The sequence below is a fragment of the Cyanistes caeruleus genome, chromosome 1, assembly GCF_971803275.1.
Source record: "Cyanistes caeruleus chromosome 1, bCyaCae1.hap1.1, whole genome shotgun sequence".
NCBI lineage: Eukaryota > Metazoa > Chordata > Aves > Passeriformes > Paridae > Cyanistes > Cyanistes caeruleus.
In genome coordinates, this window is record NC_141701.1 from 41,893,684 (window position 1) to 42,015,579 (window position 121,896).

At 40.3% G+C, this 121,896-nt stretch overlaps 2 long non-coding RNA genes across 3 annotated transcripts; one reads left to right on the plus strand and one right to left on the minus strand.

The window, feature by feature from the left end:
* Positions 1–15,326: 15,326 nt before the first annotated feature.
* On the minus strand, positions 15,327–116,778 carry LOC111924871 (uncharacterized). 2 transcript variants are annotated; one of them, XR_002861879.2, is made up of 13 exons: positions 111,839–116,778; positions 108,389–108,565; positions 88,861–89,024; positions 88,106–88,189; positions 87,219–87,449; positions 66,859–68,907; positions 63,473–63,628; positions 62,764–62,851; positions 51,210–51,346; positions 48,019–48,104; positions 47,835–47,905; positions 17,258–17,449; positions 15,327–15,633 (listed from the first exon to the last, which is right to left on the minus strand). It is a non-coding gene; the product is annotated as an uncharacterized LOC111924871 (long non-coding RNA). The 2 variants fall into 2 exon arrangements; XR_002861876.2 differs by lacking the exons at positions 47,835–47,905; positions 48,019–48,104; positions 51,210–51,346; ... (6 more) ...; positions 108,389–108,565; positions 111,839–116,778 and adding exons at positions 17,753–17,801; positions 19,088–19,342.
* LOC147655456 (uncharacterized) lies at positions 39,651–55,018 on the plus strand. Its single transcript, XR_015286724.1, has 2 exons — positions 39,651–45,289; positions 52,981–55,018. It is a non-coding gene; the product is annotated as an uncharacterized LOC147655456 (long non-coding RNA).
* Positions 116,779–121,896: the final 5,118 nt, after the last annotated feature.

The window sequence follows — 121,896 nt, forward strand, 5'->3', positions numbered from 1 at the left end:
GTTTTTCTTCAACAGGATACAGGGAAAATTTTACCACCACTAAATGTATGTCATAGATTCAATGTATGTACTGCAGAGTGGGTTTGTTGGGTTTTTTTTTTGTGTTAGTATCTATAGAATTATGAAATAGTGCTATAAAAGACAAATATATACTGTAAATGTTATATGTGCCATCAATACCCTGGGGTACCAAAGAAATTTATCTTGAAATAATTAAAAGGGAATATAAATAACAAAAAAAAATCCAGTTTTGACTTCTTGACAGTTGCCATTCACTGTGTATGTAACACAATCATGAACAAAGCAGTAAAACAGACACCGTGCACCACAAGTTTTCATTCACAACATTCACAGATCTCTTCTAAAATAACAGCAAATGTAACTTGACAGAGTCATATGTCTCCAATATGGTGCAAAAAAGCAAAGCATTTTTGTAGATTAAACAGGAATACAGTGGTCCTGCCAAAAACATGGGGTACACAATTTAAAACTTTATGCCCAGAATGGACATTCACTTCACTTTATTGAGATGTACTCCATTTCATGACCTAGCATCAAGTGCTATTAAAGCACCTGCTGAGTTCAAAAGTAAGCTGATGAACCAGAAAAACTTTAGTCCAAGAGAGATGGAAGAAACTTTTTTTATTAATATAGGTCACATTTGCATTACATCAACAGTAGTCACTCATCAAATCCCAGATAATATTATTTGGGAACATGTCAGAGCTATTATAATAATGCAAATATTTAGGCCACATTGGGAATACACTAAACACACAGTAAACCATTCAAGTACAAAAACAATGTGGGCAGTTTTTTGGCTTTATCAAAACTAACATGAAAATATGGAATTGAACAACAACGATGAAAAAAAAAATAGCAACAAAGCAACAAATCTGGTTTAACCACTGCACAGCAAATATGTTAATAATCTAAAATCATTGAGTACATTAGCACATCCACTCTTCTCTTAATGTTTCCTGTTACATAATGGTGAATTCTCCCAAAACTTCAAGAGTCATCTACAGAACATGGTTACAAAGTCATTTCCGATGAAGTGCACAAGTACAGCCTGACTTGCAAACAGCAAGGCAAGTTAATAACAGGGTAATGCAGAAAGTGCAAAAAGTTCTCATCTCTTATGATCTCCTGTCTTTTTATTTAAATTATATTTCATTCATATATATTCATATATATTAATACATATGTAGCAGGAAGAATGTAGGTGGCTTTGTTGACCCTGGCTGATCTGAGGACCCAGGTGTTTCTGATAACAGCAGAATCCTTTTGTCCTCATAACATTTCTCTTGCTTCAATATCTGGTTTCTCACTAAACATTTGCCTTGCAATCTATCCCAAGGGTGCAGAGCAGTGGAATCCCTCACAAGAGCAGCTGTAAATGTGCAGAGGGTTAGCTCTATTACCCCTGGGTGCAACTTCCCCAAACTCTGCTACCCTTCATCCTCTTAAAGAAAAATCAAAGCCTGATGGCTTCTTGAGAGGCATCAGCCTTCCTTGATATATTCAGCCATAGGGAGATAAAAACAAGTTTCTCACTGCAATGACAACAGGAATCAGAACAGCGGGGTTCTCTTTGAGGAGACAACTTGTTTTTAACACAAAATTAGCTCAAGGACTTTAAAAAAGGCCGAGAGCAAATATTGAACTGCATTACTACACTGTTTCTCAGGATAACGTTACTAATAGTGATACTATTAGAAGTGCAAGGGGAGAAGAAAAAGGCTGTTTATAGTTTTAAAAAAGGAAATGTGATAAAAAGCACACTCACAAGAGGCAGAAAAACAAAAAGCCTGCAAATCCTTGTTTCTATCAGTGAACATATAGCCAAAGATAATCATGATTCTTTGACTGACTCTTCACTGCACATTGCCTTTGTTATCTCCTCCTGCTCTTGACATGGTTTTTCTCTTCCTTTTCTCAGCAGCTGTTGCCACAGGCAAAATCAGCATCTTCTTCATCATTTGCAGGAAATTACAGTGCTAGACATCACTCCATTCACAAATTGTGGCTCCACAATGACTACAACAATGCTAAGCCTGAGCAGCCCAACAGGTTTTAATTTACATCAGGTAACTGGATTTGTACTTGTGCCAATGGGAACAGTACCTGGCCTAGAGAGCCAAGCCATAAACAGGTGGGAAGAAGTTTGGAGAGAGTTCATCACCAGGGATATGAGAAAAGTGCGCGTGAAAAGAGTTTAGTCAGCAGTCAGCTCTAATTTTTTTTTAATTTTTTTTTTTTACCACAATGGGTTTATCCAAGAGCCCTGTAGACTGTAATCTGGGTACATGACGCAACCCTGTCTACCGTGGCAGTAAAAGGCAGGTGTATTCAGAGACGCGCACAGAGAGATCGTTCGCAATCTCTGAATCACAAAGATATTCCTGCTGGCTCTTTGCTCTGCCACCTGTACACTCATCGTTAAGTCAGAGACCAGACCTGCCAGGCGATTGTACAAGTTCAGAAAATCAAAGCCAGGCAGACGATGGCGTGGGAGGCTGAGCACGGATTGTTGCAGGGCTCTGACTAACGCTTCGGCGGGGAAGCGCGCAGGAAGCTCTGCAGAGCCAGGAAGGACACTGCCCCGGTGCTTCCTTTCTGCCACTTCAAAAATATCCACTAACAGACCTCTCCTAAAAAAAAAAAAAAGTGCTTTGGACACAACCTGACGTTAGCTCTTGGCCTTTGCCTCATATTATCTTACTGAAAAATAGAAGGAAAGTACTGCAAGTAGTTAATAGCTTCTCTTAAACAGGATGCTGAGGATAATGATTACAAGGCACTCCGTAGAAAAGACTTTGAAACATTCAAGCTCTGGACATGGATGTAGTTTGTACAAGTCCTTGTTCCTGCTTTGTGAACACAGAACAAAGTGTTTTCTTTCACTTACTCCCTTCCTGGGCACTCTTCATGTACCCTCTCACCACAGAGTGCTTTAAAAGAGAATGTCAAACAACAATGACAACAACAACAAAGTCATACTGGTTACACCATACACAGTTATTTATATTGCTTTTAGTTTTGGAGTTTGCAGGGGTTGTGTTATCGGAAACTCCGAGTCGTGCTGAAATCTAGGCTTGAGACAGAGCTACCAAAATGATCTCTGACCCTGAGTGAGGCACTCGATCTCCCAGTGCTTCGATTAGTTTTGTCATAAAACTGGGTAAAAAACATCACCCCAATGAAATACAGATGGTTCCTCAGAGATGAAGCTATCTTCCATAAATTACAAATGTAAGGGCACACAAAAAAAAAGGGATCTCAGATTTTCTTCCCTCATTTTGGTAGTTTCTTTGATAAAATCCTGCACAGCTTCACATTTATCCTAGCAGTATCAGAATATTGAGCTTTCACACAAAGATGTAGCTGATTCAGAGCTGAAAAGCCTCCCTGATAAAATTCAGCCTTATGCAAAGTGCCTTCATAAGCCTTATTGACCACTCAGCATAAGCCACCACAAGCAGGACTTATAGCAGCAGGAAGCATGAACTCAAGAAATGGCAGCTCTGTAATTGCTCTGTGTTTTAAAATTGATAGGTTTGACCTTCTACATTTATCTTCTGTGGTCATTAATCCGTTCTGAGGTGAAAGCCAAAGTTGCAGCGTTATGTCCTTTCACTATTCATTTTTAGCTAAAATTCTAATCTTGTACATTGTTTAATATTCCACACTGAGAGCAGGCTGGAATGGTCCCCAGGAGCTCACCAATCCACGCAGAGCAAACCAAGTGCCAGGCATTCATTGTTAAATTAACAAAAGTGCACACCAAATTATATTGTCTTTTAAGGCTGTAAAGGGATTTCACTCCTACCTATCAGCTAACTCCAGTAAAAGCCTTAGGATTTTTAAACACTATTCCAGCCACTGTATTCCCTGCAAAATTTCAGACTGAAAACCTCAAAATCCTTCTTCATAAATTCTTGAATCACAGACTCTTTGATCAGCACCAACTATACCATTCAAGGATTTTTGTAAATCCTGAGTGCCTTGGGAAATGCAATATACATGTAGCAAAAGGGTTACCTAATGGCCATATGGAATGCAGTTTATTCTTGCCCACTTGGAAGTAACATAGAAATGCCTGTATGAAATGTCTCTGGGGGCCTTGGTGCAAGACAGATGAAAATTCAGGGAATGGGTAGAGCAGAGAACAGAGGAGCCGCTTTGAATGTTGAACTGCCATTCACATCAGTGAGTATTTGATTCAAAAATGAGGACAGAAATGGATTACCACTTTTTATAAAGAGCAAAGCCTCTGACATGATTTAAAGGTTGCATCATAGGTACAATAAGACCTCAGCTGATCCATATTGCACTATCTGCAGGGCTGCATGCAGGAGAAATCTAAGTAGAGTTTTTGAACCTAAATAATACACAAAGTCTCAGTGCATGACCTTCATATGTATTTTCCAATCAAAAGCTTTATAAAAGAATGAGCATTAAAAAAAAAATTGATGCTGATTAACTAGGTCTGACTGTAATTAAGTATATGAATAGAGAGAAAAATGCAAAATTTTATTAACTGTGGAAGGAATGCTAGATCCTTAACTGCCCAGCAAGTTCATGAAGACAAAGGAGATCAGTTTACAAGGGTTAAGTAAACATAATATTTTATATTACAGTTCAGATGAATCCAATTTCAACAAGATTGTGTAAGGGTCTAAAAATTGGTTTACCAGATTGAAGATTTTTATGAACATTAAAACCCATTACATTGTTCTGAAGTACAGCTACTGAGAAGCCAGAGCCATGTAAAGAAACCATTTGTTTCTTAGCCCTATGGCTGAATTTCTTCTAGCCTCCTTGCTATTCATGTCTGATGGGTTCCCTGTATTTATTTCTACATGCCTACATGTTGTTCATTTTGTACTCCTTTAAGTTTCCAAGGCCATGTCAAAACAAAATGCATTCCTCAGTGGGTCAGCATAGGAATAGCCACACCAGACATTAACGTAATAACTCCATGCTTACTGCAAATCTGAGAAAAGTAACCAGTGGTTGTGAAACATGAATTTCTGGTAAGGGAAGGAGGCAGTACATGAACACAGTGCTCTGAAAAGTGCTGCTTTAGCAGGAATTGACCTTGAGGTCTTTTATTTATCTGTAGTATAGACACGCACTTACAACCTCCTCATTCTGTTTAGCTAATCACTGACTCTGATGAGGCTGCAAACAAAGCTGCCAATTAGCACTAATTATGATAGCAACATTTCATTCAGAAAAAATGAGTCTGAACCACTGAGCTCCCTTGGAGAGGAAAAGTCCTTTTAAGCACTTTTCAAAAGACTTCCAGTACCCCATAGAATTTGACCACAGATACTATGTATGTATTCAAATGTGACAGCTCACAATTTGAAGGAAAAACAGCATTAGATAATGGAGAAACTGTTATACAGCATGACACAAGCAGCGTGGGCCTTTGGGCTTCCTGTAGCATTCAGAACGGTTCCCCCATCAAACCACAACCACCGTTCCTGAGGAGCTGTGAAATCCAAACAACTCTCACCTTGCAGCTGATCATTTCTGACCTGCTGGTATTCCAAATATTAAGGCATTATCAGTTGTCTCGGTCTTCCTTGGGGCCTGCTTGTATTGGGCCAGTACAAAGCCACTGGCTCTGGAGGGGCTGAGTGGCCGATCGCTGTCTTGAGGGGATGCACCAGAGACAAGTCTGTTGAAGGCTGCATCATGGAAAAAATTACCCAAGGCATTTTAAGGTTTTTTTATTGCAGGGCAGATAAAGCTTTAATGCACCTCACAAGCCAGGCACAAAAAGGCTGGTGCCTGAAGAAAATCAAGGAAATGGAAAGATGTGGGTTGCACTGCATGCTCAGCCACACTGGCTCAGGTCCTGCTGACCCAGCAGCAGCTCTGGTCATGGACCACACCCAGTCCAGTTCACGGATCTGTTGGGATGCACTCAGAGGAATTCAACATCAGTTCCTCACACCAGGAAGGAGCCACGTTCTATTGCACCTGAAACACAATGCTTGACTTCTTGGGATGTAGATGTAGCAGATGTGTCAGGTGAGCCTAAAGGGATCCCCCCTTAGGCAGGCTGGCAGGAATGAATGTCAGGTTTGTCTGAACCAGGCAGGACCCGCTCTTGCAGCTGTTACACTGAAAGGACACATTATGAGAGGTGAATTAACACACTGGCATCTGTATTAGCTACATTAAAACCACCAAGAGCATGGACAGGATTGTCCCCACCATGTGTGCAGAAAGTGAAATGCATGGGTTTGTTCTGTAGCTCTTCCTTGGTCTCCTCAAGACTCCACTGGAACAGGTTGCAGATGGGCAGGCTGTATACCTGCATGACAGGAGCAGAGCTGGGAAAGTGTCCAAATCCAAAACGGAGCTAGGGAGTAACCCAGTGACTGAAGGTCTGGTTTGACCAGGAAAAGCACAGCCTTCCCAGTAAAGACAATGATGAGTTGCAATAGGAGTGGGTGGGTAGGGTGGGGCGAGGGAAGGCTTGAGAGAATTGAGCCCGAATGACTCCCACACTCCAGAGAGCTGGAGACTGGCAGCCATCCTTTCTGGAGAGGGACGTGCTGGGGTGTGTGAGCAGCAGAGAAAGACATTATGGCTAATAAATATGGGTAGGAGCTGCAATATTTGGACTCCAGTTTTTAATACCACCAAGTACTGAGTATGTATGGGTCTGAGCGTGTGGACCTAACAGACCCATCTCAATTTCCTAAGATTCATAAAAGCAAACTTTTAGTAGTGTAAAACATACAATATAATTTGGAAAACCTGTGTTGCTGGGGGAGGTAAAAAGGCATGCCTTAGCCTTCATGGAAAAAAAAAAAAATGTTTTGGCAAGGGCAATAATTAATGAGCTAGCGGTCACTTAAGGTGGGCATAAATATTTGCATCTCAGAAACATTTGCCACCTTCTCCATGCTCCCCTTCACTCCGTCTGTTTTTCCCTTCTCTGCAGCCTCCTCTCTCACGCGCTCTTTCCCTCCCTGCCTGCCTGCCTATCATCTTGCTCTAATTGTTTCCAGATTTGTGTGGGAGGTCAGGGCCCGGGAGTGCTGCTTCATGCCAAGTTTATAAACAGAGCAGTGTTTCCAGATGGCCACTGGCTCCAGCCTGGCTAGCAGGTTGATTGGGACCAGAATAACAACAGGTGGAGAACAGACAATGAATTCCTTGACACTTATTTTACTCCCTCTGCTTTTTTCCCCCTTCCCTCCTCCCTGCAGCCACCACGGCTACCACCAGCAGACCTTCAAGCTCTTGAATCCGGGCAGGGAGTCAGGACACGGGGGAGGGAGGGAGAGAGGAGGAGGAGGAGGAGGAGGAGGAGGAGGAATGATGAAAGAAAGTGCAAGTGACTTCCTTGACCAAATAAAATGCAGGGCAGGAAAGGGGACACATGCTGCTACTTCCCTGCCAGCCATTACTGCTGCTGCTAATTAAGGTGTCCTTCAAGCCATTATGGAAAAGACCCTCTGAGGTGAAATAACAGAGAATAAACAAGATATCTCATACAAATAGGGAAAATTATGATTGATTTAACATTGTTCCTTAGGCAACTGCATGCATTCAGCTTTTGTCAAGACAGCCTGGGCCACTAAGGCCGCTGGCAGTGACAACACATCTGCAGTCACTGTCAGCTCTGGACTCTGTTTTTCCAGACAGAGCTAGTTTCCCCAAGGCTCCGGTTTGCTAAACCCACTCCCAAGCTCTTGCCCTTCCCAGTTTCCCTCACCTCTCCAAACTGATGTCTTCTTCCCACTCTCCACACCAAATTCCCACTTTCCTCATCAGAAGTTGTTTATAGAAATGATGGGGGCAGGGAAAAGAAGTTCTGCAAAAGAAGTTGCAGAGGTGCTTTTCTTTCTATTACCTTGCTCTTCCCAGCACATTTGGGAGAGTTATTTGGCACAAATACACCTCTCCAATGATTCGGGCTTAGAGCACATCAAAATGAGGCCACTGATGACACAAAACTGCAGCAGGTCCCGCTTCAGAAGAGGCATAAATTAAAGCAGACAATCTTGATTTTGGGCCTGAGATAATGTGCCCGAACAGTTCATTTGTTTGAATGGCATATGGTGGTAATGTTGTCTGTACAGGGTACAGACACCCCTACCACCACATTCCTCCTGGAAATTCCCAAAACAAAGGCAGAACAAATGGATCAGGGTCATGGGAGTAATGCTTAACTTTAAATGCCCAGGCTGCTTCAAGCTGAAGTAAAACATTTTGGAAACATGAACAAAAACACATCAGGAGGAATTTGCACCACATTCTGGTCCCAATGCCTGTGGTTGCTACCTCCTCTGTCCCCAGTGAGACCAGCAGGATTCAAGAGCTGAATGCAGGGCTGCTCATCCTCCTCCCAGGAATCCAGACAACAGGGAGCTCCACTACAGAAGGAGAAGATGAGGAAAAGGAAATGAAAGGGATAGTAATGAGGAGACATAAGGAGGAACAGATTAATTCATTTTGTATCACTGAACTGCAAATGTTCTTATTTCCCTGCCTGGCCCAGTTCTACACTCCTTAGGGTAAGATAGCAGAACCATTAAGAAGCAAAACTGTAAGTGATAAAAAAGTACTATCATCTCCAGTGAATTAATGAATAATTAGCTTAAATTATTAAAATTGCTGTACATCACCCACTGATAGGATCAACAAACTTGGTATACACAAGAGAAAGCAAAAAAAGGTAAAATTTTCTCTCCATTTCCCACTTGTGCTTACACTCCAGATGATTAAATTCAAACTAGGTTTAATATCATCGAAATAAGCCCATAGACAAGTATTAGGATAATAAAATTAAAAGCTCCGTCTTTAACAAAATTATTCTTTAAAAATTAAATGGCTGCCATAAACAGCATGCTATCCAAATCTAGTAATTAACTCAAGACTCCAGAGTGGGTTTTTTTTATTTTATTTTCTATTTGCTGCACTCTTCACACATAATTAGAGAAATTCAAAAAGCAGTGAAAAGGCATACACAATCTCCTCTGTTCAAATTCAGTGTTTAGTAAACTGACTGAACTGCTCACATGTGTAAAACAGACAGAATTTTTCCCATTCATTATGAATAGCATATTTTCTTATTTGCAACCTTATAGTCAAATCCTTAATGGTTGACATGCACTCTTGGATTGTCTGTAGAATATCCAAAAAACCATTTTTTACTCAAGTACCAGTGTGAAGGTGAACTGAAATTTAATAGGACTACAATTTGCTGCTACTCAGAAAGCTCTTATATAAATGGTGTGTGAAAAGCAAGCATGATTTAAAAAGCATTTGCTAATATTTGCAATGCAAAAGATCTCAGATTCTTGCATATGAATACCTGGAAGCAGATTTGGAAGCATTTAGGGGTTTTCATGAATGTCAGCAAATTGTTAACAGGTTTTTATTTTCCTGGAGACATTTCATGACTAGTCTTAGCTGTCAAATTTTATACTGCGTAAGTTCTACAGCTACAAATAAACACAAAAACATATTAAGTTAAAAAATCTTTGCACTTCCAAAGCTTCTTATATCTCAGGATCTCAAAAAAGTTTAAACAAACAGTGTGCCCAATCCTAAGGTTTGGTTTAAATGAGGTCACTCAGCACCTTTTAAGTAGATGTTTAGGATATTTTGCAGAGTGAAAGATAGATCATTTTATGTCAATAGGGTAAGCTCCAACCATTTGGAGGTTCTCCCAGTTTCAGACTGTAAATTCATTGGGGCAGAGAATGACTTTGACCATATCCTTAGGTAGTAATATCTTGATTTTACTGACATAACTGAGATGCAGATAGGCTAAAAAAGGAAGAGAATAGGAGGATGCTCACCAAGGCAGGACTTGGTCTGATAAAAAATGGTAATTCTTATGTTCATGTGACTTTCAAAATTCTGCTCGTGCACAGACTTTCCATTTGTTTGTAGAACTTATTGAGACTGTAGATTCAATCCTTTTTCATGTACCATTAACTCTACTCCTTTTGGCACAGGACTATGTTTTGCACAACTCAGAAACACTTGGCTATGCCTCTCCCATTGCTGATCCTGTGTTCTACAGAAATATGTGTACCATGTTTTTCACAAAGGAACTCAGTTCATTCCTTGGTTCACAGATGTTTTGTAATATCTACATTTCTGCTGAACAGAATTTACCAACTCTGAAATATCAAATCCAGGATAAGTAAGCCTGAGAGTCAACTGTGTACCAAATTCTAAGTTTCTGTAGTGAAGGAATTGATCTGACGTAGAACTATGGATTTTTATGTGAATCCCGATTCCCCTTCCAGCAGCTTAGCCCTGACTGTGATGACTACAGTCATCCCCTGTGGACCTCCCATTGGAGAGAAGGCAAAATGACATTCATATTTTAAACCGACAAAGAACAGCTTTCAGGAGGTGGAACAGTAAAGGCCTAAGAGTTACTAGCCTAAGTGATTACTTTGAGTTTGTTTGCATAATGCTGATTTGCAGTGTTGATGTCCACATGAACACAGCATGGTAAATAGATGTTCTTGTTTTGGATATGACTCCTTAAGCCTTTTCACACCAACCAGCACAGTGGGAAATGCCAGGGAGTCTGGCTTCAGCCACTGGCTCAGATATCAGGTTAAGCTTGAAAGGTCAAGTTCTGGAAATCCACACTGCAGAAGCTTGATATGTAAATGTAAGCAAAAGGATTCATCTCACCTAACTTTCTAAGTCTCAAACATCTGCTGCAAGGTGCTTAGATTAAAGGTGCTTCTTCTATAATCATCAGAGACAGACATCTCTACAGGCATCTTCACTGGGAGGATTTCTCACTTGAACACTATTCACTGTAGAAGGACTTTGGAAAACTAAGATAGCAAGACATTCTTTTTCAGATGCTAAAACAGATTCTGCTCCAAGCATGGTAACAGCTTTCTGGACTTTGCCATAGATTAAGCTCTTCAAAAAGGCTATTGAGATGTACTGGTGCTACAGCATTTTCAAATGTGAATATATATTTCTGAACATTACTGCTGTAGAGAGATTACATAAATGATTCCTGAATTATAGCTTATTTAGAAGTGAAGTGCATACCTTAGCTAATATTCCTGAAAAAAACAAAGCAAAACAAAAAAACCCAGCGGCATTTCTCCTCATATAACTTTTGAAACACCTCAAACCAATATGAAGTCATTCTTCTCTTCTAGAAGTTGGCAGGGTAGTGAAAAGACTTCTGTGGAATAGGTGACAAGTATCATTTTTAAATGCTGAGAAAACCAAGTAAACTATCCACAGTGATAACCACATTCAGTGACTCTGAAATATTTGTTATGCCAGTCTAAAGTCTGAAGTGCTATTCTGAGCCCATGATACAGGCAGAGCTGTGACTGAAGATGGGACAACATGCAAATATTTTTCACACAAGCTCCACTAAATTCTTAATTAAACTGAAACTCATATTTATGCAGTTATAGTCCATTCACAAATATTCAAATGGCTGGGTGTACTCTCCTGACAGTTCAGAGACAAAAGGTATGATCTTGCCAAATCACCCCTGCAAAGACTCTGAACATATACAGACCCCTCATAAAAGCTTTTTTTTCCAGGAAACACCTTACAAATTCAAATAAATACACTAAGAATGAGGTAGCTAGTCTGAGTGAGCTTCACTTGATGGTACTCAGTGGCTGCTGAACAGACCACAGCTTTGGGCATTAGACTATCAGATTTCTGGTCTTCTGCTAGCCAGAGTCCAAGTTCCCTGGGCAAGGAGGTACAACACTTCCTCAGTGGGACACCATAGTCTATCCCAGGTGGTCTGAGAGCTACTCAGTAGGGCAGCAGGTCCCAGAGATTAGTCAGCCACCTACCTTAATTCATTTGTTTTGAAAAGTGCAGAAATGCTGTAAGCAATTGCATTCAGAGTAACAAATACAGGAGCAATTAATAACATTCTTCTGACATATTTGCTATGTAGGAGCCCAAACAAGTCACCTCAGGCTGCTTTTCTTTTTCTGTTCTTTGCTTCCTTAAAGACTGGAGAGCAAACACAGCAAATACAGTTGACTGAAACATGGAATATCTTAAATGAAACACATGTAATGTCAAGAGCTGCTCCATCGCAGGAAAAGGCAAATTAAAGTGACACAGGGAGAGACATTATAGTTATGACCACGGAACATCAGATGTAGCATCTACACTAAGTAGAAAAGGTGATAGAGAACTGTGGATTTCAGGGAACCTAACCAATGAACTTTAAATAAAGCATTTTCTCCACAGGAATTTATTGATTATGAAGTCAGAGCAAAAGGAATTCTCTGGGAGATTTTCCCTTCATGTTTAATGAGATATTAACTGCAAGATTTTTATTTTTTTTTAAAAAAAAAGATTGCTCTTTTTCTGAAGAATACTATAGTATGTCTAGAACTGCTTACATGTCTCCTACCACCAGAGCTTATGATGATACAAGATTCAGTTCAAGAAGTAAATTTGTAGCAACAACCTGCAGTATATAAGGTTATAAAGTCATATTTGGTATGAATGCAATTTAAAAAAAAATTAACCTCAGTTACTTGTAATCCTCTACTTATTTTCTGATTTAACTGCAAGTATAGTGGTCTGGGTATAGGGGTATTACACTGACTGTATAATAATTAGCATTATGCTGTACTTGTACCTTTTGTACAGAACAAATTGCAGCAATGGAGTTCTGCTCTAGAGCTGCTGTGATATCATGGACTGAACAGTGAAGCCCTAAAATGAGGCACTGAAGTCTGTAAACCATTATAATAGTACTACTTTGTCTAAATCATAGAGCCTAAAAGATCTAATAGATCAACACGTTCATCTGTCTGCCAGAGGACTGCCCATGTTCTGAAACTTCACAACAATTCAAAGAAGAGCAAATAATAGAGATTAATGAGCAAAGAACAATGTAGTTATTGCAGTGGAGTTGGTTTCTGAAACAAAACAGAATTTAGCAGCTAAATAAAGTGGAAGCTATTAACTGCATCTTTATTACTATGCAAAGGCAAGTAGCAACTGTGTAATTTAAATAGGTCCATTATGCAATCTTTTTTCTAATTCTTTCCTGATCCGCTAAACTAATCTCTGTTTTTTAGGGGGTTTGAAAATGAATTAAATGGATTAAAAACGCAGCTGAAAGCCAGGATTATTTAAGGAATGGAGAACAATAGGAAAACATGACAAGGAAAGATCAGCCATTTGACAATGAAGCAACATCCTGAGCCTGAAGCATAATACTATTGAGTAAGCATCTGAGAAAATGTTTTATTTCTTCACCCAGGATGCATTCTCTTTCCTCACTCTCCTCCACTCCTAGCAGTGGACTTTGGCTTGATGTTAACTTAGAGAAGTTTAGCTTGGGTTTTCCTAGATGTGACCAAGAACTCCACTTGTTATGTAGCTCTGCAGTAAGTCCTATATTTATGGTGTATACTGGATGTTCCGGTTTCATCCTTTTTAAAAATAGGCAGCTACCCATGGGTTGTAAGGCCCCTAAATGTCCTTTACAATCAATGGAAAGAGAACTCCTCTGAGAGCAGCTGACAATTCAAAGAGCTAAAATACAGATTATCTTCTGGAGATCTCTCATCCTCCACTGATTCCAATGGAAACCTAAAATGGGTATAGTTAACACATGTGGCTAAATTAGGTGGGAGGATTCTCGTCCAACTTAACTTGTTCTACATTTACAATTCCTCTTCCCTGCCAAAAGTGAAGGTTAAAAAGGTTTTTCTTTCTACAATGTTTGTTATACGTATTTCAAAAACTGTTCCTACCACACTTTTCCAGGCAGCATAAACAAGGATATTTATCTGGTTACAATGCTGGCTTCCTCCAAATAATGTTTTGTTATGTAATTATCAGAAAATAAATCTTTGTCTATCCAATAATCATGCTGCAATCATGCAAACCCTAAGATTTTTAATTTCCAGAGAGATCATGGTGCCTATCAGGATGTAAGGAATTTTCACCTTATTTTTTGGTTACATGGACTAAATCATTGCAAGTCACAGAAACAGTGCTGCTCTATCAGTTAATTTAGTGCAGCATTTTAATAACAGAAGTCAGGCACTTTTGAAGATTTGGAAAATATATTGAAAGGCTCTATATTTGAAACTAACACCTTTTAATTTAGGCATGTTAAACCAGTGTTACCCTTTTATCTAATTTCCTGTTCCTTTTACTAGTGATTCAGTTACAGCTCCTTTCTGCTAGGAACTGGCAGTTCAGTAGTTCAGTGGACCAAAAAGTAATGAAATATTTTGCAAGGTTTGTTGGAAAACCAATATAGTAGTGCTATTACTAATGAGGAACATACTCGTACTACAACTTGACTTTAGGAAATTAATGAAAAATAACAGGCCCTGCTCTGCCCATTGTCGCACTTGTACAATCCTTACTGATTATCCAGAGCTGCACATGTTCACCTAAAGATAAAACTGTGCACTGTGGTGGGGCTGAATCTACTAAAAAGCACCAAATTTGTTCAAATTCACTTACAGGAATAATTTAGAATCAGAGATTTTAGTCATGGTCTGCATAGAAGGTTGATTATACCTGATAGTGAACACTGTCGTTAAATCATCTGGCCTGATACAGTAATTAAATCATCATTTGATGATCACTGAAATTCTTTGGAATCTGGTTTTATTTGCTGTGTTCCAGGACACCTGACTTGACTGCAATGACTGTGATGCCAATTTCACTTGACAGGTAATAATAAATTGTGCTTTTGCAACAATTTTGTGGATAGTTTCCTTTGTCTGTCTCTTAACTTCATCTTTACGTGCTTTTTCTTCATAGCCACTATGTTAAAAAAAATTGCCTGCAATTTTTATTGTTGTGGTTTTCTTTCTACTTTTTTTTCCCTCTTTTTTCCTCTACTTCATTCCTTTGCTATTCTTCATTTTTGCTTAGTCTAACATTTATTGTGGTTTATTTTTAGGCTACACATATATTTGCGGTGAAATTATAATCTGAACATTTATATACTGAGTTTATGTTTTTGTTGGAAAAATATATAATTGACGACTGTTCTTACTCTTCTGAGAAATGCCAATAACAAATGGCAGGGTCCAGTTCAATGACTCCTCTACTCCTTTAAAAAGGAAAAACACTGAAAGCAGGCAAAGTACAACAGGATAATTTTTTACAGTTTATACTGGGGTCAAAAATATTGCAAATATTTGTGTTTGACTTTCAGATCTGTCATAATATGCTGAAATACCATTTGGATGTCAATAACATTTTGCAAAAAACATGGAAAAGGTATACTGTAAATAATCACATTGAAAGGAAATAGCACACTTGAAACTGGAAATTCCTTTTTTTACTTCTAGGAAGGTTTCTCAGTTTATTTAGATTTTAAAGAGATCTATTGCCTTTTAAAGTACAGTACTCATAGGTGTAGTTTAACTGCCCTTTTCCCACACACATGTTTTTGCAGACTAACACCTACTGATACACTTCTCAAACCCTTAAATCCCCTCTGATTCTCCAAGTGCTCTCCTGTCTTCATTTCTGAATGATGGTCACAAAGCATGAAGCCTACTGGAATACACATAGTTTCTGAATGCTAGTCCACAGGTTTCACTGCTGTTTGAGCACATGTGTAGATAAAGTCTTGCTTACCTAAAAAAAAAAAAACCCACACTGTTAACGTTTATCTAAAAATTGATTACTATTTGCAAAATAAATATAATATATAATATTATTTTATTTTATATATAGTATGTATAATATAAATATATATTATTTATATTATATATAATATATATAATTTATATATATATATATATATAATAGTTATATATAGATAGATAGAATAAATATATTTAAACCTAATACATATGGTAAGATTTGAAGGAAATGTTACAGAGCGAATGACTGAAGACAGGCATGGGCACATATTTAAAGTGAGGTACCTACATGAGCCAAAAGGGCATACCAATACACAGGCTCACTGAGGTGGCATTACTGGCACAACTAGGAGAGTTTTTACTTTTGCCTTTGTTACATTAATCCCCACTGTTTATTTTGTCACAATTGGTAATATTTATTAGATGCAGAACATCTATCATGAATTAGTAATTTCAAAAAGAGATGACTGGGGAAGGTTGAGTTTTGGAAAGGGGTTGTTTGTGTATTTGTTTTCTTACAACTGGCAAAACTCCAGCAGCTATTCTCCAGAAATTTCACAAGAAACATATCGGCAGGAAATCCACTGGCAAGAAACGGCAGATGAAAGAGTTATGTACTGCTGAATGAGAGTTTTGCACCTGCACATTGCTTGTGCAGTTGAAGCACATGCTATTAATATAATAACAATAGCATAATCAGTAGGATGCATAGTCATCTACCAAGATTATTTCATTTTGAGTCTTCATGGACACTTTTGGCATTACAAGGAGCTGAATCAACTTCAAATGTGCACTGAATGGAATGGGGGAAAAAAAAAAACACACTTAAGCAATTCCTACCAAGATATAATGTTTAAAATTAAGATTAGAACTGTGTAACTGAACCCAAACCAATCTACTGGATGTCCAAGGACACCAGTGGGATTACAGGCAGGTTTGACCAGTAAGTAAGGGGCACAGAAGTACGGCTTCAGACAATTCAAATTCACTGGATTTAGTTTGATTTCTCCTTTATGGAGGAACTTATTTTTTCTCCCTCAGGGTCATTAAACTTAGACTAGAATAGAGATGCTCAAAAAGCTCCTGTGGAACACTTTTTGGGGTCAGGATTTGGTAATTCATAAAAATATTTCCAATGAATACCAAAACACATCAAGAAAGTTTCAAAACAAGTGTTGTCCCAGTTTTGAAACCTGGAAGGCCTGAGGTCTTTAGTTCAAAGGTAGGCTACTTGGTGGGCCATCCTGCAATGATAGGCCATCAATCCTCTACCCTGGCAGTCAAAAGGTTGAGCAATGGTCTGCCAGCCAGAGCCCTCCAGGCTTCCAGAAGAACTCAGCTAAAATCCAACTGTCCCTGAAAAACTTTAGATTTCAGTCAACTGCCAAGATCTCTCTTGAAGTTTGCCAAACAGCTTTGCTTTTGAGACTGGTTCCATCAGCCTTTCCATGTGGATATGTGGAGTTTTTTCCAAATAAATCATTTCACTGCAAAGAAACCATTTTATCCATCTCCAGTAATCACACAGGTTACGCAAAATGGTGTGCCATCCCTGCATTTCTCCCTGGACCCATGATGCTGCTCCTGACTTCAGGCACAGGAAGGTCATTACAGACCTTGGAGATGTGCAATTCAGTCTTTCCATGCTGACTGACACCTTTCCCATGCAGAGTCCCCTCCTCTCGGGGCTTCACCTCGAGTGGTTCCTAAGTAGCCATAAGGAGGTAATGTTCACTGCTTCCTCTGTGAGAAGGCTGAGACCTGGGCAAGATGTTTCATGAGGAATTTTGGCCCTTTCCTACTGGGATCTGAAACACCGTGAAAGTAAGAGAAAACACAGTTGTGACAGAATTACTAAAATCAACTGAAACAGTAATAAAGAAATGTGAAAACTATATTGCTATTTTCTGGGTAAGTATTATGGCATATCTACCCAGAACACACAACAGCATTTGGAAGAGCCCAGTGGGGGAGTGGGAAATGCACTGCTGAAACTTTGCATTACAATGGTACAAAAACTGTTGTCCAGCCTCACTTGCTGCCAGGCTCAAGTTTTCCTATGTGATAGACAGCTTTGCCTTCACTAAGAGCCAAGGAAGCAACCTACTTACCTGGAATTTTATCCACCAGAAGGCCGAAATGTTGAGCATGGCCTGTGAACTGAGAGGAGACAATGAAGCAACACCCCTGGAAAACCATGTGGATGTCAAAGATTTTCTACTCCTATTGACAAAAATGGTTTAAGGTCTGACCCGCAGTGGTTTATTCATACGTTTACTGAGCGAGATTTTTCACTAGTCTCCATACCAGATAAACCACTGATCTCATCACTTTTACTATAAAGACAGCTAAATCAACATCAATGTCAGTATGTTATCAGCAATGTTCTCTGAGGTTGGTTTTCTCCCCTTTATTGGCTGCAAAATCCATTGAGTTGCAAGGAATACTGAGAGGGCAAAGCCATTTTAAATTGCATTTTTGCATTGTCACGGGTTGGACTCGATCTCAAAGGTCTTTCCCAGCCTACTTGATTCTGTGATTCTGTTTATGATTTAATGTTGTTTGAACAACTAACCTATAAACTTTATCATTTTGCTATTAGAAAGAAGGAATAAAAATTACATTAAACTTGTTAAGAATCACAGAGTTCTCTTCCAGCTTGCTGACAGTCAGTAAATCCTTTAAAAAAATCTCTCCCACTTCTTTACATGTAGATATTAAAATTCAGCAGTCCAGTGAACTGGACTATAAAATCAGCATATCTGCCCCAGAACAAGCACACTTTTTGCTTTGCAGTAACGTCCTTTGCAGAATGCATTTGTGGGACAGCAGGTTGGCACTGAGCGGTGAAATGTATTCACCATTTTGTAAAACAAAGCAGCCATGGCTAATCTTTTTTGTTTCAAGATAATAAAAGGAAAGTCTCATTTTGCAACTATAAAAAAAAAGAAGTTAAAGTAGTACAGCTGTAAGCAGAAATGCAGTCCACTTGTAGTTTAAAGAGCTCCACGCCTACTGTACATAAAATAATACACTGGTATCATTAGCGTAGACAACAGCTTGTTTTCAATTTGGCTGCAGATAATGAAATTATCCCCCAAATTACCATAAATTGGAACAAATAAACACGAAAGCAAACTCTTTTTCTCTCTCTCTCTCTCTCTTTTTTTTTTTTAACTCCCTTCAGCAGCGCTGGCTTTCAGCTATTTAGAATGAAAGCAAAGCTTCTGTTTTTCCAGAGCTCCAGTTTGACCTCAAGCAGATAAAGAACATGAAATGACAAACACGCAGCAAAGAGTTACTGTGTCCTTCCCCCCTGGCCTGTGTTTACATTAGGAAATGTAGCCGGGGAGGAGGGAAGGGGAGGCAGGAGGGCTGCCTTTCAGCGCCGCGCTCGGCTCCGCTGGCTCCGGCTGGAGCTGGCCCCTGTTTCTCAGTAAGCTTACTCCACTCCAGATGTGCCGCGGCTCCAGCGTGGCTGCCATGTACAGTAAATCGGCATCTGAGGGCTCGTCAATCTGTGGGGTAGAGCAATTGCGGTCTCGCCAGGCCGCCCCACTGGCACAAACAGAAATTTGCGCCGCTGAACTGGAAAAGGAGGAGGAGGAGGAGGAGGAGGAGGAGGGAGAGGAGGGAAAGGGGCGACAGGGAGGGAAGGAGGCAAATAACGGGAGAGCAGTGTGTGAAAGTTGAGGGGCTGGAAGGTGTCTGCTCCCGGGAGGAGAAGGGGAAGAAATAAACACTAACAGTCAACTGAGGAAATGTTCTTAATGCATTTGTAAATTTACTTGTAAATGTTTTACACTTAGAGAGAAAGGGGAATGCTGCGTATCATTTGGCAATGCTGGCTGTCTATAGGTCCCTGTGGATACGCTGCTTTAGTACGACTTGTAACCAGGGAAAGAGAAACATAAAATAGCTGGGAAAACACAGCCAATTAGTCATTACACATAGATTGTAAAAACAAGAGAGAGAGAGGAATAAATGTCCCTAGAAAACTGAGTCCCTCTTGTTTATGTCCCTGCAACATGAGCACAAAAACCAGAGGCAGCGATGCCTTCTAATCAAACTGCAACTCGCAAGCCAGTCAGTGCTCCCATTCAAAATCCTCCAGGATTTCCTGACGCTCACAAGATTTACCTATTTGCTGTCATTGTAAAAAACAAATTGTTTCACTAATCAGGCAGTTTGCTTTGGACCCAACCCCAGCTGTACGAACTCCAAGTTGGACGTTCATTTCTGATCTCCTGCCGCCTACGCAGCCGTTGCTAACTCAGTTTTAATAGGATGAGAAAATGATCTTTTCTTTTATAGTGGGTTCAAATGAGCTACCCAGCTTCAGGCTGACTATAGCTGTGTTTTCCTAATCACCATTTTTTTATAGCAATTCTGAGGATGAAAATGCCTGCTCCCCCTCCTTTCTCTTCCAACAGAGCCAAGTCTAAGAATGTAAATAAGTGTTAAATTGAAACACAGAACAAAAATGGGTCAGATTTAGTGTAATTGAGTCATAGTTAAATTTAGGCTGCTTTTATTTGCAAATGTGTACTTTAACAGGAGTTCCATACAGCACCTCTGGATAGAGGGAGATACCTCATTTATTTATTATTTTTCCTGTGGTTGTGCCTGAAATTCTCAGCAAAGGTTCACAGCCCCATTGTGCCAAGGACTCTAAAAGATGAGCTATGCATTTTAAAAACATTCCTTTGCCAGAGAAGCTATCCTCAGAGTACCATCTTCATTAAATAGCAACACCTTAAAAGGACAGAAATATTGTCAGCTGTTCCAGATTTTCAAAAATTGTGAATCAAAGCTAAAAAATCCCAAGGCTGCAGGAGAAAAAGTCATAAGATTTTCAAAGAGTATATGCAACATCCTTTCTTGTCTCCTAATTTGTTAGTTTTTAAACCCTCCCAACACACTGTAAGATTATGAGTTTCTTTTTTAAAAGGAATGTTAAGTATCCTTTATCGCAGTATCCTTTGATTTAAGGAATGAAGGCTTAAAAATATCAAATATCACTAGATTTGAAACAAAACTTTAAGACTTGGCAATACAGCATACAGCTGTCTATGGGACTTGATTTTCCTTAGCACTCCATTGACTGGATGGGATACTGAGCTCTCTTCTCTCTCTTCCTTTACCTCCTGTAAGGTATAAGGTGCTTCGATTCTGACGAAGAACATATGTAATAATGGATGAATAAATAATTAAATATTATATATATATATGATATATATATTAAATATTATATTATATATATGATATAATATAAATTAAATAATAGTTATTCCTATACATAACTTTCACTCTGGGTTTTCATCACTGGAGGCACTGCAATCATTCTCTCGGATACAGGGAAATAGAGAAGCTCAACAAGACCCCAGCAAGCAAGCAGAATACATCTGCTACTGAGGACAAGTCCTTGTACCAAGTAAATGTGTCACATTATGAGCTCTTCTGTGAGAAACAGAAGGAGGACACCGCTTCCAACTTCTTCTTCTCATCCCAGTGTCCACCATGTGCTCCAGCCAGCCCCCAAAAACAGACCATCATTACCTTATGCCTTGTACAGTCATTTATGTCAGGACAAAATGGGCACTAAAAAGGTGTATCAAATCAGGAAGGCAAGATTGGGATCAAAATTACCTCAAAAAATGGTCCCTTTTTAGGCTTGCCAAAGCACTGGTAAATGTACAACTGGGGCTTCCCTCATGCAGGCAGAAACACGAACTGGGTGATCGAAAAGGTGTTTCCAACAGCCAGAATCTCCACGCAGAAAGGCAACACAGACAGGTCTCATAAGACAGTAGCTGAATTTAGCAAGGAATGTGACTTTTCCCACCCCATGTTGAATGAGTGGCCCAGGGGAAAAGTGATACTTAGAGGACACCAAGAGCAGCACAGTTCTTAGCTCATCCACCACAATAATGGCACTAATTTGTGAATAAGTGAGCGTAAAGCTGATAATAGTTGTCTGTAAAGGATCGTGTATGATGGTAATATGATATCAGACAATGCTAAGTGACCATGGAGGAATGTATCTAGAAGCCAGGACACAAAATGAGTGCAGCATGAAGAGGGTGTTGAAATTGAATGGGTGAGAGATATAGGACCAGCAGAACAAATAATGCATTCCCTCCTCAGAGAAGTCCCTTTCAGTATTGTGCTCCTAACTCACTACAACACTGTTCTACCACATTAGTTTGAGCCATGTTTTTACCATGTTTTACCAAGCCCTTGTTAACACACGTATTATAAGTGGAGACTCTTAAACTCAGGTTTGATGGTCAGAAAGGGAAATTTCCCTGACAAAAGTTTAAAAAGTACAAAATTAACTGATTATTTTACTAAAATATGATGATATCTTCTTTCTTTAGTGGCTCAATTACTGCAAAGTTCACTTTTGCAAGACAGAAAGTACTAATGAGTCAAGAAAAATTGCTTGAAAAATGAATCATGGTTTGTATTTCCAACAATAACTGCATTTTATTCATGCACTAGAATCTTGGATCTCCTATTTTCTTTGGGTTTTCTTCTATACACATTCCAATGCACCTGACAACTGAAGGAAGAACAGCACTGTCCAGCCATTGTGTGGGAAGATGTCGTGTAAATTTCCACAAGAGATTCTGCCAAGCCTTCCTCTTACACAGACCTCTGACACCTGCATTATTTGGAAGGGTTAGTTTCTGTATCATTGAATTTCCCCGAGGGACTGAGGCAAGAAGAGCAACTGAGAAACTGGCTACAGAGTAATCGTGCAGAGTAGATACAAATAGAATTATCCTTCCCTACTTCAGGGAAATATAGCAGCCCTACCTGCCCAGGAAGACAGAAGTGGTTCACCTCATGCATCTCCTAAAAAAAGTGGAGATTAACAAAAATCTGTTAAGTATCCCGTTTACAGTTATTTCAAAATACCATAAAATCTAAGTAGACTACAAGAATAGGTTTTGTTGGAATTGCTATTGAATACAGCATGAACTGCAAACTTGGCATTTCTGCTGATAAAAAAAAAATATCAGTAATTCCACTGGGCTTATATATACTTAATGCTTAACATCTCAGTAGCATGCTCTTTATGATGCCTTTGACACCTGCAGAGAAATTACATCAAATCTGTAGCAGCAGTATTACGTAATGCACCAGAGTTCAATGTTCAAAACATCCTGTTCTTTACATAGCCTCCTGTCTTACACAAAAGCACTTAAAAATAATAGAGCTTGTTCAAGAGCCAGATTTACAAGCTCATGTTCATCGACTTTTAAGGCTCATCTTGCAAAGCAGTTCTGTTATACCTGTGGGCTGGGAAAGGGGAGGCAAGAGAAGGAGCAAGAGGGAGGAAAAATTTGTGAATGGACTGTTTCAAGCTTTCAGGGAAAAAAAATAAATAACTTTAATCAGTCTGCATTTATGGAAATTAACTTATTTTTCTGAAAATAATATGAAGAAGAATATGAAAATGAAGTGAAATTTGTAAGAAATAAGTAACAGAATAAGTATCCTCTAGCTGGACCAGAGATTCATTAAAGTCATGGGATATTTACATTTGTAGTTTGAAATCTGGAGGTTTGGATCAGCTAATTAGTAAGATAGATACCATTTGCAAAACTTGGATGTTGGTCCTGAAGCAGATTTTGAGTTCATCAATCATTTGGAATGTTTAAAGGAGAGGAAGCTTGGCTCTTCTCTTGAATTTCACACTAGAAGACTCTAGCTGCCTTCAGTGATGAAAGGAAAAATGAATAGGAGAAAAAAGAAAAAAGAAAAAAAAAAAAGGAAAGAATGGCTCTATGTAGGCTTCTACAGCCTTGCTATGTAACATGTAAATTGTAATAACCTCAGTGCTGCTGTTACAAAACTGTGCAAGTAATCAGCCACTCCTCACTGGTAGTATTGTGTGTTCCTGTTGTTGAGGGAAATCTGAGCAGAACAGTGCAATTCACCAGAGCCTTTATGTTCTTGCCATACTCATGAGTCCTAAGACCAATCTTTTTGCAATCAAGACACAAAGCTATAACTGATTGTTTTATTCTTGTTTTCACAAGCTGTTGAGAGCTGTGCTATTCTTCAGTCTGTTTATGAAACACTCATTTACACTGGAAAGCAGTGCATTGATAGTATGTTGAGCTGGGAATAAAGGGGCCTGGCTCAGCAAATCAGTGAAGTCTGCTACCAACTCCTGGCCTTTGAAGCACTTCTTAGGCACAGACTGTATTTACAGTTACTAAGTCTAAAAACTGTAAAGACTCATTCTTGCTTAATAAGGTGCTTTGAGATCACAGACGAAAAGCACCAGGAAAAAAAATAACAGCAATTTGTACAAAAAATAAACAGTGCTGCAAAATGAAGCACCAGGTCAAAAACAAGGTGAATTTCATACTTCCATTGAAGGGTCCTCAGTTTATACCAGACCAGATTTGAGCCCAGCTATTTTGTCCAAATACCTACATACAGTCTATTTGTAATGTATCCCTCATAAAGCTCTTCCTCTTACTTCCTGTGAATAGGAATATTGCAAAACTGCACAGAGGAAGTGAAATTTCAAAGCTTTGCAGATACCAGATGGAAAATGTGATAGGAAACTGAAAAACAAACATTTTGTGTTTTCATATATATAAATTACACTTCCGAAAAGTTAACTTCCACTCATATCTTTCCCTTAATTTTTTTACCCAGAACTTTTCATTCTTGTACTAACAGTTACACACTGCAAGGTCTTCTACCAATAAAAATAATAAGAGTCTGGTATATGTTTTATTATCAAAGGCAGCAAAAAGTCTTCTTTTATGTAGAGGAAATAAGCCAGAATCAATAGAGATATAACCTGTTGCCTTTATTAAATCACTGCAACAAGGCTTCTCATTTGACTTTTACCAAAGTGCAGTCCCCTTATATTGAGATTCTCTGGGCATTTTTTACCAAGGTTTTCTCTGCAGGAAATAGCAGACAAACTCCAGATCTCTGAAAGAATGACAAATAGTATGAAATACAGGGTCTCCCACAAGAATGCCAGCGACTTCATCTCTTATGGACCTGGGAAAGACCAAACAAAATTTACACATGGCCCAAACCCAGACTGGGGTCTGGCATTTGAATCATCCTGGAGTATTTTCAATCCATCTCTTTCTATCCTAGGATCTGCTTCCTTTTTTTAAAGCCATTTAAGCTCAAAACATCTTATTTATACTGTTACATCAGCTGGTTTTGAAATTCTTAGCATCCACCAGCACATCTGAAAACCAGAACATATATTTTGTACTGTAGATGTGAAATAAAAATTTGAACTTTGTAACATCAAATTGTCCTGTATCATTTGTCTTTTGTATTTACTGGCCATTAAAGATCAGCGTTGCCCTGTAACTCCTTGCTGATGAACACATTCCTCGGAATGCCTAATTTGTGAGAGATTTACACTGTGCAAACATTATCTACAGAGAGCAGTTGATTCTCTGTAAATCAATTAGATATGCCTTTTCAGGCACATGTCTGTTGGAGGCTGACAGAACAGGGCTTTCTTTTTTACCTGAAATGGGGATTCCAAAACCACATCACCTCTGAGAAGCCACAGGGTGGCTTGGAAATAAAATGGTCCTGCAAGGGCAGCCTCATGTATAATTGAAATGCAATTTAAGAGGTCTTCAGAGGAATTTCTCCCGCTCTGGAGGAGGCCAATCAGCAATCTGACCTCCAATAAAGACAACAGAAGGAAGCTCCCTTTGAAAGATAGAGGAAACTTTTATTCTTTGAAAAGCATTCTTAGGGGCTGTCTGCTGATACAGTACAGACTTATCTCCTGAGGTCCAGACAAGTCTGTGTTACTGATTATACCAATATACCTCATGTGGTCCTCACTGCCTTTATCTAAGAATGGGAAAAGTCAAGGAGAAAGAGCAAGTGGCAAACAAAACAGTGCCCTACCTAACAGAGAAGTTTATCATTACAAGTGTTCTAAGAAATCTCCCTGCATATATATGAAGTTTAGGAATTGTACTGGTTTATGGCTCTCTGGAAACCACAAAGCTGTCAACAACAAAAAAAAAATTGGCAAAATATGTCTATAAACCTATAAACCTGATGGATACATGCACAAACAGATAATTATATTTGCAATAATGCATTGTGTGTGCAAAATGAGCATCTGTACCTAAAGGTATATACATGACTTCATGATGTTCAAATACTAAGTCCTGCATCTGGGATAGTCTAGAGACCAACTGACTGGAAAGCAGCTTTGCAAAAAAAGGACCCAGGACTCCTGGAGGAAAAACTGAACATGAATCAGCAGTGTGTCTTTGCAGCCTTAAAAGCCAACCTCATACTGAGCTGTTTTATTAAGAAAATAACCAGCAAGTCAAGGAAGTGATTATTCCCCTCTATTCAGCACTTGTGAGACCACATCTGGAGTACTGCATCCAATTTTGAGACACTGACAAACTGGAGTAAGTAAAGCTGAGGGCCACCAAGGTGGACCAAGGGCTGGAGTACGTGACTTGAGAGGACAGTTGAGCAAGCTGGGTTCATTTGGCCTGGAAAAGGAAGAGCTGAAGGAGAAGGTCTCAACACCATTGTCACAACCTAAGTTATTCAACAAGCTTATATTAGTACACAAAATTTCCTGTTACTGTGGCTTGCCTGTCTTCCATCTCACATCAGAAACAGAGTAAGTGCAGGCTCTGTGAGTATACAATTTGTGGGACAAAGTGACCCACTGGTGGGGCAGAGTCAGACTAAAGAAGACCTGGCGTCAGGCCAACCAGTATGCCTCAAGCAAGCTAGAGCAATGCAATAAAATAACCAAATCCATCCAAACTACAGTAAAAATTCCCATGACCCAACCGCCTCTGTAGCCTGTCAGCTCTACCTCCCACCTCCACAGCCCTAACACCAGAGCTCAAGCTGACAGATACTTCAATTCAAACACTGTGGTTATACTGGCCCCCTCCAAGCCCAAGGCCCAAATCCATGAATCCTGCTTTAATATGCTCCTGAGAATGTGTGTATTTTTTGGTCAGAATTTTGGTTGTCTATATTTGGAAAGTCTCACCCACAGCCTTGAGCTGACTGAAGGAAGCCAAAGAAAATTCAAAATGTAGTGGTTACCAAAGCTGAAATCCTGCCTCAATGTGACTGTTCCATATGTATTTGTACACTGTTTATGTGCCTACCAAACCTCCAGGAACTCAGTCTTCTCCTTAGTTCCTTTATAGGAAGGAGATGAGAAAGAGTGTGTTTCTACAGAATTCCCCAGAAAGAATCTACTGCAGAATACATCATTAATAAAGGATTTTTCTATTTATTTGTTTCACCCAGAGCAGCTGGTCAGTCACGTCTCTCTGGGGCATGTCAACTAATACTTGTTATTTCATAAGTTGAACATTTTTTAATAATACTGTCTTGTCCCTTCCATTTGTATTCCATTACATGGGAGTAAGGAATTATGTTTGCATTATACTGTAGAAATTTAAGGGAAAAATATTTATGAAACATTAGAAAAGGATTGAGCAGAACTGGTGGTTATAAAATCCTGATAAGCCTGTGTATGAGAGGTTATGTTTCATACTGGTAAAGGAGCAGGCTAAGAATAAATCTGAATCATGCTCATGTGAAGTAAAACTAATGAAAGACAACCAAGGAAAAAATATTAAAAGCAACAATTAGAGTTTTTTCCCCCCTCACAAATCTCAAAGTGCTAGAGTGCCACTGAACTCAGTAAGAATCCATTACTGATTTCAGTGAGAAATGCTGGCCCACTAGCCACGTTGCCACAGTTAAGCAGGATATTAGCCAGCAAATGGCAGAGCTGGGAATACTACCCAACTCCCCTGGAGGCAAATCCATGCCTCATCCACTGCACCATTTCCTCATATTAGAAGGCAGCAACACAGCACAAATTTCAGGGGTGTTGTTTAATGAGAATGGGAGATGGAGAGATCTGGAGGCTACTTATAAAGTAGAAAAATGCTGGACTTGTTTGACTTTATATCCATATGCCACTACTGACTCTAAAGTATGAACATATCCTTGCTCAAATGCAGACTTGCAGACTCTAAAGGGAAGAGTGAGAGAATGTGGAAGGAACCCATAAAGAAAATATATTATCCAACTTAATTTTAAAATAACATATAGCAATGCAGATTCTGTGCATTGAGTAAGGAGTCAAGTTTGCAGGTCACAATCACACGTGATTCAAACACTGCTTCTGCTGAAGTGGTTGAATCAACTAGATGGTTCATGTAAAAGGAGTGCAAAGCAGGGGTTTTACTTTAAAATCAGACGTCTACTGATCTTGTTTTTCACAGATTACTTCTCCTCAGTTTGAAACAGGTGATATCAGGCTCTTTGACAGAAGACACGATTTGTAGCATGATGTCTCACCACTGTATGGGTGGCGTATCACTTTACTCCTGAGACAGATGCACCAACTTTGCAGCTCTTTCCAACAAGGATATTGTAACCATTTAAAATGATGAATATCAATCTGTTTTCAGGGAAAATACTATTTGATAATTTCCTCTCACTGGGGTCACTGCTGCACATGATTTCCCATTCACCTCACGTTCTAGGAGGTTCTGCATCCTCGGAAGAACACATGGGATGGGACAGGAATAAAAGACACCAACTTTTCACTGTCTTGCTGAATGGTTTTGTCCCCAGTACCCAGAATGTCAGTACACAGGCTGAAAAAACACTCATAGTTGAGAAACCTCCCAGTCCCAGGTAGTGGCCCCCTCCCTTTGGCCAGGTGGCCATGCCTCTGGTAGGGGTTCCCATGTACTGGGAGAAATGTGGTGGCTGCTGGCACTGCTGGCACTGGCTCAGAACAGACACTGGCCCCAGAGCCCAGCATGGCTGATGGATCTGCTAAACTGCTTCTGACTATCTGTGCAGCACATTTTTTTTTCCAGAAGGTTTCAAATAATTTCAAAGCAATAACTGCTACATATTAATATTGTGATGGTTTTCTGAGAAGATTGAGAGCAGTTATGACAAAGACTATCTGAGATGGTCGGTAATTTAAAGTAATTTAAATTGAAGGACATGGTAAACCTTTAATAAGTTACCTCACATGAATGGCAGATCATTATAGGATTCATATCTTACAGTTCAACAACCTTTCAGATGGGCCAAACCAAGATCCAGGGGCAGAAAATTCCTGCTCTTCAATTAGCTTTAAGCCTTCTGACTTTGTTGATTTAATAGAAACATAATCAGCTTCATGACTGTTAATGGGAAATAAGTGTTACTGACACTTCAGACTATGAACATTTCAAATGTTTCCTCTGATATTAATATTTGAAATCTTGTAAATAAACTTGTAACTTTGACATTCCAATCCTTCAGCAAACACTTTCTTTTTAATGACATTTTACTCACTACACTGTTCACACCTACCAGGAGCTTCACTTCTGGACTGGATTTCATTTTATTGTTTTGTTTTTTTCTAAAAAAAGCCAAAAAAACTTGCCATTCTGCAGCTGTGTAATATATGACAATAGAGGGTGATAAACACTGCACAGCTGAAGCTGAAAACAAGTTGAGTTAATGGAATGAGGTGAAGGTGATGACACTTTTTTTAACACAGAAAGTCATGAGATATATTAAACAATATGTTTTAGGCACACACAAAAAAGAAATCCTTCGTTTTTCCCTAAAGAATCTCTGATGGAAAATTAATTCCCACTGGAGAACACACGTTAAAAAAATAAAATTCCTAAACTCTATTTAATGACTTCATGAATTCACACAAAATGGGATAACATTTATGTTTATAAGATCCCTTTGAAGTAGCAGTCTTCCATTCTGATGATAAAATCTTCTCTATTTCTGGTGACTGCTGGATATTAAAGAGTTAAAATGGAGACCAGTGGAAAAGAGTAAAGCATATGTTATATGCAGCACATTACTTTCTCACTGGGCTTCCCATGGGCCAGTGAAGTTTGGGAACCACTTCTGTAAAGGAAATGTATATGGTGTCAAATTATTGACAGTCCTGTGTGTCAGCTCCATCTCTGCAACTGATTAGCCCCAGAATGACTTTGGCCTCACATAGTTTCTTACAAACATTATTTAGTCAGGCTTCAAAACCTAAGTAGGCAACACTGTTATTCCCAGTTTACAGATGATCCCTAAATACAACAGGGTTAAAAGCTACTGCAAGGGGGCACATTAAAGGAGCATCAGAAGCTGGAATAAAATTTAGTTTCCCAACCCTTGCCCACTTAAACATAATGTCCACAGTTTAAACCACTTAGATTAAAAAATCAAAATAAAAATTAAGCTCCTTCCCTGAAACCGTGTCCCCTGAAGCCATTTCTGATGCCTAAGTAAGCATTGTAATTTTTAGAGCTACTGTGCACCTGCAGCTTCCAAATAGTTTCCAAAGGTCACCTACTTATCCTAATTTTTCCAAGCCTCAGCTTCTTAAATCTTTCAAAACATGGAAAGAATAGCAATCTGTCTCCGAGTCTTCCTGCCCACTTAGGTCAATAAGAGATTTTTTTCTTTGACTCCAGTAGCTGTAAGGTTTCCCTCCCCTATTTTTTTTCCTTCAGTTTTGGAGAGCAATTGTCTCAGGGTGGACAAATGTCTGCTTCAAGAGAAACTGTTGTGCTGAGAATCACTATCTAATCATTACCACCCATGCACCACACAATGCAAACCGTAAAAAAATGACAAGCAAATGAAACAGAAATAAAAATAAAGGAAAATAAAACAGTACAATCATCCTAACAGCAATGGCTGGAAACTCATCTTGGAAGCTTTAACTGCTCCTGTGGCATAGAAACTAGGAGAGATTGTTCTGTGCCACGATGGCATTGCCCAATAACCCATTCTGTTAAAATTAACAGAGCTGGCTAAACTATCCTGCCTTGTGTTCTCTTTTAATTGATTGTTTAGTTTAAAGAGAGGATAAAAAAGGCTGGCGGGGATCCAGCTCAATTCCCTGCTGCTATGGCAGAAAAAAAGTACTGATCAGAATATTTCTCTGCAGAATGAAATGTGCATCTCCTGGGCTTTTTGCAACAGCAAAACAAATTTACATTTCTGTCTCTAATATGATTCTGTCCTCTCAGTCATTAACAGTTCCTTGATCCCTTCTCTTATTCCTGCCCCCTTTATCTTAATTATTGAAACTTGTAATATAAACAGCATTTCTTCACCTACTGTCTTTTTGAATTGTTGATTGTCTGGAAAATGGCACCATCACACGGTTTCAGGGCATTTCCTCTGCACAGCAGTGGCATTTCATTCACATGTGTTACCCTCAGACACCAGCTATCATTTAGGGCTACCAGGGGCAACTTTGGGAGCCAGACACTGGGTCAGTGTAAGTGAACACAGAACAGTATGACCTCAGGAGCATCGGGCAGATTCGCACAAGGCTGAGGATCTGGCCATGTGACTGTTTCCAGCTAAAATTACATTCTTCCCCCACCACACACTGGAAAATTAGAGACTGCAGATCTTTCTAAACATGCTTATGGATGTAGAAAACCTTTTCATAAGGTAGGGAGGGCAAAGGAGGAGAGGCTTCTTCTGAAAGGCAGCATGGGATGGGATTGGAAGTGCCAGCACTTTTGCCCCCTCGTTGTCACATTCCTTTCCCAGGCCGGGACGATGAGGCAGGCTGTGAGCCACAGTGGCTGGGAAGGATTGCATTGCTGAACAGGGACGGGAAAGGGAATGTGGTTTCCTGAAAGGCTTCCAGCAAGTACATGGGAACGGAACGCCAGAGAGAGACATGGAGCTGGAAGCACTTCCCTTCTGAGAAACACTTCCAATCTGTTCCTGGGGCCAAACGTAATAACAGCTCTGACATTATTATTACAAAGGGGAAAAAAAGCCATCCTTTTAGCTTGCCACTGTGATTTCTCCATTTTGAAACCACACCTTCTCTGAGACCTGGAAGTCATGTGGTTTAACACGCAAGCCTGCTCACAAGGGATGCTTCTTGGGCCCATCTCTACCAGCACTTATCACCAAGTCTTACTGAAGGTGCCAGGAATGCTTCTGGCACCAGAGAAAATTAACTTATAGTTATGCTTTTCTGCTTAGGCCTCTCTCTTGATTTATGTGGAACACATTGACACAAATTCTCTGCAATACTTGTTTTTTCCAGCTGTCAGTCATGAGCCAATATGGGACATGAGGGAAAATTTTGCATGAAAAACCTCTATTTTGCCATGTGATGTAGCAAATTTTTATAGATTCCTTCTACATTGTCAAACTCTCTCCCTTTCTCCACTTCATATACTATATTGCACAAAAAATTAAAGGAAAAAGAGTATATACTAACAGACTTGTGTGAAATATTCAGACTATCACTAAAAGGGTTAGGAAATAACCTTTGAAGGAAAAAATGAAGAAGTAAAAGCTGCAGGGACCTAATTTCTGGTTTACCATCCAGGAATATGCTGGAATATGCACAGAACAGTCACAAAACAAGTGCCATTGACAGTACAAAAAGGAAAGTGTAGCCATTAGAAGCAGTATAAATTGTACTGGCATGAATAATGCTTCTCCCCAGACTTCATTCTAGAAAAAAAAAAATAAAACGGGGGTGGCATTAATTCAGCAGCCTCTGTGTCTAAATAGGTTCAGTTAAATTGGTACCATTTTTGTTTAGATAAGGCCTCAGACTCACTGACTCTCTGGAACCCCCTCTTAGTCTTACCTCTAACCACTTTTTCCAGCCCATGGCAGGGAAAAATGTACCACAGAAGGCAGAGCCAGACACCAGCAGTATCATAAGAGCCTCAACCAACAGTGTCTCAGCAAACACTCGGCCAGAATCCACCCCCACACACAGTGAGCAATTCATTTGTTTGGGACTACTTAAAGAGGCAACTTTTAAGCTGCCAGCTTACTGACACCTGACAGCCATCAGCCTGCAGTGCCTAAGTTGCTATAAAACATGAGTCAGTCAATGAATTACATGATTTTTGGAAAATAATAGTAATTTAGAACATTCTTTTCACATTTCTGTGCATGCATCATTTAATCTTGTGGGTGTTTTGGTTTTGGGTTTTTTTATCATTATTATTTTAACTAAGCATATGAAAGGAATAAGAACACGAAAGTTCTTATCAGTCTCAGGAAAAATTGAAAGATCTTTTTTTGACAGGGTTATATCCATATTTTAAGTAAGGACAGGAATCTCTTGACATTTTTAAGATAAAGATATCTTTTTTTTTTTTAAATATAGGTCTAACTATAGAGCTCAAAACTGACAGCAGACCTCCCTTAAAATTTAAAATATGAGATTACAAACAGTTGATGATGAATTTTACGTGATGTTATAAGTTCAGGTAACAACTGAGGAAGCCATTTCTGTAGTATTTCTGGGGCTCTAGCTAACTCAAACATTAACACACTTCACAGCCTCATTTCCATTTAATTAATTTTTTTTGGAGATAAATACACTGTACTTTGGATGAGGTTTTCTTCTTTCAGTTTGATTCTTTCCATCAAACAGAAACAGCAAAGAAATCAAAAATTCATAATAAAATATAGAAAATACTCTCCTATGCCATAGAACTCCTAAACTGTAGTCAATTTATGCAAAAGACTATATAAATATACCTTAGAACACACAGAGTCTTGCAGTCAGAGGTAGATGTATATAAAAAACCTAAATGCAAAAGTTTGCAAAAAAAAAAAACAAACAACTGAACTTAAGGATGGCTAAAGTCATTGGAACACTTCTTCCTGATGTGAAGTACAAGGGGCTGCAGGAGATTCCTTCTACAAAAGTGCAAGATTGCCAGAATCTGTGTTGATAAATAATTTATTCCTGAACACAAACATGTTTTAGAAACATGTTTTCTAGTTTGCATCCTTCAAGGAAAGAAATTCAACAAGTGCTTTCAGAACAAGCTCAGCACACTCTGATAAACTGATGACTCCACAAAAAGTCAATTGCGGACACTGCATATAAATGAAGCAGGAAGAGGAATTTGTGTCATTGATATCTTTGTGCTTCTCATTCAACACCAGGTTAATAATACACAGACTTAGGCCTGGAAGCAGGATTCTTCCCTCCCAATAGAGCACCCTAAGCACTAAGCAACAGACTCACACTGCTTTTTTCCTCACTTTGCTTTGATGAATCTCATAGTCCTTGCAAGCAGCAAACGGTGGCACAAACAGGAAACTACTCCAGGTCATCCCATCTTGCTGGTGGGACACTTGGGGGAGAGTGTAAGAGGAGGATTTGATTCCTCCCTCCTCCTCCATAGAGACTAAGGAGAAGACAGAGCCAATGTCTACCCCATTCAGATAAGCACTCTAATCTGCAAGCCTTCCCTCTGGTTACACTGTGGAAGAGAAGTTACCCACTTGCTTTTGCACACTTCAAAGAGGATGAAGCTCTGGATCATGGCTAGATAGAGGAATCTTCCCACAAATCCTGCTGAGGCTTGGTGATGGCTATGACTCCAGGCACATCCTAGCTAAAGTTCAGTGCTTCCTCCTGGCTCACTCTAGACATCTGGCTATTCACTGTGAGGGTTTTCCGACTCATCTCTGTGAATCACCACTTCTTGGTGTACAGTCTAGTGCACTCAGACTGATGGTTTCCCATCTGGTGAAAAGACTGCTGAGCTCATCAGACACAGCATTACTTAACAATGCCACAGCTACAAACAAACTGTTCTGGATCAGTAAGCACCTCTTCACATTTGCTTTGCTTTCTGACTGACTCCTTTTCTGATGAAAAGGCAGTGGAATGGCATGCTATTGGCATCCTCTGTTTTATTAGTATGACGGTCCCCATGTACGTCAACAAGAGATTTTCATGTCAGGCCAGCACGACACTGACATTCTGAATCACCAGCAACCCCATCTGGTTCTTGCAGGGTCTCATAAAAGCAGCATGTATGCCCATAAAGTCAGAAATGCCATCAGCGCCATGGAGGACGTTCCCACTTAGGCAGTTACCTTCATGTGATCTTCAGGGCTGCATTTGCATCAAACCAGGCTCAACAATTCTGACCGTGCAGCCTGTGCACAAACCAGAGCAAGAGAACTAGAGGACAAGCCGCCAATAATCATAAAATGTAAGATTAGGTGACCAAGCAGCAACTAATTCAACCAAGTTTAGGAAATTAATGTCATTCACTTTGATTCTGTACTTGAATATTTCCTAAAGTTCTCTATTATTCTACTTCAGCTCCCATCACACTTTCCAGAGAATACTCCACAGAGACCTGACTGTTCTCCATCCCTGATGTCACATGGTGAATTAAAGTGGAGTCCCTGCTGGGCATGCTGGGCTTGCCACTCCAAATAAGAAAAAAGGAGATGAGAGAATGCAGCTGCCAAACCTAGCAGAAACATGTCTGAAATTATTCTGAAATGTTCCTATTGCCTCCACTGCTCCCAAGCCTCCCCATTCTCTCCTGTCATTTAATTCTGTCTTTTATAAGAGGAAATGGATGCTAAATCAGCAAGCTAGGTTTGCTCTTTAGCATAACAATTACTAACAATATACCTTTTCCCCTTTGTTATAAATTACTTTAGTGTGTAATTCAGCCAAATGAGAAGACAGACACCACTCACACACACTGTCTCCATCCTTTTGTGTAAGGCTAGGACTAGCTGTATTCACCAGCCAAGAGATCTGCAAAACAGCAGCTATTTCCTTCCACTCTAGTGGCATTCATAGCTCTCCTTCAACTACTACCTCTCTTCATCCCCAAGAACTGAACTGTTGCATACAGAAAAAGAATGTCATTCAAGATGCTGAAGACTAGAGCTAAACCTCCAATTATTCCAGATATTTTTTTCTCACGTGAGGTTGGCCCAAAAACCATACTTACACACCAAATGCTACTTGAGTTAAAAGTACAGATATCTTTGGAGATTGTCCTTAGCTTCTTCAGCTATACAAAACATGCCAGCAGTGGTGGAGCACACAGTGCTGCACGCTCACCTACAGCACACTTAGGCATGCCATCAGTCCTCACCACAAAATCTGGTGGCATCCCCAAAAACTGGTTTCTAGTGCTTTCCACTATTCCTTTCCCATGTGCACTATGCCTACCTCACACCCATAACATACAACCCTCCCTACATGACTCACACTACTATTTGCCAACCCTTTAGCACAGGGGAACCCCGGCAGCATGAAGGGAAAATGTGAGCCAGAGGAAACTGTGGGTCAACAACTTCCAGACTCCTGCTTAATGATGTCAGGCAGCTCCCATAAGAGAAAAGAGTAAACACCTGCCTGCATAGGCCTCATGTGCCTTAATATCTTCATGGAGAAGGGTTGTCCTTTCCCAAAGACTCTGCAGTGTGTTACACAAGCAGGGCCTATAGGTATTCATATAGTATCTGAATACCTGTAGGTATTCATTCTTTCGTGTATTCCCAAAAACTCAGATGTTCTCTCCCTGTAAGAAACCTACAGAGATAGACAGGATCAGGGGGACTCACCAAGACCCATGCATGGCAAAGCCCAGGTAAAGAGGAAGAGCAGTGGAGAGCTCCTTCAGACCATTACATGTGCATATGCAGGGGAGATAGTGACTGAAGACATCACTGATGGAATTCACACAAAGTACTGGACAAGGGAAACAGCCTTCCAGTCCACCCTGACCTGCTTTGCAGCCAGGCAACTCACAACTGCTTACACTACTAAAACCCTGATATGTCAGCTTTGCAAAAGATAGGAAACATCAAGAGAAATCCCTCTGGTCATGTCTCTGCATAGATGTCTTGTCAAATCTCTGTGTCAACAGCGTCTAAGTCTTGCACAATTCTCTCTTAGTCCTGGAACACCTCTAAACTAAAAGCAAGGAGTGACCATCCAGGCTCTGGGGTAGGTGACCTAGAGGAAATAGCACGGACATCCTCTTGTGTAGAAGAGAAAGGAAAAAAAGGAATGTCTTACTCTTTCCTGCCTTGTCTTGTCCTTGGCTGAGGTTTTGCCTGCAGGACACAGAAGAAACCTCAGAAGCACTGAGGGGAATTTGCCACGAGGTGCAACACGGATCTCCAGCTCCTGCAAGCCCTCCCAGCTCTATCACTCCAAATCTGATTGCTTGAAATTTGCCAGCAGGCTGAAGATGTGAATTTCACTCAGCCTAGGGACACCAAGTCTTGGCCCTAACTGACACCATGATAATGATCTATAAGAGCTAAAGATCTATACAAATCAGGAATATTTAAGACATAATTACCCATATTTATCACAAGAGTATGTTTTTCTGAGGACTCAGGTCTAGGGTGAATCAAACATGCTGCAGACACTGGTGTGTCCCTGGCTTGTTCGGATTTCAAGTCAGAATTTACTCAAATTTAAAGACCATTGTTATTCACAGTTCATTTGAGAGAGCAAGTCTGAGGTTCACAGCTGACCACATTTTCTTCACAAGCATACTTGTGAAGAATTTCAACTCCCTTTTGACTTGCTCTGTTGCAGATCTATTATTAAAAAATGAATGTTCATTATTAAGAGATTTCTTATAGTATTAAACATTGAAGGATAGTTCCACAATTGATTTGCTCAGTGTAGCTGTACTGAAGTCCTTGAATGATCACTTAGTTGCACCAGTGGATAGGTAGTCTTGTACTTTCAATATCATGATATTTTTTAGTTTTATTTCTCTCCAGCCGAACTGGTGTGAGGAGGGAGCAATGTCATTGCTCTTGGCAAGACTCTCAGCTTTGTATTTGCTTTTATGAAGCTTCCAGTCAAGTTTTTGCAAACTCAGACATTTAGTTACTGTGGTTTCAATGCACACCTCAGCCTACAGATAATTAGCTGAAGAAACCACCAATTCCAATTCTCTGGTAGCTCACCTATCATCACTAGTGTAAACCAACCAGCTTTTCCTCCACCAGCAGACCTAAATTCCCCAAAGCGCTGTTTCCAGATGGGGAAATTGCCTTCACAGGCACCTGTTACATCTCATAATATCAGATAGCACAACGTCTGTTCTACCTCAGACTCATCCTACAACTCTGTGAGTCACACTACATGTTTCATGTACCCAGTGAACTAAAGCAAACAAACAGGAACTATTTGTATTCTTCTTACTTATGCCAGGGCTTATAATAAATCCCTTTGAAAACACTTCCGAACAGGTAGCAGCCGGCATGCAAGTTTTGCCAAGGATTTAAACTAGTCTTTACCTGTTGCAGCTGTTGGGAAATTTCTAGCTGTTGCTAGAAGTGTACTTGTACCTGCATGCTGGGATTGGGAGTGTGAGCAGGTGTTTGCAAACCACAGCTACATTGCTAACCATGTCTCAGACTCAAAACCAATCATACCAGCAATGTCTGGCACATTATCTTGCTGCAAAGATTCTCATTCAGTTCGTCTTACAACAGTGATCAGAACTGCTTTAAGCTATAAAAGCCTCTCCAGCTAATTTCTGAGTACAGCGTGATCCTCCTTACCCTGAAGGCCCTTTAAGATCTGACCTCTTTCACTGTTTTTCCTGCTGTCAGCCAGGACAGCAAAAGAAGAGGTGGTATGCAGGCTGAAAAGCCTAGCAGTCCTCAATCAGCCCTTTGTCTTCCATGCTCAGCTTTTTATCCAGGGGCAACAGTCTTTTTCCATTACCAGTAAAAATGAACTCCCCAATAGGGGTGATGAAGAAACAATAAAACTAATCATTAAGCAGGCCTGCTGAGAAGCGAATTCCAGTCCCAGGTCAGATCTAATTGCATTCTGACACTGAAGTAATGGCCTGGTCATTTATATTAGCAATGTCATGTTTCTTTTTATTTATTTGTCTCCATTCTGCTCTCCATCACCATAAAGAAAGAAATATAAACGTGCAGATTGATGAAAAGATGTACATAGAGATCAAAATACACATATTGTCCTGTGGTGTAATTTTCACATTTTTACAATACTCTTTCTTTAGCCAAGACCAACTTTGGAAAAACTAAAAAAAAATGTAGCATTTTGGAAAATGATGAGAAACTTTAAAAGGAAGATTTAGGAAAAATTATGTTGGTGTCATGGTCTATGACCAAGGAAAACCACATACACAGGGAAGAAAAGACAAATTTAATCATGCATATAAGGACAAAAGATACATAGGTATTACTGTGATTTTTGAAACTAAGGAGATTTAGATACCTACCTTTGAGTAATTACAGGAAAAATAGGCTACTTTTGAGTTCAAGTGCCTGCACATGGTGTGCACACACACCCCCACAAATATATTCCTGAAAATATAACTATTTTTGGGTGTCTCTCCTCCCTTGCCACCTTCCTTCTATTGCTTTTACCACTAATGATGTTTTGCCCCTGTCTGCATCCTAAGCCTCCTCCCCCACTGTTTTTCACAGACCCTCAGTCAGCCTCACAGCCTATGACTTCTTCCTTCGAGAATCTAAACAAGATGGCTTTGCATCTGATTGAACACAATGGGCCTCTCTTCAAAGCCAAGCAACATTTTTCCTATCATTGTTTGCAGGGGAAGAGTCACTGTGCACTCTGCTCAGATATTACAGTCACACAAGCCTTATTAGCTTATGAGTAGATTTGCTGTCCTAAGAGGGTTCATACAACTAACAAGATCACTTAATCCCTTTCTAGGTCCCTCAGCATTTGTAACAAGTTTTGTAATCGCTTTTTAAATAAAATGTTCTGACCTTGCAAACTCACTTGCAAGCCAGCTCAATCCTCTGGCTTTTTTCCCTCCATATAGCTTTTATGACCTCTCCTATCTGGATAGCAAGCCCTTTCCCAAAGTATCTTAGTCCAATCCTCTTGATGCTATCCAGAGCTAAAGGCCCTCAGCATGTGCTTTGGATCCGATCCCTACCTGGCTGTTGTGCTCAGAGAGGCGTTGATCAAATCTGGTAACAACAAATCAGGGCCCAGAAAAAGTAGTTGTAGAACCTGGAGTTGTTCCATCTAATTGCAAGCAGGCTTTCACAACTCATTTACTGAAGAAAACTTCCTTATCAGGTGAGGATGTGACTAACTTCCACCCAGATTTCATGCTGTGGTTTTTATCAAAAACACGTGAATTTTATTTTTTTTTTATCCACAGAATAAGCTTTCCAAACGTGCTGTATCAAAAGCCTCAGGATGGCACAGTGGCAATCTTGCCCAGTATCTGCCATGCACTTCATGTTCTGGGGTTAGCCCTGCTAGTGAAGCAGGCCTGCATAGGGATGCTACATCTATATTTTTGTATTAAGCTCCATGCCGTGATGAATACACTGCCACCAGTATCCTAGGTAGCTCCTTTAACAACTCATTTATTCCCAATAATTCCAGCCTTGTGAACATTAACTGTTGTTAGGACACGCAGGCATTCCCTGTTGCATTTATCTGCCCACACTGGCTCTTTTTAGTCCCCTGTGGTGAATCTCTTAAATGTCACCCATGGATGTCAGGATGAAAACGTCTGTGAAGGTCTGGTACAGTCCAGCCCTCACTGTGCACATGTGCCAGAAGAGCCAGGCTGTAATGCCTGGGCTCTGCTTCCACCTCTGACACTGAATTGCTGGACAAATTCCAACAAATCAGATTACTTGTGCCTGCATTTCAGCCTTTCATCGGATACAGGGGAGTTCTCTGATTCTCTAGGGTATTCCGTGGCTTAATAAACACTTACAGGGTGGGATGGATCAGTGTACACCAAGGTGGAAAACACTGTGATTTTCATTTAGGACTAGTAACCTACCAAGGATCTAAAACCACATTGAAAGCTAGAGGGATTTTATTCCCAAGAAGGTGAGCAACCAAAACATTATAGACAGTATTGAAGCTTAATTAAATAGCAAATATTATTATAGTAATAATTTAGAACTTTGCTTTCCAAGACCAAAAAAAACATTTTGGTAAACTCTAATTAAGACTCAATTCATGAAACACAACCTCTTTGCAGTGGATAACTATATATGTGTCATGGTGCGTAGCAACATGACTGAACAGATTAGAACAGGAAAGCAAAGGAAATGCCACATCCAACCTGCAAGTTCAGAGGGGATGAGGTAAACAAGAAAGATCCCAGGTGGAACCAGGATTAGGGCACCTTGAAGTTGCTACTGCCAGACAAATGATTAAGAACACTTAAGACCGGCAATTGTGAAGCAGGTATTTAATACCTTTTCTGAAAAAATACTACCTGCATCAGCAGTGTTCCCTACATCCTACTGAGACATGAGTACATCAGGTGAGTACATGAGGACATCAGGTGAGGATGTGCCACCTCCAGAGGAACTACTGCTGACTGCAGCACTTGGGAGCTGCAGGAGCTTCCCCAGCCATGCCAGGATGTCAGAAAGGCACTAGGCAGCCAGAGCCCCTTGCACAATCACTTCACAGCATCCTCTCTCTTCTCAATATCAAACTGCCTGGAGCCACCTTCTTCCACAGTCCCACATATCCCAAAACATGAGCAGAGGAATTTAATTGCAAAGAGGCTCCATTACTCTTATACCCATAAGCTGCTATTTCATTTTATACTTTGCATAAGTAAACTAAACTCTTTTTCAGCAATTATTTTCCCTTAATCTCCATGCCCTTCCCTAATCTTGATTAAAATATTTAAAGTTTTTAATACATTTAGTTTTTCAGTCTTTGACTGTTTTTTTCCTAAAAAAAGTAAATTATATCTTAAACTCCTATTATGCTTTATGCTTTTTATTTTTCTAAATTACAATTTTGCACCAGAAATTCCTTGGTTTTATATAAAACACACCACTTAAAACTACTATTTATTATGTATCATAAATAAATGAAAAATTGCCATTTTGTTAGATTTTTTTAAAGCATATAACACATCACAACACAAATATGCCCTGGTACAAAAATTTCTGGAGATAGAGCTGAGTTTTTACACAGAGCTAACTCCAAAAGTCTGGGGAAGCCTAAGCTTAGGAATGACAACCCAAATACTATCCAGAGAAGTGATCCCATGTAGCCAGAAAATATTGGCAATTCCTGATACTGTCTTTCTCTTACTCCAAAAAAAAGACCATGGGGAAGAGTTCCAATATACTGTGGGAGCATCCACCCAATATTAATGTATCAACATTAATGAGGAAAAAAAATAAACACATGTGACAGAGTTGTTCAACACCTATCAGTCCTCAGTTTAAGGCAACTGCAATTAAAGGTAGCAGCAATCAGGAGCTTTGTAAGAGTTCTAAGAACAAACCTTCACTTATAAAAGTTTGCTTACAGTCTTCACAGTACTTAAAAAATCTGGTTTGTAGGACAGTTATTCCAAGGTTTTCTTGTCATTTATAGTTTTTATGAACATCCATATCAGCTTCAGCTGATATGTCATGGACTGAATTTCCAGAAGCTCCACTTCATAAGGCTTGTTGGAGCCTATTGTACACAAGAAATTACTTGGATAAATATTGCTGGAGTCAAGACAGAAAAAAAACCCTCCTCTCTTCTTCCATCCTCCAAATGATTTATAGAGACTTAGTGTAAGAGCATATTTTACCAGTAGTTTTTTTACTCAGGAGGATAACTAATTTAATAATCCCACTGAACAAATGACAAGTCTGATTGTCTCTGGGAGAGAAGTGAAGGAACAAAGAAACCTTGTCACACCATGTTTTTTAGAATGATGTTATACAACCCCCATACCCTTGCCAGCAACTTCTTGTGACTCATTCTCTTCTGAAAATGCTGTTATCGATCTCATATTGAGACAATGAAATTTAACTTATTTGGTGTCTGTTTCTGTTCAGTTGGCCTTTCACAGAAGCCAGAAAACATTTATAAAAACTGGAATGTAATAAGATTTGGGGAGAATTTATTATGGATAAGTATGATAAATAAACAGAGGGCAAAAGTTACTGAGAAACTGAGGTTTCTTCCAATTCTTTCTCTTCTGAGGAAGTAGCACTTTTCATCCTCAGTCAGAGGAGACTCCGGTTTCAGCCTCAGTTATGTGTTAGGAACCAGCAGCCCAAGGCCATTATAGTAGCAGATGCTCCATCACCAGCAGCTATGTGTTACTCCACTGGGGATACCAACACAGAAAACACAAAGCCTTATTTGCTGTCCTTGCACCAGCTAAAGTATTCACGACCACTTCAACCAGCTAATGCAGGTCTACAGTAATACCTGAAAAGGCTGTCTTAAAACATGATCTTACTTGTACTGAAGGCAACAGTAACCTGATTTTGCTGTGAAGGCACTTTGGGGATCCCCCTTGCTCAAAGAAAAGTCACCAGAAGCCAATATATACATACTCCAAAACTTACTTTGATAGGAATGAGGAATAATGAAAAAACAGGTCTTTAAGCCTAAGTGCTCTACCAAGATTAACCAGGAAGCAGGCAATTTGCCAAACACCCCTGTACTCCTTGCCCAGCTCCAAGCCTTCAGTCTTGCTCCAAAAGACCCAGGTTCCATTCAGGGTCTTTCCACTGCCAGAGAGAGCTCTACAAACCTTGCTGGAGCTTGCTCCCTCTCCTGCAGCAGCAGGTTATTAAAGAGCCTGTATTCCTCTGCCTGCCCCCACAAACATAAATCCTTATTTTACATTGCCTCTCCTCTAACACTGAACATAAAAGAACATACTTTTTATTGAAGTTTTATCTTTGCCTGGGCTTCTAACAACCCACACTGAACACTTTGTTATTATGGCCCCTTCTGGATTTAGAGGTATATAAGCTGTTTGTGCTTGGCTGCATGCATTGGTATTTTTATGTTCTTATGTATCTTTATCTGTACAGTATCTCTGAATACGCTTAAAACTGTTTAAAAAAAAAACTCCCTAAGACTTTGTTCAAATACACGTGTAGAAAAGTGATCTGCTACACACATATTTCCTCATCGCTTGAACTTTCACATTCAGCAAGGGTTGGAGTGTTTAATTTTGGCCATTTGTTTTAATTTGGCCATTACAGTTTAAAGGTCGTGCCCCAGATTTGGCCCTGTGAAGATGTATTTTGCTCCAGTTTAAAAAGGTACGAGGCATAGCATTTTCACATCATAGAAATGCTTCTCTCTCTTTTTTTCCTAATGTAAATTTTGCAACGCTAATTCCTTTCATAAGAGACGTAGGGATAAGTGGTGGTTTACAGTTCAACCTTCCCCTGGTGCCCATAAATATTTATTGTTCCTTGCCCTGTTTCAAGGCCCAGATGAAATTCATCTTCGTGGGGGGAGGAAGGGGCGGCGGTGGTGGTGAGGGAAGGGATGTGGAAGGGCGAACATCATCTTTAAAGTATAAATGTGAAGAAAACGAAAACAGATGCGTGGAGAGGAAAAGAGAAGCTGGTGGGAACACGGCAGGGCTGGAGCGCATTTTCCCTGGGAGACGGCGGTGCCGCGCACTTCCTCGGGACTCCCCGCGGGCGGAGGGCTCCCCCGCGGACACATTCCCGGCAGGAGCGGGGAGCCGCTCCCCGGCCAGGTCCCGGGCCACGCAAGTGCACCGTCCTGCCGCTAGCCAAACCTCCGTCCCTTCCAGCCAGAGAGGAAAATGCCTCCCAGCGGGCAGGCAGAGGCGCGGCCCGCGGCGCTGCGCTCGCCCAGGCGCTGGGCAGGGCCTTGCGGCGGGGCACCAGACAGGGCACGCCGTGCGAGGACAGCCCTTCGCAGGCGGGCGGCAGCGGGCAGGAAAAGGGGGAGGAGGTGCCGGGAGGGGGACCGGGAAACTGTAACTCATTGTGGCTGGGCTGGACTGGCCGGGGTGGCGAGCGCTCGCAGGGCCAGCACATCCATCAACCTGCCGAGCGGCCGACAGGCTGGAGCCGCGCTGCTCCCGCGCTCCCCGTGTCAGCAATGATCCGGCCCAGTGCGCCGCGCCGCCGCTGCCCGGACACCGCTCCGGACAGTGTTCCGGACAGTGTTCCGGCCACAGCTCGGGCCAGCCAGCCCATCCCGCCCGCACCCCGCGCTGCCTGCCGGGCTCCCGCACGCCTGAGGGGATCCCCGGCCTAAACCCCTTCCCTGCGGCTGCACCCGAGCTTAATTTAATTCCGTCCTGTCCAGTCGCATTAAAGGCCGCGTTTGGTCTGGCATCGCCTCTACGCCAGCCGTATCACCGCCGCTCCAGCAGTCCTCGTGTGAAGCACCGGGCCCTGGGGCTTTCTCCAGCGCTTCAAACGGGGCACACCAAACGCTATTCCCCCACCTCCCCCCCCATTTTACTGTTAAAGAAACTTCCCAGTTTGACCACTCACAAGATTTTCTCATGGGCAGACCTTCCTCAGAGGCAGCTCAAGCTGTTTCTTAGTTGCTGTGCCATGAATAAATGGCTTTGTGGAACTGTACAACTTAGACTTCGCAGTGGAAAACCTGGGGTCAAACTGGTGAGAAGTTACCTTTGCTGTCCACTGGTAAAGCCACGGCCTTAAGAGCTGCATACAGCACCTGGGCACTGGGCCTAATCTCCGCTTGCAGCCTGCCCCCCACCCAGCTGGGACGCTGGCACAGGACATGAAGGTGCTGGCTTTGCTGCGGTGCCTGATACGCATCAGCTACAACACCTCCTCATGTCACCGGGCCTTCGCTCACAGCTCCCGCTCTAAACTTCCTGCACTTTGTCTGCTTAAGGCAGAGCCAGAGCACTGCTTCAGTGATGGGGCGCTGAGAGTGATTTGTCTGATTTCAAAGTTTTTGCTTGAAGGATTTAGTTACTTCTTACTTTTTCTTTTAGAGGCTGATTTAAATAGGCGTTTTGAAAACATAGGTAATAGCACTTGCAAAATATATGCAACTTTCTCAACATGGAAGACTATTTATATATGATACAAACCTATCTCTGACATGTTTTCCACATAATTTCCAAATTTTCTTTTGGTTTTGTTGTAGCTCATATGTCTTAACATGCCCACATAAATGAAGATTTCTGTATTATTATTATTATTATTATTTACTATTCAGTAGTGTGGCTGTTATCCTGAAAGAGAAGATACAATGAAACATGAACAGTTCTTTCATCTCTAAGAATACAGATGAAATTTATAAGCTTAGGTCATGCATTAGGAGCACATCAATACTCAGGAGAGCGGTTAACACATTTTAGCTTTAGGTATGTTCTCACAGTCTTATGAAATCAAAGGTACTTAAGATCAAAATAGGGAGGATTCTTTTATAAGAATAAACTTCAAAATATAATCATAGGATCACCAAGGGTGAAAAAGACTTCCAAGAGTCCAACCATTAACTCAGCACCACTGTGTTTACCATTAAACCATGCCCCACAAATGCCACATCCACATGTTTTTGAACACTTCCAGGGATGGTGATCCTGTAACTTCCCTGGGCAGCCTGGGAAGCAGGCTTGCGGTGCTTGATTACCCTTTCAGTGAAAAATACCCAAACTGCTTTCCTGCAGCTGCAATCTAAAGGATGTTTCTGCCTTACAGTTTATTATTCCACCATCACCAAAATGTTCTTTGCTTTTTTTTTTTCATTGGATAAAATAAATATGTAGTGTATCAGGGGCGAAAATTAAATGAGATTCTGTTTTTGAATGAAGTGAGAGGGTGGATTTTAGATGGGCAAATACAATTACTCTAAGAGGTGTTCTGCTAAGCAAAAAAGGATTCATATCCCTATACTTAAAGAAGTACACACTTAAGAGTCCAATACAATATTTGTCCACAGTACTGAAGCTCTAATGGTACCGTTTTGAGCTCTATCACTCCTGCAATACCAGCTCAGAAGGTCTCGTAAAAACATAATGATGATTTCATTGTGATATCTATATTCTGATATAGCATGACAGTAATATCTATTACTAAGATACAAGAAAAGGAGGAAGTACACAAAATCTGATAAATTGACCTCTCAAATTTCAGAAATTATTACTGAAAGCATTTTTTGCAATACTTAAGTGTTTTCCAGGAAGCCTCAGCCTCTGATATCAAGCCAGTCCTGTTCCTGCTCAATAGTGTGCTAGATCTGACAGGATAACATACCAGAATGATTCCCACTACCTCCACTGTGAAATGCGACATGCACAGTGTGAAAAGTGACTCTCATGTTTATGAATGAGCACACCTTGGCAAAATCAGGCTCACCTCCAGCACTCTGATCTTTCTACACATATAATTAGCATTATCAGCCTGGCATTTTCTGAAATGATACCTGTGCATTTTGAGCACTGCATTTTTTATTCAGAGCATTCATGCACTTAAGGGCAAAGGCAACTGTTTCAGAGACAAGGTAGGTGGGAAACTAGTGAAGGAATTAGCTTTAGAGTGGTGTCATTCCAGTTTGTAGTGAATCTGCTGTATTCTTAAGAAATAACATCAGGCTTTCACTGGTGTCTGGAAAACATCATTTGCTGTGCAGGTAGTCTGTCAGCTGTTGCAGGACAAAGGACACTAGTGAAAGATTACATATGATGTGTCATGCTGAAAGACTACTGTTCCATCAAACTTTTCCACTTTCAGCAGGACATAGTGCTAGAAAACAGTGAGGAGAAAAAAAAAACTACCAAAAATACCTTGAAAATATGAGAACAAACAAGTGTTACTCTCACCAATGAAGTATTCCCACCAAAGCAGCAATTTACAGAAAGTCTGAAGTATTATACACTAGAGAAATTAATCTTGCGTTAATTCTTAGAGGTGGCCATGAACATGACAACCTTGTCAAATCATTCATTGCTGACTAGAAGAAAATGTAATACCTATTAAGAGGGAAACATGGTTTCCTCAGAAATTCTCTTTAAAAAAAATTGTTGAGATTTCTGGTTTAAAGTGAACCTATTAAAAGATGAGTATAGGCAAATCTTAACAAATATTTAGCGATATAAAATATTTTACTGAAATGCCAGCAGTCACACAGCAGCATTTATGCTAGGTGGCTGCCCTGTATTAAATGATACAGATTTAAAAGGATTTGGATAGTCAGATAACATTCAAATTATAATTGAATCCAAGCCAGAAATTCTAGATCCAGATACTCACTTAGATATTTATGGAAACCAATCCAAATGTAACATGGTTTCATAGCTAACAAAAGAATAACAAGTAGCTGTTGCAAGTTACTGGACCTGTCATACATTATTAATTGTGGATCATCCTTGCCAACTCTCATGGTTGTTCTGTGCTCAGCTCTTACAATAATCAGTATTTTTCTTGAAGTACTAGTTCCCAGAGTCATATGAATATACACAAACCTCATCTTTCTCTCTGTATTCTTTTAGCATGTCCTAATGAATTCTCACAGTAAACTACTCTATCTTGTGTGTACAGAGAGAGAAATTCAGGGCCTTGTCTTACCTCCTTTATAGTCTGCAGAGGAATTCCAGGTTTATTTTCATCAAACTTCTGGCATGTTACCTGGGCCTGTACTGCAGTAGGTGTTACATGAGGAGACACAAACCAAACTGATCAAGATACTGCATCTTAATAAGCTATTATCTATCAGGTAAGTAATAGTAACTGGCTGGGGGAGTGCTCTTACCATGTCCAAACTGTGATGTACTTCTAAATGAAGGTGCCTATTCTGCACTGATTGTTGTGACATCAAGAATGCCCCTGACTCATGAGCTAAAAGAGATCATAATCACAGCAGAATTAACAGCAGAATCTGAATCCATTCTGAATCTATACTTTTTAATCTTTAATTTAGTAGATAAATGCTCTGTAATCTAAATGAAGTACTCAATAAAGTACACCTGGCTTCTGGCCATGTAGGAAAAAGCCCTACAAATATTGCTCCACTGATTCCACATTCATTTGGTAAGGCAGAAATAAGCCCATTGTAACAGGAGATTGCCATAGGATCCGTATCTCCAGCTTTGCAAATGAACATGCCTTGATGTTTAATTTTCCGTGAGTTCCTCTGCATTTAGGTACCAGCAGGAGACCATTATACTGTGACAGCACTCAGTTCTGATGACATTATCTTAAACTTTTCCCAGTTGTCCGTCCTCACCCCTGTAGTGCTGCCGTCATCTATTAACATTCCACTGACAACAATGAAAGATGTTAGAGCACAGCGTGTTAACCCGGTAGCCAGGCTGGGTGCTTTCACCTGGACATACGTTTGGCAGCAGCCAGAGAGTTAATTAGCTGGATGACATTGTGCCAATTCCTCACAAGACTCATCTGAGATGCTTTGCATTTATAATTCATGGATTCGTAGATTTTTATGGCCAGAAAAAATCATTAGGTCATCAGGCTCTCCTTCTCTGTTACAAAGGCCATACAATTGCATTCACTTACTCCTGTTGTTAACCCAATTACTTGTGTTCCACTGTCTTCCAGAAAAGACATCCAAAGACTTCAAAAGATGGCTAACCCACTTCTCCTTTGGAAGTTTATCCCTACAGCTAATCACCCTAAGTATTACACAACTAATATAGGCTTGGGACTAATAAAGCTTAGTCCCCTATGGATTCGTGTTTCATGGTTGATTGACTTCCATGCCTAACAAGCTGTGAGCTCTGATTAAAGCTTCTTCCCGTATAGAGAACATTTTTAAGGTCTTTTCCCCAAGTCCTTGTGGATCCTCTGTGTGTTACTAATGTGACAATTCACATTATGGCCCTGACGGTACTTCAGATCACTACAGATCTCTCTGTCAGGATTGCTCAAAGAGAGGTTTCACCTATTCTTTACCAAATGCTTTCATGAAAGCTGCAGAAACGTAATTGCTTTTCAGACCTCTCCCCACCAAGAGTGACTTCAGAGAAACATGGTCAAAAGTTACTGGAGGCACCCGTACAAATATATGCATGCACAAATACACATGGCATTGTTATTTGCATTTTTTTTTCTAAATAATTGTGCCTTATTTATTTTAAATAATTTGTTGCTGTCTTCCTCATTATGTTTTCCTTTTCCTCCTCAGTATGACTTTCATCTCCAACTCATGTGAGTGCCCCTTAGCACCGAGAATCTGCTCTGAACCGAAATCATTAATGCACTCAGTAATCTTTTTAATATGATGAACATCTTGAGTTACTTCTCTTTCTTATCCTATTGAGTTGGTTTTTTTCACAGGCTGGAACACCTTTTATTTCTGTACTCTTTTTATTTTCTGTACTCTTGCAAAATTTTTCCCAATACAGACATCATGATATGAAGACAGGCCCATATGCCCTACTCTTTTTCTGTATTTTCCCAAACATCTGAGCTGGTCCAATAAACAAAAATGCATCCCTTGCTACAAATCTTTCCATATCCTTAGACCACTATAGTTACAACAACATTGCTAAGAGACAGGAACAGTATGCAGTGTTTTCAGTGTTAATCTCCCCAGTGTCAGATAGAGGTAAAAACACCTCCTTACGCTACTCACAACTCCCCTTCTTATATATCAAAGGGCCACATCAGTCTTTTCCCAGAACATCTCACTGGGAGCTCATGTTGAGTGACTTGTCTTCTTTGACCTCTAAATCCTTTCCAGAGCTTTCTAAGACACAGTCTTCCTATTGTTCAGAGAGAAACTGCTAATGTTCTCCCAAAATACTATACACGTTACACTAGAAGAAAGGATTGTTACAAACAATTGTTTTGGACAGCAAAAAAGGGTCCATAGCCAAGTTTCCCAAAATCAGTGTAAGAAATATCCAACAGAAAAATGTTAAAATTAGGAAGACTGAAACATACTATACTAATCTTAATATGTCAAAATACCTGCTTTGATATTGTGGGAGAGATAGAAAGAGTAGAAATGGGAATTCACATACCATTTTTGATGATTTGTATTTTGGAGAAAAGAATAGAAAGCTGTTACAAAGGCAGTATTTATTTAGTAGTACTGGTAATGAAGCCTTGTGTGTCTGAAACTAGTGAACTGAAATGGTGTGAACCAAAATCAGAGGCTGTTTTGAAAAGAAAGGGCTTTGCTTTCCTTTCAGGATTTATGATTGTAAAAGTGAATTCATATCTCATAGAGATGTTGAGACACTCCATTTAACTGCTTTGACAGTCTTTGAGAAAAACAGATCTAGAACCATGTTTAAATATTTTTTTATTTTGCATATTACTCAACTAAATTATCTTGTGCAGAATTATTTTTATTAATTAGCCCCATCTTACCTAACTGCTGTCAGTTTTGGTAATTAAAAAAAAAAAAGTCAGTTGTTTGGCATGATGTTCTTTTGCATCTACAATGAAATCTAATAAAGACTGAGGAGAAAACTAGTAATTTTCTTGTGGGAAAACTGTGGCTAACTTCCACTGGGTCATCTGACAAGAAAATAGCACTAAGTGATGTTGATTTTGGTGATTACATACCAGTTCCTGAGACAACCATTCTCCTTGTGGACCAGCTCCTTGAAGAGCTGTCTGTCTCCAGGAAAGGACTGAGAATTCTCAGCTTCTGTCAGATAAGAAGGGACTTGCTATGCCAAATCCTGCCTTTGAGAAAACGTTTCAGGGAAAAACCTCTGCACACAAAATACAGTTAAATGGCTTTTAGAGACAGTTCTGTCTCTTGTACCATATTAATCAAAAACATAGCTGGATTTTTAAAAAAATAATTATAAGGTGACAGTTAAGAAAAGTTCTTGTAGAAAAGGAGTGTTGATCAAGTTGCTTTCAACTGAAGCTTGCAGACAAGAATAATTTTACATTTAATATTTATTACAGGAGTAGTAATAAAGCAGTAGCACAACACACTAAAGATATTATTTTTCTTTATACCTTGTTGAAGAATATGCAGATGTCCTTCGAGGAAAATGAGAATCATTTTAAATGAGAAGCCTTTTAATTGTGAGAAATTAATGGCTCTTCTCTCTTCTGATGAGTTTAATGCTCGTAGAGATCTGCCTCTGCAAACACTAACACATAGAAATTACATATCTGCATCAAACTATTTTCATTATCAGAATCCAACACTGACTTTATACAGCTTTAAATAGTAAATGACAAGCCTAAGTAAAAAAAAGAAAAATAAAGAAGTTAGTAAAAGTCTAAACCTGAGGCAATACATAAATCTGCTGATACTGCAAAGTCAGCACTCAGAAAGCAAGAAATCCAAGAAATCCAAATCCTGTTGCCAAACTAGGCTTCTAACTGTGGAAGCTAATTAGCCCAGTTTTTACCTAGAAGGGAATTTCTGTTTAAAATTCACCCAGGTTTTAGGTTACAATGATTTAAGATTACAGACCACCACCCTCCAATATAAATATACATATATATATATATATGTACATGGTAAATTTGTTTTAAGGCCTTCCACTGGAAAAAAAAAAAAAAAGCCACGATAAAATACTAAGGCCACCTTAAAGATTCAACCATATATTCCTTCCAGCCATAGAGGAAAAAATATTTCCCATGAGATTACAAACAAAGAGGGATTAATTAGTAAGAGATAATTCTTAGGCATTGCACAATGCATTCATGTCCCTCAAGTCAGCACATTTTACTGAACAATAATGTCAACAGCATCGGTTCTTACTGGTCAAAATTACATATGCATGATACCTTTCAATTTGAAGACTATAGTAATTTCAAGGGATTTAAATTTGTATCCAGGCAAAGAAGACATCGGTGATATGATACAATTTTTAATGTGGGTTAATTCCTGACTTGAACACTTTTTAGTTCAAACTGCTGATAATCAACATCGGGGGGATTTGCTTTTGATTTTCTCAATGGGAACAAGCCTACTGGAAAGCTCATCAGTGGAAGCTGCAGGTGCACGTCCCCTCTGAAGATGTTAACCTAGAAGAAAAGCCATGATCCCCCTGAGATAAATACAATGTGATAATTATTGGAAATTCTGGTACAATCTTCTGATAGGAAAGCAAAAATTTTAACATCAATTTTAGATGAAGATGAAGATTATTTAGATTATTTAGAAATCAGTTCATGAAAATGCCATGATTCTCTCTGACAGCAGAGGACTGTTGCCCTAGAGATCTCCAGTCTCAAATTTGTGTATTCATTTGAAAACACCCATTGGCGTCATTGTATATGGGAGCTGAATTTGTCCTGAATTTGACTGGAAATCTGTCTCTTCAGATACTGAGGTCAGATTTGGAAATACAGCCTTAAACTCTCCTGCTTCTTTAGCCATGAAATAGGTATGCCAATTGTGTACTACACTAGGCAAAACCTTTACGTGTATATTTGCCAAAAAGAACAGTGATAGGGAGAGAAGAATGCCATGTCTCTTTACTGTGCCTAGACACAGTGCCATTTGAACACAAAACAAAACACATGGCAGAGGATGATTGTGAAGAAGGAGCCAGTCCTCACAGTCATTGACTGGAGAGAAATTTCTGGCAGTCTTTAGTTCAGGTTCTCAGACAGCTCTAAGGAAATCAAGGGTAGATATCTTTATCATTAAGCAATAAGGCTCGAAGGGAAAAGAAAATACTTGTGAATATCATCTCTCTAACCATCTCTGATAAATTAACTGTCTTAATCCCTTTTCCCACTCCTTTTTTCCACCCATCCTTTTTTTTAGGTGACTACGCCCTTTCACCTGCTTCACCCTCACCCTTGCCAGCTTCAGTACTTGGAGCAATTCAGAGAGCCCTGCCAGCAAATCTCCCGCTCCACTTACTGCTGTGCTGCCCCACCTCCCATCTGCTGCTCCACAGCCTGTCTGAAGAGACTGGGATTGGCATGGAAGCAGGTGAAACACTCCGAGAAGGCAGACAGAGGGAAGCAGCAGGTTCCCAGCTGTTAGCAGATGGAATAGGATTTAACTTTTCTCCCACGAGACCTGAGCAACCCATAGCTAGATGGAGTTGCCCTGCAGTCACTATTCATTTTCCAGAGACATCAAAGGTCTAGCATGCTACATTTTGCACTGCTTCTTCACTAAAGAGTAAGATGCTGTTGAAAAATCAAGTAACTGCACTGCATTTTCATGATAAAAATTGTAATTGCCACTGAAGTGGTGTTTAATAATTTTAAATGAAGCTCTGAGGCATTCTAAGAAAAGAAATATAGGGCAAAGGATTCTTCTGTAATATAATGCAAACCCCTCACTCAATATGTTAGTGAAATTTATGTAATTAATTAGTGGCACTTAATGAACATTTAAATATCCTGTGCCTTTGGCTATCACAGAAAAATATTCTGGCCAATGAATGCAATCAAATTAGTCAAGGAACAGTACGGAATTTTTATTTTTTTTTTTTTTAAGCATGAAAAGTTATCTGTTAAAAAATTATGTCTAAAAAATTAAAAATAAGTACCTGGTATGTAAGCTCACTAGTTTATTGAAATTAAAAATGAAAAGCTTTTCATTAATACTCGTATTTGGGGAGGTAAATAGCTGCATTGCTGGCTCCAAACCAAACCAACTTCAGACAAGTGGTTGCTGAGATCACAGCAGCAATGTACAATATGTACGCAATGTATATGTTGATAGCAACAACCACATACAACATTTCACAGAAAGTCACATTTACCTAAATTTTCTAAGGCACTACAACACAGCAGGGTTCTTTCCTGTGATCTTGAATTATAAACGTGTAGATATTTTGCCAAATTTTATTTTCCAGTCAAATTACTAGAAAACAACAGCAAAAAGTTGCAATATATAAAGGAAAACATAACGTCTGAATCCCTTTGGAAAAGCCTAGCAACAGCATCAGTTTGGGTAGGAATTTCAGCTAGGACAAGCCTTCAAGCTTTTTTCTGGAGCAACTAACCATCTCAGCTCAAAATATAAAACTTCCTGGAATGCCAAGGTACATGAAGAAAATTTAGATATGAATCATGTTTATTCAAGTTTTATTTAAAGATAGAAATAACTCCTTTGGACTCCTTGGCAGCCTAGGGCTGCTTACAGGTTACACCTGTAACTCCCATTATGTTAATGAGATTATACTTACTCATTAACCTCTAGTGTATTAATGGCTAATTATGTGTCTTATTATTTAAAAGTGGATGCCCCATCCACAGGTTGCGTAGGGATAGGATGGCTGAATACAAATGTTTAGGTGTGTGAAATGAAAAGGTAAAGCTGTATCTGCAAAGAGTTCTTGGAGGTTAAATATTTAACATTAGGAGGATATTCGTTACATTATATATAAATTAAATGAATGTGCAGGTGGAATAAAGACAAAGCACTGATATTGTAACTTGCAGCAGGCATTTGCTTCAAAGATGCTCTTGGTATCAGAGTGAATTTCTTTAGTACCAGTCATCATCCTCTCCTCAGAGCACTCACATGTACCCTATAGCAAGTACAAGCATATGCTGTGCTAAAAAACAATCTACTGTTGACTCGTCTTCTAAGACAGTATTAAATTCAGGTCATTTTGACTGAATTACACAAAATTTTCACCTACAGTTCTTTTGCAGAATAGAGGTGTTGAAATGTGCTGAGTAACATACAGCTATTTTACCCAAGTATTTTGTGGAGGGGGGAGATAAGAATATATTTTAAAACATTTTAAGTAGCAATACTATTTGCCCAACTAAATGTTTAACAATGTTTCAACGTGAAGCATTTTGTTTCCTGGATTAAAGAAAAAAAAAAATTAAAATTCTCTTGAAGTTATTTCTCATGTAATAAGAAATCTTCCTCAAAATCTTATCCAACCTCTTGTTATTATTTTTTTTGTTTTTTGAAACTGCTAGAAAGCCAAATAATCCATTCGACACAAAGTCCTTTTTCTTAAACAGAACTTCTCAGACAGGGCCTAGCCTGCTGAACAGCATTTAATCACCACCACCAAAGCACAGTTATGGTGTCATGCAAAAGATAGTGTCACTGAGTCTCTAGGTATGAGAAAGATGATTTGTTTGACTTGATTTTTTTTTTTTCCTTCCTAATAGCACTGAGAAATCCCTTTAGGCAAGACCCTTTTTTTTTTTCTCCTTCCTTTGTTTTAATTTTTCCTTAAGCAAAAAGGAGTGGGACTCATTTGTTAGGTGTGTGAGACTTTGCAGGTCTGGTTTTACAATACACCATTTAGTCTTTGGTGAGGCTTGTTAAACCCTGAAAGAAAAGTCATGCATTGACTGAGTGACGCCACCCTGAGGTTGATTCCCAAGGGAAAGTAAAGATTTGGTCCTGCCTTACAATCATTAGGGTGACCGAGAACACCTTCTAGCAAGTGATAGCGTACCCAACCTTGGCAAGCTGCATAATAACATTAAACCCAGTGATGTAATTATTCACTCCTAATATAAAGGGCAGGGTTCCCTGGGAAATCAGGAGCAGGGCTGAGAAATACATTTCACAATACAAACGGAGGCAGTTTGTCAAGACTCTAACCTGGGAAAATTGACTTGTGAAGCTGTCCTATGCATCCAGTGTGCCCAGTTCAGAATAATTTCAAATTTATGCAGGGAGGATCTTTAAAGCACTAAATTATCAGGCTTGAATACCTTGTTTGAAATATCACTTTAATTTGTTGTGGCTCAGAGATCTTTAACTTCTTATTAATTATGGAGATACATAATGTAAATATATACATAAGTTTAGCATAGTAATTTAAACTAAGGCCTACTGACCTGTGAACATAAGAAAAATTTATAGGTAGAAAATATCTTTCATATAAGCTAGTGAGAAAGCATCACTCAAGATGGCATATAAAACTTTTCTTCAATGTCAAACATCTTTTTCATGAGCATTTCTTCCTTATTTCTTTATTCTGTGTAACCTTGTGTGTTGCCAGGTAACAAATTTTTACTGTGTAAAGGTACACATTTCCAAATATATCCTTAAATACAAACTGAAAATATTTTCATCTTCATACATTTATACACCTACAATTTTGGATTTGTTTGAAAAGGAATAGCTACACATGCCAAAGAAGTGACTGTTCTGTACCTCTGTACACAGAAAAATAGATTTTTCTGCAAGTATATTTCAAACTGTGGAATATTTGAACTACAGCCCAAGTAATTACCTGAGCAGTCTACTGGGAATGTACATATTAGAACAAGTTGTAAAATAATCTCTTCCAAATAGCTATTAAAAACAAAATTACAGATCCTGGGCCAGATTCTCAGCTGTTACAAATTGGTGGCTGTTACAAGTCTCTGACTTCATGTGTGCAAAGGTTGAGCTCCAAGAGAAGTTTTACAGTAAAACTACAAATAACTGAAAAATGAGGTTCAGAGTAGAAGCACAGGTGGTATTCACACCATCTCCTTCAAATTCTTTTAGGCATTTAGCCTGGCTTCTCTGAATCATGCCTGCCTCCTCTACACTGGCAGTATGAGGATCCTGGGTTTCTCCAAACTGCACCATAACAGATGACTAAAGCAGAATCAGTCAGACAGTGTAAATGCCCTGAATACCACAGAAAGGTCATGTCTTCTGTCAATATATCTGAATTGCTAGAGAGACTGCTTTCAAGACAAGAAAAGAAGTATCAAACCATTTCATTGTAAAGATTGCAGTTATTTGCAAAAGCAAATCAGTTGTTGCTCCAATTCCTGCAACACTTTCTAATTTCTCTGGGATTCTCTTAATTAAAAAGTACCCTGGATATTGTCTTGCTGTCTATAATAAGAAAGATTCTTATTTTCTTCTTTAATGACAGTCTAAATCTAGTGTAGTAACCAACTGACTAACACAGGGAAATCCCAATCTTTCAGCTCCATTGTATAATTTATACAATATGTTCAACACTTTCCCACATAATAAACGTGGGAATCCCTTACAACCAGTCCAAGGTCTGAGGTTTTTTGTATGAATCATGTTCACTGCATCCTGGCTTAACCACACCCCCAACTACTTCTGCTGGGAGCCAAAGAGTTACTGCAATCACCACTGGTAGGAGATACCATGTGCAAAAGCATTATTTACAGCAGGATGCAGTGAAGATGAGAGACAGAGACTGATAACTTTATCTCAGGGGTTACCTGGGAAAGACTGCTCTAGGTCTATTTAAAAGAGTAACTTTAAATAATGAATAAATTAAGAGATATTATCATTCAAATATTACTTCTTGCTATGACAAATCTTTCATGTAACCCTTAGCCAGGTTCTGTTTATTTAAGGTGATGCTCATTTGAATAGTTTGGGAAAGAAGTGCTTTCACTGTACCTGTTATTCAATTTGACAGTTCTTTGCAACATGGGAGAGTCATGTTTGAACTTGTACAGAGAAATGTCATTGTCTTGTCTTAAGAAAAGATATTCAAGATACCTCAGATAATGTTCACATGCATTTAGCCTCCCTGAGTGGAAAATTAATGTCTGGCAGAAGTTTTTATATAAGGGTGTCGTGGTTTTAAACCAGTAACTAAAAAAACCTACTTATTTCTTGTTGTGAGATATGGATTAGAACAAGACGGCAAATGACAACAGGTTGTCCCATTATTAATGCAAAACTGACAATTTTTATCAGCCTTTAAAAACTAATGTATAGTTTCTGAGTTATGCTCAGTGCTGCGAATCCAGCTAGACAGTTGCCTGTAACATAGATGTCTCCACTGTATGTTTATTCCTATTGCTTAGAGCTCTTGTAGATGCAAAACATAGCACAGACATAATCACCTCTTGGTCTTTTCTCTGTCAGACATATTTCACTTCTTTTATACTGTGCTGTCAGATAATCCCAACTCCACCTTTTGCAATCAGGAACAAGAGTTTCTCAAGGCTTTAGGCGCTCACTCAGCTCAAATCTGACCACATGACTTGGACTTCTGCTCTGAATCATCCTCTGGAAGAACCTCCTAGATATACACCTGTCTGTTGACTCCAGAGGGAACCAAATCTAAAGGTCAGTCAGCTAACTCAGCCACCTAAATCACAAACTCGATTGTGAATGTTAAATAAAGCCACTCACAGTTATGTGGGGGTAAGAAATTAAGGGCAGAAATGGTTCAGTGCTACATTTATAAAGAGTGAGCTTTTTAGAGCATTTTCCTTTCACTAAAGGTAGTTTTTGAAGTGGGAGAGGGAATCCATAAAAGGAATTGCTTTTGCACTATTATGCAAAGGTGCACTAGTCACAATCCAACCACTTGTTGAATATTGCGTGTTTGCCACGTCTGCATTCACTGCATGAAGCAAGGAGGTCAGAAGCAGGGATCCTGAGTTTGGTTCTTATCTACATCACTGATTCAGTTTGTAGTATTAAGCAAGTCAAGTGAGTGGTGTCAGGTTGGCATCACAGGTTTTCCCACATCACAGAAATGCTGTATGGCTGAATTAATTTATGCTTATGAAGCACTTAAACTTTTTGGGAAGTCAGTGCAGTATTATGAAAAGGAATTTCTCACAGGTTCCAGAGAAGCTGGGATCCAGAGGAACTGAGGCAATTAATCAATGTTCTTATGGAGTGAGAACACTGTGCCTCTCTGAAAGACAAGCATACACAAAAGTTAAGAAATTGTTTATTCCAGCCGTAATAGGAAACTTTTGTATATAATTCCCCTGCTTACTCAGAGGCACTTTTAACATCTGTCAGGCCAGGCCTAGCACTTAGCACACAGATCTGAGGACAGAAACACATGCCCCATTTCCTGACAGCAGCTCACCCACCACTGCTGCTGGACTCAGGGACCACGCATAAGACACCAGGCTCAGTTCCACCAGTGTGCAGTTGGACTTCATGGACCAAATCCAAATTTGTGCAGGTGTAAATGAGAACCACACAATCTGTTCCATGCCTTTAATGAAATTTCAGTTCTGATTACATGGCACTCTCTTCCTTTTAACCATTCAAGAAGGGCTGAGGACTGAACCCAAAAGCTACTCACCTTCATTCCTTGATTCTTTGAGGCATGCAGTATTTCAATCAAAATCCTTATCAACAGCTCCAAACATCATTCCCACCCCTTCCCATTCAGACAGTGCCAGTCAGGTCAAACAGCAATCACCACCACATTTGGAGTCATTCAGGGGAAAAGTGTTTAAGGGCATCCACTCTTTTCTTTTAAATCCCCTGACTTCAGTCCAGAGCTCTTCAAGCTCTAGCAATAGAAAAATTACATCTTTCACTCAAACACCACCAACCCACTCTTCTTTCTTGTATTTAATCATAATTCCTGTTCACTGAGTTGTTCTTTCTCCTGGGTTTCTACACCTGTGCTCCTCTCCACTTTTACTCAATCTTTAAGCATCTGGTAATATCCAGTCCTGCCAAGTTTTCCTATGAGAGCAAGCACAATCAGAGGCCAATAGTGACAGTAATCACTGTAACAGACAATTTCAAACATTGTGTGTTCCTCTTACACTACAGGGACTGCTTTCCCAGCCCAAAGAGAAAAAATTAAACTGAAAGCCTTAGAACTATAAAAAAAATGTGTATTTTCAGCTAGTCAGGAAAGATAATGCAGTATTTTGGTTTTGGGGTTTTTTTTATATTCTTTACACCTATGGACCCCTACATGCATTCACACATCTATACTTCAGAGCACTTTATCACTTCAGTTATAATTTAGAATTTTTAAAAGGCATTGCAACTGATTGCAGTCTGTTGCTATCACCCAAAGAGTCTGAAAGCATAATCAGTGTTGTATTCCTTATCTGCTGTATTTCCTTGTCTCCTTTTGCACCATGACAGAGGATTAATCACCTGATGGGAATACCACAGACTGCAGAGATCTGGTGGGAAATATATTTCTGAATGACTTCACACTAGTCAGAAGTTCATGATGTCTATGATTTATTGTCTCTAGTGAATTTCTCATTGCTTTTGAGAATTTAAACTCGTTCAGCTGCTCCTAGTGATGAGGCACAGAATGCAAATACAAGGCCACAGTAACTCTGTGAAGCTCATATTTGGAAAGCAGCTTTTCCAAAATACGCAGAGAAATGATGACTTTAGACCTAAGGAGGAGAAGAGCAACTTACTTTTCAGCTGTTTTCACATTCTTTTCTGGCTGTGCTGTAAAGACTTATACATAGGAAAAAAAATGTCGAAGAACTGTGGCCAAAATCTGAAGTCCTCCTTCAATTTTCATCACATTTTTACATGGCAAACTACCTCTCAGCATACTTCCATGTAATAAGATACACACATGGAACAGCAGAAATAAGAACAAGGCCAAGATGTCAGGACTGCTCTTTGGCATATTCAGGATGTACCAACTGGAAGCTGAAAATGAGAGCAGCTCAGGTAACAGACACGGTTGGACAGATGGGGTTTATATACCCCAGGAGGGTAGAAATGCTCACTAGGATCATTCAAAAGCAAAGGCAGATGGCAACATCACAAAAATTCTACCCTGAATAAGGATTTCAGGTTCAGAGCCCTGATCTAAAGGAGCAAATATAGCCTGGCTGCCATCACTCAACATTTCAACTAATTTTTGAAACTAAAACAAAAATTTTGAAATTTTTGTTATTTCTTAATTTCTTCCTCACTGTTCAGTTTTGATATTCACTGCTACATCTCCTCTTCAGCCTTGAATATGGTTAGTAATTTCTTTGGGATCACAAAACTATAAAAGCAATGTTTAGTCATACAAAATAAACACTAAACATTTTACAACCTCTAAATATACTTCTGAAAACATACAGTATCTTCTTTGGCCCAAAAAGACTTTAAAGGCTGTCTTCACTGAGCAATGTGATAAAAAGGACCAAAAATATTCAAGATACTGGCAGTGTTTTAAGTGTTAAAAAGTAAAACACATTTGAGCATGCATGTGAGTAATGGTCTGACTACTGACTGGTCTGTCTCTGTGAAAAGGGGCATAAAGCTCTACTGTTCTGATATGAATAACTGCAAGTGACAATGCTAAACAAAAGTAGTAGAAAACTAAGGTTATCAAGAAGTCAGTAGGCTATAACTAAGCTAGTAAGTCAAGAAGCTGTTTATCTGTAGTAATATCTACATAAATACCAGAGACTTACAAATTCGAGTGCACACCAAAACCAGAGAACTTTCCTAATGCTTGACTTAGGAGAAAAGAGACACTGTGAGATGAATAATTGGTTAGGCTTTCTTCCCTTTGTCACTCCCCTAACAGTCTGGATATGCCTATCCTCCATTTTGAGAATTTATATGTTCCCTGAAACGAAGAGAGGTTTCATCTCCTTTCAGCTATCACATTCACCTCTTTCAGAAGGTCTGCTTTGCCTAAATTCTTTGACAAGGAGTGAGTGAAATCTCAACTGCACTGAAGGCAGGTGGGAAATTTGCCATTCACTATAACAGAGCCAGGGTTTCAACAGAAAGTTTATATCTGTAGAAGACCAGACTGAATCTAGTCCAGTGTTTGTGAAGTGCTTTGAAGTAGAGAGTGTTGCAGCACAGAAAGTATTGGTATTATTACTATTGCTATTGAGTGCATGAGAGAGAAGAAAGGTAGAAACCTCAGAATGAACTGGAAGGAAACACTGATTCTGGAGATCTTTCCCAGAGGTCAGTACATGGCATTTTTCTAAACAGTTTCCTTTAAAAGCGTCTAGTAAAATTCTCTTTCAACCTAAGAACTTTCTTGGCATGTTAATCAGAAGCAGATCTTCCTACCAAGCCCAGCCATCCTTATGGAAAGCGTCCTATCTTTTCCTTTACATAGTTTTCCTGAGTTTTATTACTGGTCTCTAAAGATTAACTGAAATACTCTACAGAGAGCTTACTTTATTTTTACTTTTTTTCAGAACCACTACTGAAGCCCACGCTGGAAGGAAAAATTTATGTTTTGCTTTCACCCTGTCTGTTCTTCCTCTGAACTACAGTGTGGCCCATGCACCGCACTGGCCCACAGAAAAGAGAGCCTGGGATTCAGTGTTGTTGGCAATTATAAGCTCTTCCGTTACTTGTGGTTGTCGTGTATTTATTACCACCAGACAAGACAACGGTTGGTCATCAAGGAAAAAAAAGCCCTCTCCCATGATCTCATTAACTAGTTTATTCTGCCACACACTCATTCAGAATTCTTTTCAAGTTACATGGACAACACTGCAGTCGGGAAATGCATTAGCTGCTACCAAAGAAACTAACATTTGGGTCTTGGCTGTTGCTTCCTCACAGTATTCTCAGATCACAGTCCCTGCCGTTCCCTCAAACATCTTGCTCATTGGGAAAAAAAATGTTCCCTATAGGGTTCAGACACCCAGGAACTGATCTTCAAGTGGTGCAGACTGTCAGGGTTCCCTTAACCTCAGGCAACCCAAGGTTGTAGGCTTCAGAGGATTTATCAGCAACCCAGCAGCTGTGAGAAGAGCACAGCTTTAGGTCAGAGAAGGAACAGGCCAGCAGTTGTGAATCAGCCATTGGCACACTCAGCTCAGCTGAGAATTCCCAACCACAGCCTACAGAAGGGAGTTGTTACATCTTGATTAATTTCAAATCACACTGTCTTCTTTCAGTCTCTACCTTTTTTGGTTATCTCAGTGCACAGCAATGGTCCCAGTGGTTGAGATCTGCACAGTTGTATTCTTGACTCTGATCTTAATCATGTGGCCTGCGATGGAAACAGTGACAAATAACTTTTATCAGTCAACTAAAAAGAACAAGCTTTTATTAGTCTTCTAAATTTAAGCAACTACACTACAAGCCAAATAAAGGTGGTACTACAAAATATGCTATTAAATACTTCACTCTTTAGTAGGTATAATTGCAGTTACAAAGAAATTGGAAGTACTGTAACCTATGAATCTTCCAAAACAATTTATTCTTCTGTTTTCAATCAAGATGTCACTTACTAACAAGCTATTGCTGCTAAGACACAGTACATTAGCACTGAATTAATGCACCTATACATCTTCTAGAACGGAATCTGGAATGGATCTGATTTCTATATGAACAACTGTGATCACATCTATCTATATGCAATCATGTCAGCACTTGATGCTCCTACAGTTATTTTTCAAGAAGTCTTTTAGTCTCTCAGTGCTTTGGAAAATGAGGCCACTTCTTTGTAGACTGCAATATGGATCTAAATGCCCAAGTTTATACAGATAGATTTTAAAACATTGGAAACAGTGAAAAAAACTGCATTAACAAGAACAAACCCAAATATAACCATCTATTTATTTATCTAGTATTTGCTGCAAGTATATATGTATCCCCTATTTAAACTTACCAGTAAAAAATAGTATGTTTGGATGTAACATTTCAACCAATAAACACATTCCTAAGGGAAGATATGGCATGCTTTTCCACCACTTATCACAGTCAAACACACCAGCTGCATCTGTTCAGAGCAGTTCATATCTCACTTAACGCTACTTGTCATGGCCTGTGACATAAAAAACAAGGTACCTGGGCTCACTCTCCGTTCTTAGGAAGATCCACAACACTGCACAAATCAGTATTTCCTTCATGCCACACTGCTCTTAAGCATCCATGGGTGATTTCAACACATACTGTTTTTTTGACTCCAACAGAACAAGCAGGCAAGGGGAGATTTTAGAAAAGGAGAAAGATGGACAGAGTATTGATCCCTCTCTGTGCCCTCAAAAACCACACAGGCAGCTTAGGCTAGAGAGACTTAGCAAAAGATCAGTGTTTTACCACTCTCTGAAATCAGCTGTAACACCCTTACGGATTTAAGAGGGTGAGGATTTCGCTCACTCTGTTTTTTTCCTGACAGAGAAAGTCTAGTGGTCTACTTTTATGGGGTTACCTCTTCCTTTTCTGGAATCTGGGGAAGCAGAAGACCTGGTGCTGCTAAAGCCCTTTGATGTGCTAGTCTTCTGCAGTTTCCATGTCCGCTCTGCCTGTCAGGGTCACACATGTTCACAGCCCCATGGCTGAGCAGTACCTCATAGCACATCTCCCTTGCCTTCCCTACTGCTGCAAACACACAGGCACCCTCTAGCCATGCACCTCACCTCCTCAGCAGCTCTGGAGGCCTGTGGTGGGTCGGCTCCACTGATCAGCTGGAGATTTTGTTTAGAAGGCTTCTTTATGCTGTTTATGCTGCTGTCAACACCACAAACCTAACACTGCCACCTGGTTGTTTATATACCTCCACTCCAGGACACCCTCTACTAACACTGCCCAGTGTGTGAGGGTGCAGCTTCTCTTTTTTATTTTTATAAGGTTTGTTAACCACATTGCTATAAGATATTCATTCAGATTTCACCCAAACAGACCTCTTGCTGTCAGCATTTAATTATGCTTGCATTCCTATGTAAATAGAGCGTTAGCCAAAATAGAGCTTTTTATAGAAGATAAGGTCAGGCACATCTTTACAAGAAAAGGAAGCTTTGGAAGCTTCTGTACTTCTGACAAGAGTAAATTTCTAAATGCAATGGAAAAATGCATAGAATTGAGCATGTTCTGTTGGTGATAAATCACAGTATGGAAAGTAGTACTCTTTATATATCTTTATTTGGAGGCTTAAGAGTATATATTTAATGTGTGTATATAAAATACGTCATTTTAAGACGAAAAAGTCTTTTCAGACTTCCATTGAAAAATACTATGCACTAAAGATCACTCTTTTTAATGATTCACAGTTAAGAAAAGATTTCAACCAAGTTTTTCTCCCAAGCTGGGTATCAAATTATTTGACAATCTTTTTCTCAGTTTGGCTCATGTATGTAAACATCTGGAGAAACATTATGTTCTAAGCTTAACCACAGATTTTATATCACAAGATAAGCATACATTTTAAATACAAGTTTAAAGCTTAAAATACTGAAATCTCATAAATTCAAATAGGTCCCTAGTCTTCCAAGTATAAATGTCCATTACCCTTTCAAATAATTTTAGAAGAATAACACAATCTTTTGAACAAAAATACCAGACCCCACTGTGTTTAGATTAATGGGAACTGCAGCAAGCCTCATAGAATTTTTTTCCCCACTAACATGAGTCTTAACTCAATTGTCAAGTTTAGTGTCACCTCCAGTCTAGATTCCTGTGAAAGGTCATGCAGATCTAATGCACTGGCTCAACTTCTATTGTACTGGGACATTGTGGTTAACTTCAGATCTCCAGCTAGCATTCTCAGTAACCACACTGAGAGGTAGAACTGAAATCACATTGAACAGAGCTATTTCCATGATAACAGGTTTTTGAAAAACTTGTGCAAGTTTCTGGTGATAAAAAACTGCATCAGCTATTTTGGTTCTTGATTTGGACACATTCAGTGGAGTTGAACAGAAATTAAGTATCAGTTAACCTGATGCTGCTCCAGAAATTTATACGGAACAAAATTTAGTGTTCTCAAAATGAGACTTGACAAGTTATTTTCTTGTGGCAAATTTGCCTTGACAATACTATTTTGATTTGTCCAAAGGTTCCTATGTTTCTAGTAGTGTCAGTAAGTATCACAATAATTTAGGTGCTGATAATTCATATGGATCACCCAAGTTTTTTCTGAGACACCATCAGGAAATCAGAATTTGGTTCACCATCTTTTCACTTGCAAACCTTTAGGTACCCTAAAAATGCTTCATGAGAAAGACAATTAATGAAGCATTTGCAATTAACTTATTTTATTGCTGAGCACTGCCCCAGTACTGTGATGTAATTCACCTGTGCTGTTTGACCTAAAGGGGAATTTGGCAGTTGAAGCTGAGATGTTCTCACGGATCTGCCCTATTACCTAACTTTACCTACTGCTTCATTAGAAAAGTGTAAAATGATTTACATATAAATGTAAAATCAATTTTATACATATACAGTCAACAAATGTCTTCCACTATATGATTAAAAAAAAAAAAGACATTTGATTTGGCTGGAAATGCTTTGATAAACAACAGGTCTCATTGACTACACCATTGAAATGCTCTAATGAATTTTTAATGTCTTTAGTTGTTTAACTGGATCTTATTACAAAGAAGCTGAAGACACAAGGAGCATGATGTTTCCTCCACTGGCACATTTAAGAAATCAGTAAAGGCATGCCAAGAAAATGTTCTGTTTTCAAAACAAGGCTCCAAAACTGAACTCAGAGGAAAAAATAAAAAGCATTTTGTTGTTGTTTCTAGAATTAAACTACTGCTGCTGATTTAAAATGTACATTACCCTTTTCTCAAACTGAATACACTTGGTTCTGTCCTTTACCTCCCAACTGGTATGATATTGCATCTGTGGCTGGCTGACAGGTGGCAGAAACTGATCACATTTGAAAACAAATTAAAGGTGAGAGATGTCTTGCTGCACAGACAGTAGGAGGGAAATTCTGTTACTATAATCTATGTGGCATTTCCACATGAAGTTAAAAACTTGATTTCCAAGACGCTGACATGCTTCACTTCTAGCTACTATCGCACAGCCTGCCAGCTGCAGAGATCCTCCCTCTCTGCTTAGTAACCCCATACTGATTAACAAGATTGAACTGAGAAAGTTCACCTTTCACTGTTTTGTCAGGTCCTTCATTTACTACCAATGTCCCCATGTCTGTTGCATGTTTTAAATCTTATATGCAGTCCCAAGCCATAGGAACTCAAGCACAATGAGATGATAAATCATTATAGACTCCTCTAGCATTCTGCAGTTTTTCTGGTGACTGACCTGCTGTGCCTTGAGAAGCCCCCCAGCTTGCATGGAGGCTTTCTTTGCTGTAAAAGCCTATGTTTTATCATCACCAACAGAACAATGGAGCTGGCTGCACATGCAGTAGGAGCCCAGTGCACCACTGGAGAGAAGAGCCTCTTGCAGAGCTTACAGAGCAGGGATCCTGAGGAGTGTAACACAATGAGGCCCGCAGAGCACTAAATGCACGTATGGGTTGCTGTGCCAGGGCTCCACTCAACAGGCTGCATCTCCTGGCATAGTGACAGGGTAGGATTAGTGCTGATCAGATAGACAAGCTACTTGCTCCATTTCCTCATGTAAGAAAGAGAGGAGTAATACAGTGGGGATAGGAAGAGCTTCAAAGCCTGCAAGAACATGAAAACTGATTCCATATTTAAAAAAAAAATAAAATAGAGGTGCATCTTCCAGCAATTTTTCTGAGCACAGTGAAAAAGGTCCCAAAGTTCACTCGCCCATAGATTTCCTTGAATGAGAAATAACATGTAGAAAGTGGGTGTCTTCTTCCCAGAACACACTCCAGAGTGTTTGAGAATGTACCTCATCCTCCCCCACAATTGTTTGTTTTATCCATCTGCTATTGCCCCATATTTGATTATGAATTGAAAGCATTCTCCTGGAGCTGCACTCTGAGCTTTTCAAACTGAAGTGTTTGAATAAGGCTTGTCACTACAGGAAGGATACAGAGGGCATCACATTCCCCAGCTGCCTCCCATCACCCTTTCCCCCTCCCTGCACCTCAGGGCCAGCAAGCAGCTTGGATGCAAAAGGGGAGAGCTCTAAGCAGCTGCTATCTCTTCCCTGTTTCTCCTGCTGAGCAGCTTCCATGCAGGAAAGTGGCTCTGTTGCTTGATTTCAAGTTGGAGGAGCCTGAGGGCAAACAGAATGGTTCATTGGGCTGTCTAAGCCTGCAGTGCCACATTAGTAGAGGATGGATTCCCCCCGTCCTACACAGCCACAAAGGACATGAGAGAGAGGTCATGTGGCTCCCCAATTCTCCCTGCCCCAGCCACAATGCTTGATTAAAGAAATTATCCTAATTTTTCCCAGATGAGTGTCCCAAGGAAATGCACAGTCTTAAAAAGCATTTCTTTCGGAAGAGTCTGCAGAAATAGGATGTTCTGCCAGTATTCTAAAGTTGGGAATTTCCCCATCTTCCAGAGGACTTTCCAAGAAGGGGCATTTGAGGGTGATTTTCACTTCCTCTGCACTGGCTGAACAGACACATGAAATAACCTGTTGAAGTCTTGGGCTATGGAGAAGTTTCTTTGCTCCAGCCAAGTGTCCTGCAGAACAAGCTAAAACTCTTCAGCTCAGCCTATAGGAGAGCTCTCTGGCACTGTCAATGGCAGCCAGCAGAGCTGGGAGCACCCATATTGTTTGTGCACTGTTCTTGAGTGAGAAGAATAAAAATCTTTTAAATGTATAGCCTGTTTCTTAAGGAGTAGTTTTGGGTTTTTTCCTGAATTACTTCAATAAGCCATTTGCATTTGATAATTTAACTGATATGGGGGCTGTTTCAGGTAGCAAATTTACTGCTTTGTTCTTCACAACATGAGGAAATTTATTTTAAAAACAATTTTTCAACTTCAAAGCTTTACAAACTGACACAAAACACAACACACATACACACACCCCACCCATGCTTCACATTTTAGCCATTTGCAGAGCCCAAAAGTGGTGTGGAGACAGCTGACAGTAAGGAGATTGAAAGAGGTTTTTCTGTGTGGGCTCCTGCTGCAGCCAGATTAGATGAGGGAATTAGAGACAGGGTGCGGTTCCCACCTCGGATGCCTCTCCTGCACTTCACAGACCTTCACACTGCCTTATTAACACGCACTTCCCTCTCTCCTTCCAAACATGCAAACTGCACCCTCTCCCAGGTCCCTCCTTAGCTTAAGGGCGCTGGCATGTTCTCTGCTGACTTTCTGGAACCCAGGGATTTCCAATTATTTCCACATCCTCCTCCTGTTTCTCTTCTGGCTGTGGTGCCTTTGGGCTGCCGGCTTGACTTCCCACTCCACAGGTCTGCAAGGCAAGGGCAGAAACGCCAAAATTAAGAGAGCAGAGTAATATTTGCACAAGGCAGAAAGGAAGAGGAACAAATATAAATTGCCTAGGGCCAAATCTGCTTATTCTCTCTATCTTGCTCCTTTCTAAAAAGGCAGACTTCGTGTCTCCTCAGGTTCTTGTTAAGCTTCCCAGGGCATCCAGCATTGTCTCTCTCAGTTCTTAGGAAGCAATGAGGAGTGTCTTCTTTGCTTTTAGGCACAAAAGGCTGCATGAAGGTGAGTACGCTCAGCGTGTTTCATTTGAGTATGTGTCACCACACTGCAGCAGATCTGAGAAGCCTTGAACATACTATTGCAACATTTTGAATTCCTGCATTAGATGACATCTTCCCAGAGCAAAAATTGACCCCAATGTGACAAGTAATTGTTGCAGAGCCTGCACCTAAGGCCTGTCCAGCACTCAGTCTAGCAATTCCCTCACTAAGATACCAGCTTGGCCCATCACACAGCCCCTAACACACTCCCTTGGCTTCCTAGTGCTTGTTTAACTGCTCTTCTCTTTTGAAGAGTATCAGAGACACTCTTCACCCCATTTCTTCCAGACTAGGAAGCTGGTGGCCATAAGCAGCCTCCTCCAAGCCTTTCCCTGGCCAAGGCTACAAAGGGCCCTCCACCCTCTTGCTTGCTTGTGGGTACTACTACAAAATACCCTCTTTGCCCTGTTCGCAGGCCAAGTATTGCAGGGAGGGAAGGGGAAGGAAGGAAAAGGAGATAGCAAATGGAGTTATTGTTCACAAGAAGGGTGGAGGAAACATAGAGAAAAGCTGACTTGAGATGCAAGGCTCTTTTAGTTTCCTCCTTCTCCTGTAAGGACGATTTCTGCTGTTCCCATTCTTCCCCACTCTACTTCCCTGCTCTAATCTAACTCCTGCCTCTAAAGGAAGGGGAAGAACTGTGCCTGTCATTTGCAGAAGTCCTGGCTTGATGCTCTTCTCTAGGAAGTCAGACAGTCAGAGCAGCTCTCCACACTGGCAGAGCTGGGCATGTGGTGAAGGCCTAGGGTCAAGTTGTCGATAGCACTGCAGGTCTTCATATGCCCATCTGTTAGATGGCCAGAGAAAGACACACACCAAGCATTTATCTGGTTAATTACTCCTTTCATTTTCTGTATTATTCCCCATTTAAAAATCTGTATGCATACACTTGCAGCCCCTAACAATGGCATGTTTGTGTGATTCCAGCTGACCAAACAACAGAAGTTATTTATAACTACAGATGACCGGACTCTGCTGTATTTTCATTTATGTAATTTTCCTTAGATCATCCATTGGAAAGGGGTCATACTTTCATGTTTCTCACACAGAAGGCCCTGTAGGTTAGCACACAGGAGATGAACCTTGGCAGCCTGCGCTGCTGGACTGCCTGAAGAAGAATTCTCACTGCAGCTGCCTGAACCAAGAACACACAGGGGCTGAGGGTGAGGTAGTTGTTCTCAGTACCACACCAGGCAGCAGGTGGCTGAAATGGAAGGACCAGTGATTCTCAGATATAAAGCTTTTTAAAATGACTACTCATTTGTGGGTTTTTCTTTTGTCAAGGCTCACTGGCATTTCAGAGGAACAGTCAGTGCCTGAGGAATTCCAAAATAAGTGAGTGGAATATTGAGAAGTGGCATTAAGTAAACAGGATAAGCAACTAAAACTTCTTATTCTTAGATGGGAAACAGAGCCACAGCGTGTCCATCCATGCTAAAAGAGCATAATTTCCCCATCCACATCAATGCACTGAATTAAAAACCACTTTTTTATTTTTAGATGGTTTTCTTAGTACAAGCTTATATGGGGACAGGCTTGAATTTACTTTGGTAGTTAGGAGATCAAAGGCTACCTCTTTGAGGCCCTTCTACATACAGTCTTTTCACATTATATGGAAGGAACACTTTCTGTAGTCCTTTCACCATGCAATGATACTATCCAAGACAAATTAATTCAAACAAACATACTATAACAAAAAAAAATCAAACAAACAAACAAAAAAACCACAATTTGCAAAATCCTGTGTTTCTATTTAGTAAATAGGGCAGTTCTCCACAAGGTTCCTAGAAGAGGCAAGAGACACAAAGGGAACTGCTATGTCCAAGGTCTCCTTTTAGGGTTATAGATCAAGATTCAGAGCAGCCAGATGGAGACAGCAGCATATTTTACAGTATACTGATGCATGAAATAGGCCTCACAACTAATCCTAGCAGATACATAGCCAGCCAGAGCATATCTATAAAATAAAGCCACAATATCTCTTTCTTAAAATAGAGAGTATTACTGGTGATTAGAAATACACAATAAAACTCAGAGATGGCAGTAAACAGGATGGAAATTAGTCATTGAGGTTTCATTCCTTTATGCTAAAGCACCATAGGCATTTTTAATTGGTCCAGCCCAAAAAACAAAGAATAATGTATGCAAAGAAAAAGCAGAGGTCTTCTCTGCGGTCCTTAAATATCAACCTGCACTGAGGAGGCTGTGTGCATGCAACTGAATAGTGGTGCTGTTCTCTAGTACAAAAACTTTTCCTACTTACAGAGTGTTATGTTTCCCATTTGATTTTCTTCTTTATCTGTGGGAAATTTAGGCATTTGCTGAAGATTTAAGAAAAGGGAAGTTGCCTGGTATTGGGAATTCTGATATCACAGCCATGGAATGCCACACACTTATTAGCCAAGTGTTTCCATTCCTCTGTATACATGACTCCTTCCTCAAGCCAATAATTTTTATAACCTTTTGCCCTTTTTATGGCATCATAGCTATTTAGTAATATTTACTTTTTTTCCCATCTTGTAAAATGTATGACGCCGTTGCCTTGCTGGTTCGTGACTGATCCCCACATAGATCAACTCAAACTCAACAAGTAGTTCACAGAGTTTGAGTTCCCAAGTATGTTAGTCAATAACCCCTAATTTATCTAACGAAAAAGACATCCAAATGATTAAGAAGGAGGCACCACAGCTTTTTTAAGCTTCTGTCTGGTGCCATTGGTCTCAGGCACCAGTCTTACAACTGAATTTACTGGAAGAGCTTTTATCTTTTGGAAACCAGTGCCTTCTGGGCTAATATTATGAACTTGGCATTATATCCAACATAGGGTTGTAATTAGCAGCCAGTATAGCACTTCTGTTCAGCAAATAACCAGTTTATTACTAAGGAACTATTCATAATATTGCTATCTACTAAAACAAGACATTATAGTAACTGCTACATGGTTTAGGCCAGATAAAGTTCCATTGTCATCCTTATGTCCACTTGCAAGAACCATGAACGCCAGCTAAAGTGCCAATTTGTCAACAAGTTACAGACTTTCTTTAAGGAGCAAGATCCAACTGCTGTACTTACATCAGAAAGAAGACTGAAGTTACTTTTACTAATTCCCAATGTAGAATGGATTGTGAATTATTTTTCTAAACATGTGTATTAAAATGGATGAGTTTCCTGAAGGATGTTCAAGTAATCAACTTAGGTGGCTACACCTTCAGTAAGAGAAAAGTCAGTGTTGCCTGCTGACTGTTGAGGAATCATCTTGTAGAGAAAATAGAAAATTTAAGAATATAGTTATACGTCTTCACATCATGGAAAGTCTGTACTGAAAGAAAAACTGATTTGGAATATGCACATATAATTTTTACCGAGTCCAGAACATGTCTGAAATAATATGTGCTTTAAAATGTTTGTTTTGCCCAGGAAACTCCAGGAATATAGACCTTCTATACTGCCACTCAAAAGAGAAGTGTCAAAAAGCTGCCAAGTTCTACGTGGTACCCCGAAGCTTTGTGCTTTGCATCTTGTCTCATCAGCATGAGGTCATCTGCAATCTCTGCCTCTGAGAAAGGTCCTTTCCTCTTACTTCCTATAACAGACTCATATAAGAATCTGAAATACAAAATCATAGTGTGTTAATAAAGTAAATCAGAGTAGAACTATTGTCTCTCTAAGGTACTGGATTTTAAAAAGTGAAAACTTTCGTAGAAATCTTGCATACTAAAACAAATTTATATAATGAAGTGTAATACTGACCCACAGTCCTTCTTTTACCCTTGAGCAGAAAAAATAAAGAAACAGTAGTCTATGTACAGAGCAGGACCTGCATTTTCCTTCACACTGGATGACACACTACCTATGGTATTGCTGCTAGAGACATTCCTGAGAAGCCTGAAAGAACACAGCAAGTGTCTGATAAAATATGCAGCAATCTCTGCAAGATTCAGGCCAAACACGTAACATTTTCTTCCTGCAACATTGCTGCCCTTTCTTTAGTTTGATTGATAAAAACTGTCATTCTTCTCTGTATAGTCAAAGAATAGAATCGTAAAAAATCACAGAACCATTTAGATTTGAAAGATCCTTGAGTCCTTTAAGATCCAAGGATCCTTTAAGATCCTTGAGTCCAACCATTAACCCAGCACTGCCAAGTCCACCACTAAACCAACAAAGACTATTTAGGCTGCCCATCACATATGGGAAGCCTTGGGTAGGAAATCTGTCATACAGGTTTGTGTAGCACCTCTCCCCCAGCTCCAGATGTCGGAGGGGAAGCCATACAAGACAGAGTTACAAACCTCAGAAGTATGCTTGGTCTTGTCTATCCCTTATCCGCCAACAGTACTAACACTGCAGATCTGTCCAGTGTGGAAATAGGAGTTCAAAAGCCTTTCCACTCTCTCTGCTGACTTCAATACAGCTGCTAAGCTTATGCATGATATGTTTATGTTAAGGGTTTGGTGTAAACGGGGCTTGTTTTGCATAGCTGTCTGAAAATGTCCCATCCCCTCCTTTTCAAAAATGGGCAAAAGACCAAATATTTCTGTAAAGCTTTTAAAATCCTATAGTCTACAGAAGATGTTAAATCTTATAAAGCAAAATTGAAAATTTGCAGAGAGCAGGCATTTTTCCTGTTAAAAATGCTGAGTTTAAAAGCTTTCAGATAATCCTAATCACCAAGCTACTCTAAAAAGAAGAAAGGACAATTCTGCATGAATTCTGCATCCTCCAAATAGTTATAGCTTCCTTTAAAGGTTTGTCTAACACAGGCAACATAGTGTAAATTCTTAGTAAAAATCAGGATCAGTAACAGCATTTCACATAGTGAAGGGTTTGTAATGTACCTCCTATTTATTTTGGTCTCAGACTCATCAGGAGAAGAGAAAAAGCTTGTAATTTCTTGATGAAGTAATTTAGTGAATGGGGAGCAAAGAAAGTAATTTAATTACTGGCTTAAACAATTTATGTGACAGCCATGCAGTTCTTTTATCTTCTGTTAGGCAATGTGTTCATTTTTTTAATGTCTAAAGCTTTAACACAGTGTGTCACAGTGCTAAACTCAAAATGTGTGGAAAGCCCAGGGTTTCTGTGACAGAGAATCAGACTGCAAATTAATTCATTCCTCTTTGCTGCTTGGAATAGGGACTGGTAGGCACAGCTTTTTCCAAGCTTGTTTCACCCTAAATTGCATATGTGTACTTAAGACATTTTCCAGTGGGCAATACAGTATCACAGCAACCTTGCACTGAACTGTACTGAGGAACAGTAGGGTGGGGAATGGTGTGAGCTGGGCTCAGCACAATGCTCACGTGCCTTTCTCTGGGCCAGTGGAAAGTCTGGTGAAGAGGGCATCATGCTCAATGACACCTCATAAAAAGAAGCTAGATCACCCTAAGAAAATACCACAGGCTAATCCAAGCCCACAGGTAGCTGAAATCTCAGTTGGAATATCCCCCATTAATGTCATATATTCATGTCCAGCATCTGGGAATCTGGCTCTCTTTAGCTCCAAAACTTGCAGACAATTAATACCCATTTAGGTAATTCTGGCCCATGGTTACTCTTACTCTGAAGTACAGATTGTGTTCAGGAGGTCTTGTTGAAAAATCAAGGACAAGAAGCAATCCAGTGTTATTACCTCTGTATTTATCTTCTAGGCAGGAAAAAATGAAGCATGAGACACCAGTGAACCAAGCCCTGTTACCTCTCAGAAAAGATTACATGGGAATTCAAATGTCCTGGTATAATTCCCAGATTCCTGAGTTCACATGAACAGCAGCAAAAGAGGAAAATTGCTCCATATCCTGTAGAGAGGAAATGAAAGGTATCTGGAAGAGAAGAATGTGCTGTGTGGTGCGAAAATGCTGTTTTGATTCCTGATGCTAAACATCTGCCATATTTTTGTGTGGAATCACTTGACTTAGAGAATAGCATCTTCAGGATTGTGAAAAGTCTATTCCAGACTCGAGCTGTCTGAATTGGCAGCTGTGAGAACACCCACAGGAAGCATGGGACCCTGGAAGAAAAAGTGTAGGAGTACATCCTGTGGGGATAGATAAAAGTCAGAGCCAGGCTATGGGAACCTCTTCAGAACAAACATGCAAATACAGTTTCGCAAGTCAAAGTCCCAACTGTTTGTTTAGGGATTTTTTCAGTTATTTGTTGCTTTTGTTTGGCTTTCACAGAACAGAAACAGAGAAAGGATCTCAGAAAAAAAAATAATAAAAAAATAATTAAATAAACCCTTAGATGTTTCCTTTATTGTTTGGTGTGGGTTCATGTGCTTTGTGTGCAATGCTACAGCTTGCTTCATTTGCCTTGTGATAGGAGATTGCCATAACATACCTATTTCTGGTCCACTGAGTTTGATGGTTTGTCTGCATACACAGCCAATAAGAGAAATGCTTAGGGAAGAGCTGCCTGTAATTCCTCACTGTTGCCCTTTCATGGACAAATGCCTCTTCTCATCCACGTGAAATCTTACAGCTCATGAGGAAGTAACAATTGGAAAGAATTTAATCCATTTCTTAATTATTAAATGCTCTCAGTCACCGAAATCAAATAGTAATCGGTGTCATTGACACAGACAGCTTCCCATGAATACTGACAGGTGACTGAGAGACCCCCTGCCATAAGAACACTCACTCCCTTGTGCTCCCATCATTGTGGTAATATGCTCATCTTTCTTCTACCTTTATGTGCCCTCCTGAATACAGCTAGATGGATTTGGTTTTATCTTGCCTAGATGACATTTTCATTTAATATTTGTGCAATATTTTTCTCAGTCTTTCAGGTAGCTTTGTGCTGTTTGTACAAATGATACCCTGCAAAATCGATGCCCACAGATTGATTGCACATTGTGTCGATTAATATTTCCTTTTCTTTCTGACCATTCCTAATTCCTATATCACTGAGAAAGTTGAAAAGGAGGTTTAAATTGGCTTTCTGCATACTCTTTATTATTCCTTGTGTGGAACATGCTGTATGTTCCCTTGTTCTTTTTACTTTCCTGTATAAATAATCTTAATCTTTTCAATTTCTTCCTACAAGAAATATTTTTTATGTAGTTCTCTGCTATTTTCACTATCTGCCTTGAGTTTGTTTCTACTTCTGCATCTGCCTTTTTTTTGGCATGGGGTTACTAAAACCAAATGAAATAATGAAAATGAGGACATGGCATATTAGAAGTAACATGTAATACTCTCTCTTTGATTGTCTACTTACTTCTACTGTGTGGCTGAATACAGTAGTACTGTGTAGTTCTTTTTTCTGTCACACATCCAGAAAAGACATTGACTACGTTGTTCATGATAATTCCTTAAGCTTTCTTGTTTCACAGGAAGTTACTACTACATTCAGAACCCATTCATATGAAAAAATAATTTAAAGTGTATTTTCATGTCCTTATGTTGTTAGTTTTCTAAAAAAAAAAATAAAAAAATAAAAAAGAAACAAACAGCCACCAGCTCAGTAGAAGTTTAAAGAGGTAAACATTTTACAAGTTATCATGCAGTGTAGAGAATTGGTGACCATCTCTCAAAGTGCCTTTTGATTCCCCAAATGTTGATGGGAAATATTCTGGAGGCACAAATAGAGTGCAGATGTTGGAGAATACATCTTAGAATTCTGCTGAACATATTACCCTACTGGGAGGCTGTTTTGAGTCTCCGGGGACATTCCTCTGAGAGCCCAGCTGATTGTCTCATATTGAAACAACATGTCCAAGATACATTCCAAGTAAAAGAAAATAGAACAGGGGTACTCTGACCAAATATAAATCATGGGGCTAAAGGGCAGTTTATCTTCCGTCCTTCTACCATTTCTTTTCTCCCCCAATGAATATTCCCCCCAGGGAAACAGACCGCTGGGTAAAGGACTGCCAAACATGATGACTCAGACATTAGGCACTGTCCCCAAGTGCTTCACAGATGGTGTCTGGATGGGAAACCCAGATCTTTCGGCACCACGAGCCTTGCTACATTTCTTTTTCTACTTTATTTTTTTTTTTAAATTCACTGCAGCATTACTTCTGATCTCATGTCAAGCCCTTATAGCACTGTTGCCCCCCACAATGAATCCTGATCCTGACCTTGTAACAAGCAATGTCATTGGCACATAAAAAAGATAGGAGAGAAATCCTAGCAGACCTTGGGGAGTGGGAAAAACAAAGCTAAAATAAACACATTACTTAAAAGATTATTCTGTATCCAATTGAAAAAAAAAATTAGCAAAGTCTGCTGCAAAATACAGGCATAATTTGAAGTACAGTGCATTAGTACAACTGCATAATTGTAGGTACTATGAAAGAAAATGTTCTCTGCACAGATTTTATTGGTCTGTTTCTTTTTGTAGAATCCTGTTTGTTTCAGTAAAATCCTATTCCTTTCAGTTTTCTTTATGTTTCCCCAAAGCGAGCACAACTTGGGATGCACATCTGGACCTGGGCAAGCCTGAAAGCAATGGCATATTTCTGTGCTTCTCCAGTACTGTATGTTCACTCTAGACTGGAAAAGTGCTCTGTGGGGGGAAAAAAAAATAAAATAAAAGAACCACACCAGCATTTTTTCCTCCCATGAAGACAAGCTCAAGAAATGCTCTGTAAAGCCTTACAGACTATGCACAATGAATCCAGTTATCACAATCCCAAACAAAACATATCATAGGAAATGTGAAATACCCCTTCCTTTCTGTCTCCCCCTGTCTTGCACCACACACACACGCACAAACCCCGTTGCAAAGGATAAGAGGAATTGCACGATGAGAAGAACCAGGTCCAGCAAGTATTTTTTTTTTCTTCATCTTCTGTTTTTAACGTTTACCACCAGTACCATCCATAAGAAGCAAAAGAAGAACTGTTCACTCCAACTGGAATGGATAAATATCTAGGTATTTTTTGAGCTTCATTCTGTTCCAAAGGTTATGTAGCAATTCATTGAAGTTCTCCAATTTACACAAATTCAGCTGAGTAGTAATTTAATTTTGTTTAAATCAATGAAGTTATTTTAGCATGCATAAAAAAGAAATGGAATGTAAAGATTTTGTTTTGAAATTCCAATTAAAAGGTCCCAGAATTGAAAGCAGCAACTCTTATGTCAGTTGACTTCTCTGTTTTTTAAAAAGGAGTGTCAGATAAAAGTTGATAGCACTCTGCAAAGCCAGTGTCCCTGAGCCAGGGGTTTTACAAGCAGCAGGAACAGGGTCACAGACACTGACCACCACAGGATTCCTTGCTTGGAGATAGTCACTTCAGAGTTACACCTGGAAAGATATACTTCTTAACAGCCAGTTGTTGAGCTGCTAAGGAACCGACAGCATAAATCAGCATAAAACTAGCCAGGTTTCCAAAATGTGCCTAGCAGGCAGTTTTCAAGCCCTGCCTGGTTTTGGAAGCAACTTTGTCAAAATTGGACCCTCTCCACAAAGTGCTTTGATGTTGATGAATCTGTAAATTCCAACAAAAACTTGTTTAGTCAGAATTTTTCTGACCAGCTCTACTTCCTCCTTCTGCCAAGCCTATTTACTCATTCTCAGACTTTCTGTGTGGCTTCAGGCAAAGGTTTTCTGCCGCAGCCATCCCAGCTGCAGAGTTCAGGCACAGCTCAACACAAGCTCTTGCCCACCAGGGTCCTCCCCTTCCATGTCCCATGGGGAGAGAAGCTCCATGCAGCAGAACAGCTCCCAGCTTTCCTCTCCATCCCTTACACCACTCCATCCAGACCCATGCTGCTCAGGAGGCTTTGTTGTGGGGACTGAAGTCCCATCACCCCCATTTTACTCCATTATACCCCCCAGAGAAAGTGAAGCACAGAGAAATAACCAGTGTCACAGCAGCATTAGAAGTATGGCATGGTCAATATGATGCCTGGTTTTGTATTGAGCCCAGTGGTCCATAACATCTATTTGCATGTTTTGAGTCACACAGAGGCTATTGAGAGCTAGAGTCCATCATGGATGTGGATGAACCTGTGCATAAAATGGGGAGGGAGGCTGGGACAGAATAGACCAAGATTATATTAAAGTATTTCTACCCTGGGTTTGCAAAAACAATGCGCTGCATTGAGACGAGGTGTTATTGTCTGCTTCTAAGTGTAGCCTCCCTTTCAAGTTTTTCTTTCTTAATAAAGTATCTGAGGTCATGCTATTGTCATTAGAGCTTGGCGAGTGCTCAGCAGCTGTCACCGTGGCAGCAGGAGTGTGCCTGGTGCCAGTCCCCTTTGTCACGACAGCTACACAGCAATGTAAGGAGAAGGGCCTTGCAGGATGCAGGACAATACTGGGAAGGAAAAGGAGGGAATCCTCGACCTTGGGCCAGGGCCTGGTGGCAGACTATTGAACTCTTTGCATCTCAGCAAACCACAAGGAGTAAAAATTCTTGGAAGCTGCAAAGGTTGCAAGTGAAAACAAAAGATTCTATCATGTAGGAAATAGAACAAAACACAGAGAAATTTGTTTTGTTTTCAGAGATAAAATAAGCAAATAGCATTCTGCAAGGGTCAGGAGCACTGCACCCCACATGCAGCACTTACGGAAGGGAGGAGGACAGAAAAGCTGGAGGGAATCTGGAAGCAGGTGGGCAAGTGCTCTCTCTGGAACTTTCCGAATCTTGTGCTGTGAGCAAGGGACTCCCTCATGAGAAAAAGGGTGATGACACTGTCCACTAGAATCTAAAATATAAAATCATCTATCCAAACAAAACCCTGATTATTTAATACAATCAAATAATTGTCTTTTGAGCCCATAGCTGAAGTAAGTGATAGAAACAAATAAATCATCGCTTCTGAGTTGGGTGATTGGAAAAGACCAGAGCAGGATAACTAGCACCAACTTCCTCATGCTTCTGTTAAAGCAAGGCTAAAGTCTGTGCCCATAAGTGGCTGCAGGAACAGACAGTGAGGATGGTGTTATTGGTCCTTTTAGGCTTGTTAACTTAATTAATGTTTCACAACTGACACACTGGAGCATTTTGTCCCCTTTTTTATTTGTATATCAGCAACACCCTTGACTAAGAGCTGCTTAGCTATTTCTTTCCTGCTCACTTCTATTCTGAAGAGCCACTCCAAAAACACCAGCTATTACTAAGCTAACCCTCACCTAGCAATCAGTGCAGCCTCCCTTACACTGTGTACTCTGTGAACAACTTTCACAACTTTGTGGGTGTTCCTTTAGGACAGGAAGTAAAGAAATAGATCATATCCCAGTGGAATCACTGATGTAGCTCTGAACTGGCAGGATGCTACCCAAGCTGCAGTTTGGCTGGGATGCCTAGGCCAGCACCCCTGTATTTTGAAAAATACCTTGGCTTTTTGAAAGACCACAAGTGGTCAGAACCTCAGCTTTATTCCTTATCCAAAAGAAAAATACCTCTTGAAGCAGAAAAGCCCTGCAGTGGGTGAGCAGGACTCACAGTGCCACCTGCTGAAGCACCCAGGCTGCTCAGAGCCAATGTCCCTCCAAGAGGCCAAGGAAGGCCTGGCTTCATGGCCAATGCAGTCAGCAATTTACTACATGTAAAAATCTCCTCTTGGAAACAAAAAAAAATACATCCCAGTGGATGAAGGGAACCAGTGGGGTGGCACACACTGCGTGCTGCGGCACAGTGGGAAGGAAGCAAAGGTTTGGGTTTTGTGACATGAGAAATATGATGGCCTTTGGGTCACAACAGTCTCTGTGCCAGCAGCCAGGCTGGTTATTACCCTGAGACAATACAAGTTGTTCTTTTTCTTTCTCAGTAATTTCACAGCTTCTAGCCCCTGCTGGAGTCCGTTGCTCCCATGTTCCCTGCACTCTGGTCTGTGGATCCACTCAAAAGATGGTAAAGTTCCATTAGATTTGAAAAGGGGTGGTTAATTAACACAGACTAAGGACAAAACTTTTAACCAGCTCCTTTTGCGTTTTTCCCATCCTTAGTCTTGTCAGTATGGGTTTGCAAGCAGCTAAGACCTGAAAAAGAAAGGGCACCTGAAAGAGTGCTCTCCCCCTCCCAAGTGTTGTGTAGTCAATCAGCAGCTCCCAGGAGCTCACATCCATCAGCAGCAGTAGAACCAACCCATATATCCCCCAACAGCAGGTGCATTATTCCCCTGAGCTATTTATTTGTAACAGTGCTCATGGAGACTGTCCCTCCCTAGTGTGATACCACTATCTGAAATGACACAAGACATCTGAAGAAGTGGAGAATGTCCTTGGTGCAATCAAAAACAGACAGGAATGGACACCAGAACATGAATAAACAGGGCTGGTTTTGTCTAGACTCAGGTACTGTCAGCCTCTCAAGACAGCATGACAAAACCTCAAAAATTAAGCAGAAAGGTAAACATGCAGTATCTTCCCTTTGAGGGGAAGCAAATTGCATGGGCAATCTACTGAATGAAATGGTGCAGGGAAAGGGGGGTCCAGTTGGTAGGTGATAGAGACAATGTGTTGTTTGAAATGACTTGGGAAATATGAGTGTGGTATGTATTTCTCCAGGCGTGCTTACAGCAGAGAAGTTCACATGATACTCACAAATCAGCCACCCTTTCTCTTGCACCCTGCTGCAACTTTGTTTATGCTTACCATCTTTTCCACTTTTTTTTAACATTACTAATAACCACAAAAAGAAAAAAAAAAAACAGTTTCTTGGCTGCACATAAACTGTTCTACAACCTTTCTGTAGAGAAGAAACAGAAGGGGGAAGGGACGAGCAAATGTGGCATGGGCTCTGTGACTGTGGTTTTTGTTTCCATAAACCTTAGAGCACAAGAATGCATGAGATATTTACACAAATCTTTCCACAATTCCTGTGGCCTTTGGTAGCATTGCATTTGCATGACTTCACCACTGTGGCTGGTTTGTGCTTTCTCAGCAGCCTTGCCTACAACGGGGAGAAATCCTGGCTATTCCCAGTAGCTCTCCATCTCCCACCCTCAGATACAGACACACCAGTGCACGTTAAATACAAGCTATGTTAATGCAGGAGTTCCTGTCCTGCTTGTTGTCCAGTTTCCCAGGGATAGTACAGGAAGTTTCCCAATTCATCTCATAAATGCAAAAAAAAAAATAAAAATGTTATACTTGAAGAAAATATTGGTCATTTAGATCTTGAGGGAATATCAAGGGATATGAAAGGAAGGAGGATGTTTCTGAAAGGTTCTGAAGTTGCGCAAATATATAAGGAAAAGTGCAAAACAAAGATTTTACATCAAGAACCTTATACTTGCCTGCCCTCCTGCCATCACAGGATGGTGGGAAGCTGACTGAATGAAGAGAGTGTCTCCAAATGAGTAGGAACTTGGCTACTGAATAAGAACTTGGCTACTGAGTAAGAATTTGACTACTGGGGCTCCGTCCTCTGCTGCCCTCATTGGGGACTTCCAGCAATCGCTTTGGTCTGTCTGTACCTCATTTTCTCAATCTAATAAAGGGATGTTGCTCAACCTTTGCAAAATGCTTTGAGTCAGTGCACAAAAAGTGTTGTGTTAGGACCAAGGAATTTTTTCACTGAATGAGAATATCAGGTCAACAGACAGGCTGCCAGTCAAGGAAACAAAGCCACGATATCTTACAGGGCAAGGTGTCCCTTCTTACTACTGCAGCTGTGTCAGCACTGGCTTCTCCAGTGTTAGGAGATGTCTTTAAAAGGGAGGTTGCATCCTGGATGCTTGCTGTGTATGATTTGAGGAGGGAGACTAGTGAAGGAGAGCACATGCCGCAATGTGTAAGTCTCACCTGTGTTGCTGTGGACTGTGCAGGGCAGGTAGAAATTGCTTAAAATTGCATTCAAGGCTGTGCTGCACCTCTCTTCCCCACTGTGGCTGAGCCTGAGGGAGATACAGCCCAGAGGCAGAAGTAATAGCAGATTCATTTTCAGGAGTTTAACACTTGATATCAGAACCAGTGTGCAATGACATAAGGCAGAAGCATAACCACAGACAGCTTGTAAAAATTCAGCTTTGTCCCTCGCAAGTGAATCCATAATTAAAACTGCAACCCTAGTCCACTGTATTTATCCAGCAGAAGGACTCACTCCTGCTACCACTTGAGTCAGCAAGTTTCTCTATTTGCAGTAATCCTTTACTTTGACTTTCCTTCATTATTAATAAAACAATTTTAAACTCTTTAATGTCAGCCAAATGGTGTTTCAAATTATATTTTCCAGGGAGAAAAAAAAGGATAGTTGAGTGTTCAGGGGAGAAAACTTAGTTATGTTATAGTTCAGCCTGGGAGACTCTGGTGACTCTTAGAAAGTGTTGAAATTACAGGTTCATGACGTACATAGTGTTGAAACACCATGTTTCTGCAACACTTGGTCCAACGCGAACTTGCAATTTCAACACTTCCTAGGTCTTTTGTAAAACCTTTTAACTGACCAGAACAAATGTAAATTCCCAAAAAACCTAAAGCAATGTGCTGCAAAATAGGCAGACTGGAAAACCCATTTAATTTCCAATGCTGCTACCCTTACACAGGATAACAATTCTCAAACTATGTTTAATTTGTAAAAAACCTGTCATCCAGGATTAGCTACTCTCACAGCAAAATAGTGGTCTCAAGGCACAACTGGTCTGATCTGAAATGGTAATATCCGTGTTTCTCCAACTTGTTAACTTTTCCCTTGGTGTCACAAAAAAAATCTATCAGGAAAGTACCTGTCTCAGCTTAAGTAAAGGACATTCACCAGCACACCAGCAGCCTCCAAAATGTGCTGTCCTGGAGCTTAGCAGAGACCATAATAACAAAATGTTAAACACAGGGACAAAACCTTCATGACCAAAGGGAATCTGCAATTTCAAAACACAGCAAAATTTGATATTTAAAAATACACTATGGCCTTATTTCAAAATACCATTTGTTAAACAAACGGGAGGCAGGAGAGCAGACAGAATCAGGGCTCACACAGTGCTTGTTTGGAAGATGAGAAGAGTATAGGATTTGTCCTCAACAGGTTACACTTAGCTCATTCAATTTCATCCAAAAAAAGAAAAATAACTGTCACTCAGGGGAGACACTGAGAAACAGCTTTATGTCCCAGCTCCTGTAAGCAGCTTGGATCAGAAGGCTGCTGCACCTGAAGCCATCAGAGATGCAGCCAACTGGAGCACTTAGCAGGATGGGGACACTCCAGTTCTTGCTCCTGAAAGCAGATAGGGCACCATCTATGTGTGTCACCACTCAGGCATGGGAATGAGGGCAAGGGAAATAAACCCTCAGGCTGACAGTCCACACAAAAGCCAGGTCTCCTGTGGAGGCTAAGTGGGACTGGATGTGATGTGTGCCTGCTGGAGGGGCCCAGGAGGAGTCCCAATACCAGCACATACCCTTCTGAGCACTTATACAAAGCACCCTCCAATAATGAAGAGGAAATAGAAGTTTAACAATACATTTATTTTTGTATACCTGGCTGTGTTTTGAATATTTAATGCTAATTTTAGTACTTGGGCACTTGGAAAAGAATACACAGAATAAATATGTTGTATGAATCGGGCAATAAATATAGAGTCCCTTACATACCAGTCTGGGTCACTCTGCATCAATCAAAGCTGGAATGACAACAGAAACAGCAGTTTTGATGTTATATGCAACTAAAGTTCTCATTTATTTTTAGAGAACATAATTTCTTAAGATAGCAGAGAGCTTATTTGGAAAATCATGATAAATTATTACAAAAGTCTTTCTTCTCCACAACTTTTTACAGGAGCTGCTTTTTTTTTTTGGACCACTGCAGTGTGCTGCGTACTAGGAAGAAGGTACTTACAACAGGATTTATTTGTAGCAGTGAGCCAAAATACATATTGCCTTAGACGAGAGTCAGTATTATCACAAAGAACCATGCCGGCTGGGGTTTAATTAAATTGGACCTGGGTGTCAGATTTTAGCTTGGTAAAGTTAGCAGCTGGGATGAATTGGACCAGAAATGTGCTGTGTAACAGGATTTTGCTGGAATTTTTGTGAGGGGGGAAAAAGAAGGAAAAAAAAAAAAAAAAAAAGTATGTGGAATATGTCATGCAAACAGTTGACAGTGTAGCTGCAACACCAAACATTAAATAAATAAATTCCATACGTAACACGGGCACAGAAAAACTTTTCAGGAAAGCGCCTCAGAGCTGCATAGCCTCGCGTCTATAAATCTCCATTAAATCAGTTTGAGTGGGGCGAGTGTTAGAGACAGAGCTGCCAGAAATAGCTCTTTTCCTGCAAGATGTAGAAAAGATTACAGCCGAGATTGAGACGGTGGGGTGGGGAGGGAAAGCAGGGGAGGGGTGGGGGAGAAAAGAGGCAAATGAGTTGAGCTGAAGGAGGCGGGGGAGCTGTGAAAGGCATCTCATAAAAGTCCCATTTGTTGGAAGGCTGCAGGAAGTGGAGGCAGCTTTGGCACACGTGTCCGTGGTGCTAAATTAACTGTTAACACAAATAATCAAAGTGCAAGGCCCATCAAGCCGCTGGCGCCAGTGAAATGAGGGAGCGGCCAGGTCAGCGCTGCCTCTGGAGTGAGCCGGGCTAGCAGGTGGAGACCAAGCAGGGACCCGACAGGATGGAAGTGCTTACAGAACACACTGACCCACTGACAGAGGGAAACAAGGCTGCACGCTTGCTTTCCAGCTATTGTGTGCATTTTAATTTTGTATCTATTTATTATATTTTGTGTAATTTTTTTTTCCTATTTTATTCTTAAAAAAAAAATAAAAAATTTCTTTCACCACACTGGAGTGCTTGGACACCCCAGGCTGAGTTGTAGTACAGTTCAGCCTTTATTTGGCAGCATTGGTGGAGAAACAAATGAACAGGACAAAGGAATAGTTTAGGCACAAAAGCACTGACTGCCCTCCAGCACTACCCTTCAGAAGGAAAACCTGCTCTTTAGAATGAGATATGAAAAACAGTGTGGGCAGGGGTATTTCCACCTGGTTTGTTCTCTCTCACTGTCAGAGAGTCCACAGCCCTACTCTGTACTGTAAGTATGATGCAGATACTTCAGAAGTGTCACGGTGTTGCAGCCACCCCAGCATGGAAGCAGACAGACCCACCATGGTGGCACTTGCTCCAAGTAGGATTAGACTTGGAAGCAAGCAGGACTTCTCCAGCAATCAGTCTGAACATGCTAAGGTTCACTGAAGGTCTCAGAGGATCTCACTGTTTTGTGCTGTGAAAACACAAATTCTTCCAACTATTGCCCAGGTCTAATCTCAAGGAGATGCTCGCTGGAAAGGATACCTGGGGAGCAGCTTCCCCCACACTGAAACAGCAGGAGTTCTGTGCTGATTTCATTAGCTGCTTCATTCAGCTCCCTGACACAAGACAGCTGTAAACCCACTTTAACTGCCCAGTAAAGCCAGGTTTACAATTACTTTGCATGACCAAAGCAATCACAGTACAATGTTGAATCAGGCCCTGAAATTACTGGGATCTTTTGTCTCCTTGCCAAGGTACAACACACAGAGCTACACACTATAATGAATCACATATATATACATGTGCTATGTACATACGTATTTACATCACACACTTTGGTCTTGTGTAGCTTTTGCTGGATATCCATGCATTCTCTACAGATACGGTTGTGGGCACTTATATTTTACGAAAAAAAAAAATAAAACTCACTTTCAGTTATAAGGTGTTACAATAGAAAACGTGGGTCATTGCTTAGCATAAATTCTGCTCCAGAAAACATTCTGAATCAAATTACTTTTAATCATAATTACTTACGATAGATAATGAATAATATGGTACAGAAAGGTATCATGTCATAGAATCATAGAATGGTTTGGGTTGCAAGGGACCTTAAAAGTCATCTAGTTCAAACCCCCCTGCCATGGGCAGGAACACCTTCCACTAGAACAGGTTGCTCAAAGCCCCATCCAACCTGACATGGAACACTCCCAGGGATGAGGCATCCATAGCTTCTCTGGGCAACCAGTTCCAGACTTGGAACTTCACCCTCACAGTGAAGAATTTTTTCTTAATATCCAATCTAAACTAATCCTCTTTCAGTTTAAAGCCATTCTCCTTTGTATCACTTTTAAGAAGTCACTCTCCAGCTCACCTGCAAGGCTCCTTTAGGTACTGTAAGACCACAATAAGGTCTCCCAGCAGCCTTCTCTTCTTAAGGCTGATCAACCTCAATTCTTTCAAGCTTTCCTCATAGGAAAGGTGCTCCAGCCCTATGATCATCTTCATGGCCCTCCTCTGGACTCACACCAACAGGTCCATGTCATTTCAGTGAGGATACACGTCTTCTGAGCGCCTAAACTTTAATTATGTCTTTAATTCATACCTGAAAGTATAAAATTACCATGTATCTTTAAAAAAAATCTTCTTATTTTTTTTTCTCAGCTCTCTTTCAGAGAGCAAAATGCCCAAGAAAAATATGGAGAATATGGATGTTTAATACTCTTATCATAGGGCATAGTTGTTGCTTTTAGTGAAGAATTTCCTAATAACTAAAATTAAAAACAAAAATCATCATTAAGTGTGGTGGAAATATTCACACATCTCACAGAAACAATGTTTTAACGAGGTTTAAATCTATAAAAATAATATGTAATCTTCCCTATATTCCATAGGGTTACTTTGACATTTATCAGATATGAACTCTGGTAAATCCAAAGATGTACCACAGTACTAACAGTAATTCAGACCAGCACCTTTAGTAATAGAGATCATCCTTGGTTAATGTTGTAAACTTTAACTTATCTATAGCCAGCTGCATGATCTGTATGAAGAACATTCAGGAACATTAGCAGCCGATGTTTGATGTGATCCAAGGAGCAGTTATAAAGATAATTTGCTCTCAAGTCAGATTTGTATAGATTTTCACATATAAGATCTCGCAGGAAAATAATTGGTCAGAGACACAGAGACAGAAAAACAGAGAAAGAAACAAAGCAAGAGGAAATAATACTGTCATAGGCCAAAATTACTTGTTATTACCTTCTGCCCCCTTCTTGATAAGGGTTAAACCAACTTCAGTGAAACCTTCCATGTGTAAAAGTCAGCTTGACAGACAGAAGTTTTCTATAAGGGGAATAGACTTAAGTTACAAAAAAACTGAGAGCTGTGACTTACACCAGAGGTTGGATGGCCTCTGCTGTAAGTGGTTTATCAGATTTACCTCTATGGACATGCTATGGACCCCTTTAAAGATCCTGATATGAGTGGTTGATGGGTGGGAGGTTGAGTGCATGCATGTGTCATGGCAGATGGCAAGTGCTATCACAGCTACCAAATTAATGGGAAAGTTACAATTGCTTTGAAAAATGGAAGCCAAGCACTTCCTGAGTAGGCATGAGAATCTCTGTTAATTGAATAAGAAATTAAAAGAAAAGCCCATTAAACATAATGTGTATATTTAAGAGGCCCTTTTCTGACCGTAAGCCAAATTAGAGAAAGAATGTCACTGTTACAGTTTGATAAAAACTATTGGAATATGAAGAAACCAAGTCAGGAAAACAAAGTTCCAGACATATAAAGATGAGATCGCTCTAAACACATCAAGACTGAGTAAGAGCAAACTTGGCTCCTGTCCTAAAACTCATAAATCCAGTCAAAATTTGTTTCTGGAGTTTTCAGGGTATATTATAGATAGTGCTAGCTGTATAATGTTAGGCATTGTTGGTTGAATGGTTACCCCTTTCCCAATACACCCATTTATGAAGACACCCCAGCCTTGTTCCCTGTGGTCAAACCTTGGGGTAGGGCTCTCCACAGCACTTGTCTCTTCTGTATCTTCTGCTGCTTGTGCAACCTGCTGAAGCATGACACTGCTTCACTTTGGCCTGGGTTTTCTTCTGATATTCTGGCTTGAGTACACCAATCCAATAATAATTTGGGCCATAACTGGGACAAAATCCTGTGAGAAAAGATGGGCATGGAGGCAAGAAGATTTCCTGTTAAGTGTCACTGTTAAGTGATGTGACATACATTCCTTTGACCCTGCTGCTGATTTACACCAGTGTGGTATAAGAATGACACCCCCTGCCCTCCTTTAGTGTTTATATTTCTAAATTGTTTGTCCCTTCAACTGTCAGGAAGGAATTCCTCCTCCCCACTGCTCAAAGCAAAGACAACAAAAACTAGGCCCTCACTTCAGTGTGAGAGAAGTGGAAAAAAAAAATCCAGCTTTTCTTTACAAGGACTTTAGAAAACATAACTCAGGAGATTGCTGTAGATCCAGACTGGGAAGAAAACATATCACTCTTTAACACATAGTAAAAAATGTCTTCTAGTCTGAAAGAATAAAGGTTAAATAAAAGGGTAAAGTGAGCCTGGGCCCATTTGAAAACCTTAGCCTGGGATTCATAGGGGTTTTTTAATAACTATTACCTAAATATCAAGAAATCTCCACCAACATCTGTAGAGAAAAATAATATAAATTATCATTTGATCATTTCTTCTGTTCTAAACAGGACTCAAAATATCCTCAATAGGAAATATCAATGGAGCAAGGCATCCAAAACAATAATAAATAAGGAAGAAAGAAGCAGAAAGAAGAAACAAAGAAGACACAAAGTGGGAAGGCACAAAGTATTCTGTGCAGGAGCACATTCTTTCCACTCCTCATTGTTGACTTAAATAATTTCTCTGTACCTTTTACAGTATCAGCTCTAAATTCTCGAGAATGCAGGGCTGTAACCGGAGAACACACAATGTAATGTGGCCAGTTCATTTGGAAACAATCTCTGATTTGGCCCTTATCTTCTACACCAGTAATGAATACCTAATCTGTGCAAGATGAGTCTCATGTCCCATATGACACCAGCACTGTGTAATGTCCATCCCCATTGAAAGCCCTTAGGTCCCTTAGCAACCAAGTTCCTGAAGCATAGGCGTGCATGGGCTGCAGAATTAGCACAATCTGGGATAAAGGCCATTTACCAAAACACTTGCTGGAGAGTAGTATCTTTCTGCTGATAATTTCTGTATTTAATTTCCTTTAGTCCTTCTCCACAGTATCACTGAAGCTTCTTCTTCTACAGGATACTACAAGACCTGTGGCCTCCTGCTACAAATGAGTGGATGCACCACCACATTCCCCAAAATTCATGTATGTTGAAATTGGAAGTTCTCATACTTAATCCTTTCACTCAACTCCTCCAAACAAATGTCAGTTCATACAACACACCATCCAAGGCAAAGAGATTTCCAGATCTAGTTCCAAGGAAATTTTTGCCAGTACACCTCTACCATTCCAGAAATGGAGAAGCAGAGCAGTCAGAACCTTTAGCTGATACAGAGAGAAGCAAAAGCTGAAGTGAGATGGCTGCTCAAAAGGCAGCTTCTGTCCCAGCACAGAGAGAGATGGTTACACCCCATGGTACACTCACTTAAGTTCTTATTTTCCCAGGTCCTGCCAGACTGTGAACTGCATTTCTTAGCGAAGGCTTGAAAATTGTTTGCATTTGACTCACAGGAAAACACAGGGGAATGGATTTGTTGAAGCTTTCCCCTTGTTCTGAAATGGATTGACAAGAACAGGCTACAATTTTCAAAAAATTACCATTTCCAGCTCAGCCCCATACCAGTACACACATGAATAATGAACTTGATTTAACTTTGACTTCTTGTATCTTCAGCAGAAGTCCAAATAAAAAATGATCACTGAGAATGGTTACTAAGACTTTGTTTTCCAGAGTTGAGAAACATGGCTAGTCTTCTGGCAATTTCAGAAAGGCTGACTACAAACCACCATTTTTTAAGTTTCTTTCTTCAAAACTGGCAGTTCTCTAACTAGTGACAAGCAAATCCAAGAACTGCCTGTTTCATAACCTAGGTGTCCACCTACACTAACCTAATGTGGTTTGCTGTCTTTGGTTTCCAGGCTACATGTGATCCTAGACTAACACAATAGGCAGTACTTAATATTGCCCAAGTGGCCTTAAATAATCCTTTCATTTTCAGTTGCCATTAATCCATGAAAGAAAAGAAGAGGCTGCCTGAACTAGCACTTTCTCAGTTTGTTCTATCATGAACTGGTTTTTCTCAATGGAATTGTACACAAGCGGTAAAGATAAGCATGCCAGGAGACGAGGAGGGGAAAAGAAACAGGCTTTTTTCTCCTGAGGGGTTTTACTCTTTCCTCATCATTTTCTGCATGATATAGCTCCTCTTTTCATTGCCCAACAGGGAATCCCAGAGGCCAGAGGAAAATTTTCCCTTTAGTCTTGGAGCATTCATGATGGATTCTTGTTTTAAGAAGAGGTTATTAGTTGTTTGCTCTTGAGTATTATATCATCACCATTACAGCAAAGCGGGTCTCATTCTAAATTTCGTTTATTCTTTGGCACTCACAAGATATCTTGGGTTACACAGCTAACATCCCTTTATGTGCCAAAGTCAATGAAACCCTTTCCATTGGCTCCAATGGTGGCAGAGGAAAAGTTGCAAAGGTGCTGAAAAAATGATCTCTTTAGGGCTTAATTCTGTTTCCACTGGTAAAATTCCCTCTGACTTTGACAAGAGTTACTTTAAGTCCACTGATTTAAATAGCTTTTTAGAAATCATGAAACTATTCAGCTATCATATAAACCTCTGCTTGATAAGAAATGTTCACATACCTTGAGGTCTGTTTATATTGTACCTTGTTAATAGAAGCTATCATTTAAAAACGTCTTGGCTACTGTTTACATTTTCACTACTTACACCATAGTCCATATAAGTTCCTGTAGAAATAGCAAAAGATGCAATATTTAAAAGAGATCTCCAACTAGAAACCGTATCTAGTTCAATTTTTAAAATACCATTCCATTTCCATGTTCCTAATAAATAATGGAACATTGTTAATCCTGATCAGAAATTTAACCACTGAGGGCTTATAGCTGCGTATCATCTTCTACAGACATCTTTAGCCCCATTTTTATCTGTTTCACAGTTTGGGAAAGTATAACCTAGTCTCCTCTTAGCACTTAACTTCCCAAGGCTCATGCAGCAAGCAGAATATTCCTTTGATGCTTCTCCAGCTTTGTAATAACATTGATGTGCAGGAAAAGATCCATTATTCAAAAAGACACTGTAGTAGCCATATGCATGGATTAAACATGATTTTCCTTTTTTCAGTAAGTCTTTGCTTAATAAATTAAGACATTTAATCACACACACAGAAAATCAATCTTCCATATACTTAAGGTCTGGATAGGAAGAGCTTTCCTCCTTGTTTTCTTTTTTTTGTTGTTGTGCCTAAAGGATTGTTCTCCCCATTCCAAAATAGTTTGTGTTATCATGTATTAACTTCAAGAAACTATAACCAGAAAACTCTCCATGTTCAAAGAAGAAAAAAGGCACCTTTTATCTTAACTGTTCCACACATACTTTTAATTCTGAGCCTGTCATCATTGCTGGCTAAACCTTCATAGATGCCAGAGTACTAGCAATGTACTACACTATGGTAATGAGCTTCAAAAAGTAAGTTACCAAATATCTGCTTACAGATGTCAGTATTGAAGAGTTTGAAAACTCAGTGTTACCTGAGACTTCTCAGAATACCAGTTTTAACATTTCCACTCTCCATTGCTTTGTCATCTCTATTAGCTCTTGAAACAGAGTGTAAGAACTCTAATTCAAATGATCAGGTTTAATTTGTGAAGAGTTTCAGCTCCAAACACAGTAAAAACCAACCTGGTTTCAAATTGTTTCAAAATTGCTCTGATAAAATTAACTCTCCCTTCAGTTCTGGTCCCACCACCACCCTCTTGGACTGGAAATTCTCACATTCCAATACTTTAATTCAGAGCTCACAAAAGAAGAGAAATGAGCAATATAACTTCACACAGATATTTCAACAGCTATTTTAAGATGTTCTACACATCTCTAGGTTGGCCACTTGCAGCATGAATGATCTAGCTATGCCAGTTACTTATATAGATTGTTGAAATGTATTAACCACCCCTAATTTTTGCAGGGAATGTCAAGTATTGATGCCTGATACTTGGGAATAAGTGTTTCCACAGAGAAGGGTTTTGCAGTACCTTTGAATTTTCTCTTCAAGGTTAGCAGGATGATGTTGTTAAGGGAAATCAGTGTTCTGTTGTGCATAACAAAGCACTCCCATCTGCTTTCTCCGTTTTTGCACAGTATTCCTGTTCTTACACAGGTAATGCATACTTGCAGGAGCCGCCAGCCAAATATGCCTTGCGTGTTTACATCCCAGAGGATGTTCAGACAAAATTTTAAAATGTGAGCACCTGCCACTACACACAACCAAAAAAAAAAAAAAAATAATCAGCTTTTGAACACCTACTGAAGTGTTGGGATCATCAGAGATGCCAACAAGCAATCACAAGGTTACATCTTACACTCCTCCTTGGGCTGTGAGACAACCCCATGCTCTTGTGCTGTCTTCTACCCATGCGCTAAGGCAAAGCAGCAGCACTGGCACAAAGGCCTGCAAAGGCAGAACTAACAGCAGCCTCCAGGGCAATCGGGATGGCACCACAGCAGAACAGCAGGTGTTCAGCTTTTCTTCTCCCACCCCACCACAAAAGCTCAATTTCTGTCTTTATTAATTTATTTTTTTTTATGAGTTAGTCATGCTTCATCTTGACTTTGTGTTTGTTTGTTTTGAGGAAGAACAAGGCAACAGCCTTGTCAGGGCTTCAAATACTGCTGTTATATGCCACAAGTGGGAAGGATTTGGTTAGTCACTTGGAGAGGGAGCTGCCTGGGAGGAGGGCAGGCAAGAGGGAATACAAACAGGAGAGAGAAGCAGGATGGTTGCCTCTGGGCCCCTCGAGGCTTTTACACAAGCTCCTCTTCTCTCTAAGTACCATGACCTTCTCTGGGTATTAAAGAGGGTTGTTTTGTTTTCTTCGAGCTAGGATGATTCCTGCCACGTATTTGATATTAGAATTCCTCTCTAGTGGTTTGCAAGTATTTGATCCCCTAGGGCTTGTGATGCTGGATCCACTAATGATTCACACAATGGCATTAATGTCATTCATGGATGAAACCACATTTCCTTACCCTACAGGGTGAGAGCAAGATGGGAAGACTGTGGCTAACATTAGGAAGGCACTGGGTGGGAAAGAAAAATTGAAGTATTCAGGTCAAAAGACAGTGGGTGGCTAAGTAAAAATCCATGATTTCTGATCATTCTGGAGGTGGGATGAACAATAGAGATTTCACCCTCAAATGCCTGAGGACCCAGCACTAAAAAAAAAAAAAAAAGACAATAAATGACCCCCCAAGTGCGCAATTTAAAACCATTCCCTTTGAAAACAGTTCTTGAAAACGAGCTGGCAGAACAGTTAGATCTCCCCACAGCAATGCATCATGAGATCACGTACAAGGAAACAGCAGAAGTATCAAAGCATGCTTTACTCAAGCATGCCCTTAGTTGCTCTGCTCTCTTAAGCTGGGCAGCCCAGACTAGTGCTTAACAGCAGAGGCTGCATGAGGGGCTGGGTAAACACTGCCAGTTAAATGGTGTCCTAAATCCTTCTTGCCTTTGAGTGGGAAATGGGGCTCTTAATAATTAATTATTTAAAATAATCACAGCAGACTGAAAGTGGGAACTTACATTTAATTGCTAATGTGCATGCCTAATTTGGAAGGAACATTTCACACACTCCTTTCCAGCAGTGCTTCCACCATAAAATGGTATGAGGAAGGTGAGAAATAACACAGGAATGTAGGAAACAACTTCCAGGAGGACAGAGGGACTGAGCCAGATGATTGAGTCTGCATGCCAAATCACCTTTACCCAAAACACAAGAAAGTTTAAACAAAAGTAGAAGGAAAAAAAAAAAATGATCCTTGAATAAGAAGCACATCAGAATTAACTGCCTGTGGGGGGATGCTGAGAGCACCAAGCAGTGGGATCAGCTCAGAAAAACATGGCAGAGAAATTTCCAGCAGAAAGGCCCATTCCAAGGCTGGGACATAACTAGATGACTCAGAGAGCCTTCCCAGCTCCAGGGTGGAAGAAAGAGCAAAGACTTCCAGTTCCTCACAAGAGGAGAAACAACACTTGGATCAGATACCAGCCTAACAACAAAGGTGCATTTTCCATAATCTCAAAATGTCCAGGCTAAGAAAATATACATTGTTCACTGGTTAACAAAACACAATAACTGTCAGAAAAGGGGGTTGCATCTTGATTTGTAGATATAATTTATACACAGGAGAGTCTCAGCTCTAGCTTCAGTTTTGTTGGTGCCAATCCTACCATTTAAGGATTTGATCTCAGAGACAGCTACTCCTCCAAGCCACGCCACTGACGTCATTTCCCAGTGAAGTCCCCTTACACCCACAAATCAGGTGCTGAAATCCCTTTGTGGGATAGTAAAAATGCTGGCACAACTAACTGCCAATGTAAAATTATTTCTGAAAATGAGAGGGACAGGTCAAAGCCCCTTTAAAAAAACAAGTCTTGGTGGCTATGCAGAAAAGGATTATATTATGCTTAGCTAGTGCGTGGGTGTGGAGAACAAGGGACAGAGACAGGGTTCCTCAGTACGCCCTCCCCGCAGCCCCTTGTGAGGCAAAGTACATAGGCAACGTTTCAACCTCAAATCCACAAACAGATCAGGATACACTGGAGGAGAGAGAGAAAGATTTCTTGTTTTTTAATAAAAGGTAGGATTAGGAAAAGACGTAGGTGGGGAAGGTGTAAAACAAGCAGGCAGGCAGTCCTTACTCAGCTTCCTTCTTACATTCATTGCTCTGAAAAGTGGACAAGCTTTAGGAAGAAATAAGACACATGGCTGTGGGTAAAGGGGGGGAGGAATTAGAAACTGTAATTCAATCTAATATTTGAGGCTTGGCAAATGCACCTATGGGATTTCATGAAAACCCCCGAATCTTTTTCATTTCGGAGCAATTAACCAGATCCCAGCATCGCTGGCTCCAGTGAGCCGCTTAGCTCTCTGTTTTATTACCCATTTCCTTTCCCCCTCGCCAGCACTAGCTCCCATCCTCGCACTTGGGAAAAAAAAAAGGGGGGGGGGGGGAGGGTAAAAACCCCACACACTGTTACAATGCCACAAAGGGGCCACCACAAACAAGTGCCAGCCAGTGCATTTCAGAGCAAACACAGAACACACATAAATGAGGCTCACATTTGGATTAAAACGCTGTTGTGTTCAGGCATTTATGTGTGGCATAATTAAAAACATCCAGCTGTAATTTAATAGTTCCCACCAAGCACAGACATAAAGTCTAGCAATTTTTTCCCTCTGCATATTTAACCCTTAGAGACAGAAGGAAGAGGAGGCAAGGGGCAGGGGGAGGGAGCAGGAAGCTGGGGAGAGACAGAGGTCTTTTGAACACTTTTTTTCCCCCTTCCTTTGTGTTATTCTAGTTTGCTTTTTACCTCCTGTGATCTTTTGCTTCTACAAAGAGAACGCAACTGTCTTCTGGATGTCGTAGAAACAAGAATCACATTCTGAGAGCATTTCTGTAGTTCAACAGCAGTACGGCTGGGTACAAGATCCTCAGTTTCCCGAGGATAACATCTGTAGCTGGATGCACTGATTCACAGTTTGTGAATATGCCAGATTTTTCAGGCTTAAAAATCAACTACTAAAAAGACGAATTTCACCACCATTACTCACCCTGAGTACAGTCTTTCTATTCAGAGCGGCCCTTCTAAATCAAAGGCAGCAGTGACAGGACTAAGTACAGAGTTAGGACAGGAAGGCTAAGCCAGCATTTGCAGCACTAGCTAAGCATCTGGGACACCAGGGCGGGTTCAGTCCTTTCTCTGCCACGTCGCTCATTTTCAGAAAGACATCTCTAGGGGCATTTTTAAAAAATGTTCAGCTACCTAAGGGCCCACCTGTACCACTGGTAACCTGAATGTTTTAAAGTTTTTCACTTCTCCCCATGTCAATTCCCTGTAGGCAGACTTGGGAAGGTAATATTTTCTTCCATCCAAAAGTATGTTACAAAGAGAAATGTCTTCAAGATTGGGATGTGCTGAAATTCCACAGCAAGGAAGAAAGCTAATAAAGAGGAGATAATCTGCTTGGCCCTCTATTTCTAAATGCATTCAGGCAACTGTCCATTACACTGACTCAGCTAAACAGCAGGACTTTACTACAGAAAGGAACACAGAATTCCACCCTTATTCTGGAAGAATGAAAATTGAATTAAATGCTCTGCATAAGTTCACAGTCATGGCCAACTGTATCCTAATTTTCCAACAGTGTGTATAACAATTGGCCTAGGACCTTAAATCTATCAGTCTCCAGAGACAGAAGACTACCTTTGCATATAAAAAACCTATAGGATTTCTACTGCTAGCTGTTCAGCTCTACTCTTTAAACACATACCTTCCTTACAGAAGATATGCGCAAAAATAGCAAGAGAGAGGAAATGGAAAGGACTTCCAGAGAAGTGCTGTAAAATAGAGAAAACTGGAAAAGAAGTCTCTTCTGTCCATATCATTTTGAATTTTAAGTTCATTCATACCTCTCTTCAGCTTTTTTCTGTCACACCCAGGTCAGTACCTAGTGGCATGAAAACCTGCAGAAAGCATATGTCATTTTTGCCATCCTGAGGAGTAAGAGAAAGCATCCAACCTGTCCACACAAGATTATGGAAGCCAGCCATACTGTGAACTTGTCCCAGCTCAATCAGAAACAACCTTGACAGGCCTCATACCTAGCTGCAGTTAAGTAATCAAGAAGCCTGGTGATTCTTACAGAATGGTTCATAATCAACATATAGAGAAAAGATCTTGAAAGACAACTTTTAAAAATATGTAAAATAATGAACGTGAAAAAAATATGGTCAGCTCATGCATGTCTCATTTGTATTATAACCCTGACAATGAAAGGTAATGCATCAACTTTTCTCTGAACTATTTGCTCAGATGTAGGAGCACCACCACTGTCAGTATCAGCACTGTCCTACTGTGGGTGCAGCCAGCTAACCTCAGCTGTGGGGTGAAGGAAGGGATTACCTAGGGCTACAACAACAGCTCTGCAGCTGTGAAATGTAGGATCCCAGGATCATACAGTAATTCAGGTGAAAGGGGCCTCAGAAGGTACAATCAGCTGCTGTGAGGTAAGTCACTTGGGTATACCTACTTTGTACCTCAGAGCACCCAAAACACACACAGCTCTAACCCTGATACCACTTGGCTGCAGTACAACACGGTGTGATGCAGAGACAAGGAGAAGTTCTCACTCAGATCTGGTAGCAAGAAAGCTTCCAGTCTCAGCTCATCCCTGAGAAATCCAAGATTCTTCTTACGAGGATCAGTTAATCTGGTTCACTGTGGCAGTGATGGAAATGCAATGTTCCTGAATACTGAGTCATTATTGCTGTCTCTGTACTCTGTACCTGCAGTGCCCATATACCCTTACCTCTCAGCACTTCCCCTTCCCAACAATAAAGTATTCCAGACTGCTCTAAGAACTAAATTTAACCTTTTGACAGCCTCAAGCCCTCCAAAGAGACGACTCCTGTAGGTGCCTAAGACAGATAGATGTGTGGGAGTGGGTTAGGTAAATAAGTTCCAAATGAAATCCCACAAACTGTGGCTCAGGACTACTGAAGCATTGTTTTTGATTGCCACTTTATTACCTCCTTTATTGCCTCTCAAATAGATTGCAGAGAGCATGGCATGCCAAAAGAGAAGAATGAGCCTCCCTGTCCTAGTAAAATCGTGGGTTTCTTCCAACTAGAAATCCTAACCCAGATCTCTTTTTATATAAATAAAAGTTAGAGCAGGTCTTGCACTGTAGCAATTTCTTACAATGTCATTTTAAAAGTGCTCTGCTGCAAACTTCCCTGCAAATGAAAACAATCTGTCTTCCCAAGGCATCCTGCAGAGTGTGTGACTTTTCAGGCAAGGTGGGAGTGGGTGATGATGAAATGAAGATGGAACAGGGTGACACAATACACCAGGACTTCATGAGATCTTTTTTCTGCATACTGACCCTTACTAATGAGAAAAAAGCTCCACTGTGTCTTAAACATTATGAAATCACAGACAAAAACAACTAGCTGATGATGGTTGCCAACAGCACTTCTGTTCTGTCTCTGTACCTCGACACTTAGCAGTGAGTGCAGGGCTTCAGTGACACATGTAACAGGGACTAATAACACGCAGCACCCAAGCAGCTCAGCAGCCAGTCTGCCAACCTGCTGCCTTTGGTGTTCTGATGTAATGGTAAGTCCCAAGCACACAATGTAGGACAATCATGTTTTATGTTGCAAGATATTGCTGTCATAAAGTTTCCCAGGTAAAAAATACTTGGAGGGCACTAAAAGTGGGGAGAGTCACAAGATGAACAGTTTTCCTGCTTGCCTGAGTCAGAGCTGATACCAAGGTTGTAGTCAGTCCCAGTGAAAAGAAAAAAAATATTTGCCCTGGTTTTAAGAATACACACAAGCTGGAAAGGTGCTACCTTTGCACCATAGCTATTCTGCTTTACCTTTCATCCACCTTCACCATCCACCATCATCTTAATGCAATATATTGAATCTATATATAGTATTAAAAAGGTGCCAAGAATGTTACAAATAATATATAATTTAAAAATTACACCAAACCCAGCAATCATATCTGTTCTATGCATCTTATCTCACCTCCAGATCACTATGATGAGAACCATTTCTATCATACGAGCTGAACCAGTGAGCCCTAATGACATCAGTATTAAGGCTTGACCATGTAACAGCCAGAAATCTCCATCACCACCAAAACACAGCCTCTGGAAGTCAAGGACTGGTTCAAATCTTGCTGCACCACAGTTACTGTGGCACATAATTATAGCCAAGGACTCTGCAACTATTCCTAGGAAAGAGCATAGTGGCATCTTAATGTCAGCATAGAGCAGATGGGCACTGGGTATTGGGCCCTGCAAGATTGACCGAGTGCGTGGGCAAGGCTGTGAGCCATAATATGAAGCTTCCTGGCACAGTGGGGGCAGAAGGGGTGACAGTGAGCTGTGAGGAGCTGAATTCAGAGTATGGCCCCCTGACTCTGCAAGCCTGTAGCTACCACCATAATCCACAGTCATCTGGAAGGCCCTTTACCAAACTGGTACCAGTATAAATAAACTCAGGATACAGGGCTTGAAAGGATGAACTGTTGTTTTTCTTAAGGCCATGATAAAAAAAAAAAAAAAAATAAAAAAATACTAATACTAATACTAATACTAATACTAATACTAATACTAATACTAATACTAATACTAATATTCCCCGTAAGTGTTTCTTCTGCACTTCACATGCTAGTCAGAATGCACTTTCCTGGGAAATGCATTATACTACCAGGCAATGTTTAGCATCACATTTGAAGTAAGCACATCCCAGTGATTAAAATCCAGGCAACGGAAATAAACACATCAGCAGGACATGCTGCACAGTACTGAATTGGGACTTCTTTGTTTTATGACTTTTTTGAGCGTCAAATACTGTGTCAGAAAAACATTGTTCGAACTTAACCATCTGTATTTGGTTTCTTTTGAGTGCATTACAATCATCAGTAAACATTTTAAGCCTAGAATCAGAAAATCTGCTTGTACTTGTGGGAGAATAATTGTGACAGTAAAAGGTGTCTTTGTAGCAACAGAATTGTTTTTTCTTTTTAAAGTGAATTTATTAGAAATTTGTTGCTTTTAAATGGGGCTAGTTCATGTTAAAGTGACATAGTCCATTATGTTAAGCTGAGAGAGAAATAATTTCCCTGTACACTGTAAAGAGTAAACTGTAAACAGTTTTCTGCATATCAATATCCCACTTCAAAAGGGAGGAAAGTTTTAAATTATTGCAACTCTCAAAGCTAAAGATCTGGAGCGAAGAAAAAAAACCCTGCAGTTTAAGGTCAGCATTTTGCTTTGACAATTTCAAAACATATCTTTTAATGCAACTTCTTAAATATGTTATTAGGTTTAATTTTCAAAACAAAAAGTATTTTTAAATGAGAAAGCCATTCAGTTAGAAACTACCAAAACATTCTGACGGTTCCAAAATTTTATTTCCACATGAGTTTTCAAGTCAAGATATTTGTGAAAGCCAACTCTTTCCCACAAACAGTCTCAATTTCTGTGAATCAGCATGTTCTGTCTCTGAAGACTTTATTACCAGCATGACACAAAGGCTCCCACCTCACAAGACCTCTTCTCCAAGAGCCTGTTACTCTCCACCCTCCTGGGAGCCGCCACTGCAGCAAGAGTGCTGGGTTTGGCTTCTACCCCTCGCTGAGAGACAACATCCTGCTGCCAGCTGTGGTTCTCAGCACAAGTCTCATGTCTCTGCTGAAGTCTGCTCTCTCTCCAGCCAAACACCAGAAGGTAACAGGAGGAGCACAGGGTAAGAGAAACACTGCACCTGCAAGCATCTCCTTCTACCTACCTCCTGGGTAAAGCCTCAGACCCTTCAAAGTTCACTTGGAAAAGATGAACATGAAGAAGAAGAAGCTGGCCATTGCACCCACAGCTCCCTGAAATCTCACAGCCCTCTGTACAGAAGTACAACAGTAGCCATCAGGACACAGAGTGGCATCAGAATCATACTTTAATCATCCATGTTGAGAAGTACTGAAATGGTCTCACTCATCATTTGTCCTGCCTCACTGGAAAATGCTACTCTGGCTTCCAACTCATCCTCTGGGCTGCTCTAGCCAAGCCCATGGTCACAGAATATCTGTTATCCCAGACAGATCACCTCAAAGCTCCCCAGCCTCAACCTCAGCACTGACCCACGACCAGCTTACAGCACCCCAGGGATTCTCCCAGTTCCTGGTTCTCTATACCAGAGTCAGCAGCTGCTGTCATTGCTCTTGAGCTCTACTCATGGAAATCCCGGCACAGGGGCTGGAAAAAACTGCCTTGATCCAGGGTAAGACTTTCTTCTCCACTCTTCAGAGGTACTCAGGTGCTGAACTAGCTGGTTGGATGTGCCAGCATCATTCTGCAGTCTTAGTAGGTTAACTGGTTGAGGCTGGAAGAGGCATACAGGAGATACAGGCAGTTCCATGCCCAAATAGCATAAAATCAAAGCTTGGTTTCTAAACTGTATGCAGAAAGACTGCCCACACCATCCCACTCCTCCTTCCTCTAACAGTGTCAGCATCAGGGGTTTTCTGTGCCTCTTGAATGATGAAAGCCATGCAACCTTTGGCCTCATGCCTTATAACTCCACCCAAGGCATGTTGTAATTCCCTAGAAATGCACTGTTTGTCATGTTTTATTATTTAATTACACTCTGGCTTTATTTGATTTGAGACAAGTCTGTTTCTTCACTAGTTACATGTGAATTTTAAGCCCTTGAAGGCAAGACTGTGAGCATAGATGCCCTGCAAACCTTGCTGATAACAGAACTGCTGTGCTCAGCACCTGTCCTCTTCCATTTGCCTTGCTCATGCTTCCACTAGGAGAAGCAGGGCCCTCCCAGCTAGCACAGTGCCAGCAGAAAAGTCTACATTGTTTGTACTTCAGAGTGGACGATGTCGTCATGTCATGCTGTACAGCCCCAGACTCCCAGCTAGGAGTTACCCTTTACAACACCTTGGTAATTCCTTAAATAAACAGAAAATAGCAAAGAAATTGAGAAAATGAGCACTTATTGGAAAAATTATCAAGTAGGGAGGTATTTTTCTTCATAGATTTTTATCCCAAGAAGTGACAACTAATGCCAAGAAGATGCCAAGAAGAACTAATGAACAACACACCTAGGATGTTAATCAGAAAAAGAAGAGAGGAAAAGAAGAAAGGTGAGTGATCTGGTCATTCCCTGGTCTAGGCATGAATTTTGTGCTTTCTAGAAGTGTACAGTCCTTAGAATGGAGGAAAAGCAAAGCACCTTGATGTAGCTTAATTTTTCAAGGTTTGGCCTAGCTTAGCACATGCAAAAATCTGTGGTAGTACTAGACAGGCTGACAAGATATCCAGTACAACAATAATTATTTCCATATCATGAATGTCAAGGTTATTATTCACATGAATTCCCATGGAAGTTAGTTGAGCAAAAGTTTGGAAAATTCCCCCCAACATATGAAAATATCATAAAGGTATAAAGGTATTTGCAGTAAATTGCAAAATATAATTAAAGTTGGCTGGTATGCTCTATAATTCCTCTCATTCTCACTAGCCCCACTGATCTTATTCCTCTCTTTTTTTCCTCTATTTTAAACACTTGCTAGAAATCGAAGTCCTACCTAAGTAAGAAATCCTTCCAAATAGGAAACTGCTTATTTAGAAATGCATAAGGAAGAAGGGATAACAAGTACTCTCTGTAAACATCCCTTACCTCCTTTTATTTTGCCCTTTCCGAAAAAGGGAATTTGCCATTTGGAGCCAGCAAAGTCTTTTTGTTGCCTGTTTCTGGGTCCCAGTTGATCAGTATTTCCCAAAACACAGCACTGCTGTTTGAGAGTTGCATGTTAGGCATCTAGAGTTCAACAATAACAGAATTCTTTCTGTTTTGGCAGAGCTTGTCTCAGTTTGGAAACTTCTGCCTGAGTTTGATGTCACTTAGAGCAGTCAATATGGCCATCCAAAAAAAGTAATGCTAAGTAAATAGAGTTTCTGCAACTTCTGCTAAGGCAACAGACATCATGATCTGTTCCCAAATTTTTTGTAGTCCAGGGTTAACAAACAAGAGATACAGATTTCATTGTTTTTATATGCATATATGGATAGATAGATATATTTATTTAGTTTAAGTAATGGATACTCCTTAATTTGTGTAACAGTCAGCTCTGAAACACAGAGCAGGCCAATTGTTCTTATCATTTCTGCCAGAGGTGATTGAATCTATGCTGACATTAAGGAAGTGGTAATAATAATCTAATCCTGCTGGCTAAATCAAATCCTTCAAGTCTGAAACCACCAAGTATTGTCCAGGATACATTTGTGAGTCTGCAGAAGGAGACACCGAAACAACTGACATGGTGTCTCCCCTATGTTAACTCAAAGGACTGCCTCAGGACACTGAAAATATTCATGTTCTTAGCTATTTATTGTAAAAAAAGGAGTGGGGGACATGAACCCTCTTCAAATCCCCAAAAGCATGGGAATGAGAAAAGAAAGTTAAGGCAACTGTTGATAAAATTCTGGCTAATATGCATGACATTTCCATGATTATATGTCTCTGTTCCCTCACAAGAAAACCTTACTGCCATTTTTCACCTTGCATCTTAATCTTTCATCCTTAATAAAAATTAACATTGAAATTTGCTGTCTTTAAACTAACTTCACACTAATTTGCACATGAAGTGTCACTTGCCAGAAATCAATTTTTAGACTTAGCTTGTAACCTGTAACATAAACCATTTTTAAATATCACTCCATACCATTGCATGTCAAAAAATCCAGGGACGTTTGCATGCTTGGTGGATCACTGACCATTTTATGTGCTGAGAGATACTGAAATGGTTCTCTAAGGACTGTGGGCTGCTCACTAGATTATTTTCCCAAAAGCTTGATGTTTCTTGGTAGTTATGATATGACACATCAGTAACAATTATTTTAAGTAGGAGGGTATGAATCTCACAGCTGCAAGGGCTTGGAGAAGCAACTTGCAATGTGACCTCAAGAAACTTCATCTTTGAAGAGAAAAAGTTTCATTTAGACATTTTGACACTTCTGTCATTCTTTGGGTCTGCTGTTTTTAAACTGGATTGGCTTACTGTGAAATCAGTCAAAACATAACTATAGTAACCCTTAGTACACATCTATTTCCTTGCCTTGTTACAAAAACCAGTAAATCTACCCTTCATTTAAGCAAAGTCAGAGCTGTTTTCTGTTTACTTGCCTGTGCCCTTTCTATTCATTCCTAAAATTTACTTAGCTTTTTGACTGGCTGTGAGCTAAGGTTTGCATAGACTTGCCTGCAACTATTTCAAGGTGACTTCCCTGAAGAGCAACAGCTTATGTGGAGTCTAGCACTGCATAACATACAGTCACGGCTGACTTTCCACCCTGAGTGGATTATTTTGCATTTATTAACATAGAATTTCATCTGCCATTTTATAGTTCAGTCTTTAAGTGTTATGAGCTTTTTTCTGCTGACCTGTAAAGGACCTTCTTCTTGAACAAGCCTACCTTGTCCTTCATCCTCTCATAAATATAGCAATAGTCTCATATATGCGGACTAAACTAGTAAGACTTTAGCGGAAAAACTCTTTACTCTGCAAAGTTAAATTTTTACTTCTCACATCATTTTGAGTAGGGAACTTTCCCACTTACTGAACAACATCATAATTTTATAAGGGGAATGGTGATGACTTTGGATCATGTTTCTTGGAGCAGCACACAGCATCCAACCAGCCTACTTTAACTCCTTAAAAAAAATTGGTAGAACAGCAAGGCAGGACTACAAAACCACAATGTCAATTTTTCATAATGTGCATTCTCACCTAATCTTTATTACTTAGCTTCTAAAAGTCTGCCTGCCACAAAGCCAAAGACTCTAGACTGGCAGCACAACAGCCACTTTCCACCCCCAAACAGGTAGGATGCATATTCCAGTTAACAATCTGGCAATTTCATATTTGTGTAATTTAAACTACTCAGTAAGCAGTGCTTTTCTTCAGAATAATATAAAAATTATGCTATACTTAACTTCAAACTATTCTGCCTCAATTTGAAAATATTTTCTTTCCTCCACTCCTGAAAAACATTAAAATAGCTGTAAGCTCCTCCATGGTGAATATCAGTACATTGCTATCACACTGTTATCATATTCTATAGATTTAGAAGTAGATTTAGAAGTTTCAACTTCTAATGTGTTTGAGATAGAAAAGTGAATTTATTTCCTTTTCTATCTTTCATTATTTTCTTCAAAAGCTTTTTGGTGCACCTTTCTATGTTTTGCCATATATCTTATGAAAGTTAATTCTCCTTTGTATGTTCCTTATTTGTAATGACTTCCACATAGTCAATTATGTCTTTTTATTTCTTTTATTCTTTGCTTGTCTGTTTAAAAGCTAATTTTCTGAGAAAAAAAAAGCACACTACACCTCAAAAAGACCCTAAACCTACCCCTTATACCTCACGACATTTTAAGGAATTTAACATTTTGGCTGTTTTAATTTCCTTTCAGAGAAATTTCCTCAGTTTTATCTAACATCCCTCTGGCTCTTTCACGCCCACAAGAATGTTGAGCTTAGGAATATGACAATTGCTACTGCCTTGACTGTTTGACAGTCACATTTTAGTCAGGTCTGGCACAGGAATTCAGACATAAATTTCAAGCTGTTTCCCTTCTTGCTTCTTCTGTGGCCATTTACTCTAAAATTTCATTCATAGCATAGCAAAAAATATTTCTGTCTAATACACCCATATGATGTTTGCACTTTCTATACAGAAACAAAGTTTCTCATTATTATTATAATTTTTCACCCTCTCTTATCATGTCATATTCATTATTAGTTGTCCAAGCAAGTGATGAATATTGTAACCAAAACACTATAATATTTATTTTTATTCACACCACAGGCAAATTGGGGTACAGTTTATTTATTTAGTTTCTTTTAACATTAATTTTAATGTATCAAGCCTCTTACCCACCAGCAAACTATTTTGTCACTCCTGTACATTTCCTATTCTAATATAATAGCTAATTTTGCTCCTTCAACCTATTGACATATATATAAATATAATTTCTGAGCTTCTAAGTATGCCCAACACTAACAGGATGTTTCCAGGGGGCTGAATAAATTCAGGGCACTTCAGTGTAGTTCAACTGATGCGTGCCAGCTCTGCCTACATTCCCTAGAAGTGAGAGAGGTCAGGTCTAGTCTTGCAGCCATCCCCATGGTACCAGCTAGGATGATGCTAGGTCCTTCCCAGCTGGAAGGGAAGCAAAATCCCATACTAACATCGTTGGCATAATTTGGGAGATCCCTTATTCCTGCATCCTGAACTGACAGGGGAAGCAAAGAAAGGGGGAACTCCAGTTTCTACACAATAAGGCTCTCCTACACTACAACCTAAGCAAACTCTTTCAACAGTGCTAACTAGCACACTTCAACAATTAGACACCATTATCATGTTTTTCTCTTGCCTGGAGAGAGCCCACAATTCAGTTAAGAATGAAATATGACCAAAAAAACATTGAATTTAAACGTTCACTATTCTTGTCAAGTTGCAACCTACATTTGGCCTGTTAGTCAGAAAAGTTGGAAGGTATTAGTCACTTAAAAAGAAACAACTTCCCTTTTTCCTTACTGCTTTCCTGTGGTACAACCTAGAAATTCTACAGAAATCCCCATCTCCATTTGGACCAGCCTCCTGATCACAAAGACTGTAATTTATAATTCATATCTTTTAGATATCTTGTTTTAAAGGCATCCTCATAGACAGTCTACAGTACACCTTAGCACTTTTCCACTAGCTACTTACCCTTGCATAAATTATCTTTCAGTTTATTCTGAGGTTAAACCTGATTAGTTTTAAATGTCCAGTGCCTAGATTTTGTAAAACCACTTTATCAAAGAGCCCTAAAGTATCACCTGTTTTTCCTCAGATACATACTTGAAAAATGGAGATCAAGCCAATTTTAGTATTGCTTTTTTTCTGCACAGACTGAATTATGACAGTCTGCTGCTGCTGCATTGAGGAAAAGAAGTGAGAAGCTAAAAGAAACCAGAGCAGAATCAAAGTGGGAGTGAAGATGAACACTGATGATTCCAATGCTGATTCTCCCTTGCTACTCTGAAGCAACTAGTGTCCCAGCATCCCATGACACTGTGAGATGTGGAACACAACCAAATCCTCCAGCCGCTTCACTAAGTCCTTTAGGTATCAAAGCCAAAAACAACATCATGGGTGTGTCAGCTTCATTAGCAATGATTAAAACGATCACACAATTGAAGTGTTTTGCATGGCTCAGCAAAGGACTCTTCGACAACTTAAATCAAAAACATCTTGTTTTACTGTTAACTGTTTGGCTATTATTAATTGCTTATGTGATTACACCAGCAAATGTAGGAATTTAAAAATACAAACAGGATAAGACCTGTTCTTTACAATGAAACATAATTTTAGGAAAACACCTGCAAAACAGAAATGCTTCTGCATTCAAGGAAACTAGTCATGAACCTGGCAACTTAACAGAGCAGATTTTGGATATAAAAGCAAACACAGGATCTCATTTCCCCCAACCCTACAGCACATGCATTACGGGTACATGTGCTAAGGACATCTCCACATTACATCATTTGTATAAAGAAGGTACCTTTCACCTGCTGAAGCAACACAAAAGAAAAAAAAAAAACAAAACAAAACAATAGTGGACTTGTTTGACTCTGTCCCAAATTACCTTGCTATGCCTCCTTCTTTGGCCTCTCAAAGGAGGGCATGGATTTTGCAGTCTCCCTTTACCGGTGTTCTCATCATGCACGTAGTTCAATGAGACTTCAGTAACAGCAAACTCAAAGAGTGGTTCTGGACATCCTGATTGATGATAAAGATTTTGATGTACAATTTCACGTTGTACCTGGACAAAGAAGTACAGTGATTTCAGTTTCAGTTCTCTAAAAGACATCATGCACTCAATATGGCAAAACCCAAGAGGTGATTCCAGGAGACCACCTACTGAAATCATGAAGGCTTTTTTCCCGAAGTAAGGAATCAATAAGAACTGCAAGATTGACCCAAGGTGGAAAAAAAACCCAAAAAAACAAACCACCCACCATCTAAGAAGAACTGATAACTATAAAATCAGCAGATTTGGGAGGAAAGAAGTAAAATAAGGTGGGAGAAAGTGTTGAGTATATAAGAAAAATGACAGAAATGTACCACAATAAACAAAATAACATTACACATGTTCCCAGTAGCAAGTGTCCTTCATTCTCTATCAGTCATGCTACAGCAACCAACAAAACAAAGCAGATAAAATGACCCATAAGATCTGCACTGATTTATTTCTTTGATTTGTTGTTTTTTATAAAATAGGCATCCACAAATAAACCCAAATCAAGTCTGTTATTGCTCTTCAGCAGCAGGAGGGCAGACTGTAGGATTGGGAACCTTTCAGATGTTATTTCCCTGCAATGCCGGTGGTCTTAGGTTCCTGGCCTTTTTAAACTCTTTTGCAAGCCAGACCAGCAAAACAGAGACTGGGAAGAATTAACACCATTACAATAGTAAGAGTCCAGAGCATTATTAGCTACAATAAATTCAAGAAATGGATCATATTTCCAAGCTAAATTGACATATAAGAATATTTCAAGGAAACATGTAGAATCAGTTTAAATAAAAATCACCAGTCACCATAAAGTGTGCTGGTGTTCTCAAAAACTATAAACTCAGTTAAAAAAAAACACATAAGAACATGAAATTTGGCTAAAGAAAAAAGAAAACATAACCAGGGCTTCTGAAACTACTCTTTAAGAACAACATCTAGTTTGCAGAGCATAGAGATAATACATTTATCTGTTGATTATCTGCTCATGAAAGCTTAATTCTGCTTGATTTCTGCATATACAATTCCCAAAAAAACAGCAGAGCTGTGACAACACATTGAGAGGACATTAGTGTAAACAAAATGTTATTTTTCTCTGGATTCTGAGATTATATTTACCACTGCAATCTCTGCTATCACAGAATCAATAAGTTGGAAGAGACCTTCAAGGTCATTGAGTCCAACCTAGAAGATTTGCTTTGTTTTGTTGGTTTTTAAAAAAAAAAATCATTCTGTGATTCTATGAAATAACCCCTGATTAGCCCCATTTCACAAAATTTAGCTTCTCAACAGTAGAAATTATTAGAAAAATGAACATTTGCATCAATTTTTTTTAATAAAATGTTAATACAAATGTTCATTTTTCTAGTAATTTCTGCCACTGAGAAGCTAAGTTTTATGAAATTCTTTCATTGACTATACTCTTTCTTGAATATATGGAAGATTTTAAGGACTGCAAAAATATAAAACTAAGGAAATTAAATTCTTGAGCATAAACCATGTGTGCCAAGGTTCTAAGAATGATGTAAAAGATAACCAATATACACCAATGCTTTACAATATCACCACAACTTCAGGGCTATCATTTGCTTTCTAAGTACATACCTCTTTCTAACAATGCATGCAATTTGTGCTGAAGCAGCACTGCTTATCTAGTTATGTGCACTCTGCAACTCTAAAACTGTCATTTTATCCTGATTAAAATGCAACATAAGAAAAATCTATTTTCACACTCTGCACTTCTAGACCTAAAATGATGTGCACTGAAGTAAGGACATGCCTTATTACTTCTACATGCATAGATGTCTTTGAAAAAAGATGAACAAATATTGAAATAATGTTGCAAATTCTTGGAATCTTAAACTGGATTTTCTTCTCTGCATTGAACAGGTTTATGTTTTAGGCAGATGGTATTCTGGCCTTTCTATTTCACTTTATGAAAATGGTGTATTACAGCAGATCTTCAGGTTTTAGGCAAAGACTTGATATAAGATGTCAGTGATTTAATTTTTTTAATAATTCACAAGTATTTAAATGAAATTTCATACAGGTGATTACTGTTAGAAAATAATCATCTGACATTTCTCTCATTTAAAATGTAGTTCAAAATTAAAACACCAGTTCACTAACAATAACCATCATTTACTTCATGCTCATGTTTTCAAAAGCTATTTAGATCATATGGCCCTAACAGGTATGATTTGGTTTTCCCACCTTGTTCAGAGAGTATCAGTAACTGATTCACTTTTGGGATTAGTCCACTCAGAAATATACCAGCAAGCCTTCTCAGAATTTTTCTGCTATCCTTATCCTACATAAACATCTTAATCATGATATATTACTACTAAAAGCTAGACAATACTGAATTATTTTCTGCCCAATATGCAAAAAATAGATGACAGACTATTAGTTAAGGCACTCTTAAGTCCTCTCTAAATCAATGCATGTTCTAAACACAGATTTCCATGGTCAAACTGGGGATCATTTTTTATGTCTGTGGAAAGCTTCTGTCCATCCACTGTAGGGAGAGTCCAGACAAGTGAGATAAAATCAAAAATAGTGAACTCCCCTGTAGAAGCTGGGAGAATATAAAAACTGTGTTTTGCCATATCAGCCAGAAAACACTGCTGAATCTGGATCTGTGTAAGCTACTTTCTCCAAATAAGGTAGTTTTCTCAAAAGGGAGGTTAAGCAGCACATGCAGAAAGTCGATACAGGGAATCAGAATCCTGTGGTCTTCTCTTACATCATCAGTCCCAGAAAAAGGACTCCACAACTTTCCTGTCAGGAATATGAATGAACTGTGTCTATACAGTCACTAGAGGCGAGACTAGCCACAAAAGTGTCAGTATAAGACAGATTCAGTGGAAACGTTTATTTCCATAATTTTCCTGAAAACATTCTGGCTTTTTTTGACATTTCTTGGGTTTTGCTTCTTTTAAACACAAAGAGAAACATGCATCTCTTAGAACCGCCTGTTTCTCCGATAATAAGAAACCACTAAATTCAGACGACTTCTAATATGCAATTTTAGTGATCACACACATCAAAGCACGTGTTATCACAGGATCATAGAACATCCTGAGTTAGAAGAGAAGCACAAGGATCATGGAAATCCAGCTCCTGCCCTTGCACAGGACAAGCCCAAGGATCACACCATGTGCCTGAGAGCATTGTCCAAACACTCTTGAACTCTGACAGGCTTGGTGCTGACCAAGAAAGTAGTCTCACTTTCTTGGGCAGCCTGTTCCAGTGCCCAAACAACCTCTGGGTGAAGAATCTTTTCCTGGCAGCCAAACTACCTACCCCTGACTCAGCTTCAGGCCATATCCTTGAGTTCTGTCACTGGTCACAAGAGTGAAGAGATTGGCACCTGTTTCTCTGCTTCCTCTCACGAGGAAGTTTCAGACTGCAATGGGGTCTCTCCTCAGACTCCTCCAGACTGAGCAGACCAAGTGACCTCAGCTGCTCTTTGTATGGCTTCTCCTCCAGACCCTTCACCATCTTCACAGACATCCTTTTCATGTCTCCAATACCTTTAATTCTTTTCTTATATTGTGGCACCTAAAACTGTCCCCAGCATTCGAGGTGAGGCTGCCCCAGTGTAGAGCAGTGTGGGACAATCCCCTCCTTTGCCCAGCTGGCCATGCTGTGCCTGATGCCCCCCAGGACACGCTTGGCCCTCCTGGCTGCCAGGGCACTGCTGGCTCATCTTCAACTTGCCAGTGACCAGGACTCCCAGATCTCTTTCTGCAGCCCTGATTTCCAGGATCTCATTCCCCAGTCTGTGTGGGCATCCAGGCTTTCCTTCTCCCAGGTGCACAATCTGTCACTTGTCTTTGTTAAACTTCATACAGTTGGTGATAATCTACTAATTTAGATACATATAAATAATGTTACTCTTATCTTGTCCTCATTTCTTGGTCAGATGACTAGTAACAGGCTGCAGTCCTACAGGGGATGGGACTGCCTTTGAGTTTTTCCTTCAGCGTTTACAGCACAGAAAATTCACTAGAAATGACAATAAAAATCCTCATTTAAATAATCTTCCATACTTCTGAGACACATCAAGGGAGGAACAATAAAAATACTGAAATTCAGAATCAGTCAAATTACATGTTTTTTTGTTCACATGGAAAGGCTCACTAGCTCTCTAAAAAACAGTGCATCTGTCAGAGGTCCTAAGCAGCAGCAGAACCACCACAAAACACACCAGAGTCTGCCAAAGTCCTTGAAGAAGACATGAAAGCAAGAAGGTCCCTGTTCTGCTTTTCACAGTCAAACTTTCTCCTCCTCGCTGTTCTGGATACCCAGAATTGTTCTTTCTGCATTACAACTGGTGAGACAGAGCAGATCTCCCTGAGCTGCGCTGCTCACTGCAGCTGGGGAGCAGTCCTGTGGCTCCGTGGTGGGCTGGTGGAGGGCTCACCCAGGGACCAAGGTCTCCCGGGCTGCTGGCCCCTGCCAGTTCAGACGGGCTGCTAAAGCCAGCAGGGCAGACCACACAGGCTGCTGCAAGCACTGCCACAGAAAACGTCGCCACTCTTGCAACACACAAGATTCCCATGCCTGGGGAGTTGCTGGTGTAAATAGGCAGTTGCTTTTCATCCCTAGACCCTACCTCAGCACAACATTTATTATACATAAAGGAGGGCACACTTAAATACACTGCTATGGTGCGAAGCAACACATTAAAGACTTGCTCAATCAAAGATTTACTTAGAAGTAGGCTAAAGTTTCAAGCTGATTGATTTTTTTTTTTTTTTCTGGAAAGATTATAACTCAGCAAACAGTGAAAACGCCACAGGGTAAAAAAAAATCCTTAAAACTACAACCAGAATCTTGCAGTAATTATTTCAATACTGATTGAAATACTTCACTGGATACTGGGAACTGGGGTGAACATGCAGTTGTATGCAGCTGGTCCCATAAGCTTGTCCACCTAAATGAAGCTTTAATTTGTGAAAAAATTGGCCTTTGGGATGAATATCCTAAAAAGCTGTGGCTATTTTGCAGTCTCTGAATAAATTAGTTCTTCATCTGCCCCAAGTACTCCTTGAACAGCTTGGGTGAGCTGAAGGCATGCCTCTTATTTGTTTTTTATTCTGAGCAATTATAAAAGGAGACAAAAATCAAAGTACTGATGTTACTTAACACTTCATGGTTTTAGTTATCAGAGACTTGAAAGTATCTTATATTTGCCCTGTGAACTCTTTCATTCTTATATATTTCTCTTATCATACACCACACATCATTTCATGCCTACAACTGCACATGGAATCCACAAATATCATAAACCATCACTCTTTGTCTACAAACTGATATGTGCCAACTACGGTGTATAAGATAATGAAACACTTCACATGTTATTGGCAAAGTATATGAGCTGTTAAATATGGGACCTCACATTCTTACAGCCAAACACCTGGCAAAGTTGAAATGAATTCCACAGGTTTGGTAAAAGCTTGGGGGTTTTGTCGCTTATTCTGTGTCTACTCACAGGAATTTGGTTGTATAAAAGCCAAATATTTATGGTTCAGTGCCTGGGGAGGAGCATCTTTCCCATCAGCCTCCCCAAATAAAAAGCAGTCCAAAAAGCATTGCTTAACATTCTGCCAAAATAAGCCTTCCTTGGAGACTGAAAAGGTTTGGCAAGAATGGCATCCAACAACCAGCATTTTCTCTCCTGTTTTTGCCCAGTCACTGAACTCAACTTGGATTAGCAGAATATGAAAAAGGTCTTTCTAAACTCCTTCTGTTCAAGGCAAGACAGGAAGCTCTGTCATATTTTAACCTGCTCATTGCTTCCTTTCTTCAATCAGAGAAGTTCAGACAGCCTGGATGAGTCACAGAGAAGTTAACAATGCCTTCTGGGGTATTCAGCCAAATAAATCCCAAACTTCATGTCCTGAAGCCTAACAATCTGTATGAGGACCTCTTCAATGAAGCTGTTTCTCTAACTTCAGAATGAACATTCCTAGGCTCCTTCATATATATGGACAGTCTGACTTGCAGGATCAAGTGTGCTGAAATTCTCAACTTCAGAAGTTGAGTGCTAAATGGCACGTTTGTGAAAAGCACTCTTCTTCCAAACCAAACACTTCCAAGTCTATAGTATATCTCATTGCACAGGTATTCTCAGTTACACCCTACTGTCACCTTAAAATCAACACACATGTCCATGCTGATAGAATAAAATTCTCAGAGATCTCAGCTCATTTTCCGCTAGAGTTGCTTGTACTGCCATCCTGAAAATCCTCTTTTCGTAGTTTTACTGTTTTCTGACACAGCCTTGAACAGCATAATGCAGCCTGTCAAAACTAATACCACAAAGTCTCTAAGAGATGGTACTCTACTGATTAGAAGATGCATAGAAGAACTGAGTGGATCCATAGTGATCCAATGAACGCAATGCTCCTGTCTAATCTACTTCAGCTCTGCAGGAGGACGACACCCAGCACATTCTTGGGGATTATTTAAAGCCCTACTAAGGGACTGAAAACATATAGCTCAGAAGGATCTAGTCAAAAAACAGGTAAGTCAGGCAAGGATAAAGACATTCAGAACTTCTTGAATCCAGAACATTGGTTAAGACATGGGATAACCCAAGTCATTCCCATCTGACAGCTGTTCAGTAGCCCACACATAACGAACACAGTGTCTTCAGTAAGTTGGCAGACAGATGTTTACAGTATAGCTGGAACTATGTGGCAACCTCAGCAGAGTAGCCAAGCAGTTTTGCTAGGTTAACACACCAGCAATAATGGAAGAAAGCATCCAAGTCCAACACCGCTCACCCTGATTTGCTGTTCATGGGATCAGTCCAGGTCACAGCCAAGAAGCTGTGCAGGAAGTGCTTGTGCTTCTGCTATCTGCTCTGATTGCAAATACAGCAGCAGTCCAGACAACACAGCATTCCACGCAGATGCTAAATTAGCAGTTGTAAGCAATTTTTAAGCAATACAACCTCTTTCATGAAAAATCCCCAACAACTACATGTGACAATTGTTTACATTCCTTTTAGCCTCTAAACAATTTTGTATTTCAAACTGGCTTTGAAATATGAATAATCCCAAAATCTCAGTGGCCTTGGCCTCCTTGAGAGCCAGTCTGGAAGTGTGGTCTAACTTCTCTCAACTTTTCCCCAATGAATGCACACAGTCAGCCGGCTGTTAAAGCACGGGGCTGTGTTCTACAGACAGTTTTGCTCCCAAAAACCATGCAGTCAATGTATTCGTTCTTTTAAGGAGAATGCTCAACGAGGGGAAACCAAAACACGCAAGGTTCAAAAGGCTAACACAGTCAACTGATACTGAAATTCAACATCCAAGTTATTTGCTGTATGGTTTTGGTTTGTTTTGAAGAAAAATCATTTGAGATCATCACCTGTAATGATCAGAGATCTTGGGTTTCAGTTACTGGCACCCATCCCTCTGTCACCATAAAATAATCCCAGTGCTGGTGGCTCTTCTCTCCCTGAAGAAGCCTGATGAATCCTGGCCAGTGCCAGCATCCTGTGTGAATTTAGTGGCCTCCCCCAGACTCACCAGCAGCCACCCCCAACTTGCCTGTAGCCCAGTGGAACCATTCCACCAAGATGACGAGGGGTCTGGAGCACCTCTTTTATGGGGAGAGACTGTGGGAGCTGGTCTGTTCAGTCCAAAGATTAAGAAAAGATCTCATTAATGCATACAAATATATCAAAGGTAGATGCAAAAAGGATGATACCAGACTCTTTTTGGGGGTGCACAGTGACAGGATGACGAACAATGACCATAAACTGCAACAGTGTTTGGGCATTAGAACAGTCTCCTCAGGGAAGTGATCACAGTACCAGCCTGACAGTTCAAGGAGCGATTGGAAAACACTTTTAAGCACATGGTGTAACTTGGGGATGGTGCTGTGCAAGGGTGGGGACTGGACTCGATGGTCCTTGTGGGTCCCTTCCGACTCAGCTGATTCGGTGATTCTGTGACCTTCTTTACATCTAGGGTGGCAGAGCACTGGAACAGACTGCCCAGGGAAGTCATGGAGTCTCCCTCACCGGAGACATTCAAAAGCCACGTGGACGCCTTCCTGTGTCACCTGCTCTAGGGGACACTCCCTTGGCAGGAGGGTTTCGACTGGAAGCCCTCCGGAGGCCCCTTCCAACTCTAACAATTCTGAGGTTCCGTGAGTGGAGCTGGACACGGTGCCTCCTCCGGAAAACGGCGGGGGGCGGCGCGGCGCGGTGCACTGCGCCCCGGGAAGGCGGCACGGCGGCGGCCGGGCCCGGCCCATGCGGCGGGGAGGGCGCTCCGCGGGCGGCCGCGCGGGGCCCGGGCCGGCCGCGGCGGCCGCCAAGGCGTTGGGCAGGGCGGCATCTTGCGGCCGCTGCCGGCGCTGCCGCTGCCGCCCCCGCCCGAGGGGCCCGCCCGGCGCCGCCGCGGGCGGCCGGCGGCAGCTCCGGGCCCGGGGGGGGCCGAGGCCCAGGCGCCGGGAGGCGGCGGGCGGGCGTCTGCCGGGAGCGGGGGGCGGGAGCAGGTGGCGCCTTTCCGCCCCGTCGGCGCGTTTCGCTCGGGGGTCTCCCGCCAGCCCCGGCTCCTCTGGGCCGTCATTCTGTACAAAGCGTAACCCCGTCCTGTCAATTAACAGCGGCGAGCTCAGAGGTGCGAGCACGGCGCGCGTTACAGCTGAGGTGCCTGTTCCCAGCTGAGGTGCCTGTTCCCAGCTGAGGTGCCTGTTCCTAGCTGGGATCTGACCAGAGGCCTCAGCCTTGCTGCTGCCTGCCCACCCAGTCACAGAAACACAGAAACGCAGAACCCCAGAATGGATCAACCTGGAAGGGACCAGACCTGGTCCAAACTCCCTGCTCATGCAGGGTCTTCCAAGAACACATGGCACAGAATTACATCCAGATGGTTCTGTAGTATCTCCAGTGAGGGACACTCCAAAGCCTCTCTGGGAAATCTGTTCCAGTGCTTGGTCACAGCACAGTAGAGAAGTTCTTCTTCACATTCAGGTAGAACTTCCTGTGCCTCAGTTTCTGCCCATTACCCCTTGTCCTGCTGCTTGACATCACCAAAAAGAGCCTGGCCCCATCTTTTTGTCCCCCTTCTTTTGATATTTGACAAAGGAATTCACCCCACATACCCTTCTAGTGAGTACCCCTGCAACCAAATACTGCCAATTGGCCCGCTAACAGATAGCTCTTCTGCCTCTGGTAAGCCAATCGAGTGTTACAGAGTAAAGTGTACTTAACAGGAAGATAGAGCTATTCAGCAGCCCTGCAAGACATCTCTGGGTCACCAGCAATGGAGTGACTTTGACAAGAAGCTTGTGGGTGCATGACAGGGCTAGCAGCACCAGGACAGAGAGCCAGGCCAGGCAGGAGGCATGGGATATCTGCCACTGCAGAGAGGGACAGCTACAGAGCACAGGCAGCCACCCACGCGAGGGATCAGAGCAGATGCGGGAGCTGAAGTCCATGCTCTTAAGGAGAATCTGCACGTAAAACTTCACAACTTCAAATGGTCACGACCCAAGTTTGAAATCTCTTCTGAAGGAACAGCATCTCTACTAATCCAATTCCCACTCTGAGCACACCAGGGCAGTGGTTCAAGGATGACTCGGAGGGAAAGCTGCCATTTCCTGACTCACCATCCCCATTTCCTGTAGCCTTTCAAGTCTCTGGTTACCAGCTCCTGAACTGAACCCTCTTATCGTGTGAAGTGAGATGAAGTCACATCCCCCCCCCCGCCCCAGACTGTGTCTATACATACTCTTCCTCCTCCATGTTTTTGTCTGGAAATTTGTTGCTCATACTGTTAATAAGAACATTTTTCTCACTTAGGTCCAAGTAAAATTATTCATAAAATGAATCAGGTTTGCCAGTAACTGCATGGACTAGGAGACTTGATTAAATTATTTCATACTTATTGATGCACTGATGCTGTAAAAAGGCTTCCTATAGGGCTTTACTCATAAAAAGTTGAAAAGTCACCTGGTAGTGCCCGTCCTGTCAAAAATACAGGTAGAATGAAAACAGGTATTCAGTAAAGAAACCTTCCATTAACAACAGTGGATTTGAGATAGGAATGATACTCCCCAAAGTATTTCTCACTGTCTCAGTAAAATGGTGCAGTCTTTATCTGCCTCCTCTGAAAATACCACGGAAGAACAGACCTACACAAGAACATACTTCGAGAGATTTCACTGTGAGAGGTCACAATCTTACAGCTATAATCTCACCCAATTAGTTGTGTCTGTTTTGGTCTGTTCAGGCAAACCTAATTAACAACTTCAAACAGCATTTTGCAAAATGCCAGGCCTAATCTTAAAATATATATATCACATGGGAAAACTGCACTTAGCCCCTGATCTGCTCTGTTTATTTCTGCAGAGACCTTTTATGTGGCTCTACTCAGCTTCATTCAGGTCTACAAAACTCTAATAAAAAAGCTGACATTTGCTGGGGTACGTCTCACCCCCAGCAAACCGAGAGCTTGCCTTGAGTAGCCTTAATGAGATGTATTCTGAGCCCAGTGAATGAGCAGGAAATGCAACCATTCTGCATACCTGCAGTGCCAGGCAATGGCAATTCAGAGCCCTCTGTTTTAGAAAGAAAAACAGGAACACTCAAAGCTTTGCACTAGTCTGGGAAAATTACCTTGGAACAAGGGAAAACAACAGGAGATAAAAAGTGATTCATTTTCTCTGCCAACATCCTGGCTGTGAAGTAAAGCAAGAAAAATTTCCTGAATTTCTGCAAGTAAATGTATTTTTATGCAAAACAGTCAGTAACAAGGGTGAAGGAATAATGTCCAACAGAAAACAGAAGAGGAAGGGGAAGGGGAAGGGGAAGGGGAAGGGGAAGGGGAAGGGGAAGGGAAGGGGAAGGGGGAGGGGGAGGGGGAGGGGAAGGGAGCAGGAACATGGAGAGAAAATAACGGTGAAATTAATTGTGGAAAAATGCTGTTAATACAGCTGCATTGCAACAAATATACAACTAATAGGAAATAAAAAGGTGCTGTATGAGAAAGAAAGAGCAAATGCTCAGAATACTGAAGAGAGAGCCACAAATTAACTATGAACTATGATACATTAAGTGTATCTGGCCTGCAGTACCCAAGAATAGTTCTTGGAGGATGGTCCATGCACCTATCTTAGCAACATCCCAAATCCATGCCATGGGAAACTTTAGTGAGCACCAATCCTACGCAATAATTTGGACTCATAGGAAGGAAATGCAGACACAGGGGCCAAAATGGGCCAAAAGGGCCCTGCAGATTGCCTTGATCTGGTTTCCACCTTTGCCAGTAGCTTGCTTTTCACAGAAAGGGCCTTACCAAATGCAGATGGAGCCATCGGTCTGCTTCCGCTTGAGGTGCCCTATAAACTCTTCTGGCTTGCAATGCTGCAGTCACCCAACTGGAGATCTCCCTAGTGGTGCTTGCAGCCTTATTTTCCGTGCCACACACTGGATGGACCCCATTTTCAACATCAACTGTGGATCTCTTCTTTATTTTCTTTGGTCTTCCATCTCTGTTGCCACCAACATGCAAACAATTTAAGAAGAATTCTTTCTGGCTGAAGGAAGCAACATAATATAGCATAGATACAAAATGAGCTTCTGTGGCTGAGAAGGGTTCCATGTTGGACAGACATAATAACAGCAGCAAGCAAATACAAAATCAATTAACCCATACCAAAAAAATTATCAGGGACTACATGGGAAACAAGTTGAAGAGGTACAAAGCTCAGTCTGTCCTAAGAAAGCCAGAAAAGCTGTTGACAAGTAAGTTTATCATTCTGTGTCCTGCCAACCTCCTATTACAGCATCCAGCATCGGCCCACCCAAGTCCTACTGTCAAAAGAGCTGTATGTTCTTGCTGACAAATGTAAAGAGTCGTGGAAAAATATGTCCAAACCCCAAAGCCTCACACACAGCACCTTACGGGTTTTAACTGTTATAAAACCACCCTGAGTAATTTCCAAAATCACAGCCAAACCCTAATGAATAACTTTTCATAACAATGTTGTGGATATTTCTGTTAACATGTTGACTGTATAATTCTTAATTTCTTCATTTGGAGCTACTCTGTGCTAATAGACATTATGTTCCTTTCAGGAGACAGCAGACAACAATGTGGCTGTACTCAGGGGGCATCTTTGGGAAGGAGGAAGAAACTGTGCTTTTCCAAGAGCAGTTGAGCAACTTCTCAGGAAAAAAGTTTCTGGAGTGAAGAACAAATCTTGACAGTGGTGAAACACGCAAGGAATAGGAGCCTTCAGTAGAAGCTGAAAGGAGAGCTCTGAGAAGCAGAGAAGACATCACAACCAAGGGCCCAAGTTGATGTAAATACTTCTCTCAGGATGCTGAGAAGGGATTGTGAAGACTTCCTTTCAGTGCAGGAAGCCACTGAAAATTGTGGTCTGAGAAAAAGACCAGATTGCTTAATAGAGGGCAAGGTATCAATGGGTTTAAAGCTTTACATTTCCACTGTCCCCAAGTTTCTTCCTTTAAAGAATTGAATGTTCTGTCTTATCTTCTAATGAAATTATGCTTTTGTTGGCAGAATATATGCTAAAACTTGAATGATAGAGTAGATTAGCATGATGCTTGCACAAGTCAGTTTGGGGATAAAGAGAAGTCTCCACAGTACAGCAAAAACATTGACATACTGGAGGAAATCCAGCAGCAGGCCACCAGACTGATCAGGGGGCTGGAGCACAGGAGGAGATGCTTAGAGAGATAGTTCTGTTAATCTTGGAGAAGAGGAGGCTCAGAGAAGACCTGACCGCAGAAACTACCTGTCCTTAGGCTACAGATAAGACAGAGCCAGAATCTCCTGCATGTGTCCAATGGTAGGCAATGGACTTAAGATGTAGCATGGGAAACTCTAATCAAGCCTAACAAAAAAAATTTTACCATATTATAGTCAAATACTGGAGTAGGAGATGTGGGTTTTCCGTTTTTGAGGGTGTAAAGGGCTTGAATAGCCATGGCCCTGAGCTATCTGATCTAGCTGGACCTCCTTGGAGTAGGGGGATGGGATTTAATAATGACCCCCAGAGGACCCTTTTTATGTAAATTCTTCTGTGATTCTGTGAAACTCAGCTTTCCAGGTTCAAAGATCTGATGTTTTTAGATGTTCTTCACCTTGACAAGATGCAAGAAAGATTCTTGTTAGAGACACAATCTGCCCAGGCTGATTTAAAAATGTCAAGTCATTTTTGTGAACAGTGCTTATATTCTATGCTGTGGGTGTCATATGAGAGAAGCAGCACTTATTATTTGTATATCCTGCAAGACACTGCTCTCTTAGGCACTTGCTCTCAGCCCTTAATTTGCACCAACACTAATCTCTATCCTACTGCTTAGC